Consider the following 110,817-nt stretch of genomic DNA (forward strand, 5'->3'; position numbering starts at 1 on the left):
ACGATGCTTCTCCCCCTGTGGTGTTTTTTTTTTTTTTTTTTTGTACAGAGCAACCCTGCACTGTTGGGAGTGTTTGGAGCAGTTTCCTCCAAGCGCTGATGCTGTTTAAAGTGATGGATAGTGGTGTTGGTGCATCCTATATGAAGGTGCGCAAGTTAGGCTCAGGTCTAGTGTGCAGAAATGATCACAAGTGGAAAAAAACAGCAACTAATTAGTGTTTTCAGCACAAAAAAAAAACAAAAACAAAAACAAAAAAAGAAATCCTTAAAGAGTGTGCGTAATTGTGACTGAGGCTGCATTGGTGTTCAGTTTAACCGGGATTAATGACTAAAAATCTAACAAGACTGGAAAATGTGCCAAAATTCGATCGTGTACATTTTAATTTTAACCGAATCTGGAGCCCTATAGTAAAAATAAAAACAACTTAGATAATTTTCAGTGCGACTTATCTCCCAAAACACGTGATTTTGCGTCGTTATGAAACATGGACTTTTTTTTGAAAAGAGGTTTGATGTATGGGAATAATATAGGAATCTTATAGCAGTATAATAGGCCTATAATAGCCTAAAGTGAACGGGGATGTGGCTTTTTTGTGCGTGTGTGTAAAGCTCGTTTCAAGGGTTCTAAATGGGCACTGAGCTGAGCATGTTTGTCTGCTTCGGCACTTCAGTTTAGGCTATAGACCGAAGAGTCTGTCTTTAACACCGCCCGGCGCACAAAGGAACAGGCTTTTTGGGGCAGCTAAACGTTTGAAGACGCGAAGCAAAAAGGTCAAAATGTTTATATTATTTTTGAAAAGGGAGGTGCTGAGATCTCCTTTCCGCCTGATTGGCCGAACTTGACAGTGATTGACGTGCATCCATGGCAACCGGGCAGCCAATCTGCCAAGTCCAATAGGAAATCATCGGAGGGGGCTTGACTGTCTTTTTCTCCCCCCTTAAAAAATACATCTCAGCTCCGGCTTTAATTCTTTCGTACTTTCAATCCCAGCCTACCTTGAAAAATACATCGCGGCTCCGGCTTTAATTTTCTTGCACCGTCAGCCCTTTGCCTGCCAAGTTTGACAAGCCCGAGGATGCGGTAACCGGCCCCACGCACAGCATCGTTCCTCCTCCACGGCGGCATTGGTGTTTGCGTTTTTCACGGCTGGTCAGACGATTGGTTCGGTAAGTTTGGGATTGCCTTGGTTTTTTTTTTTTTTTTTTTTCTTCTTTTTTTTTCGGGGTGTCTTGGATTTGCCTTGGCGCACGGAAAGAAGACGCGTAAGGGTCGAGGAGAGAGAGGAGAAAGGAGGGGGAGAGGGAAACACAGGAGAAGCCTCCATGTTTCAACTGCCCATCTTGAATTTCAGCCCCCAGCAGGTCGCCGGGGTCTGCGAGACTCTGGAGGAGAGCGGGGACGTCGAGCGTCTCGGCCGCTTCCTCTGGTCTCTGCCCGTTGCGCCGGCGGCCTGCGAGGTCCTCAACAAGAACGAGTCCGTGCTGAGGGCCCGGGCCGTGGTCGCCTTCCACACCGGTAATTTCCGTGAACTGTACCACATCCTGGAGAACCACAAGTTCACCAAAGAGTCGCACACGAAGCTACAAGCGCTGTGGCTCGAAGCGCACTACCAGGAGGCTGAAAAGCTGCGTGGACGCCCGCTGGGGCCCGTGGACAAATACAGGGTGCGTAAGAAGTTCCCACTACCCAGAACCATTTGGGATGGAGAGCAGAAAACCCACTGCTTCAAGGAGAGAACCCGGCACTTGTTAAGAGAATGGTATTTGCAGGATCCGTACCCCAATCCCAGTAAAAAGAGGGAGCTTGCACAAGCCACTGGACTTACACCCACACAAGTAGGAAACTGGTTCAAAAATCGCAGACAAAGAGACAGAGCAGCGGCTGCGAAGAACAGGTAGGAAACATGCATGTGTGGGATGCACTCTGACCGCAAACATGTACTACAGGAAAATAATTCCATGGACAGACTTGAAAAATGTGCTTACATCTGTGTATGATGCAACATCCAAACCAGTCTGTTAAATTTAGCAAAAAGAACACTGACTGTCTGACATCATTTATCCATAATAGCCAACTAATCCTTTTCCTTTTTAAATTATAACTCTTAATAATAATAATAATAATAATAATAATAATAATTCATACTGATAGTGCTTATAATAAAATATTTACAAGAAATAAAAATACAGCAATGATTTTACTCTAGTTGTTCTTTACCTTGAAACAAACATCTGAGAAATTTCAGTTGTTTTATTATTGTAAATGTATTTATACCTGGTAAACTACAAGTGTCTTTATTTGATATTTATTCCTCACTATTTCATCTAATAATTATGGTCCAATTTAACTTTAATAGCTAATAAGACGTAATTGCCAGCTGTGGTTTATTATAGACCTAAAATAGCCAATAATTTCCTTGTGGGCAGGCCTAAAATATTTATTAAATATTAATATTTTACTGTTTCTGGAATAACTGCTCAAAATGTCCAATCTTTTTTAAATTATATTCATTTATTTATAAATGGGTATTTTCATTTAGGATATAAAAAGGTAGTTATGTACAAACTAAATCTCAAATTAAATAAATAAAAGTGTAAGATAAAGCCAAATGGGGAATATTAGCATACGTTGGCAAAACCAGACAAAATAAAAATGACCCTCAGATCATCTGTTTCCTCAGTGTTTTGCATTGGTTGATGTATATTTTCTATAGGTGCAGTGTTTTGGTGTATTTTAGTCATGTTTTCCCGTCCCTCTGTGTGTGTGTGTGTGTGTGTGTGTGTGTGTGTGTGTGTGTGTGTGTTCCGTCCAGGCTCCAGCAGCAGGTCCTGTCCGGCGGCTCGGTTCGCTCCCTGGCGGACGATGACGGCACGGTGGACCGTCTGGGGAACTCGTCCAGTCCGGAGGCCAGTCTGTCGAGCAAAGCAGCCGCCTCGGCCATCTCCATCACCTCCAGCGACAGTGAATGTGACATCTGACGGGCAGATCAAGGGTGTTGATGAATTAAGGGGATGCGAGTGAAAGACAATCTAATAAAACAAGTCATAGTGCCTGCGTTGAGTAAAAAGAAAACACACACTCACACATACAAACTGATATTTGACGGCTGCCAAAACATGAGGAGGTCTGCGGCGGACTGCCTGTCCTTATCCTTTAGGCCTATACTTTTCTTATTGTTTGCGTTTTACCCAGGTGTGGATAACTGAACTTAATACGGACGAAGCATATTTCACGGACTAATAATCCAACAACCCGAGATGACAAGTAAAGAAAAGAAAAAAAAAAAAAAAAAAAGGAAGAAAATGAAGGGGAAAAAAAATGGAAAGGAGGATGAAGACATACATCCGAGCGCCTAACCTGCTGTTCTCTGTGGGTATTTCATGTTGAAAAAGAACTGTGATATTTTTACTTTACTTTCAAAGTTTTATAAATAATGTTTATTTGCCTATTTAAAACGATCTGCTCTGTCTCTTCGAGTTTCATATTCATTTGCTTGGTGTTTTTAATACTTAGCCTACCTTGTACACAGGTGAACCTGTTGAGCATGCGCGCTTTAGTGAAATGTGTTTCAGTAAAAGAAAAAAAAAGTAAAGATAACTTAATAAAATAATTGTTGATCAAGAGAGTAAAGGTTAAGTCTTTTTTTGCAGTGTGGGGGAAAATAATGCAGATAGGTTATGTGGAGAATGTTTTTATCCCTTTATGATGCCCATAGATTTTTTTATTTTTTTTTTTTCATAGGGTGAAAACCTACAGCACAGTGATATATAGGCTGACACGTTTTAGAGCGAAGCCTAATTGGCCAACATGCTTTGCGTCCCGTAATGCAGGGTGACAGGGAGAGGTCACCGAGAGGCCGACTCACTAACCCGGATGATCTGCGATAGAGATCATGGAGATCAAAACACAGCAGATTGTGGAAATTGGTTTTATTCTGCCCGTGGTGGACGAGAGACAATGAACTGTCGTCTCAAATCGTGCAAGTGTTCATTTTCCCAAGACACCCCGTCTTTAATTTAGTCATGTAGGCCGTGCGTGCGGATGCATCTCTTTAATTAACGCCAAGTGGATGCAGCCTCTGCGTAAAAACAGATGCATGCATCTACTTCTTCTGCTCACATAATATTCTGTTAAATTTTAGATGTTACAGGAAATATAGCCTGCAATTTATTATTACATGAATGTTTTAATTTTAATTTAGACTGCAGGAATGTGTTAAAATGTCTGTATCTAAATACGTGTTTGCCACAAAAATATAATATGAGCAGCCTCGTGCCGTTGTATTTAGCTGCTTCACTGCAAATTAGGTATTTTTTATTTTTAGTTTACAGCATGAAATCTGGAATGACACTATAGGATCCCTTTGGTTGCACCAAATTAGACTTACTTTTTTTTTTTTTTTTTTAAGAAAAAAAAAAAGGCTTATAAATGTGTTTAATAAGAAAATCAAAGAGAGCAAAGCAGGCAAAAAGTTAAAGTCCACCTTTTCTAACTGATGGGACAGAAACCTGTTTTTTTCCCCCACTTTTCATTTAATTTGGCCACAGTAACTTCTGAAACCGACAAAACCATTTAAGGCTGAGCACCACAAAAGCCAAGTCCGAATTTGAATGAAGAGAGAGGAAACAAGTCAGTGAAGGCAAACAAATAGGGTTGTGGGCCTTTTTTTTTTTTTTTTTTTTTTTTTTTTTGCTGCATGCTTCTTTTTCAAACCGCCGGGACAAAATGGCTGAATATTTCCGTTTCTATTGAGAAGAAGGTCGACAGGGGGACGAGATGAAAAAGTCTTTCTCGCAGTCAATAAGGTTGTCAAACCGGTCAGCGGTAATCAGCGCTAATGATGGGTCTGGGGTCCCCGCTCGGACAAAGGGGCCCCGCCGATGTTTTGTGAAGGGGAAGCGACCGCGGGTCCCTCTGCAAAAGAAAAGACTTCTGTAAGGGGTAGTCTGGGGCCACGGAAATCACAACTTCTCTACCGGGTTGTGTGCGTGCGTGCGTCCGCGTGTGCGCCGCGGAGTGCGCTCACGGCTCGGCCTATTAAAAGGATTTAATTACCATCTGATTCTGACTTGTGTAGTCTCAGAGCCATATCTCATGGGCCCCAATACATAAAGTAGCCTCTTGAATATACTCTATAGGCGGCTGTAAATGAGTTTGACAACGACTTCATTTTCTCTGACATATTGCTGAAGTTGTTACAGGAATAATTTAATTCGGTTGAAAGACGCGCGGAAGTTTCAATGGATTATTTTAATAAAGGACAAGTTAAGAGTGGATAGATAGCCCAAGTGCTGATAACTTGTATAAGCAGAGACTCTTTCAACTTAGTTGTGATTCCGATGTATTGAAGGTCGGGCTGTAGCCTTGACTGTACATTTATTTTTTAACTTTTGTTTTATTGTGATTGACTTTGTCAGCGTAAATGACAGCAGATCATGACAGTAATGTCTGTTTGGATGGTTTCTATTCCACCATTTCATCTGCGCCTGATTGGACATGTATTACACATATTGCTGTGAATGAATATTACTGGACTGCTTTTACCAATGCTTTCTTTATTATTAAGTTATTTTACTTGCTTGCGGGTCGATCTATTGATACAACGCGATAAAAGTAAACAAAATGACTCCAGATTGGCGCATAGTGATGATGATAATATTTTCATAAGGATGCGTAATATGTTACTTACACTTTGGTGATATCTGGCCTATATCTTTTGAGTCACATAAAAAAACCTTGTCCATCTGCTTTTTATAAAACCTTTTAGCTCAGTTGTTATGACTTTTTTTTTCTGTTGTGCTACTTTCTACTCTATTTTTGCGTTTTATGTAATAAATCTATATGTAATGTGATACATGAGAGGCCCAAGTGGTTGAGGATCCTGTCACTGCTGTTTTACATCAGAAATTCACGTGAAATCTAATAAAAGATGACGACGAATAAAGATAAACTACATAATATTCAGTCTTCGAAACAAATGAAAAGTATACCTGTTGTTAAAAACACAATATAAATAATCAGGGCTGTAATCTTATCTATAGGCTCAGGTTGGAGACATCAGTCAGATCTGCACTGCAGTGTTTGTCTTCACTTCTTTTCAGACTTTCCAGTTACGTTCACTGTCCTCAAAACTTGGGAAAAATCAGGTAGTGGTGATAAATAATTACATTTTTCACCTAAACCAACAATTCAATAAAGGTCTGAAACTGTTAAAGTCAAATATCTGACACACCTTTCACGCCTCAGAAATGCGTGTCCTTTCCACCAAGGTTTTTATTTATTTATTTATTTTTTAATCAACTGTTTATTTTCCACGTAAACTTCTCTTTATCTAGTCTTCTGTCCCAGCAACTTTTTTCAAACCCAGCATCGCTTATTGTTTACAAGGTTGAACCAGAACCCTCTGTGTGATCTTTTGAGGATTTCACCATCAAAATATTTTCCCCTGGGAACTAAAGAAACACAAAATAGAAAAAAACACGAGTTTTTCTTTCACTTCATTGTGCAAAGGCCATGAATTTATATAGGCTATAAAAAATTAATCCAGTGCTGTCTCCTACCATAGTGTTTCCCGGCCCTGGAAATAGGCCCATAGCCTTGCTATTTCGATGCTTTTGTGTGAGCTTCATTACATGTTATTGTAACCTGGCCGATGTTTTCCTCCAGAATACGGAGATAAAAATAGAAGAATAAGACACAATCACATTCATAGTGCAATTTATCCTCTGAAAGCTGCACAACATCGCCATGATGGAGTGGAGGTGGAAACGGCGTGTTAGTGACGACCCCTGCTGGTGGGGATAATAACTCCAAATATCCATGATTTATGGCGACAATCCCTGCAAACTCAGACAAGTTATTACATTCAGTCGATGGAGTTCAGTTCCTTTATCACAGAATTAACTCAGAAACTGATAATTATTGTCGCAAGAGTTAAAAACAGATCATTCATTATAGTAAAATGTCATAAAAGTCTCAGTCTGAAGCAACAACTATAAACGGACACATCATGTATGCTTCCTCCTACTGAATTTAGTTATGATATTAATAATAATAATAATAATAATAATAATAATAATAATAATAATAGACATGAAATGTAATTCTTTTATAATATAATGTAATTTCTAATGTACAGTGGGGAGACTGGCAAACATCAAACACTTTATATCCTGCGTTCTGGTGAGTTTTACGCATCAGTTTATGGTGTAAATGTCCTTATGTCTGTACACAAAAATACACGATTCCGCCACTGGGGATTCGAACTACAGACGTTTTGGTGATGACTCATCTTTCCACTCTTCTAGGCCACAGCACACTTCTGTGACACTGAAGGTCGAGTTTAGGAACTTTGCACATTTTGAACATATCTAAATAAAACATTGATCAAATCTATTTTGGACGCCTTTTGAGGTAGGTAATTACATTCTGCACAAGAGTATATCTTTGTATAATAAATAAATAAATAAAATAAAATAAATAAAATACCCAACTTTAATTGGCGACATCGTCATAGCCAACAAACCACTTTGTTTCATGGTTTTACTTATGGGGTAAATACGCATGCTCAAAATACAGAGGCGGAAGAATCCCCTGAATGCGTCCTGCAGATCCAGACCCATGATGCAGGAGGCCCTTCAACTACAACTCTGCACCTGATTCACCAAATCTCAGGTTAGTTTCTCACCATCCGCTGTGACGTGTTTATCATGAACTTCTATGAAAACCTGACCCCAAATATTGACTGATAAACTGTATTTTCTTTTCCTAAATCGCCACATACCTCCCCTACAGAAAGGTTATCACACACAGAAGCATGTTTATTCTGTTTAACTGGACTGTGTTTTTCTATGTTTGCAACAAATTACAAGTATTTATAAGAATCCGGAAGGCACGTTCATTTACACTGACGTTATTCTGACAATAAAAGACTCCTTTTTAAGTTTTACAGCCTTGACTCTCAAACTGGCTTCTGTTTTCTGTTGCTTTAACCCAAATGACATGTAAACACTAAAACCAAGCACAACTACACAAAAAGTGACAAATCTAATTAATTATATATGTTCCCCTTTGCATGGGGAGAGAAAAATACCATTTATTTGATTTGATTATATTTACTCTTGAGGTCAGGGGTTTACATTAACCATTGAAAAGTGTGTTCTAACTCAGTCTCTTCTTAAGTTTTTATCTGAATGTAGGCTATGTCTTACTCCTGTTGCCTCTCTTAGTTATCCATTAACTTTATTCTCATTATGTGAAGTAAAAAGAGACAATAGTGAGGAATTTTTCATTTCAGCTTTTACTTGATCACATCCTCAGAGGGTCAAATGTAATTTTCTATATTAAATTCACTTAAACATCTTGGAAAGTTCAATGGAATTATGACTTTAGAAACTTCAGATTGACTATTTGTCATTAGTGTGAGACAGTTGGAGGTCAGACCAGGTCTATGTTTACTTGCATTCATGGAAAAGTATAAAGAAATTGGCAAGACTTTAGAAAGAAATAGATTCACTGTCTGCTTTCTCCTAGGGGAAGATTTCCAGATGTTAGAGGGTTCATTTGTGCAAAGAATATAGAACAATAGCCTCTTTGGATTGTAAAGATGTTGGAGGTAACGGGTACAAAAATGCATCCATATGTCGTCATATCTCCAAATCAGGTATAGAAAGCAAAACCAATGATTGAAAATAAACTATGTAACACAAATCTTATCTTAAATAGAAATGTTTGGTCATAATGATCAATGTTCAGAGGAAGAAAATTGATTTTTCTAACCCCAAGTACACTCACCTGTCCTGGAGAAGAGGTAAAGAGACTGAATTAATGCTTTGCCAGTAAATAACCCTAGCACAGATGAAATAAAATAGTCTAAAGGTAATTCTAACAAATGTTTATGTCATTTATTCGGTTGAACAATAATCCAACAATATAAAACATGTAGACATAAATAATGAGTAACAAAACTGGTTTGTTTTGCTTGTTTTAAAGTCACTGATTTCAGCAATTTTGGACTTTCACCTGATTTTTTTTTTTTTTTAAATTAAGGCTTGACAAGTAAATACAGTTTTTCTTTTTTTTTTTCCCAACAAGTGTGTTTATTTATGTTCAAAGAAAATAATCCCTCTACAACAAATAATTAATAATAAATAATACAGGTGCAAAACAAAACTGTCACAATACGGCTCATCTTCAGTAAAATAAACATGACAAGGCAGTAGCATGTGATAATTAGCACAGTCCGAGACATAAGTCATCCTTAAAAGTCACTGGTGGTCCAAAAGTTAACTTATTGCAGTATTTTGCAACCTTGGGGTCAGGACCCCACGTAGGGTCACCTGCAATTCAGATGGGGTCACCTGAAATTTCTAGTAATTGATTAAAGAAATAATAATAATAATGAAAAATATTTTTTGATGATTCAATATAATTTTATTATAATTATAATTAAAACACCACACACTTTTCCTAATAAAAATCAAGTTCAAATAAAACGCAGGATATAATATCTGAGAGGGCATATCTTGATTGACCTGTCCATGTAACTTTCAAATGTTCATTGTGGTCAGTTTCAGATGCTGCAGCTCTTTCATTATTCATAGTTTCAGTTCTTGTTTGTTCAGTATTAGTTGTCCTCCTTGTAAATCCAAGCTGGACTGACTGTACATATCCTGACCAAGGAAAATCCAATTCTCCCTTTGAGCAGTAATCTACACCTGGCTTTACTGCCTCCATCCACAATAATATACACTACAAACAAAAAGTTAAGGATATTTCTTTTGGGGGTTTTTTTTGTCTTTTTTTTTGTCATTTTTGCCATTTGTAAATAAAACTATGTCTGATCATTAAAAAATGTGTTTCAATTCCATTCACACACAAAATAGTAAAAAGCGCTGTGCAAGAATCCCAACCGAAAAAATAGCCCAAAAATTAAAAATATCCTTAACTTTTTGTTTGTAGTGTATATTATATAGACTAAATGTCCTATAAAATTAATGTTTATTGGCAACATAGTATAGCAAACTATTACATGATCAAAAACAGATAAATTTTAGCAAAAAAAAAAAGTCTCCGTTTTGAATGTCTGGGGTCGCCAGAAATTTGTGATGTTAAAATGGGGTCACGAGCCAAAAAAGGTTGGAAACCACTGACTTAATGATAAAATAAAGCAAAGACAAACAGACGTATACTAAATGCATAGCAATGCTCATTTGTAGATGGACATACATGGAGAGCATGCCTCCATTGCTTTCCTTCCCTCTAAGAACACAATGAAAGATCTCCACATACTGTCAAACATGAGAGATTTACCCATTAATGTTAAATGGGCTCTATGCACAGTCCCACTACTTCCTGAACTTAAGACAGCTCCTTTATTTCCTGTCTTTCATTATTGGACACACTGATTGATCCAGGTGTGTCTGCTACTACTTGTTGGGACTACTGTGGTCAGGTACACCTGGATTAATCAGTGTGTCCAATAATGAAAGACAGGAAATAAAGGAGCTGCCTAAAGTTCAGGAAGTAGTGGAGCTGTGCATAGAGCCCTTTGAGTTTTTCCAGTGCTAGAGGAAGTGGATTTCCAACATTTGGCTCTGGTATATTTAGCTTGTAGCATGCAAACAGTAATCATAGATTCATTTGTCTTGCTATGATTATGATTTACAGGAAAAATACCAAAGATAATAAAGACAAGTAAATACACTTAAATGATGTGTTCTTGTAGGACAAAGCATTTAATATATGTTCTACGCATCATTATTTATTCATTATGAGTTGCTTTTACTGTTTATATAAGTCTTGTGAGCTGCAAGAGAAGTTATTGAGTAGACTGTTAAAAAAAAACAAAAAAAAAAAAAGTTCTCGTTGGCCTTCGCCCATAAGTAGCAGGGATAGGCTCCAGTGACCCTAGTGAGAATAAAGTGGGTTCAGATAATGAATGAATGAAAAACTTCTCTAAGCAGTCTCTGAGTTTATGGGAAGAAATGAAAAAGTATAAAGGAAACAAACCTGATTTAGTTGAGTTCTGCAGGTGGAATGTGGAGTTTTGTGTAAAACTTGTACAAGTATCTCATTGAAGTCAGACTATTTAAAGGCTTATATAAACTTGACCCTCAAATATGTTCCGAAAAATAAAAAGTTGAAATTAAAAATTCTCTGTACTGTTATATTGAATCAGCAGAGGGGATATACGTATTTCGGTAAAATGTGAAAAACAAACTTTAAATGCTTTTATCTAAGATGTACGTAAACTTTTGACCCCACTGTAACAACTAGTTTCAATAGGTTTGTCTTTATAATTTCAGTGCTGTAAGTGTGACTTAATAACAGACATTGACTGGACGTTTAAAGTCTGCTTTAAAGCATCTGCTCAGGCTTTGAGGCAGGCTTCAATCAATCATTCAGTCAACACATTGATCCGACCTCTACTTTACTCGCAAATCTGCTGTTTTAGTAGATACAAAGCAACAAATGTGAGGCAATTACTTGTCGGGTGTGAAGTCAGTCAATGTTCACATAAAGACGAGGACCAAGAATCTCAGCCAGACACTGTTTTAAGAGCAAAGATGATAAGTATAGGATGAAAATGTGCTGTTGATCAACTCTTTTTCTAGTACAGAGCCCCCTGGTGGTCACAGAAAGGCAGTGAGGTTATGATTTGGTTCATTTGTGGTCGAGATACAATTTGTTCCTTTGTTTTATTAAATCATGTCTGCATTATATTGACTTGTTCCCTCATTTTGATTCAATTGTGGATATACAGAGAGACATCAGATTGCACTGTGCCTGCATTAAAAACTGATATGTTAAATCACAAAGGATGTCCCTGTCCAAATGTACTGAGGTAGATAATGCAGTCCTACTCTGATTTTCCAACACGGCTACTTAAACTGGAGGAAAACAACAGCAAACAGCCGATACAACATAAAACTCTCCACTTCATCCAAATGAAATGGGTAATTTTAATGACAGGCTGCCACCGCAAAGAATGGAGACCAAACATTGACAAATATTTAAGTAGGTGATGAAATAACATATGCAGGGTGTAGATTAGTATAAATTATACCTACCTGTCTGTATTAGGACGGACGGAGACTGGTGTCATTTCACATTTCACTTATGATTTATTGAAGAATCTGCAAAGAACTTCATACTTAAGGAAGAAAAAGTATATAAAATTGCGGAAAAAATTATTAGACTCCCCTTGTTTTCTTCAATTTCTTGTTCATTTTAATGCCTGGTAGAACATAAAGGTACATTAGTTTGGACAAATATAATGATAACAACAAAAATAGCTCATAAGAGTTTAATTAAAGAGCTTATACTAACCATTTTCCATGGTTTGCCAGATAATAACCAAAATCACTTCAGTTCTTACATCAATATCTATGGCATTGTACTGACAAAAACAGTGCTTTTAGGCATTCCAGGTTTTCTTTTCTGTCTGTTTAGTCACATGATACACACAGGAGTTAGTATTTGATTGCATCACTATTGTTTTTGATGACTTTTGATGGTCTAATAATTATTTCCACGACTGTATATTCACTTATCACAATCAATAAACACGAATGGTGATGCATGAAGCTCAGTCTCTGAAATATTTTACACTTGTAGCCAAAAAATTTTATCAAGTGATTCAAACTGGTTGCACATTCTCAGCATTTCACTCAGTTTGTAATCCATAATACGCTTTTTTTTTTCTTTTTTTTTTTGCAAAACCCTGAACATTGGTCTGTACCTGTTACACTATTCTATCAACTGTCTTTTCACAGAAACAGCCTGGATTTAACTGAGCAAATACTGAAGGACCTTCCACTGGACAATTAATATGTTTCATCTGTGACAACTGATGCAGTGAGTATCTTCTTATTTCTTAATCAACCATCATTTTGTTGAGAGCCTAAAGATTGGACAATAGAGTCCAGACCTGAACCCCACTGAGAATCTTTTGGATGTAATGGAGGAGACTTTACACAGTGGTCAGATTCTCTGTCATCAATACAATATTTTAGACTAAAGGGAAGTCTGAACAGGAATAAATGTAATGAAATTTATCGTGATATTGCATAAATATTACTACGCATAATCAATGCAACTGTAAATGTGCCCTGTAATCAAAATTAAGGTGGTTTAAAGAGATATTAAATATTACTTCATAGGTTAAGATAAGATAAGATAAGATGAGATGAGATGAGAAAAAAGAATTAGGAATTGCTGTCTGAGAGGAGGAATGGGTAAATATCTGGAGAATTCAGCAGGGGAGTCGGAAGTTAACTTTTACAAGACATTTATTTATAGCTTCTTGGGTTGAGGAGGTACTTTATGTATTTGGAAACCTGTGTGTTTATTCTAGTATATGTATGACAAAACTTGACTGCAAACACCTATGTCCTGAACACAGAAAAGCAAAAGCCACACATCTATTCTGTCAGTGTGTAGTCATACATAGAGCACTTATTCAACAAGGGTTTGTGTGTAACATATTGACTCAAAAGAGTTTTTTTTTTCTAGAATTGCTTGCCTTTGTAGACTTGATGTTAGGTTTTGTGGTCGGTAGATTTTTGCGAAAATAGCGGAAAGTTTCAAAGACTGTGCCTAAGTAATCAGAAATTACAGCCGCAAGGGCATTGACAGGCCCTTGTCCTGAACGTGTCCGATATAAATATGTCCATCACTTTGCAGGGGGTGCTATGGCACCAAATTGCAATCTCTCCCATTGAATGGGTGTTAGCCTTGGAGATGTACACCGCATTCAAATTTGAGTCAAATCAGTGTTCGTATGTCCAAATTGATGCCTTTTTCATAGAAGTAAATTTGTAGGGGGTGCTATAGTGCGAAATATAAATTTCTTCCATTGAATGGGTGTAGGCCTGGAAGATTGATAAGTGATTCAAATTTGAGCCAAACTGATAATCGTATGTATGTCTGACCTGAAGCAATTTGCATAAAGGTAAATTTGTAAGGGGCACTATTGTGTGAAATTTAAATTTCTTCCGATGAGTGGGTGTAGGCCTGGGAGATTGACCTCAGATTCAAATTTGAGCCAAATCAGTGATCTTATGTCCCAACTGCCGCAACTTTTGTAAAGGGAGATTTTTAGGGGGCGCTATAATGCGTAATTTACATTTTTTCCACAAAATGAGTGTAGGAATGGGAGTTTCAACATTGATTCCAATTTGAGCCAAATTGGTGTTCGTATGTCCGAACTGAAGCAATTTTTGGGGTAGGAGAAAGAAAAATAAGCATAAAAAATAAATAAATAAATAAAATAATGATCTGAGCAGGAACAATATATCCATTTCCATGGCAACCACATATTTGGCCTCATATGAAAGGTCTCGAGGTCCCCCACATCACCATGGGGTCCAATGTCACGTGCCATGCACTTACACTCACATGCCTGACCCCGACTGGGCGTGGCCAATTGGCTCCGATTCATTCCAAGCAGATATAAGTATGTGGTTTGTGTACATAACATGTACATGTTCGGAAAGGTCTCACTGCTGTGAATGTGAATATGAGTGAGAGTGGAGACAGTGGTGAAAGGCGACCATGTCATTGGCATTTTCGTCCCCATGCGCCCACTGCAGACTCAATAGGCCACGCGTCGGCATTACTCGGCTCGGGCCTAATAAACGTTAAATAAATTAAAAAATAATAATAATAATAATAATCTGAGCAAGAACAATATATCAATTTCCATGGCAACCACATATATGGCCTTATTTGAAAGGTCTTGAGGTGTGGGGTCCAATGTCACGTGCTGTGCACTTACACTCACGTGCCTGACCCCGACTGGGCATGGCCCATTGACTCAGATTCATTCCAAGCAGATGTAAATATGCAGTTTGTGTACATGACATGTACATGTTCTGAAAGGTCTCACTGCCGTGAATGTGAAAATGAGTGAGAGTGGTAACAGTAGTCAAAGGTGACCACGTCATGAACATTTTCATCCCCATGCTCCCACTGCAGATTCAATAGGCCCTGTGCCGGCGTTACTCGGCTCGGGCCTAATAACTGATCAAAACATGACGTCAGTATATTTACTTTTGTCTCCAAGGCCACTAGGGGGTTCTGTAGTTCAGTCATAGTTCATTGTGGGAAAATAAATACATACAGTCACGGAAAAAATGATTAGACCACCCTTGTTTTCGTCAATTTCTTGTTCATTTTAATGCCTGGTACAACTAAAGGTACATTAGTTTGGACAAATATAATGATAACAACAAAAATAGCTCATAATAGTTTCATTTCAGAGCTGATATCTAAACATTTTCTATGGTTTTCTTGATAATAACCAAAATCACTTCAGTTCTTACATCAGTATCTATGGCATTGTACTGACAAAAACAGTGCTTTTAGGCATTCCATGTTTTCTTTTCTGTCTGTTTTAGTCACAGGACACACACAAGAGTTAGTACTTGATTGCATAACCATTGTTTTGATGACTTTTGATGGTTTAATAATTTTTTCTGTGACTGTACATGGTGGACTGTAGATGAAGCCTGATGGGTTTCAGACTCACAACAGCAAAGTGAGAGAGTGTTCATAGATGTACAGTTAACCAAGTAAATGATTACATGGACGTAAGATGTAAGCAATTTGTTAAATTCATATGTCAAAAGTAATAACTGTGCTGCTTTTAATTGTTGCTTAATTGCATTGATTGTTTTGGCTTGTGCTGGTTACAGTTAATTGTGTTGAAAAGATTACAACAATTATAATTACAGATATTTCATCTTACGCCTGCTGTTTGAATGAGTAACTGCTTTGTTTTTGTTGAAGATTCAGGGGAAGTGGTGCAGGATTCTCGAAGCCAGGAATAAAATGAGGTCTCTGTTTCAGAGGGTTAGTGTGGCATCATGTCATCGCACAAATATTTAATCACTAAAGTTTCCGTGAGCACACTGTGACATGGGATCCTTTTCCAACACAGAGCCACAAATTAATGTCATTAAAGTTAGATTTTGTGTTAGCGCTGCATAAGGCCAAAACAAAAGTGAAAATGATCAGATTATAGCTAATTAAATGGTTGCACAAGGTCGGTTCAGTTAAGTCATGCATCGTATTGTATCAGCATATATTCAAGTTGTCAGAAACACTCAGAAATGATGTGCTAAAGCTGATGCACAACGTGTTAAATTCTTACACTTTTGTAGGTGAGAGTGTGAGAGTGTGTGTTGTCTTAATTTTAACACATTTACCCTTTATGATGAGTGTGTCAGGAGAGTTGACTCAAAATGTATGAAGTTTTATGTAATATTAATAGATTATGAGCTGTCACTGGTTACAAAACATGCCCAAAGTCAAATATTACTGCACCACCTCCCTTTAATTCCTGACAGTTAAAAACATTTTAACATCAGTAATTTATCAGGATGCATCAAAAAATACAATAAATGGATATTAACCTGCAGACTACAGTCGCGGGAAAAATTACTAGACCATCAAAAGTCATCAAAAACAATGGTTATGCAATCAAGTACTAACTCCTGTGTGTGTCCTGTGACTAAAACAGACAGAAAAGAAAACATGGAATGCCTAAAAGCACTGTTTTTGACAGTCCAATGCCATAGCTATTGATGTAAGAACTGAAGTGATTTTGGTTATTATCAAGAAAACATGGAAAATGGGTAGATATCAGCTTTGAAATTAAAGTCTTATGAGCTATTTTTGTTGTTATCATTATATTTTTCCAAACAAATGTACCGTTAGTTGTACCAGGCATTAAAATGAACACGAAATTGAAGAAAACAAGGGTGGTCTAATCATTTTTTACGCGACTGTATAGCAATAAGCAGTATAACAGTATAGCAGTTTAAATAAGTAACGCAAGAATGTGTGTCCAACATATGGAAGACAAAGTAAATATACTAATACACACTGTGAAAACACTCTACAACAGGTTAAAAAACTACTAAACCCTGTGAAATAAACAGAAAAGTAGAAATAAAAGTATTAATATGCACTGTGAAAACATTTTACTAAAAAAGCGCTCGGAGAGCGCAGACCTCCACCAAGGCAGATCAGCCCCCCCCCCGAAAATCACCAAAATTTAATCATTTGTTCCTTGTGCCAGTATCAACATTTCCTGAAATTTTCATCCAAATCCGTCCATAACTTTTTGAGTTATCTTGCACATGGACAGACAAACCAACACCGGCAAAAACATAACCTCCTTGGCAGAGGGAATAAATAAAAGTACTAATACGCCCTGCAAAAACATTCCACCACAGGACATAGTACTCATACACACTGTAAAAAGATTCCAGTACAAGTAAAACTGTGGATAGACCCTTTGAAAATACTCAAGCATAAGTAAAACGAATAAGATACACTGTGAAAATATTTAACTGTTTGTAAAATTACTAGTACATATTGTAAAAACATTCTGCCACAAGTAAAAGTACTAATACACCCTGTGAAAATAGTACACAGCTATAGGTAAAGTACTAATACCGTAAAAACACTCCATTACAAATAAAAGCACTAAGGCACACTGTAAAAAGACTCCGCTAGTAGTAAAATATTACCACATACTACATTTATAGTGTGTGTTACATTGGTGGTTCATTAGATAAATAGATTTAAGGCTAAAATACATGAAAATCGTTTGTAGGTTTGGGTAATTTTGGGAATGAATGAATGAATAAATGCATAAATGGAGCCTTAGTGAATCAAGAGGTGAAACAGTAGAGTGACCAGATATCTGTGTTTTTATCTTCCACATTTAGATATTGAAAGGAGTACAAGCAGATTAAAGTTAGATTTACATATTTTTAACTGATTTAACTTTGTTTTTTGACAAACTGTAGAGAAAAAAAAAGAAAAAATCTGATTAAAATGAGCCAATCACCAAAAGGTTCAGAGCAGTTGATTATTTTGTTTGTTTTTGTTGCTTATTTTATTAGTTTTCACAGTTCATCTTATTGATTTTGTGCTTATTTTGTTAATTTTGAGAAAGACCTAAATAAATTCAATCTTCATTCTTCAACGCATCTCAATTTTGGCAGCAGGAGAAGATGACACGCCATGTGAAATAGATCCAAGAAGCCGAAAAGCACTTATGTTTTTGGCCAAAAATAATGTTTGCACTTATACATTCAAGTTAGAGGCACCTGATTTTATGTATGTATGTATGTGTATGTATGTATGTATGTATGTATGTATGTATGTATGTATGTATGTATGTATGTATGTATGTATTTATTTATTTATTTAATCTAATTGTAAGTCTATCTCCAAGCTTTGGTAACATGGTAACATAAACATACCCTTTGTCCTACATTCAACAGGCTTACATATTGAGCAGAGAGTGAAGTTCTAGTATTTGGCCACTAGATGGAGACAGAGTATAAAAGAAGAAACGATCTTGGGAAAGGATATTCAGGTGAGTTTTATTGTTGTCATAATGACTTGCTTTAAATCAGAGCTGTGTAATTTACATTAAAATTGAAATAGAAATAAATTAAAGCAAAAAATTGTGCGTGGAAGTCTCAGATCAAATGGATATAGGTTTGTGGACACAAGATGGCGCACAAGATCCATGATAGTAAACAACACTGTGACACTGCATGAGTAGATCAAAAATAATTACTGCTTTTATCAATATATGAACGAAAATGTTAAAACTTAAAATGCCAAAAGCCCAAGTTGTCAAATTCTATATATATCTACATAAATATGCTTGAATACAAATTATTAGTATTATTATTATTATTTTTTCCCAACTTCTATTTGGCTTGACTTAAGAGAAAATACTAAACGCACAGTGAGAATACAACCAGAACTATTTAAATCAAGTATTTGGCTGCACATGTGCACAGACTAGTGACAGGCATACTACAAGCAGGTTTTGATCTAAGTGTAAATGAGTCTACACCGGTGGTGGGTGTGAACGTACATGTGTAAGAAAGTGTTGAGGCAGGGCAAGGGCACCAGTTGGGATTTTAAGGGTCTATATTTAAACTCTTCAGTCTCTCCAGTTTCTGCAGCTGTCGCCAAGTTTAAGTTCAGCACCTTGAGCCTTTCTCAGTCATCCTCCGGGGTCATAGTTCCAGTATAAACCTGCCAAACGCCGAGACAGAGAGAGTGAAGTGAAGACTCTCGCCTGCCATTCAGACAGTATCTCTGCAGACTTGGGTTCAGGCTTAATATACAGTTTCAGACCTTTAAAAACATCTTACCCACGTTCACAACTCGTATCTACTTATCAGGTGCTTTCCTCCCTGTACTCACCTCCATGTGTCATTGAAGTAAAATACCTGGCTAATTATCAGCTCATATCTATATCACACCATATCACTTCTTCCAGAGTATTTTTATCATCTAAAAGTGGTCCATCATGTTTTCTCCTTTACTATAACACACTGAAATTGATGCTGTAATTTGTAAAAAAAAAAAAAAAAAAAAAAAAGTTCTTGTAATTCACTGCATGGCCGAATAATTAGTATAATAGAACATGAATAAATAAATAAATAAAAGTGTTCAGTGTACTTTTTTTTTAATAGTGGTTTGCTAAAAAAAAAAACAAACAACAAAAAAACATGCAAAACAACAATAAATCAATAGTAAGCTCAATCATTTAGAGTGTAATGTAATAGTACTTTAACTACTGTGTTAATATATAAAAAGCAGTAAAAGTAAAACAGTAATAGCCTCTTTTTTCTCACTGTTCTTTTTGTTTGTTTGTGAAGCATCTTTGAGTGTCCAAAAAAGTGCTATATAGGTGTGATGTATTATTCTTATTATTCTTATTCTTATTCTTATTCTTATTCTTATTATTATTATTAATATTATTATTATTATTATTATTATTATTATTAATAATAATAATAATAATAATAATAATAATAATAATAAAAAATACACATCAGAAAGAGTATTGCATAGAAATAGAAAAAGACACACAAAGATTTGGGAATTACACAATTTTGAGTCCTCTAATTCCAAATGTTTAAGATTTCTCCATGATTTTTCTTGGTCGATAATCACTTTTTTGCATCTTCAAGTTAAGCGCGTAATAATTAAAATGATTTCCAATTCGAGAAAAAAAAAACAAACAGAGAAAAAAACTGTTTAATATTTATTTTTGTGAAATATCTGCTGTTTTTCGACAGACGGCATAAGAGAAGAAAAACAGAAGAGAATGTCCAGCAACAAAGGTCATGTGATCTTAGAGCCATTAAGAAAGAACAACACCAAAATAAAGACATTTCAGCCATGAGTGAGATGACAAACCCTTCTGGGGGATAATCATAGCTGCATGTTTTCTTGCATGTAACAAAGATCCTTGTAATTTAGCTCTGCAGCCTATGCTTTAAGAACAACACTTTCAAGTTATGCTTAAGCCTCTCAGATAGATAGATAGATAGATAGATAGATAGATAGATAGATAGATAGATAGATAGATAGATAGATAGATAGATAGATGGTGTGTTTGCTGCAGTAGTGTCTACTGTACGGTGGCAGCTCTGTGCCTAATAACAGAGCTTAGCTGGCATTCCAGAGCTGGTGGCACGTTGGTGTAGCGGTAACTCAGAGAGAGCCTGGTAATTACCACCGGCCGCTGACACCATGCCACAAATGCACCAGTCAGAAGTGATAGGACCAGCAGAGCATTTCCCCCTCCCTCTGTCAGGATGCCCTGGTAAGCAACAATAGCACAAGGGCAGATACACATGGGAAAATACTTTTACCTTCAGCAGAAACAGTAAAACCCTCCTCGGTTCAAATGAAATTCACTTTGTTGTTTTATTCACTGCATCATTGATAAATACAGGCAGGTTTGGGTATTTTATTTTGGCGTCTTGGTTGTTAAACATCAAAAGTCTTTGTTTCTCCCTCGGCCCTCATCTTGGATACACTCCACTGAAGCTCATGCACCAAATGAGGAGTCTTGAAAGCTTTCTCTCAGGAGAGGCCTGTTGGAAAACATACTGCAGGGCCGGAATGGGAAGTTTATTTTGCTTGGTGCATGAATATCTGTGGGATGTGGGGCTCTGTGCACAGAGGGTAGCTGGACTCTCTGCACAGAGGAGTTCATCACAGCAGCACCCTTATTACCTCCTCTTCCCCATATCTTTCACTGTCTGGGGAAGCTTTCTTTGGCCCTCTTAACTCCTAATTCCTCACAAACGTATGTCTTCTCTTTCCCCTTCCCTCTCTCCTCACCTCTACCTCCTTGTTGCTCTATCATCTGGAGGCTAAAATAGGCCCAGCAGCTTTTCTCTGGGTCTTTTGTCCCTGCTCAGAGAGACGTTTGGCACACAGAGGATCGTGTTACAACTTTCATTTCCTGAATGTTTTTCTTTTTTTTTTTTCACTGTGGAACCAAGAAGGGTATTTTATCCTGCTTGGCTGTATGAAGATGAAGGGCGAGGGGAGCTGGATGGCAGCTCAGATTCAGGGTGCTGTCACTCCAACGTCGGCAAACAAATAAAGTACAAACTGCGCATAGCTGCAGGGTTCTGGTGGAGGCTGGCTGTGCTGTGGTTTGGGCACAGCGGGTGGGTGTATCATGTGTGTGAAGTAGGGGGGCTCGGTTATTTGAGCTATTTGTGAACCCCAGGATAGGTGAGGTGATGCCCCTCGGGAGTGTGAGGTAGATTTCATTATCCCATATCCCATACCACTTCCTCTTGTTGTGTCTGCCACTCCTGCACCTCCCCAAAAGCCCCTTGAGCTTGATGTGTCCGTGTTTAGACTCACAGACCTTTCTTGGGTGGATATCAAAGCAGTAGAGCGGTATCAGGCAGCAGAATGATCAATTATTAATCGGATTGCAAAAGAATTTCTATCATATGATCCTAAACCCATCATTATGGCTCTGGTTATGGCTCCTTTGAAGGTGCCATCAAGACTGATTTGTGATTGTGTGGTACAATACAGTAGAAATTATACCTGTGCTTTGTGTTGCTCCAGGGTGATAGAGTTATTATTTTAGTCATTTTATAGTGACTTGCTAATTCACAGTGGAAAATGTAGAGTTACAGAAAACGTCCTTTAGTAATTTCCAGTCGCATATTAATTCTAAGCATTTATGAAGTTGTAAACAGTATGAATAATATAAACTCTAAAGCAGGGGTGTCAAACTCATTTTAGTTCAGGGACCACATTCAGCTAAATTTGATCTGAAGTGGGCTGGACCAGCAAAATAATAACATAAAAATATATAAATAATGTCAACTCCAAACTTTTCTCTATGTTTTACAGTGAAAAAAGTAAAATTGCATTATGAAAATGTTTACATCTACAAACTATCCTTTCAAACAATGTGCTATTATGCTTTAGTTTATCATTTCCACATGTACATTATAACTTACAGATCACAGCAGATCTACAGATACACAAAAGATTTAGTAATAGGTGGAATATTATTAAAACTGCACTTCTCTGAAGACAGTTCAGGTTGTTCATATTTGTTCAGGTTTCTCAGAGTTTTTGCGAAATTATACTTTGTTTTAGTCTAAATACATGAAAACATTCACATTTACAAAGAGAAAAATTGGAGTTGTGAATATTTATAGGTTATTATGAGATTGAATTGGTCTGAATCTGGAGCCTGAACTAAAATGATTGTTAATATCTTAGTGTAATTTTTGCATTTCACAGATTTCTCCCAGGGGCTGGACTGGACCCTCTGGCGGGCCAGATTTGGCCCCCGGGCCACATGTTTGACACCTGTGCTCTAAAGTATCAGTAGGTTTGCAGGGTTTCAAGTTGGGGTTTTATTTGTTTTGGGTTTTTTTTTTGCTTCCACCTCAGTAAAATAATAATACGCTTTTTCTATTTTACAGTAGAATTGCCACTGCTCCAGTTTTCCACTCAATATCAAGTGGTTTTCCTCTGCGGGTCAATAAAGTTCATCTGTATCTCTGTATCAGTTACTTTTCCCAATAACACATCCATATATTCTACAGTTTCTTGTATTTGTTTTCATTTTAATGCTTTAACCACTAGAAAACTAGAAACTGTGTCCCAAAAACATCCCAAACTGTAGTCACTTTCCTTATCACTTTTCATCATCTCCATTTGATTCTTTTCTCATAAAACATCCTCATATTTGATGATTTATATGAAAAAACATTGGGTTTGTTTTGCATTTCTTCAGGCAAAGAGTGTTAATTATGATTAAAAATACTGTTCAAACTAATTAAAAACAACCCCGCTATACAATCTCCTCAGTTTTCCAAAAACATCCCAAAGTGAAGTCACTTTCCTTATCACATTTCACCCCTTTCATTAGATTCTTTTCCAATATAATATAATATATTCCATGATTTATATGAAGAAATGTTTGCTTTGTTTTACATTTCTTCATACAGAGGATTAATTTGATGGATCAAACTCATTAAACGTAACCCTGTTAGATCGTCTCCTAAATTTTCCCACAACATCCCTAACTAAGTCATTTTTCTGACCACATTTCATCACTTTCATCGGTCACTTTTCCCATGAAACAACCATATATTCTATGACTTATATGAAAAAATATTGGCTTTGATGTGTATTTATTCAGGCAAAGAAAGTGTTAATTTTGATTAAGAATACTGCTCAATGTAATTAAAAACAACCCCGTTGGATGATCTCCTAAGTTTTCCAAAAACATCCCAGTCTGAAGTCACTTTCCTGATCAAATACATGAGACTAATGCCACTATCATTTTTCTCCCTGAGCTCCAAAAATATACATATCTGATTCTCAGCAACCAGATCTTGGCTTTGTCTCTGGAAAGCGTTTGTTACATGAGCCTGTGCCTTCGGGGCATATTTCTTTTATACAACTTGTCTTTCGTATACACGTTACACACACGCCTTATCTTGTCTTTTTCTCTTGTTGCGTGTTAGAAATTTTGCCTTTTTTTTTTAACAGAGTAATGTATATGATATTGTCCTTTATTTGACACACAACATGCTATTTAACACCCGATCTTGTATTGTCTCCTCCCTCTCGTGTCTGAACCCTGGGTCATGCATCACTCATCTGACTGGAAGAGAGAGATAAATATTTCTTTCAGCTCTGCCATGTAGGAGCTTCCTGTTAGACGAAAGGCTTCCTACTCGTCGGAGTGGAAGCTGTCTTTGGCTCACAGCTCCTTCATCTGACATTCTTCAGACAGAGCAGAGTCATTTCTCTGGGGCTGTTTTAGAAAGGTGTTTGAAACTGGTCTGCAGTGGTAAACCAGCCTTAGTTTTGATCTTCAATGCAAGTTAGAAGTACAGCTGCAATGATTATTTGACTATTTGATGAATGGATTAGTTGTGAACTTTTAAATTATTGGCAGACAAACAAGTCAACATGTCAAACTCAAGATTTTCCACTTTATAACTGCACCATTTCAAGTTATTTCAGAGTAAAATGTATAAATGTGAGACAAGTGATGCACAGAATCCAGGTTTTGTTAATTTTGTTTTGTTTGTTCAACAATGCAGCAATTAACAGATTAAATTAATCAAGAACTATGTGGATGATTGATGAAAGAAGAATGATTGAGAAAAAAAAAAGGTCAAAATGAAGATTTTTCACTTAAAAATAGCACCATTTTTAAGTTATTTGAAGTTATGGTAGAATGAGACACTGCTTTGTTAGAATTTAGTTTTAATTTTGATGGTTATTATCTAAATTATAGCAATATTTTGTTTGTTTTTTTTTAGTTTTAAGTTTGTTTTATTTGTTCATCTGAACTTAGTAACTGCAATGTGAGTCCTTTCTTATTCTGTTTATTTTCAGCAGCAGGAGGAGAAAATACCAAGTAGTGGGAAGTAGATCTTAGGAGATATAATGTGACCTACTTGTGTTTTAAATCAATAATATACTGGGGGTGATAACATTCCTTAAAGGCGCCTTAATGAAAATATAGAAATAGGAAATATTTTGTGGTTTCTGCCTTCCTCTGTGACAGTAAATGGAATATCATCATACAAGGCATTTGAGGACAACATTTTGATCATCATTTTTCTGAAATTTTATAGCCCACTGTGACATTTAATCGATTAATCAAGGATAGAGTTGACAGATTAGACAACAATAAAATCAATCATAGGTTTCAGTCCTATTAGATCGTTTAACAAAAATAAATAAATTAAAAAAAAAACAAAAAAAACCCCAGTTATTTTAAGTTTAGAAAGTCAGCATCTCTAAGGTCACTTGGAACATAAGGACTGTTGTTACCATGGTAACACTCAGGTACACAAACCAGTGGCATCAACTGACGAGAAGGAGGGAAAATCTGACTCCCAGTGGTTTGTCTGTGGTTTAGTAATATTATACAAGAAGAAATGAATAATAAAAAAAGACCTGTTCACAAAGTACACTGTTTCACAAAGTTTGAATAAAATATTTTTTCCTCGTATCATTAACTGATTGTGACAATGAGATTTATTCATGATAGATAAAGTGTAACTGGGACTCAATATGTAGTCACTGAACCTGGTCAGAGGTGATTACTGATGTGTGTAAATAGAAATAAAAAGAGGAATGTGTCTGTAAATAAAATTATTCCAACTTAATGGGTACTAATATGCACTGTTATTCATATGTGCAGTAGTCAAAAGTAAAAGTATTACTGTTTTTCCAGGTGTAGCCTACTTTTGTAGTACTTCATTTTAATATATTTTGTACTTTGCCAGTAAAATATCTTCAAACTATAGACGGATTGATCGCTTTATCAGCCAATCAAATGTGAGTTCAAACTGAGAATCATTTCCAATAGTTGTCATTAGTGAATATCAGGCTTTTTAAGAAGAATTTTTACAAACAACAGCTGAAAAAATAATAATAATCTCTCATGTCAGTCAGGTATTTCAGTTCAACAGATATCTAGTTTCTAATAAAGTTAGTTTTCACAGAAATTTCAGGAAGGGGGGTGATATTGGACAATTAATCAGCTCTTTTTCTGCTCCAAATATAGTTTTTACAAACCTGTATCTACTTGTAAAAATCTTGAAACTAAGGGTGTTATGGTGGTGATAACTAAGCTGAGAGGTGTTGTTTCTTGTTGGAAAAAAAACTCCAATTATTCAAAACAAATTAGTTCATTTTAGAACCCATTTGTGCGGCAGATACATTTATGTTTCTATCTGAAGTCTGACTAGTTTGATCTAAAACTCCGTCCAGGTCTGTCTTTGTAAAACCAGCCTCTGATCTCTACTCGCTTATGTCACTGAAACACAACAGACGCCTGCTATAACCATCTACTTTACCTCATAAAGCTATAAAAATTTGTTAGTTTTACTTTAATCAGCTTTTTACTCCGACACACACACACTTACACACAGTCTCATACACGTGAGTATTAACAGCCCACACACACACACACACACACACACACACACACATACACAGGCTGCATTTGCCCCTGGGTACGGCCAGGCAGGAACATTGTCAGATCCATGCATCATTGGTAAGAAAATCTCTCTGCCCCCCCCACCAATCCCTCACCACCACCCCCGCCCCTCTCAGGCAGACCTGAAAAGATCCTTTTGTCCCTCATCACCCGCCTGCTCTCCTACCCCACCCTGCCTCCCCTCCTTTACCGTCTCCTCTCTCCGACACACACCCCTACCCCTCATACAGTCTGTGGTTATGGATACCTGGGACTATCTCACACCCGCCTCCCGTGTGCGGTAAAGCTACCTGCAGGCACCAGACCATGGAAAGGCAATTCAGCCCAGCTCCTCAGCTTTGGATTTAGTCCTTATATTACGAGCCGTGCACTGATTCCGATGCCAGAGAAAACATTAATGCAGCTGAGGCAGACGGGGCAGGCTCATGCGGGCTACTCTCCATGTTTATTTGCACACGTCAGGACCCTTCCTGCTGTTGATTTAGAGCCACTGCCACTTCAGCCTATGACAAATGAAATGCCCTTTTGATGACTCGGACTCTGTTTGCCATCAGCAGCTGTTGTTACTGGCACCAGCTTGCTCAGCCTGACATTACCTCTAGCTTTTGTCATATAGTCTATAGGGTGAAACCAGGGCACACCTACCACTTGCACTTGTTGCAAGACTGATGAGAGGCGCTGCATGTGGCTGATACAGCAGATAGATTTATGAATCCAGACTCTGTCCTCTCGGAAGCAAGGGATTGGAGCATGATTAAAAGCACTGTCCGAATTTCCGTGTTGGATTGATTTTAGTCTCTTGCACATCCTGAAGGTGACTCTGATAGCCTCTCTCTGTCATGTGGCACAGAGCCTGTTTAATCCTTGCTGTGTCTGTGCTCTGCCGGACATGTTGTCATTAGATTAACAGGTATGAGGAGTCACTTTGGTGGCTTTGTGATCACCTGTTTGCTAATTTGTGAATATTTAGCTACACTGGTTGCCAAGAGTTTAAGACACATGCTGTGGTCAGAATTATGTATGATCCACAGAACCTCCCCGGTGACCTCTGAAATATGGGCAATACCGTGAGATCATGCGGTATACTAAACATTTACATTGAAACATAATATGGTAATACTAAGTTTCGAGCAGAAATAGGGTAAAATAAAGCGTGACAGTTGAAAAATGCTCTTTTCAATCACTATAGGTCAAAAACTGGTCCAGATTTTGAGTTTTAAGTACAGCGTTCCTCACTTTTAGACTACAAATCATCTTGGAGTTGAATGTACACTTTACTTTTTCTGCAGGTATTATGTTACAGAAAATTATTTGCACTATACCTGTCTATTTTTCTCATACTGTACTACAAATAATTATAGATGGTTTAGCAGCTGAGATTTTGCAGGTTAAACGATTGATTGATTAGTTGATAAAATTCGATGTATTACGACAGCTCTATCAACCTAACTATGTATGGGTTATTTAACATTAGATTCACCCTAATTAAAAAACATTTAAGTGTTGTTTACATGTGGATCTGCATTAATGATCCACTAACAGACACAGAGATCAGTGACAGATGCCATTATGCATAATGAGCACATCCTTACTTCTGTAAGTTTTTGCATGCAGCTCTTTTACATGTAACAGGATTTTGTTTTAAAGAGCGGAACTGCCTTTAAATCAGTGCTATAGGGTCAGAAATACAGGAAAAAGTAACGCTGACCAAAAGCCTGATGGAAGGTCTGCTGAGGACAGGCAGACAGACAGACATATCACTCAAACTGAGCCATATGGAAAGCTGTAGGTGATAGATGAGGAGCACAGGCCTGGTGTTTTTACTAGACCTGAGAGGCTGAAAAGGAGAGTCAAAAAGAGAGAGAGAGAGGCCTCTGGGATGCAGAATACCTCAAGGTCCCTCCACTGAGGCTGCTGGCCGCTCGCTACAGCCCCTGCAATCTTCGCAATCAGGCAGTAATGCTTGCAGCGACTGTTTCAGATTATGCTCAGGAAATCCTCGGTGCTCTCTGCTCAAAACAATTTACCCTGACATGAGCCCAAGGAGTGTGGGGGGTGGGGGACAAGAGAGCTGTCCTCACCAAAAATCTGCTCTCAGGCCACCATAATGTACCCCCAGCACAAATACAGCATCATCTAAGTAGTTATTATTATTATTATTATTATTATTATTATTATTATTATTATTATTTATTGTTGTTGTTATTGTTGATTGGTGGGCTTGTCTGTTACTCATGACCTTAAAGATAATAAAAGCTTAGTTTATTTATGTATTTAGTTTGCATTTGTTTGTTTTCTTTTCTTCATAAGACACTGATCTCAATCCTTTTTTGCATGTGGGATGTTTGCCTTTTTTTTTTTTTTTCTCTGGTCAGAAAATCCAGTGCTGGTAAAGGTTGAGTGGTGGCTCTTTCCCATGGCCCGGAACCGACAGAACAAACTCTCAGAGAGAGCAAAGAAAACACGGCAACAAAAAGCCAATGATCCGCAGCATTCGATCTAAAAAAAAATGACGAAAAGGGAAAAAAATGCCTTTCAACCTAACATGTATTATGAAGCAGACACATTATTCTATGGAACCAACGCTGGTCGGTGTGTACACAAACCCTCCTGACAGACAGCTGCTGATGTTGACTCACATTTGTATAATTAAATTTCCTTCTATGACTGACTGCTTGAATTACATGTTTTGCATTACCACTATTATTGCGTAAAAGAAAACAGGAAAAAAAAAAACAAAAAAAAAAAACGAAGAGCAGGCTTTAATCTATATCTTACTGCATAATGAGTCATGATAGTTTTGATAGAGAGGCATATCCCACCAATGCTGGTTGCTTGGAAGCCATTTTTCATGCGTTCTACATTTTTTCCCCCAATCTGAAAATATCTACAAATGATTAAAAAAAAAAAAAAAAAATGGAACAAAACATTACGCGTAAATTAAAAGATTCACAATTTAATTGTTTTGCTCCGGTTTGAGGGCCAGGACCTATAGCTGTGAATTAATCTCAATATTCTTTTTTTTCTTTTTTTTCTTTTTTTTTTTCTTTTAAAATGCACAAATAACACAGAGACAAATGTATTACTTTTGTTTTATTGGAAACTAATTACCATGACTCTAATGAAAACGTTACCTCTTAGTTTCCATTGCAGGAAGTTGCTATAATTCTTTAGTCATCTTAACAAAATATCATAAATAAGCAAATGGGGAGTCCAGTTAAGTGTTTCGTTGAGTTAAGAGTGTCAAAAAAGGTCCTGGTTGTTTTTTTTGTTTGTTTTTTTTTCATTGTGCAGGAGATCAGGGCACCTCCTGTCAGGGGATATAGGACATTTTAAGCGCATAAAGGATTTTTGTTCTAACCAAATTTAACGACAGACAAGTCAGTCTATATTATAAGGTAGGCTACTATAGTGTTATTTCATACATACTCAATCTGATACACTTATCAGTCTTCTTTTTCTGGTTTTTGTTTTTGCAAAATATTATAATCTCAGCTTCTTTAAGAGCCTAGATCCACAAGACTGGAGGTTAGAGGTCCCAACAAGGAGTCCTGCAGTTGGTGCGGGTGTCCGTGCATGCTGTGGACCGGCTGTGGGGCCCCCAGGCCGGACATGGGGTACGCGGAGGCCCCGGGGTGGTTCATGTTGCCCTGGAGCAAAAGCGCTGAGTTCTGGTCGGGGCTCTGAGGTGGAGAAAACTCGTCCTCCGAGCTGGACATGAGAGACTTTCCTCCGTCCAGCGGGGACAGCTGGTTCTGTTTGTTGCCGCCTGCGTTGTTATTTTCACTGTTTTCTCTAGAAATTAGAACGAGGACACATAATGAAATTAACACCCGGTAGAAGATGGAAATGAATAGATAAACAAGAGTATTATGAGAAGCAGAAATGCACTGTTATTTTATTGGAGCAGCAGAAATGTAATGAACCACGAAGAAAAACAAACCTCACGAAACGATCAGTGTTATTTATGGTTTTATTTATATTTTTGACTTTTTATTGAATTATATCAGTCTGTAAAATCCAATGTGCGTTTATGCGTCATTTTATTCCATTGTTACACAGCTAAACCTTTTAACAATAAGCTACACCAAAACATGCCTTCTCCACACGTGAGACCATAATGCTTTTTGAGGATTTTTCAGAGATTATTAATAGATATTTTATTATCTGTATTACTGACATCGAGATACGATGACATTAAATACACTTTAGGTAATAATTCATGATGATAGAAATTAGAAAAGAAAATCCATCATCACCAACGCAGTGCTGCTGTTTACCACCGCACTGAGATCAGGATATTTGTGAATGTATTCTAAATTATTATATGAATTAAATCAACTATATAAAGTATTTTTTCTTTTTGCATTTGAGCTTTTTCTGTCTGGGGGAATCATGTCAGATCACTGGGACTCTAACGGCTGCTGTTTTTACGCATAATGTGGTGACTGGTCGTCGTTTGTGCTTTATGTTGAAGCCAAGTTTACATCGGAAAATATGTAAACAGAATGTAAATGTCCTTCAGTGACACAGATTACAAGCAGCTCCGAGGCTGCGTCCGTTGAACGTACCTCTCTTTGGCCTCTGCGGCTCTGTCCCTCTGCCGTCTGTTTTTGAACCAGTTGCTGACCTGCGTGGTGGTCAGTCCTGTGGCCTCGGCCAGCTCTCTCTTTTCCCGCGGGGACGGATAGGGGTTGTGCGTGTACCACTCTCTCAGGACTCCCCTGGACTTCTCTTTAAAGCAGTAGCTTGTCTCCTCTCCGTCCCATATCGTACGGGGCAGCGGGAATTTCCTCCTCACCCTGTACTTTCCTACAGCTCCGAGCGGCCGGCCGCGCAGCTTCTCCGCCTCCACGTAGTGCGCCTTGAGCCACAGCTGCTGCAGCTTGGGGTGGTTGTGCGGGGAAAATTGGTGGCTCTCCAGGATCTTATAGAGCTCTCTGAAGTTCCCCCGATGAAAGGCCACCACCGCCTTGGCTTTGAGGACGCTTTCGTTCTTGTGAAGGTGATCACAAGCGGGAAGAGACCACAGGAAGCGGCCGAGCCTCTCCAGGTTTCCTCCCTGTTGCAGCACCTCGCAAACGCATGCCACTTGCTCCTGCGTAAACCCGAATGACGGTAATATAGACATGATGTCCGGTCTCACTCCTCCACCTAAAACCTTGTTATCCAACACAAAAACTGCGGTTTATTTTCTCTGTTCAGATTCTTGTCGCGATGCAATCCAGCGCAGTCCGTCCGCGCAGCACAGGCCTATAGGCTATCCACTCCACTCCACTCCAGCCCCTGATGCGCGCAGCAGATTGGGATGTTGATTGTTGGGACAATTTGTTCCTGTTGGAGATATGTCAGGCTTAAAGGGAGCCTGTGCGTTTCGGTGATTGGCTCTCCCTCTGCCCTGCACCCTGTACAGCAGAGCAGGACTGAGTTTGCAGCTCCGTTTCCTCCCCAGAGGCAGTGCGTCAGGGGCTGAAATAGGAGCGCTCCCACCTCCCGCCCCCACAATCCCTCTCCTGCTTCAGCTGAGGGAGCAGAGCAGCACCTAAACACTAATCAATTATTACAGACCTCTTAAAAAGGCGTATTAACATGTTCTGAATATACATCTTCTATAATGGTGGCTCTATAGGATTGGCACTGCAGATTTCCCACGTGGGACAAACCGCACACTGCCTCTTCCATGCGTTATCAGTAATCATAGCCAGGAGGGGAAAGCCGCAGAAACACAAAGCTTTTTATTTGGGGAAGAAAGTTTAGACTACATTTATTGGCTGCAACATATTAAAATCGACCATGAGCAATACTGGGTGATCTTAATATAAAAAATAATGTAATGTGAAATTCTTCTCCCAGCCTTTTATCACATCTGATTGTTGTTCACGCCCACCACCTTAATTAATGACAGACTGAACATTGTGTGTATCCCTACACCTTTCATAGTCTATTAATTACTGAAGCCGTTTATTTTACGAGGTGGTATAATTCTGAAAGTTACTATGATAGTGTGTGTGTGTGTGTGTGTGTGTGTGTGTGTGTGTGTGTGTGTGTGTGTGTGTGTGTGTGTGTGTGTGTGTGTGCCATTACGCACGTCTTTATATGAAAACCTGCTACCTGCCAAACATGTTATGGACCATAGACCACCAGGAGGAAATCAGCCACTTAAATGTGTGTGTGTGTGTGTGTGTGTGTGTGTGTGTGTGTAAGGGAGAGGTGGGAGGGTAATATGAATATGTCACGTGGTCTGTACTTATTTGACAAACATCTTCAGGAAATAACAGCCCTATATCACCCATTCAGAAGCATATACACTTTCATTAATTTAGCAAAAATAAAATAGCATCAAAAGATTGCACTTTTGTTTCTTACGCACGCATTTTCCGCACACTTAAGACTCCTCTTTTGACTGAAATATTGATATTTTACGCACAAAGGTTTGATAGCATCACCCTCTCTCCTTTTGTTTGCAGCTTCTCCACATCATCACGTGTTTTTTAGGAGCTGCTCTTAAATTCTTCGCCTGCAGCCCCACATTTATATTTCAAGGATTAGATGGGCACCGCACTGGCTCCACTGTTTTCTGTGGGGTGAAACACTAAACCAATCCATTAGTAAATGAGTTCTCTGCGACACTGGTTCTTGGTGGTGCAGTTGTTGGTTTGAGCCATAGATCACATTTCTTTTCTGCACCAGTCTGAAACTGGAGTCGCTCACTCACTATGTTAAGGAACAAGATTTGACCTAGAAAATAATATTTAACCTGAAGAAATTCTTGCAAACCTTTTGAGGAAACATAGCGAGGGTTTAAGGAGATAATACTGTAAATCTTTGTTTATGTGGCGACACCTGAAAAAACAGATCAGCTCTGCAGACATTCATTGACACTTTTAAGCAAACCCTCACTATTTAGCATTTTATATTTGTAATATTTCCCAAATGAAACCGTTAATTCAGTCAGTATGCTTGCCATAATCCAAGAATTAACTAAAAACTCTATAATGTATTTTCACAGTTGTCAACATTTTTCCATTATTAAACACTCAACAGTAGAATAAATGATGAATGGAAGCTGTTAAATTTCTTCTGAAAGCGTTGCATGCTTCACAAACTGCTAAATTTTGGAAGTGTTTACTGATTGGCAGAGGCACAATCGTTACAGTTTTATCTGAAGCTCATTTTAATTATTTATCATTTCTTGGCAATAAATAAAAGAACATGGCCAGACAGGAGAGCCACAATAGGTCTGCAATTTTGTTTAATAAAAAAAGCAGTAAGTGTAACTCTGCAATAAAAATATTAGAAGTATTTTATAAACTGAGAGTGTTTCTCTAAATGGGTTATTTGCGTATTTTACGCAGCCAGGCGAGGCCGTTTCCATATTGCGCCTTATGTAAATGTTGACTGGTGTCTTCTTCAGTGGACATCCAGTCTTGCAGGCCACTTGTGCTCGAGGTCTTGCTGCACTTGGGCTGTGTAAAACCTCAGTGCTTCAGTAAATGAGCTGTCTGATGAGCGGCTCTCGGGTTTCTCTAATATCTCTACCACATTGCGCCGCGCCTCCTCCTTTAACCCGAGCAGCCCGGGGGGCGAGATTATTTCAAGATGTGGACTCTCCGCCTCTGCCACGGCCGGTGCTGAGCTCCTTACCCCCCGACAAGTAATGCAATACTTAGGTAGGCTATCCCACGTTACTCCCCTCAAATATTCGACAGAGCCTACAGTGAGAAGGATTTCCTTAATTCACCGTCCATGCTTTGCGTAAATTCCTCCAAAAGCATCATTTGTTACCTCTTAAAAACCGCAGCACGAGTCTCTGGAAACCCAAAGCTGTTAAATATTCAGGATGTCCCAACTTTTAGTCATTATTTTCTCGAACAGCCCTAATCAGTCAGAGTGTTTTCATCCCGAGAAAATAAACTTTTCGCCATTTCCCATTAAGATGGTTTAATGGGATGTAGGCCCAATCCAGCTCCGTTTTGGGCCCGATTGATTCCACCTCGTTTTTTAACTAAATTCAAGATGAAACGACCGGGTATAAATTGATAAATGCAAGAGCCACTTTTCCAGATAGTAATTCCCAACACCTCAAGGTATGGAAATAAATATGACATGAAACAGTGACACTGGAGTCCAGAAAATGAGAGGAGAAAAAAAAGGGGGGGCTCAATCCCAAACACCAGAAAACACTTCATAAAAATGTCATCATCAAAAAGCCCGTATTTCCTATTGGATAGTTTATTTTTTTTAATATGGAAGAAAATTTAAACGACCACTGACTCACTGATCTTATGCGGGAGCAGATGGTTTTCAGTCTATCTAAATCCAGAGTGCTATTTCAGCTGTACGGACTGGAACAAAGCAGATACTGTTTAAATCAAGTGAGAAATGTCAGATTTGGGGTTTTAGTTTAAGGGGGATTTTGGTGACATTTAATAGGAAACCTCTCAGTGCATTAAAAAACATAAAATGAAGAACAGAAATTAATTAAACACAAATAAATCAATGAATTATCACTTTTTTATATTGTCTTAAAAATCACATTAAAAAAAAACGCCCTTATTAATTTAATTGTTGACATTAATTTGGATAATCAGCTGTTTTGTCGTCGTTTCTGAATTCACAAGTCCTAAACGTGTTTTTAATTAAAAGTTGAAGGGGTTTGTTCGAAGATGTGAAAAAAAGCAGCCCCTTCTCCCAAAACAAAACACAACTGTTGACATGAGTGAGTTAAATGAAATTGGAGCTGCAATTATCAGCTTAACAGAGTTTCCTGTCATGTTGGAAAATTAGACCTGGTACAAGTGCACTGGGGTTACCCCCCATCAAAATCATTACGCATTTCCTCAGAGGGCCACCTCCACAAATATGCAATTACGGCTTTGGTTTTTACAGTGCTCAGCTCGGTAAACACGCCCCAGGCATATAGATGAACACATTTGTTTTAGGGAAATTATTCTTTTTGCTGCAGGGCTGGTATAAGTAAACAAACTAGGCGGTCAGACAAACACATAAATAACAAAAACGGCGTCCTTATGGTGGTGCGCCTTCAAATGTGCCTGCTGGCAGGGAGGGGGCGCCACGACAATGCAATCATCCTGCTTATAATGTAAGTTCAGGTTTAAGGAAAAGGTTTGAAACAGATAAGAAGCAGGTGTGTGTGCATGTGTCTGTGTGTGTCCGTGATCTTCACTGGTCATGTCAGGCCTCATGTGCTCTGCTCATGTTACAAAGTGCTGTTTTTCTCTTTGGGAAATACCGTTTGACCACTGTGGTGTGGACAGGATGCTGCCTCCCAGCTGCTGCACCTCTATCCATTTGCGTGTGTGCATCCCTCTCAGTCACTAAAACTGTCAAGGTCCTCTATAGCAGTGTCATTTCAGCCTGGGTATGACTTATGTTTTCTGTCCTTGTAGCCCAGAATGAACCAGCGCTGATCTTTTGCTTTCCCACACTTGCTGGTGGAGTGAACATACCTTCAGCAACAATTATTTTAAGTGGAAGCAAAAGAAAGCTGTGGACATTTGTTATCCCACTACAGTGCATATAAACACCACCAACTACTTCCCGCAGACTTTTTTGTGCCAGTAAGAAGAGCTTTTCTCCCAGAGCAGAGGTTTGGCCAGTAGTGGTGGGTCTGAATAAGCAGACTGGTACCCGCTGACCCTTGCCCTCTCATTAGTGGGACGTGGAGCTGTGGAGTACCGTGCTCCCCAGGTCATGTTACATATGGCTTGCAGTCTGCTGCGCTGCATTAAATGTCAGCTTTGAAACCATCTGAAAGATCAGAGGTCAGTGTTTTTAATAAGGCCAGAGTTCTGGGGGAGTTCCCTGCTTTTACTGCGCACTCAAGAAAGTTTTATGTTGCATGTTTAAAATTGTGGATAAAATGATCTACTACTATTACAGCGTCATTAAAAAGTCTTAATTTTCACACATAATTCAAGCAGCAAATGTAAATAACTTTGATAAAACTCTCTAGAAGTAATCCGTATCCTTCTATCCTCATATAAAAATGCACTGCCTGCTTCTTTCCTGTCTAATTTATAGGCACAATACAAAGGTAGAATTTGGAGTTTTCTCCAGCCCCCCTCCCCGTGAGACCCACAGACCATGGGCTCCTGCTGCGAATGGGATATTGTTCTGGGCTCCAACAAAGCTGTTTTCACCCTCTTCAATATTACAGGAGGAGTTACCTGATACCTGACAATCAGCTAATCCACTGCCCATGGCGACGAGGTCACCTGTGCACAGGTAACTTTATCCCGGTTGCCTGCCTCTCCCTCCCTTTCCCGCTAGTCTCTCCCATTTTTCTCTCTCTTTCTGTGCCTTCACAGTGAGCAAAGACAAACAGCCTCTGTTTATTTAGGTCATCGGTTAGATCACATATAACTCTTCCAGCCAGTATCCACCGAAAGAACAACGTCTTTAATCCACCACAGACATGCTGCGAATAAAATAAAATCCCCTGCTGTTCGTCCATTTGTTAAACTTTGTCTGAATCTTATCTCTCTTCTTGCTGGTTTGGTTGGGTGCCCACTGAGGGAACAAGTATTGGGTGGAAACTCATGAATTCACAGAGGATCTATGCAAGCCAGCAGAGGGGTTTATTTTTTTTCTGTGTGCAGATTGAGTGTTTGTGACTGACAGCTCCTCAGATTCATTCCTCCACATGTTGGAAATAGAGGTAGCCGAGGGAAGCGGAGGGGGGTTTGTTCGGCCTTCGTTCAGGGGAAAAGCCCATTGGATTGGGTTGGGCTGTTGGGAGCTGCAGACCCCCCACCCAAAAGGAGCTTTACCTCTGGAAATCTCATTGCTGTTTATTTGAATTACAGGGGCTGAGATGAGAAAAGGAGGGCTAATGAACTCCAGGTTGCCAGGCATGTGCAAACGATCACTGCAGGTTTGCAGAGAGCAGCACCAGGCTTGGTGGATTACTGCATGCCAGCTTTCCCATCCTCCAAGTTCGGCTGCATAGGCCTCTGAAATATTGGGGGAAAGTATGCTTTTTTATCTGATATAAACTTCAAATCATTATGGGCATGTTTTATCAGTAAAATGTCAAAGATCAGCTCGTAACTTTAGTCATCACGTGAGTTCAGAGGTTGTTGGAAAGAATGAAAAATATCTGTGTATGTTTTTATAAATATAAACTTTTATTGCAGTATGGAGATTTAGAAAAATACATTCACATAATTTCAGATAACAAACATATAATTCAAACTAAGTTAAAAAAAAAAAAACAAAAAACAAATGACCATCAGATTTTCTTTTCACCCATGACTTCTTTTTGGTGTATGACAATAAAGCTCTGAGCATAGTTCTGCTGAAATGTCCTTTCAGATTGATGGGATCATGAATCTAGACAAAGTAAAATCTTACCACTTTATTCCGACTATAAGAAGATGTGTGATGCACTGATATTTGTGCTTGATGTGTGTTGGCTGTGAGGCTGAAATGTGCTATTATGGTCACGTATGACAGCCAGGAATTAGACTCCTGTTGTGAAAAGCACTGGACACACTTGACAAATGGGCTCCACATTCTCTTGTCTTTGCCTCATCTGACACCCAACAAATGTGCCGGCAGCAGCAGCAGCAGTGGTGGCGTCGACCGTGGTGGTGGTGTTGGTGGTAAATCTCTCAGGCTGCGGCGTCACTGTCAGAAGCTACGGCGGAGCTGCTTTCAGTGTTATTCACAAAGCAAAAGTAAAAGGCACTAGTGTCCAAAACCTTATGACTCCATGCAATCCTTCTCCACTTTAAAGACAAGACTACACTCTGTCCCTTTTGTTCCTTATACATTTTAAAGCATTCACACTGCTGTTTGCATCTGGCTTTATATAAAAATATCATTCACGATTACTGACATTTGGAGAGACACGTCAAAATGAAACACAATATAGAATAGCTTCATCACATCTAGTTAACGTACTATGAGCTGCAGCATAATAAACAACACATGATGGGCAACGTGTGGATCGAAAGCGTGATCTTTGTTTCATTCATATCTGGGTCTCACGTGTTGCCAGTTGATGATGAGGCTTGAAATAGGAGTTGTCGTTGAAAGAGTGTGTATTTGTTAAGGTGTGTGACGCTGACAGATCCTCCAACATGAAGGCTGTTTGAAACATGTACATTGTAATGTCATCATGGTAGTGCAAATGCCAAAACAGACCAATGCCATGTATATTTTAAGTAGCAGAAAGGCACATATGTCTTTAAGTCTAGTTATGAACACCCACCACGCTAAAACATTTCTAGTTCATTTTGGTATGATGCAGTATAAAGCAGAAACGTAGGGTTTTGCAGTGACTCTAAAGGCATTTAAAGAATTTAAGGTGCTTACTGAAGGACACTTTTTCAGCAGCTTTATGTGAATAATGACGTATTATTCCCCGTACATGTATACAGTCCTTCAGTAAAGCTGTCGCTGTTTAACTGAGCATTTTCACTGAGACGCTCTCCCTCTTCCCTCCATCGAATGACCTTTTTGGTTTGACCCAGATGACGCATTTAGTTTGGAGGAACATCCTGGTCACATGACTTGAGGCATTCCAGCACCTGCTTCTGCAGATCAAATCCACTCAACAGGAAGTAGCAGGTGTTGTCTATAAAAATGTACATTTAAACATGGCTCAAACACATACAGTGACTTCTTCTATTAGCACGTAACAGTCGTAATGTTTAGTCTTATTGTTGAGGCTTTTAAAACATGTCAGGGAATTTTTTTACGGCAAATTGATAATGCCCACCCACAGGACTTCTCTGACTAGAGTGCATTGTAAAATTCAACTGAACACAACATCTGCAAATAATTTAACATTTAAAAGATATGATGGTAAAAAAAAAAAAACAATCCACACACACTCTCACACTAAAGTAAAAAGATTCACCATATCACTGCTTTGGTGGACATGAGTGCTTCTACAGGGTGATGGTTTTGAGGTTAAAGGTCAGCCATGTCTTCGTCCATCTGCACTGTCTGTAGTTTGGCTAGCTCCTTCCCCTCCACAGCCTCCATCTCCCCACAGATCGCTCTCACCATCTCATTCACGCCTCCCGAGCCCGACCCGTCCACCTTGCTCTCTGAAAGGTTCATGTAATTACTGTTTAAGCCGGAGCCCATCAGGTGTGAGGACGGGGCCCCTCTGACCTCATGGCCCCCTAGGTAGTCTGTGGGCTGGAGGTGGTGGCTGTTCGGGTCCGTTTGGGTCATGAGGGGCGTGCTGACAGTGAGGGTGGTGTACACCTCTGGTTCAGGGCTGGATGAGCTGACGGCTGAGACCTCCGTAGTTGAGGCAGGACCTTGGCTGGAAGGAACCTCCTCTGAGTTGGGGGTGGTGTAGCTGATCTGACCGCTGGGGTCTAGGTGGAGTCCGTGATGGTACGAAGAGAAGACCCCCCCCTCCAGAGGCTCCTTCTTGATGGACGGCTGATTGGTGTTGCCCAGGCTGTAGAGGACTGTGCTGTGGTGCAGCGATGACATGGTCATCTTGTCCTGCTGCTGGAACGAGTTGTCACTGGCGGAAGATACTGCTACATTGTTCAAAGGCATGGTACCTGTGGAAATACATCAATAGATCAATACATACAGTATATCTGTCTCAAGTTTCATTAGATCACATCCCCCTGCTGGATGTCACTTCACACAGTATTATATGTTCCAGTTAGAGCTTGCTGTTGTGTGTCTCATTCACTTTGTGCTTTATGTTTGACCCTGCAGTGCCCCACAAAAACAATTCAAAAGCCTGCCAGGAGCCAACCGAAAGCTGCAAATTTTCTGTTTTCCTTATTATTCATCCTGGTGTACATTCTCTGTTTTATGTCAGTGTAAGTGCTGTAATGGCTCATTCCCTGTTAGTGCGTTTCATGGCCTCTGATTGTCTGAAACATATTTCCCTCCTCTGCTGCTCTGGAGATCAAGAGTGCAATGATGATGAGTGATGGTGACTTCAGAACTGGCTTTATTCTTCTCGGGGGTTTTCTCAGGACCACCTCTTATGTGTGTGTGTAGCATGTGCAGCCCTCCCTGTTTCTTGTGCTCTGTGTTATGTGTAGTATCAGCCCTTTGGGCTATGGCCCAGACGCAGACAAGCCAAGAATAAAGCAGCTCAGATATATTAGATAGATGTAGTAGAGACCTGTTGACAAACCACCAAGGACATGCAGCACTAGAACATTTAAGGAGGGTAAAGGGCATCATTGACTGTCAACCACTATCAAATTGTGAAGTATAGGGAGTAAACAAGGTCATATTTTTTACATAAGGTGACAGTAGAATACTTTGTTTACCCTAATACAATAATATGTTTTATTTGAGCCTTTCCAAGGTCTTAAATGCTGCAATAAGGGACAGCATTTCATTACAGCAAAGTCAGTTAGTTGATTTGTCTTACTGCTAAACAAGTTAAATGAACAAGAACTGACTCACAATTTTTAAATATTATCTTTATTACTAGACAATATCATCTGAATGAGCTCAACTGCTTTATTAAAATACAGGTTGAGGTCATGACTTTATTATTAATGTTATTATGGCAACAATGAATAACAAAGTATGTAAGTCTTAAGTTTTAATAACTGTAGTATCCTCTTCTGTTTTCAGACCCACCTTGTTGTGCGATTGTTGAGGAAGAGGAGGCAGAAGAGAGCTGAAGAGGAGGAAGACCTACGTCGCTGTTGAGTAATGAGCTGCCATCACTGTCTGAGACTCCACTCGGTACCTGGACCAGGCTGTATCCTCCCAGCTGGAGCGCACCTGATGCAGAACTAAACGTCAGCACTGAAGAGCCCCCATTTTGCGGAGCCATGGTGTGAACCCCCTCTAGTTTCACCTCTGATCCATTCACACAGCCTGAGTAGGAGGCGTACTGCAGGCTTGAGTCCTCAGCAGAACTACCCAGTCCTTTTTCCTGTCCTGCCTGCATCTGCATATCAACTCCAGAGCCACCCAGCAGGACCCCTCCTGGCGGCCTCAGAGGGTTGAAGGACAAGGGCTGGATGCCCAGATTCAGTCCGTTGAAGAGGATGTTTCCAGGTGTGTGGAGATAAGAGGAGCCACCGTTGTGAAACACAGTGGAAGAGGTGTTACTGGTCACTAGACTTCCGTTGTAGAGGCCACCGCTGTTGGATCCAGGGGGCATCTTGATATCCCCAATCTGTTGGATGACCACCCCAGTGTCCAGAGACCCTGTCTGAATAGGGAGGGTCCCATGGGTGATCACACCATCTGAGGAGTTAGAGAGCGGTCGAGGAGATAGCTCCTCTTGGCCTTTGCTCGACTCATCCTCTGTGCTGTGGTTTCCATCAGATTCACTGTGAAAAGAGTGGATTAATGTGAAGTTGTGCATCATAAAGTGAAATGAACAGTAAATTACTTCTTGGAAATTGGAAAATATAGTTGGAAAACATGAATTGTCCTAATTATAAAAATATATATAGATATATTTTTGTATTAATCAGGTTGGGGATATAAACAGTTAGGTTTCTAATTCAATGAGGTAAAAGGAAATATATTTATTTATCTTTCTCTGCCTCTCCTAAAGAAAGACAGTCACATTTTAGCTGTTATACCACAGCTTTGAAGAGCAGCCTGCGTTGTGAACTTATAGCATTCTTACCTCATGGAGAGCTGCACTGACAATAACCAACCAGCATCAACAACCGTGCAACCATTTGGCGCAATAAATTCTGGCGTGACAAAATGCCAGCGCTCATGGCGTGAAAAAAACAACTGGCTGAGGGGTTTTATCTGAGATGCTTTCTTCGATTTAAAATAGCGCTTGGTAATAAAAGTTAATATTTTCAGCTTTCAAGAGGCAACTTTGAAAAAAAAAAAAACAAAAAAAAAAAAAAACAACTACATGAAAAACAAATACCGTTAGGAAATAAACCTTTTTCTTTTTTTTATTTTTTAAAGAGTGATCCAAACAGCTGCACCCTTCCACCACTAACAGACTGTCTCACCCCCCCCCCCCCCACACTTTCATAGAAGAAATAAAGACAGCGGTTATTATAACTCTGAAGAATCAAGAGTCACGTTTTCCAAGTACATTGTTTAAGAATAACCACAGCGATTTGGAGAGTCTCTATAATGGCGCGTCTGTGTGAGAGACACACACAGACAGACAGACAGACAGACAGACAGAGGGGTCACCTCCACCAGGTGCGCTAGCTTTGTTCACTGTGAGGGCAACATGAAAGTCTGTTTGTGTGGAGGATTATGAAATGAAACGCAGGAGCCGGTGGAAGCTCTGAGGGGCTTTTGGTGTGAGAGGGGAAAAAAAAGTGATGATGAAAAATGATTTATGTGTCGGGACAGGCATGCGCTGCTGTGTTTGTATGTTAAATTCAGTTTAAGTTCGTGTTTACGCACAGAAGAAATCACCCTTTTAAGTCATTCATCAAACTCACTCTCCTCATTTGTTTCACAGGCAAATGCTTTGGACGTGTAGAAGTTACTGTGTTATTTTGTTGCCTATGGTTTCCATGCCCCTTAGCACCAACACACTTGAAACCGGATCTGAATGGCAACCGCTTCATATTTCAAAACATTAAAAGCGTGCTCCAAATCCTTTTACGCATACTTTTTGGTTTCTTATTTATAAACAGTTAATGGTTCACACTGTAAAGTTAGACGTGAATCGGACGGTGCGATAATAAAATAGACAGAGTGGCCTTTAGTCATTCACAAACTGAGTGTGAATGGTTGTAAACTACAAGGGCAGCCTCGTCCTTCCACAGAGAAAAAAGGGATTCTAATTACTTTGCGAAAGTCATTCAAACTTCATTTTACGCACAGAGCAAGAAGAGAAGTGTTTTCATGGTTTGGGGTTATATGTTTGTCTGTGTGCTGTCCCTTCAGAGTCTCACCTTTTTGACTGTGCCTCGGACGGGTTTCTGTCTCTCTGTCTTCTGTTTTTAAACCAGTTGCTGACCTGGGTCAAGGAGAGTCCTGTGATCTTGGCGAGATTTCTTTTCTCGGCAGGAGACGGGTACCTATTCTGATTGTACAAATCCTTTAGCGCGTTTCGGGACCTCTCCTTGAAACAATACACCGTCTCCTCGCCGTCCCAGATAGTCCTGGGGAGAGGGTACTTTCTCCGGATTCGGTACTTATCTACGGCACCCAAGGGTCTTCCCCGCGCCTTCTCCGCCTCGGTGTACCGGGCCTTGTACCACAGATCTTGCAGAAAGGTGTGGTTGGACGGACTGAAACTGTGGTTCTCCAAAATACTGTACAGCTCCTGATACCGAGCCTGGTGAAAAGCAACCAGCGCTTGGGCTTTTAGGATGCTTTCGTTGCCGCGTAATAGGTCACTCTGTGGCAAGGACCATAAGAACCTGGCCAGCCGGTCCACATTGCCTCCCTGCTGCAAAGCCTCGCAGACACACGCCACTTGCTCTGGGGAGAAAGCCAGAGAGGAAGCGGCGCTCACCAACAACTCCGTGCGCACCGCGTCCGTGTTTGGAGTTGTGCGCTCCATGGACAACTCCGCCGCGTCCAGCGCCACAAGCTTGATGCACTCCCGCTTATCCACCTCCTTCACATTTTCCCTCTTGATGTCATTTGCTGTTGTGACTTCTCCGGCCGAAGAAGAAGACATTTTTTTGTTCAAGCCTTCCCTGGTAAAGTCACTCCTCCCAGCTCGATCAGGTTACCTCCTCGCCATGCGAATGCGATCGGATATCTGACAGCAGCTGTAAGTAGATATCTCTCTCCCCTTTTCCTTCCAACGTGACTTTTACTCTGCGGGGACTGGAGCTGGAAGGAGACACACTGGGGTCTATCTGCTGGAGAGCCACGCTATTGGCCGCCGTGGGTCCCATAAGGGAGGAGCAAGCGGGATTCAGACACGAATGTTTGGTTTCCAGCTGTCAGTCATATAACTTCAAGTATATTCCCGTAGCTCACCTGTGCAAGGTGAGTGCTTTTGAAATCGTGGGAACGGGATATCCTTGTTGTCTGTATTGTCGGGAGCTGAGTTGGCTTTATGAAGCCTGCATAAAGCATTAGTACCTTTCCATGTCAAGCCACTGAAATCCAAGGGGGAAATAAGTCCATGGGAATGTGATTCTTAATTCAATCTAAAAATCGATTCTGCAAATTTAAATCATCTCACATAACATAATATTAAATAAGACTTGAGTTTAAGATTAAATTTGTTAGATATTGGTTATACTCCACTGAAGTTTTTCCTCTGTGGTCCCCCAGTAGCGCACACAACTCTCATTTAAGTTTTCTTCATTAATGCCACAATGCAAAATTTCACCTTAGACAATCATAATATTTCCACATTTTTAGTAATAACTATCATGAGAAAGCTGTAATATTTCTAGGTCCTACTGGTGAATGGATTTCACTGTTGCCAGTGTCTCTCAGAGGTCCCTATGAAATCACACCAAGCGTCATGAACCTATAAACAATGTAAGATCAACTAGTATTATACCATTTTTAGGAGCCCATTGACATGATTATCCGTATCTTATTATAGCTTTATATCCCCTCAGTGAGACACCACATAAATACGTTGATATTTCTGTCCCTTAAAACAAAGACTATCTATAGACTAGTTCAAGATATTTTCTTCTTCTATATATAGGCTATGGAATTTAATTTAATCTTTAAATAACTTTTTAGTTGTAATTTCAAAGTGAGATTAGATTATTAAACTATTACGACCCATTAACCTGACATTATCTCAACATAACAGTTGTAGCAAAGTTTCAAAGCCGATAAGAAAATAATTTATAGTCAAAGGTCATGTTGCTAATGAGTAGCCTATTTACATATGTTAATAAAGGACACCCTATACTAGACCCTCCTTTGAAAACTTATTAATTAAAAAATAACCCTAAACTGATTATTTATCTCACACAACTACACATTTAAAAACATTGTTTGAATCCCTCGAGAATAAGGTCTAAGGAGATGATAATAATAAGAAGAAAAAGACTGCTCACAGTTTGACTCCAGTCATAGGGTTAATATATAGGAACCATTGTCATGAGCCGAGTTTCCAGTCGGACCATATTCAGCGTAACGTAGCGGTGCTAGTCTTGCTACCTGAGAGGGGAGCGGCTAGTTGTTGACATTCTCTGTTGCTTTTTATTTTATTTTCACACAACAGAAATGGACGACCAAGGCTGTCCGAGATGTAAAACAACCAAATACAGAAACCCGTCGCTGAAGCTGATGGTGAACGTCTGCGGACACACACTGTGAGTATTTACATCTGACTGCACGAAGAGAGCAATACCAAGCAAATCCACCCCTAAAGGACCGTTTGACTCGAAACTTTGCGGAACAGTACTCAAATAAACAGGCATTAAAGTCCAATATAAAACTATGTACACGGTGGTTAAGCAGTTATTGTTATTTATTAACGGCTATGTATTTATATTTCATATAGTTCTAGCTAGCTGATAACAGTTTGTTTTGCTAATGTTGCTCCTGCCAGTGTAACCCTTAGTATTATTATAACTCATATAACATACAGGACCTGTTTGTCTCCCAAAACGAATGTAAACGATACTCTTCCCCTATCTGACAAACCTGCTGCTCTGTTGTCACATTAGTTATTTTGCCTGCCCTGTTTTACCCATTTATCCCCTTAATAAATACTCTTAAGTATAAAAGAAGGCTATTACAAGGTCAGTGCATGTTTTTATTTATTATCTAAGTCTGATGGGACTGCTTTGCTGAATGCAAAGTGGCCAATGTTTCGACTGGGTTCAGTTTATCTGTCATGTTCTCTCTTAATTTTATGGTTTTGACCTCTACTCAGAATTCTTCTAATTAATAATTTTCCAATAAGTGAAAACTTGGCAAGTTACCAAAGACTGCGATAATACAAAGGGCAAATCCAACCGAAAATCCCACTAATTCGAATGGTTAACCTCTGGAGGTTCCAGAGATTATTACATAGATATTAATTTAAAAAAAAAAATCATTTTATTCTGAAACATTATTTTCCTTTCACATAAAACTTTCATATCAATAACAGAATGAAACAATCAAAAAGCAATGATGTTTTTGCAGTTCTGTTACTAGTATTATTTTTCTTTTTCTACATGTAAATATTTTAATTTAAATCAGTTATCACCAGCCATGCAATTGCCTTGATGTATTTTATCTTTTGACTACACATCCTGTGCATTAATACACTACATTTTTAATCAGTCGTGCATCATCCTCATGTCACCAATCAATAACACTATTTTGCTGTGCATTTCACAAATTTAACCTTGTCAGGTGTTCAAACACCTATGATTTAAATTGATGTGCACGTTCCCTATGAGTACCACAGAGTTTTAGCCTGATGAGAGCATCTTTTCGACCCTGTCTGTTTATTGACCGTACCATCAGGAAGTGGCTGTGCTTTGTCATCAGGTCAGCAAACTCATAACTCACAGCCACTGTCTGGATGCAGAGGCTACACATAGAAAATTAAAATGATTCTGCAATGAAGCAATTTGGAGGGATGTCCTAGCTTAGGTCACCTTGGATTTGTTCCTCTGAGTCGGTACAATGGTGAATTTATGCATCACTTGGAATCACTCTGCAACTGGATGAATATTTTCATCAGTGATGTGTTTGGCATATTATTTGCCTCTAGACACCCTCAAAAGTTGTTAGATACATGTATAGTGCCTGTACAGTGATATATGTAGCATGTTATAATTTCCCAGTTACTGCTTTTCATTTTCTATGGAGAAAAAAGTTCATAAAAAGTAAGACATAGAATAACAAGTGCATAAGAATAAGACAATGAACAGTATAAATTTATACAAAGTACATTCACTCTGTTTTTTTAGTTTTAACATCTTTTAATAGCATTTCTAGACTTTTTAAAATGATTATTAGCTACAGGTAAGATTCGACTGCACTCAAAAAAAAGATTCTTGGCTCTAATAAACATGAAGTAATATTTTAAAGTAAAATGTAACTGAAATATATGAAATTTAAAGTTTATTTATCCAAAAAAGTCAAACATAATGTGAATATGCGTAGTATAAAGTGAATCTAAACAAGTAAAGTAAACTTTATTTACTAGATGACATAAAAAGGCTGAGCGTCACAGTCAAACACAGTTTATGTAAAAGTTTGCATTAACTAAAGCAAATCTGACTGAAGGTATTTAATTTATTCATACTGACTCAATATGATAGAAAAAACATTGTATTAAATGCAACTTTTTACATTAAACTTATGTAATAAAATTACATGGAAAATTTACATGTAATTAAAATACATAAAGTCAACATTTTTGGCTTAATTATTTTTTTGAGTGTGTGTTCAATCATTTATTTTCTATGAGTGGCCACTGTGCTGACCAAGCCTCCTGTCCTGATGATGCATTGCATGACCAAACTTCTTCACTGTTAGCTCACCTCTCAGTTGGAACCTTAAATGTCAATTTAGTCATTTTATATTGCTGTGCCAAATGTGTTTGATGTTTTTATTTCTTATGATAAAATTATTTGAATGGGTGTTAAAACGTTTTGTGGGGAAATAGGCTACATCTGAAATCTATACGTGTTCTACAGTTATAAAGTACATCAAATTAATTTTTTATTTTTTTTGTTTTAAAGGATCATTCACGGCTACTGTCCTGTGTAAGCAACCATACTCTGTGGCTTCAGCATTTTTTGACTATGCTGCTGGCTGGCAGGTATTGTAGGTCACAGGCCAGGACAGAGCACCGTAGCGGCCAGAGATATGACACAGTGCCAGTTCTGTTCTGTCTTGACTTGTATTTTCATGTAGTTTGTGGACGTACAGAAAGATAATGAGCTTTATGGTGAAAACAAGTGAATCCAGCTCCCATTTGTCAGTAGTGCAGTTTTGCTGTTTCTTACACATGGAGGAGATGCAGGCAATGTCACCAAAAGGTGGTGGTGGTGGTGGTGGGGAGGATGCTCTGCTGAGACAGAGGCCTGTTTACCCTCCCATTACCACCCCCTTCTCTGACCTGCTGACAGCTGCAGATGGAGGAGATAGGAGCCTGGAGCTCCGAGCGGGACAGGTGAGAGAGGGAGGAGTAAGAAGCACTCACTCAGCGACAACAGCCCAGGGACACAGAGATGGCAGCTACTACAGATCTGCCGGCTCACTTTAATGTGTGTATGGTTAGCACTACAGTGTGGCCCCAGTGGTCCCTTTTGGACTACTGACTACAGAGACACACACTTTGAACGGTGTCATGTAGAGAGGGCACACTTCAGAAGAAAGATGGCAAATTGACTCTAAAAGTCTCCTCCCTCGCTTTTAGACATTCACTTCTTTGCTCTGTAGTTACACAGGATTTCCCCTATGGAGACTTCTGTTGTGTGGTCCATTTATGGGGCAGGGGGCAAGCTACGCCCCACTCCTCGTCCTGTGTTGATGAATGGGCTCTTTGTGGGCCTGTGGAAACAAGCTGGATCCCTCCATCTACCTCCATATGGCTAGGCCTATACATCTCCTGTAGCCTGGGGCCACAGTGAACATCTGCCTCTTCTAGTGTTCACAAGAGCAGGGGCTCCTCGTGTTCTGAAGCGCCAACTGGCCGATGCAGATGTTTCTGTCCATCTCAGAACTTTCGTTTTCATTTTGTGGCTTAGTTTAAGCCACGCTAAACCGATACGCTTGTAAGGTAGTCCTCCGTGATGCTTCATGTGTGTTGTATCTCAGGGTTGAGTGGCTGTTATACTTGGCAGGTTGTGCTTGTTTGATTCATATCTGAGATACTGTGAGTAAACATCTAAACTCCATGGCGCTGCAGTTTCACCTTTAACTGCCTTATTTTCATTTTAAATCCTGCTGATGAGGTTAAATGCCTTGTCACTCATTGATGACACTGGAAACATAAGATGCGTTTATTTGAAGTTCAGTCCCAGGTATGATCTGGTTTTTGAAGTATCAAGACTTCAGAATCTGGGATTTGCCAGTCCAACAAAGATTCCAGTATCCCAGTTAATTCAAAAGAAACCAGTATACTGTTGCACATATCCATCCTGTCCTGTTTTTTACTGGGATTTTGTTAATTTTCATGCATAGGGGTGTATGAATGATAATCTTCCATTGTGTTTCATGTCAACACCAGATCATGAACAGATAAAAAATCAGTCTAAATCATCAAACTGGGACATATGTAAACACAGTCCTTGCTCCTTTTCTGAGAGGTTTTTTCTGTGCAGCAGTGTCTTGGAAAGAAATGACTCAACCATACCATTAGTGACGTAGATTGAAAAATCTGCCTTTTTCCTCCCAACTTTGCTATATTTTATTATGAAAACTGTCATCGCTCAAAAGCAGATAGAGACATTTGGAAACCAGATGTCCTCCATTTTTGTGAAGGTGGTCAAGAGCGAGAAGGTGAATTCCTGTGGAAATAAAGCTCCACAGAGACTTAATTAAAAGAGTGTACTGTGCAAACGTTTATCCAGGCCCCCCACCCCATCAGAGGAGATTTAGAAACATTCCCATTGTCTTTAGTATATACTCCTCAGTTGAGTGTGACTGATGGGTAAACGCCTACCTGCATAAAGGTGTGATTGATGGCTACGCTCAGGGTTGTGCCCTCAGGTAGGTCTGCTATTTGCCACAGTGCATGAAGCAAACCTTCCTGTTTGAACCCTGCTTTGTCTGACATTCCCCAAGATTATGTAAAAAAATATTTCTGGCTTTTTGCTCAGTTTTGGTCACTGTTTTAGACATGTTGCTCTTTACTGAAATGAGAGTTGTGATTCATGGTTGCTAATACCAGGAACCAAAGGCTGCCTGAAAAACTCATCATGACTGTGTTGTACTGCTACATTTTTGTCCTGGGGAGTAATCTTCTCCATTAAGACAATTTATAGGGGTTATTTAGATCGGAAGCTGTGATTTGGCTTAAACATCTACATCATACAGCTTCCTTACACTTGGCAGGACTGATAAATGTATTTTCTGGCAGAAAAAAGGATTTGTATGTGTGTCTTTTCAACTTACTGTATAACTGGAGGTTGATTTTACTAGCAGTTGAGTTTACAATACTAAAATTTAACAATTTACAATACACTGTACTATTGTCCATCTGTCATTTTTCAGCTTTCCCAAATTACATAAGACTCATTCTTATAATGATAGCCTGCACTGTAATTTACCGAGCTGGAGTTTATCATATTATGCAACGTGGCAGAATAACTGAGGTCTGTTGAAATAACAATAAAGCACATGTTTTTCCAGTGCAGACAGACACTCCACTGATGGGGTGTCAGACTAATTTCCTCTTGTCTGAGAGTGGGAGGCAGCCTAATCGACATTCCAATCATAATCTCAGCCATCTTTGAGCACTCAGAGGAAACATTCATATGCCCCATTATCACCCGCTGGGCCTTATGATTACTCACAGACATTAAAAATACAAATTTGTCTGTAAAAAAAAAAGATAAAAAAAAAAGAAGTGTATTTCAGCAGCCACGTATGCGCCACATATCCTGACTTTGAGCCTTGCCTGAGGAGAGTCACCCCTGAAAACATTCAACTCAGCTCAGACCATTTTCTATCTTGTCGCCTTCTCTTTTTCGCAGATGTGAAAACTGCGTGGAGATGCTGTTTGTGCGTGGCTCTGGCAACTGTGTGCAGTGCGACACGCCACTGAGGAAGAGCAACTTCCGCGTGCAGCTCTTTGAGGACCCTACGGTAGATAAGGAGGTGGAGATACGCAAGAAGGTGCTGAAGATGTGAGTGAATGGAGTCGGGCAGTGCGAGGGGTGCGGCTCTGTGTGTTTATGTGTGATCCCATGCCTCCTCCCACTTCTTAAGTCACCTTTGTCTTTCTCATTACCGTGTTTGTTTTGTAGACAATGAGTCTCCCCGGGGGTGGGGGGCTCAAATGGGAAGGCTCTTTCCCTGCCAGGTTTTTACTTCTCAGCCCCTCCCTGCCCTCTCTCCCCCTCTCATCTGCTCTTTAATAGCTCCTTAATTGACATCTAATGTGTGTCTATTAGGCAGTGCACAGACATGCTATTATAAAAAGGTTGATTTAATGGACGCTATTAATGTCTGTGCATATTTTCTTTCATCAGGTTTTAATATTTGTATCATCGGTTCTGTTCTCCTTCTGCAGATACAACAAGAGAGACTTTGACTTTGCCAGCCTGAGAGAATATAACGACTACCTGGAGCAAGTGGAGGATATAGGTATGAACGGTTGAAAACCAGAGAGGTACTTAGAACTGGTGCAAAGATTTCCCCCTCTTCTATACAGATAGATGTGTAACAGACATTAGTGTCAGCCAGGATTAATGACTAGAAAAGAGCTCCGCTAATACATCTTGATTGATGCACGCCATGGGTATTGAGCTCTTAACAAAGGGAAAACTGGAGCCTTGTTTAGATTATAGTTAGGATAGGATTTGCAAGGATTTGTTGACATAGGTTCAAACCTCACCACCACCTTAACCTTAAAGTTAGATGTATTAGTGCAGCGTTAACACTTTATTCCAGGGACCCACTTTTTATGACAATAAAATGTGACCTGATTCACTGTAGGCCTGATCTATAAATAATACGAACAGCAAATTTATGCATAGATGAACAAATCTGACCATTTTTATTTACATCTGCACTATACCATGTAAGATTAGCTTAAATAACAAGTTATTTTGAACAGATATGTTTGGTAAATCACAACTTTGTTTTGTTATTTAGTTACTTCAGTAACTTTGCTCTTTGCATTTTTGCCTCCCAGCAAGAGGATTCTGGGTTTGATTTAGTAATTTAGCCCCTGTCGCATGGGTTCCACCAGTTTCCCTGATTTTCTGAAATATATTGTCAGGTTAATTCTTTTGTCAGTCATCTTAACTAAGGTAGTGGTATCTGAGTTGGTCCCAGTGCACCGCGTAGTGGCAGCCAACTGCTCCTTGTGGACTAGGATGGGTCAAATGCAAATAATTGATTTTCCTATGCCTACAATTAAAAACAAAACAAAGCTAAACAAAAATAGGAGCTTAAAAACAACAACCTTTGTTGTTGAAAATACACACAGCTGAAAAACTCTGAGATTGTATTAATGCATTTATCAGGTGTTTGTTTTTTTATTTCCTGTCTTCATTTAAATACCTTATGAATGACTCAGGCATAAATGCATTTAGCAGAGTTCACAGGTTCTCATTTTGTTCCTGCAACTTCATTTGGTGATGCAGACAAAACCTCTTGCGTCCCACCTGTGGGTCACAATCCGGCCTTTGAGAATAAATGTATTTGAGGATACAGTATGTTCCCTTGGTCTAGTCCAACACCTCACAGATGATCTATCTCACTTAAGTCAAGAAAAATCTTGACTAACCAGAATTTTTCAGGCTGTTCCTTTCCATCAAATGGAATGTTCTGCATGTCATCAGCATCACTTTATGCCCCTTTCCCTGCACTTCTTCTAGATGTATTTGTTATTTTTGGAAACAGTTGGAATAGATTTTAAAATAATGGATCTGTGGTTTTGCTCAGTGCTTGACTCCACAACATTGGTGTGTTGTAGTGGACCTACACAAGAATGAATTGATGTTAACAGTGGTTTTTTTATTCTTCATTCAGTGTACAACCTGACAAACAACACTGACGTGGAGAACACCAAGCAGAGGATGGAGCAGTACCAAAGAGAGAACAGAGATGTCATCCAGAGGAACAAGGCTAAGCTTGTATGCACTGATTGCATTAAGAAAATTGTATTTTCATTAAAAATATAATTTGTGATACTAGCGGTCATTTAGCTTTTTTCCTGTTACTCTTGTGACCTGATATCATTTCAAGGCTGATGAGACACTTGTACTCAGTAGCATTAGTTTTGTAATTTACTTTTTTTTTTACCCATGTGTTGCTCACTCAGACACGAGAACAGGAAGAGCTGGAGGAGCTGCTGTTGTTAGAACAGCAGGGTAATGAGCAGCGAAGACTTGAGGTGCTGCAAGAGGAGCAGAGGCAGCTACAAGCCAAAAGGAAGAACAAGCAGGCTCTGCTGGATGAACTGGTGAGACTCGCGTATTGCATGTTCATGTGTCCACAGAATTAAAACTTTCATGATGCTTAAGGAAGACCAATGTGCAAGCATACTATGGCAGATGTTCCTGTTTGGTGTACACATATACACATTAATGCACACATTAACACACACCCTCAGCCTGAGGGTTCATGGTTGTGACATCATTAAGAGCTTATTACCAGTCATTGTACTGCGGGTTGCATTGTTCTCATTCTGTGATTCCAAAGCCTCTTGGCTCCATTGTGTTGAGCTGCAGGCTTTGGAAGTGATTGTTCCTGCAGAGCAGGCTGCTGAAGGACCATCACAGATAGCAGGCTAAGCTGTGTGTTTGTTTGTTTAAGGCACAGGGCCTGTTGACTGTAGGCAGATGAGATCAGCTCTCACCCCCCCAGGGTGAACTCCTCTGAGCTCTGACATCTGCACATCCCTGTGGCCACAAAACTCACCAAAAACTTACTGAAAAGTCACATTTTTGAAATGGGCCAATTATTCATGAAAATACAACATTTGGCAGTTAAAGTACACTTTTGATGGTTGTGGCTTTCTTCTAAAAATGTCTTTTTCTCAACAAAATGGATATCATTTCATGTAAAAGGTAATGTGCACATCAGTGGCAGTAGTCAAAAGTATTTATCCTCTGTTAAATCCATTGTAGCTTTCTTTTAAATTTTACAACACCTCTAGACTGTTGTACCACCGCTGTCCACCCCATCAAAGATGTCCTACGTCTTTACTGAACAACATGTCCAAGCTTGTGTTCTTAGACCTCTGCGCTTTGGCAGCACTCCACTGAAGAAATTGAAACGTCCGACCTTGTATTTAATGGAGGTGAAGGCGGCGTAGTGCACTTGAAGCAGCGTCCCCTGCAGTGCCACAGTTTTGTTAATATGGCTTGCATCAATAATGTGGCAGCTAGCCTGAAAGCACCCAATGCTGATGGTTATCCAGTTAGACAGAGATGTCTGGAGGGGATGACTGTGTGCATTCTCTACTCTTTCCAAACATACAACAGTTACATAAGGAAGATGCCTTAACATGTACAAGTGTCAGCTGTTTTGACAAAGTAGAAGAGTTCTTGATGAAGCAAATCGAGGTTAACTTGCTCACAAAAGCCCAAATCCCTCTTATTTTTACAGGAGCAGTCTCATGTTCCTGCTGCCATCTTGCTTGCGAAACATAAGGTCCGTGCTGCCCAGCTGGAGACGCAGATAGAGCAGCAGAAACAGACTGTCAAACCTGCCAGTCTATTTTCTACTGGAATCCATATGGTGAGTGCAACACTTTATGAGCTCTCTAACCCCATGCTCACATATTAAATCAGAGTATCAGCTTCCATGTTTAGTGTGGAACCAGTACTTTACATAGTTCTGACTGCACAGTAATTTTTAGTCTTTGCTGCAGTATAAGCACATGACGAAGTATCATCACATTTATGTGTTGTGTTTTGAATTCAATCCCTGCAACTGTAAAAAAAAAAAAAAAAAAAAAAAAGGGGGGGGGGGGGGGGGGGGGTGTCACAGAGAACTGGGGCCTCTAACATGAGGCAAGTTCACCATATCCAGGATATCTTTTCAGTAGCCTCAGCCACAATCACACTTGAGTAGTTTCAAGACAATGGCAAACTTATTATAACAACAGAAGCTTTCCATATCTAGCTATGACATCCTTTGCATTAAAAGGAGTCACGTTGGACTTGTATTGGACCTTGTTCTCACCAGAAGAACAAGCTATAATTCTTAACAGTTGCAAGGAGTTAAAATTATTTGTGTGCTTGATTCCTGAACTCAAAATGAGCAAGATTAATTTGGAGCCAGGTTGTTGATCACATGAATCAGAGGCTATTTACATTACGGCACTCTTTATTTCTCATAACAAATAACACAGATTTTTAAATGTTATTTTTTATTTATTTATTTAACATTATTTCAATGATTAGTTAATCTTTTTTTTTTTTAGGAAAACATGTATGTGATGCTGAAATTCTTGGTCTTGAATATCAGTAAATTATTCATTTTTGGAAACATTTTGTGGAATAAAACAACCCTGGAAGATGTTGAAAGTATTTTACAGAGTTTAGATCAATTGTGTGATACCAGTTATTCACCCAGTATCACATGTAAGACCCTCCTCAACAGACTTTACAATCTGTACAATATATATAATATCATCTGGACAGCATCTTCTGTCTTTTGACCCTCGGAGTGAAGGAAAATCCCCCCCAAAATACCTTTAACAGGGAACAGGTGAGAACTAAGTGACCACAGAAGAGCTCCAAGACGTTATATGTTGTATTAATAACAACAGCCTAGTACAGTTACATGAGCAAGTTGAGGACACATGTTGTATAACTTTATCCACTGGTGGTTAGTGCTGTCAGAGCAGTTAAACACATGGTGTGATTTTAGCTCAGTTCTAATTTAAACTTAATGTGGAGTGGTTGTTGACAATTGATTGGTCACAAGCTCAATGGGAGGACGTTCCTCACTGTTTGATGCGTCTTCCGTGTGAGAACAGACTCTCACCCTGTCACTCATGTTGTCACGTTCCTCTGGACCTAGCAGTGGGACCCTCAGGCAGAGTATGTGGGCTCAGGGCTTTTGCCGCTCAGTCTTTTTTAGCTTTGTGTTCAGCATGCCTGCAGAGACATTCCATTGGGGCTTCGTTCAGTTTTTCACTCGTTTATTTTCATTTTACTGTGATGAGATAGGCTGTGTCATCACCCCCACTCCCTTTCCACAGCCCTCATGAGGCACGGTTGTCTTCCCGCAGTTCATTGGTGCGTGGGAGAGATATCTGCGTAGTATGTACCTGGCCTTAAGTTGGAGTTCAGTTTTGACATACTCGGGTATTACCAAACATTCTCTTTGTTTCACTGTCCTGCTTGTGTTAATGTATTTTACCCCTGGTATAGCTCTCACAAGACACATGCCACCAGTGGAAAAGTAGTAGGTCCAGGTTGAGCTGATCCAAATGGAGGATGTGGTACTCAAAATCATGATATACAGCATGAAGTTAAAGTTGCTGATGGAGAGAGAAACAGTATGATTATGTTGCCTTTGGCTTCATCTGCGGCTGTTTTTCTTCACTTCTTTCTTCCCATTTCTCTTCATCTTACCGTCCCTAAGCTCCTGTTGGTGGAGCAGAGCCCTCACCATGCATCTGCTGCGCTGGACCGAGAGGCTCGAGTCAGGGGAACGTGTGGGTTTGGATTTTCCTTCACTTCAGAGTCCATAAGAATGACTTGTGTTTGACTTGGTGAGGTTTCAGCACCACGTGGTGGATTCCTGTAGATTGCTGGAATTCATTTATCTCCTAGGTTGTGGTCCCTTGTTCCAAGCAAAGTTTCAATTTTTCTTCAGCTGAATTTAGTGGAGGCAAAAGGAAGAATGTGTTTAAGATTGGGACCTTTCAGGGAAGTGCCATAGCTGACTGTTACTGATTAGTGTTCTTCTCCTCAGGTATTAACAAGTGCTGAGATAAGGGCTTTGGTTATTTTCTTGTTTGGTATCTAAAATGTCACAAAATGGTAAAAAATGTTAATGAGTGTTTCCCAAAGGTCAAGATGATGTCCTGGAATATCTGCTTTTGCCCACAACCCAAGGATATCAATTTTACTGTCTCAGAATAGGAAACGAACTGGAAATGTTGAAATTTAAGAAATCTGTTTTTCTGATAAATATCTGATAAATCACTTGACAAAATAATAATAACAAAAATTGCAACTTGACAACTGATTAACTCCAATAATTGCAACTTGACCTGAAAGTTAAAGTCAAAGAACGGATTTGTTAATAGTTGGAAATACCTATTTAATATATAACATCTTTAGTAATAATTCACTCATTTAACAGGTAACCACAACCAGAATACAAACTTCCTTAAATGAGTCGCTTAATCTTTTTAATTTGTTTTTGACTCTTGGTTGGACAAAAAGCTTATAAAAAAGTTAACAGTTGTTAGTCAGTGCATTAGCACATACACAAATGGAGACAGACTTTAATTGTGACAGTGATAAATGGACAAGGGACCAATGCACGACCTCTTGTTCCTTCATCTGGATGTTTTTGGTGATGTGCAAGTTCACCAGTCACAGGAGCAGAAATAACCACTCACTACCCCTCACCCATCTTCCCTGCGTCTTTAGACAGCTGCTTCACCCTGGGGCCAAGGTGAGCCGTCACTAGTGGCATGACATATCTGCCTGTTTTTGAGCTGTCCAATCCATGGAACGTGTGGATGCCCATTCTGTCTCAGCTTCTCAGTGCCTCCAGTCTTTATTTAAAGGGTGATCTAACTTTGCATCTAGCTGTGTCATGTTGTTTACTGGGAACAAGTGAGGGGACATCTCAGCTATGTTGGCACTACACTTTGCCTGATTTTTTTTCTGGCAGTGGGGAAGGGGAATCCAACCCTGATCCTGATTAGTCTGGTTGAGTGTAAATGCCCAGTAAATGGATGCTTTAGGAAGTTTACCGGTCTTGAAGGAAAGTTGCCTTTTTCCAGGTGTGATGTGAAGTGGGATGGGCCTGGTCTTGCCCTAGGAATGGTCTGAAATCACCTACTAATCCCTCACTTTGTAGGTACTCTGTTTAATGAAGACACATATGGGGGCTTACATACACACTGTGTTGAACGCACTCTCCTGAGTAAATATCCTTTGAAGAATAAAGTGTCTTTTAAAAATAGATGTCTGCTGATATCAAAAGAAACTCTCTGTTCAGGAGGGAGGACTCTATTCACTGTTGAAACAGGTTGCTTGTTGTCTGACACATAAGAACAGCCCCAGTGCCAAACATGATGACAAGAGTCTTTATGTTTGGCACCTGCTCAGAGCAAAACATGGGCATGAGTTGTGGGTTATTTGCATATAAATTAAATCTAGCCTCCACATTGTGTGTGTAACTCTTAAGTTTTTGATTGTATTGGAGTATGCTAGTTTATTATTTTCTCTAGTCTGATGGTGTTTGTTATCGTCCCGCTAGTACAGTATTCCATTGCAGAAAGAGTTTGACCGATGGGGAATCTCTCCACCTTGGGGCAGCTTTCAGCGCCATCTTAAATGAAAGGTCCCAGGTTCCAGCTCTGCTGGGGCCCAATCCACGCCTCGCAGGCAGCAGAGCAGCTGACATACCTGACGAGGCCGGTGCGGGCACCTAATGAAAGAAGAAGGCACACACACATAAACAAACTGCAACTCACACACCCAATCATCCCAATGTGGGTGGAAAGTTTATCCCTAAACATAGATGTGTAGCTGGCTGAAATGACGCTGGGTTCTCTCTGGCGTTATTCCCTTCTACACTTAGGCAGTGGAATTTGACTGCCATACAGAACACAAACTCAAGTACACATATATACACACACACTGTGAGCTTGTTTGCTCAGGCCTGTTTTACTTGGTTAAGTTGTCCTCTACACTGACCTCTGCTCAGTAGATGTACTCGTCAGCGCAGGCAAAGCTCTGCTTTGCTTTACTCTGGCAGACTGGCCTAACCTGTTTTGCCGAGGTGTTTGTCACCCCCCCCCCCCTTCCCCAACACTTAGGTACTATTTTGACAGTGTGAAAAAAATGATGAAGCCTTTTTTCACACTCAGAGATCAATCATGACAAAGATATTTGTGTTGCTGTATAATGCATTCACAGACTAAAAACCGAGTTTTGCTGGGAGAGTGCATAACCCTTGCTCTTTGGCCTTTTCTGTTTTATTGGGCTTCTGGCACACAGTTTGATAGCTGCAGGGAAGAGGAAAGGGGGTCATTTCAGGGGGTAAAGAGAACGGTCAGCCCTGATTGGCACCAGCACATGTGGGCATTCACACCTCTGCCCCTGGACCTGGCTTGGCCCTGTTTAGGTTGGCCTCAACAACCCTTGCCCACGGGCAGGCCGGCATAGCCCTGCCCAGCGGAAAAAGGAGTTGTCAGCTTTAGGGGCTTTGCGCCGGGGCAGCTGCCACTGGTCAGGCGGTTATATTTAAACTTATAAAGCGAGGGGAGTCACTGTGTGGGCTGCAGCTTTTACACTTGCTACTTGCTGCTCAGTGGGCGAGTGTGCTGCCCAAAGCTCTTTATCCATATAGAAGCACTGGCACTACCAGGGCAAAAGCTGAAGCACGAGCTGAGGATGGGATGGCGAACGGCTGGCCCCTAACTAGGCTTGTTAATTTTATCCTCTGTCTAATGCTGTCCACTGTTCTCCACTATTCATCTGTTGTCATTATCACTTTGTCTATTAGTGATGGCAATCTCACTGTCTCTGAAGCACTGCTTTAGCGTACTGTATTTGTAAGAGGTTTTGTTTGTGTGTCTGTGAATCTGGCGGGAAGGTGCTGATGGAGGGGTTAGTCTAAGTGACCTTGATGTGTCCTGCTGAGTTGCAATGTCAGGGGAGAGATGGGGGCCTACACAGTGCTGATGTGTGTGGTGTGTGTGTTTGTGTATTTGTGTGCAGTGTGTGTTGGTGACCCATGATCAAAGTCGGTGACCAGTGAGCTGTTGTTGTTCTGAATACTCAACAAATAACTTCATTATGGAACTAATGTTCAGAGTCTTTTTTTTTTTTTTTTTTTTTTTAGATGTACTTCATGTTTTTGTACTTTGTGAATATAGAGTTATCAGTAAATTTGAACAAAGTTTGGTTTGTTTGCTTGTCACACAAAGGTGGATAAATAGCAAAATTAACAAAATATAACAGCAATTTCTACAGCAATTGCTAGCCAATTACTTGAGAATGACTAAGTCAGGCTTTCCTGTCAGCCTGCATTCATTGTATCTATAGCAGCATCTTTACTGCAGACATGAACAGAAAGCATATCTGTCAAACAGTCGAAAATTACAGCAGTAAATTTTAGTGGTATGATTTTTTTTAAGGCAACCAGTTAAGAAAATGTGCTTTGTGAATGAGTGAATTTGTCACATCAGCTGTCCAAAAACCTATTGATAATCATTATATCAACAGGTGACCTATGATCTTTACCTTTTTACAGCTATAGTTAAGCTGCAAAAAAGCCTACATTTTCAAGAAGTGAGAAAGTTGTTATTCAGATCATAAATAATAATAATGACTCTATCCTTAAACTTTGTCTTGTCAAGTGTAGATGCACTATTGGCAAACACTCTCCTTTTTTTGTCCTTCTTTTAAAGTAGACTTTGGCACCCTTGGTGCATTGCTTTGGGGTCTGACCTGTCATACCTGTAAAGTAATTTAACTTTTATGAGACCCCTGTCCTATAAAAGTCACATGAATGTCTGCCATTTCACTCTGACAGATGGGCTAGCCATGTTTTTCCCCAGATGGTACTGCAAAGATGGACAGGAGAGTGAAGAAAAAGTATTGCAACGGTGTGTCATGAGCACAATTCAGCCCAAATGTGTATGTAGAGTAGTCAATAGTTTACTGCCAAATACACTGGTCTTTCCTCTCTTCCACTAGGACTGACACCTGAGTGGTTCTGCTTCTGCTGGAAAACTGAAGCCAGATCACTAACTTTTTAACCTGAGGTAGATTTGGAGAATCAAAAATCACAAGTCCTCTATATGCCCTGGTGGTAATTTCCTAAGATCATCCTCCCCTGCAGTTTTATTAAGATTGATGGTCCCTAGAGTTTCATTTTAGTGTCATGGGGGGGTATTATAAGGGTCTTAAATACCAGTAATACACAAACTTGAAAGCATAGTGAGTACACATAATGTTGTATAGGTAGTACGTTGAGCTTCTGTAATGAAGAAAGCAGATGTTTGCGTTGGCTCTTCAGAAGTGTTGTTTCAGTGACCCCAAGTCCCTCAGCCATTTCTGCTCTGCTGGGCTTAGCTGGGGGTCCGCCTCCTTCCCCGTCTGCCGCTTTGTTTCATAGGAGTATTTAAAAACAACATTCATATGTTGTAATTCACACAGCCTTTTAATAGGACGTGATGAGTTCATGATTGAAAGTTTCAGCTGTGTTATTAGTTAGAGTGGAGGACAGGTCACGTCTGAGAGGACACAGCTCCTCTCATAGGATGTCTGTTAAATAGACAGCTAGTATTTGTTCATTCACCATTTTTAGATCCAGAAGAACAAAACCCATTGTATGCAGTCTCAGGTTTACACTGTGTTTGTTCGTGCTGATGCGTCTCTGCCAGTTTTCAAGGTGCCCTTGCAGTGGAATGCAAGAGAATTTTCACTACACTGAAGGTTGCCTCTGTTCAGTGTGCTGCTTAAAAATCAGATTTACTACCATTTAGCTATCTGCAATTCCCAATTTGCTAGTCTCTTTCTCTACTGCTCCAGCATCATAGAGTTTTCTTCTACCTCCCCCTCCACCCCTTCGTCCCAGTGTGTCTCTTTGATTGGCGCAGTAGGGGAGTTAAACAGTGCTGAAAGTCTGAAAGAAGATGGATGGAGAGACTAAAGGAGTGCGAAAGAGAGGGAGACTGACTGGGTTTGGGGTTGTTGGTCTGGGTTTCATTAGTCTGTGGTGGGGCTCCACTGTGTTGGATGAATGGATGGGACAGGACAGAAGATCACTGGCACCTTGAGGTTAAAGGTGAAGCAAAAACTATAAAAGAGCGTGTGTGTCTACTGTTTTATGTTTGGAAAGAAATATTATTTCAGAATGATTGTTCAAATATTGGTAAAGGGCAATGTGTTTTCTGGCTTCATTGTTTTTACTGGATGTCGTTATTTCAAAAAGCATGAAAACCCTATTGAAGATAGATTTAATATTCTTCCATTGAGAGGTTGTGCAAGTGATGTCTCTTAAAATAAGGAAAATTATATTGCTCCTCTCCTGGGATACTATACAAACTGTTGTTTTAATTTATTTCTGATTAAGTCCTGCTCAATATTGGTTAAAAGTCTTAGATATTAGATAGATGTGTTTTCTTAAAAAGAGATCTTTCATGATCCTTTTTCCATTAAAAAAGACTCATTGCCCAGAATTTCGGCTTCAATACTTTATTGAAATTCCTTTTTTGCTACGTGGTCACATGTAATTGACATTCAGACTTCTTCACTATCTTAAACCAGTGTTATATCATGATTGTTTTTTTTCTGAGACACAAAAATGTAAAGTATTTTAAAAGGACATTGTTATTACCTCATCCATCAACACATTTGTTCCACTTTTGCTCTTGTTTCTAATGTTGTGTGAAATGTGAAAATTGATAACCCATAGTTTTTTTTTTAAAAAGTTGGGTTCACAGATCTCTATAAGAAGGCTTATCTGCCACTCAGTCCCCATAAAATCTAAAATCAAATTTCAGTAATTTCATTTGATTTAAACTTGGTAGGAGGTTTGTTGTAATGCTGTTGCAAAAAAAAAAAAAAGAGGACACGTCATTGAACTCACAGTTCTGTTTATAAATATTAGAATGATAATAGTGAAATATCATGGGAAAAATGCACAGTTTTTGTCAAACATCAAACCCACAAACCCCAAGACCACACAGGCCCCCAAACAAGGCCCCCAGAAACCAAGAGAAAACCTTACACTAAAAATATGATAATGAAATCAGAAGACATATGGCATTTTAAATGAATGTGCAGTCCTCACAATGTCTTGACTGAAAAACCTCATTGTGTTTGTCAGTGCACTGCCACTGTAGTTACCCCCCTTCCCCCTTTGCGCACATCAACCAGTGCTAAATGCAACAAGTTTACTCTTGTTCTGTTGGGTTATTATTCTGTAGAAATGGAGGCGGGTGTTACAGATAAAATCCTTGATTGTGGCACCTTTAATATAGATAAGAATATTTGTAGACGTGTCATCCTGTTGTATATTTTCTTAAGAGTTTTATAAAAAAGAAATAGAAATCAAAGGAACTTCATATAATGTAAAATTCTACTCAAGTAAAAATCTAATGTTTACCTAAAGCTGTGATATTTCTAAGATATTATCAACTTTTACTACAGAGTTTTAAAACACAGAAATTTGACATTATCACCAGAGCCAGAGCTAAAAAGAATAAGATGCATGTTGAAAAATGGTTGTCAAAAGAAGTAGGATTACAACATTGACAAAACAGATGATTACACTGATGATTACATTTACGGATGTGTATTGGGGTGAAATCATCCTTCTTTCTTATGTGTCTGTTTTGTGTCTTGCCTGTTGTACATTCCTGCACATTGGCCCAGTAAGGACAATTACCACCCTGTTGTGTTTGGCACAGAAAGTCAGCATCCACTGCTGCCTCGGCGTGCGTCCCTTGGTGATTTTTGTGTCTTTCAGCTCAGCCACGGTTGCTTTATTTTCCCGTGTGTGCGCTCGGGCCAGGGCCTGTGTGTGAGGGCGGGCATTCTGAAGCCACGGGGCACATGTTATTCGTTTAGTTTGGTTTTCATCAGCTCCCCTCTGTGTTCTGTTGTTTATACTCCCCCACTACTATTTTCTGCGCTTTCTGTCTTATCTTTTATCTCCCCTTTGTTTCTGAGTTCCTTTGCTACCATTTAAAATAGTCAGTGTTTGTTTAGACTTCATCTTTTTAATTCCAGGTTTGTTTCATGACTCTGACTTGCCTTCTGAGTCTGATTAACTATAATGCTGGAGAAAACACAGTGGTCTGACACTGGAAATTCCCCTTTCATGGCAGAGCCCCAAATCGAACAGTTCTACAATGTCCTTAAGAAGCATCATGTTTCCCGCTTGATCACCATGGTCAAAGGAATTAAGAACAAGAATTCAAGCCCTTTGTTTCCCTATTAAAACTTCCTATGATTGCAGGTTATGTGGATTGTCATAAACCTAGTTGGCCTTATATTTTATAGCTTTAACTACTTGAGATTTGACATTTAGAGCTTAATGCTGCAGGAAACTCAACAGATCAACTTGTACAATTCAACAAACTACTACACTGGTATGAGCACCACTGTTTTCAGAAGTATACTTGCTTTGTGTTAGCTGGAATGATATTTCTGCATCAACCCCATACTTTTGTTTCATATAAAGTCACGTTTATTTCTTCTTGATAAAATTTCCGGTAAGAATATTTGTTTAGTTGCCAGGACTTTGGACCACTGAAAACATGCTAAGTCATTGTACCATTTATGTTTCTCCACAAAAATCAGCAGGGCAAAGTGTACATGGTGTCGAGACAAAACTACTATTTCGAAACCAGTCTGTCAAGACATGGTGGTTGTTAATGTCAGAGTCTGATTGACATTAAGCCTCTGCCAAATTGTTTTTTTCCATTTGTGTCATAGCCGTAGTTTCCCCAAGTGAACTGGATGCTACTCTGAAACAATGAAGATTATTGTTCTGTGTTAAATGTGTTGTCCCTTTGTGTTTTTTTTTTTGTTTTTTTTTACAGAATCAGACGGTGTCTCTTCAGCCTTTGCCCAGGATAGAAGAAGTCCTTTACCAATACAAGCCACTTCAGGTTGAAACGTACGGACCGCCAGTACCAGAACTGGAGCAGCTGAGCCGACTCGGGTACATACAATACATGATTTACACAATCATAGTCACACACCTGTTAGAGACTATGTATTTAAACTTTTTGAGACCTTTCAGATTTAGGTTATTTTGCTCCTTTCAGTGTATAATTTCCAGACTGAAAAAGAAACAAAAAGGGAAGAAGTCGTATATTACCTGCACCCATCTAATAATAACATAGCGTAATGTAATTACAGATATCTTTGTTCTCCTGTTTTTTCCTAATAAATCCCATAAAATGTAACCATACATAGTCATATAATCATAATATTCTTACTTGCATATTAACATACATATTACATAGTAATATGTCTTTTTGTTTATAAATTGTTCTTAGCTAATATTCAGACATTACACTGTTTGATTTCAGTAATTGATTGATTGATTGATTGATTCATTCATTTATCATTTAATTTATCTGATGTTCTGCACAAAGTATAGTACTTAGCTAATTTCCCATTCCTGGTCCCTGGTTGGACTTTTCAACTACTAACTGTAGAAAAATAGAGACATTCTGAACCTAAGTCCATTATATTATGTTTAGATGCATTTGTTGGTTTGTAAAGTTGATGGGACTGACATGCCTTAACGGCTAACAATTTGTTTGTGGAAACTTTAGTCTCCATAGTAGTGTAGCATGCTATACTTGTTTGCTGACAAATTAACATTTCTTCTGTAGTTTGAGGCAATGACTGGATTTCACAGTCCATTTCTCCTTATATGTGGTACCAAAATATGCAATTCCTGTGACTTTACTGTTCCTTTCTAGGAAAATATTAGAAGCCATGAGGCCATAAACTTGGACTAATACCGGATAGACTTAAGTTGTGGGTTTTCTTTGAGTGTTTTAACTCACCACATACTACAGTGTATTGTAAAGTTCTTGGTAAGGGCTTAGAAAACTACTAGAAAGTCAGTCTGCTTGGGAAACCCGGGCCTGGCTCATCTCACTTGACTCTCTCCTGATTAACTGGGAGAGTGAAACCAAATGAGGGGGAGGAGAGCTGAGAGAGAGAAAGAGAGAAACAACCATCACCCTGCCACAAGCCGCCATAGTGCCTCTGCAGGAGCATCCATTAACACACACAGGAAGTGCTTTCCCCCGACAGCCCCTTTGGGCCAATCAATCCACGACGCCATTGGTCCAGTCCTCACCGAATGCAAGCCATCCATCAGACAGCACAGCGCCCAGCCGTCTACGCTGCAACAACTTCAACTGGCTGGCACTAAAGCCTGCCCACACACTGAGAACAGCCTGTTTTTATTGGGTGACAGAAGCAAAAACGAGGTCATATTCTTTTTGGGTGAGCTCATTGACTTTCACTGCTTCACCCTGACGATAACCTTCATTTGGCTGAGATGTGCGGATTTGAACATAACGTCAGCATGTTTAGCATGAGGGTTTTCCTGTTTGGTTGTACTTTATTTTTCAGATAAAAGGTGGTATTGACCACAATTACATTTACCTAATTACCTGGAAAAGCATCTACTTAAGGTGAAACATTCCTCTTAAAGGGCTGCAGGAGAGTTTAAGCAGAATAACTGGCACTTATTTACATTATGTATTCAGTGAAGTGCTGAGGTCCTACTTCTTTTGGCCAGGCTGATCAATATGCAGATGAAACACATCTCACAATTTTTTGCCGCATGCTGGAGCTCAGGGGAGGGGAGGGGGGGGGGGGGGGGTGGTTGGGGGGGGTGGGGGGGGGGGAGTGTCAGCAGTTCAGTGGTCCAGAAGGACCAATGCTGGAGAGGAAGGACTCTGCCACAGAGATAAATGAGGCTCGGTTCAGTGTGGAACACCAGTCCCACTGGTGCAGGCCACAGGCAGTGACACAGGCAGCCCAGCACAGACAAACCACAACTCCCAAGATGCAATGTGCTGTTAAGTAAAGCAAGGAATAGTGCTGACACTTCTGCGCAGTTGGCAGTTTGTGTGATTCAGCTAAGTTTGAGGTTTTGTGCATGCAAGCTCAGATAGACGATGAAGCTTGCACATGCACACTGACGGTGTCCCCTAAACCTGGTATATATTTTGTGTCACGCATACTCAGACTCACCCCTGTTATTGCAATCCCAGCATTTTGGCAACAATGGAAGCTGTGTGATGTGGTAAATATTCACAAGTGTGTGAGCAGAGGAATGAGAATGCAGACAGGGTTGAGAGGGTGAAAAGTGACTCCTCTGTGTAGAGCTGGACCAGATCTACAATCCTGTGACCTGTGAAGGCAATATGCTTAAATGTGTGAGGAGATATGGATGTGTAAGGGGAAGTGGATGAGGTGAAAGGGTTGTGAGGGGGCAGGTACTTATTTTAAAACATGGCTGTTTGTCTTGGTCAAGGCCCACGGTGACAGCAGCACCACTGGTGATTTATCTTGGACACAGGCATCAAGTGAGACTGAAGAGTTGAGCTCACACACCCCCTCCCTGGTGGCCTCAGGACCTCTGAGGCTGCTCTCTTGCACAGGATGTCCAGTCAACGCAGGACTCACTGGAGCCGTGATTTATAAAAAAAAAAAATCAACTTTCTTTTTTCCTTCTGTGCTGCTCTCTTTCTCCTTCTTCTGTCTCAGTGTGTTGTTTTCGCCTTGTCCCTTTGCCCCCCAAAAAACCGCAGGAGCGCTGCATGGCTGCCAGGAAAAAGAAGGGCCACGCCTCTTTCACTGTCTCTCCCCCTCTGTCAGCTGTACCTGAATAAATATGGGCTGAGCTGCACTCTTATATTAAAGACAGCTGCCTCAATACTGGAGTAGAGTAAAGGCTGCATGTTCAGGCAGCAGGGGCCTCCATAAGAGCCCATTCAGCTTCCATCTCAGTATCTACCCCCCACACTATGCGCACACACATACTTGCATACATATCCAGATGCTCCTCCCCCAGTGTGTAGAGGTGTGCATGATTTGCCACAGTGGATTGAACCCCTACTGTGTGAGGTTTCTCTAATGGCACTGCTGTGCTGTCCATCTCACTGACTGGCACACACCCAGAACCATGCGTGAGCAGTAAGAATTATGAGCAGACTATGAATGTAACACTACATCCCATGCTCCACATGTCCTGCCATGGCTTTTTACTTTTATGTTGAACAGTAAAAAGCCTTTAATAAACATAATCAAAGCACAAGTAAATACTCTTTTGGAGACACAAACAGAAACACATGATGTTTATGTTGACATGGCTGTCATATAATTCCTAGCACACAACAACCAAAGGCTGCAGCAGTAGAGCTTATAGCCATGTTATGGCCTGTTGATGGACATAACCTGACTGAAAGCACTTGTACACATCTTAATATACAACACTAATGATCCGTGCTTGCATTATATATGTATATACATTATATATACATGACCTCAGGTGCACGTGGTCGAAGTCCTAAGAATAATTTGACTGCTTGTCTGTTTTTGTTTTTGCTTGTGTGTAGATTAGCATCTGAGTTTGTTTCTACCAGAATACTTTTTAAGCTCTGACTATGTAGGCGATGAAAGACTGACTGGGATCTTGGACAAGAACAAATCTTATGGGGGGAAAAATAGGGGAAAGAGAAATTGGCTGCGGAGCGTTGAAAAATTCAACTCAAACCTCAAGTGCTGACAATGAAAGCTAGCCAGAACAGTTGTTTGTGTTGGCATAGGTTGCCCTGAAATTAGCCCATCTCTCTCTGACAGAGGTTGCTCAATGTGCTTTGCCAAATGCCAGTGTGTATAATATTTTGAAGTTTTGCCTCCTCCCCCACTCCACACTGCTTTCTATAATTGGTGGAAAAAGTGAGGTTTTCTGTTGGGAGCGCTTGTCAAGCATCCGTCTCTTTTCGGTGGGGTGAAGGGGAGCAGCTGAATGAGCAGAGTGTTTAGTCTGGAGCTCCTCTCTTGGGGATGCACTTCTCCGCACGAGGAAGTAGTTCTGAGTGCAGTTTCTTCCCCCAAAACAGACTTTAGTCACTAGCTCTGAGGGGTCACATGATGATTGGTAGTTTGCACTGAGATTAATTCATAAGCCATTCAATAACCAATATATGTCCTTATAGACATATACATACAAAAGTACATGAATTACACGCAAAAATGAAGACTAGCTGGTAGGGGTTGACGTATTATGAGCCTAGTCAGTTATTAGGTCTGTTAGCCAGCAAATTTACGATTATCTGTACTCCTTCTCTAATGCAAGAAAATTGATTTAAAATTGTATACTTTGGCTCTGATGCAGCCACCACTTTGCAACATAGTGAGCAGCTCTGGTTTCTGCATCTCATTCTGGTGGTGCCGAAATCATACTTCTAATTGAAAAAATACAAGGTATGTTTATGTTTATTTAATAAAATTCCACAAACATTTTTTAGTTATTAGAATTTCCATTTGTAAGAAAAGCTGCTGATAACGCCATTTGTTTTTAATAAAATATTGAAATGTTCTCTTAAATGAACTACATTTTTAAAGCAGGGGTGATTGAATAATACTGATAATTGTCATGATCTAATTTTCAAATATAACATGTTCCATAAATGTTTTATGTATTATCAGTGTTTATGCAGTACTCATCTGGACCATTTATGCACATCTTGTCAGCCAGTAGAGGGCTAAAATATGCTAGTGTGTGCAATTCAGCTTCACCACAAAGAAAAATAAGGCTAGTATATTCTGTTGCTTACAGTGGCTGAGAAGTTTGCTCTACCTCACATTTGTGAAAAGATCAGCTGTTTGGCAAATCCAGTTTGTAATATTGAGAAATAACTAGTGGTGAAATTTCATATTGCAATCATAAATGCCCTTTGCCTCACCCACCCTGTGGTGGATGCTAAAAACACAAGTGTCCCTCGATAGTATTGGTATGTTTTTTCTGTTATGGGTTTTTTAGGTAAGGAGAATTAACTCGGGTTCACTCTCAAACATAGGTGACAAATGATGTATCTAATGACTGGATGTAAGGTGCTGTAAAATAGACTCCAGGAAGTCTGTGATGAAGTACTGTAGAAATATGGCAGTGCAATATGGACTCTGTTATTATATCTCCAGATGGAGTGTCTACTGCCACAAACACACAATAATTCCTATTTTCACTGTTAATGATCACTATGGCATCACTGCAAGTTAAACTGTAAAAGAGTGTAGCAGGACATGAAGTTGAAGGGTCTTAATCACCTTGAAGAGGGTTGTTTTTATATAATGACTGCCACTTTACACAGTTGCCCACTTATCACACATCTACCTATTAAAGAAATGAGTTATTTCATAACAAATAATAATTAATAAAATAATTTATTTTAAAACTATTTCTCATGTCAGTCCTTTGGCCATAAAAACAGAAATTATATACCATAGATTTGCATATTCAATAAAGCTGTTTAATAGACACTAAAGAAAATGTAATAATGAATATTAGAGACTAATTCTGCAGGAAGATCCCCCTTAATCATAGACTGAACCTTTTAACTATGTGGTTTCTTCAAATTTCACTCAGGCCAAATAGTCTAGCATTTATTATGATACTTAATAATATCGACGGTTGACAATTTTTTTTATACTGATAATTTTTTTGGTCAAATCACCCAGCCTTCATCTTAATGCCATTTCAAATTCTGTGTTGAAATTTGTGTTACCAAATTTTCACACCAAGATTAGAATTTTTGCTGCAACTGTACATTTGTTCCAAATATCCCCGAAAAACCCTGTATCGGTCAGCCCCTACTAGCAATGTTTAACATGTACTTAAGGAGGCTTGCGCACTGTTCTGGTTGAGAGCCAGGGGTTAATGGGTCTCTGAGTGATGCTCTCCTCTTCCCTGTGTTCCTTAGTTTTCCAAGCATCCCTCGGTGTCTGCGTGTTTATATCATTAGTGTGTATTTGTTTGTTTTGTGTTGTGTTGGCTTATACTGCATGTTAAGTGCTTTGGTAGGAGGGAATTGAAATATCCACAATTGTCAGTGGTGCCATCACAGCAGCCCTCAGTTCCTGGCAGCCAGCTTTGCTCGCCTCTCCCTGCCGGCTTGGCCTGACTCCAGAGCGAGACTCTCCATCTTTCTAGCTATGGTCTCTCTGGCCAAGAGCACTACCACTGACCCTGGATTTGGCTCTTACACTAGGCAAGCCTACTAAACATGGTCCATAGAGAACTCATGAATCCATTTCTGCCATCACTAAATTGGAGTATATGAGGTTTAAATTGCATACAAATCATTCTTTCCTTCCCCTACATTCCCTTCTCATTCTGTGATGAAAGTGCAAGTCAACCATTACTTTTTTTCTTTAATATGCAGAGGGCGTTGCTCCAGAGGAATCTCTTGACTTGAAATGGCCCTGAATAGCTTCTCCGTGGATCCCAGGTTCTCTGATCCCTGCAGGGTGCAGATCCATCTGATGGGCCTGACGGGCCTGGAAGGGGAAGGGGGAAAGAGAGCATAGGTCACTGACCACAGGGAACCTGAGGTGCAGCACCAGGCAGTCAGAGTGCTGAGACTGACAGGAGCAGAGTGATGGCACCTTGGAGAGACGAGTCTCGTATTCTGGGCCTCAAATAGTCATGCACTCACGCACAATCACAGCTTTGATGCTTAAGTTATGAGCTGAAGACTGAGGCGCCGGTTAGCATGACCTCACATGAACTCCCTCAAGAGCAGCGGTCTTTGATGTGCTTGTACTACTATTAGATAATGTCTCAAGGCACATATTTTGTTCTCATTCAGCCAATTAAAATATTCTGTGATGCTGCCAAATAGCACCATGTATGGGAAAATGGTTTATTTGGCTCTTGAATAACAATAGGGCTTTCCCTCAAATACTTGGGGTTGCCACCATAACCAAGACCTGAAGCTGAACTTGGTTTCTCAGATATTTGATATCTTCCATTCTTCCACAGTACACACTCTATGCACATGTCAGTGTTTTGTGTTACTAGATCCAACGTAGTCAGTAACTATAGTCTGCAATACAGTGCTTCTCTCACCCTTTAAGTGCTTCCATGGCTTAGCTCAAAAAACTAGACTGCCACCACAGATTTAGAATTTGCATATCCAAAAGAGACTTCTGGCGCTAGAAAAGTGTGGAGGCTCGACTCTGGCTATTTGACTTGCAAACCTGTCTGTGTCAACAACATGTACCATCCTCACTCTCAGCGCACAGCAACAGCCTAGTTTTGATTCTCTGCCTCTCATACTGTAGGTACTCCTCGTTACTAACTAGATCAGAAACAGAGTGAAGCGCAGCCATTGTCTGGTTCTCCTCCAGCCCCCACCCAGGCCATTATCCTGTCTGTCTCAGTAAACAGACCATTAACAGACAGAGCTGGTGGAGGCAAGATCACTATTGTTTTCCCTCCCATAGATCTGTGCAAATATTGATCTTCTCTTGAAGTATGAGTCAAAATAAGCATGCGCTGTCATTGACTGGAGGCTTTTTCCTTGTGGGTGAGTCATTTTTGACCCATAGCGCAGGCGAAAACAGAAGGGGACATTACAGAATGACAAAGCAAAGGATAGATTTGTCTTATGTGTGTATTCTGGTCATCTGAAAGAGGTCTGCTTTTAGTGTTATTGTTTTTCCTGTGTGGGCTCTGTGCCAGACAGACCAGCAGTCTCCTCCTGAGATGAACCCAGGCCAGGCTAAACCAGGCCATCGCAGCTGAAGGAGACACCTGATGTGCAGGGGACTCCAGCCCATTTTGCCACCCGGTTTATTTGTGTCTCAGCCTAGAGGCGGCAGGGTCAACGCCCACCCGGCACAGGGTGAGGGGATGTCTCCTGACTATTTTAACCTACACTGATTTGTGTGAAGGTTTGCAAAGCAGCCGTTTACTGTCTAGGGTTGCATGTTTTGATTCTGACAGTGCTCATAACCACGCATACATGAGCACACACCATCAAACTAAAACTCTTCGACCCTGGGGCAAAGGCCTCGCCATGTACAGGGGGATTAGCAGGCTCATTTTCTCCTCTTAAGAGCTGGAGAAAGAAAACAAACTCCTGTCATGTTGAGCTTGGCTGTGTGGACTTGCCACCTCACAGGAGGAGGTACTTCCCCACTATGATGTATGAATTATCACCCTCCCTCTCCTCTACCTTTCCCTGCCTTTTTGTGTCCTTCCACCCCCTTTCTTTCCCATCTTTCTCCCTAATTGAAATCCTCTTTACCTCTCCCCTGTGCTTGAGGTGTTTCGGTAACTGATACCTGTGGAGGTGAATCCCCCTGGGGAAAACTCTATTCTTCCACTTTGTATCGCTGCTCTATTCCCAGAATGTTACATCTGACTGTTAAGGCGCCTTTGCTGTATGCGTGCATGGGTGTGCCTTCAGCTAGCAGCCATTTACTGAACAGCATATGTCCTTCTATTGTTTATGGCCCCATTTGGTTAACGATGACACTTATGTCATGTCATTATCCTCCCCATCCAGTCCGGTTTGCTCCCCCTCCTCTTTCCTCTCCACTCTCCAGGGGACAAAGTTATCAAATGGCAGCTCAGGAGACGAAAGAAAGATGCTCTGTGTATCAAGTGGCTAGCAGGGTGTGTGATGTGCCTCCCTTAGCCCCTTCTGCTGCAGTTAGGTGTAAAGCATTTACACAGCCAGGCTGTCAGTCAGCCTCTACTGCCCCCATCAGGTTAGACTGAAGAGGTGCAACACGAAGACACTACAGAGGCCTGGATGAGTAGTGACAGGTGACGTGTGGAGCAGGAAGTAAAGGCACGTTTGGGTGCTTCTTGCACAATAGGCCTTTATCTGGGGAACCTCCACAGTGCTATCTTTGAGAAACCCAAAACAAATGGGACTCTTTGTCATTATCACAGCTTGAAGATTGTCTGCCACCTCATATGGGAATATATTTTTATAAGTGTGAACATCAAGTGTCACCTAAAACTTCTGTTAACACTTTAAACATGTAGCCAAGTGTCAGTGATACCCTCCACCATCTCCTTTTGGGATGCACAGAGGCAGACTGTGCGTGGTGATGATAAGACGCACGATAATGGATAAGGGGTCTTTAGGCTTGTTCGGATATGATGTAACCACATTTACCCACCCCTCCACAATCAACAACTTGAGATAATCTAGTGGACAGTGGGTAGGAAGATCTGTCTCACACACTTGCACGTCCCAAAGGAAGCTGCATTCAGTGGAAGAGAGAATGACCTCTGACCTGCTGTGATGAAAGACCGCTGTTGACAGATATAGTATACCTGTGAGAGTCTTCTGTGTTTGGCTTGTCTGCAGGGGTTTTTGTTTCTGGACCACAGCCTGGACCAATTCACACATATATGCTGGTCAAATTCTCATCCCATCTCTTCGCCCCTGGTATCGATACAAACAGCTTTGCCCTTGAATAAACATATATTCACACTCATATGAATTGTGTAGACATATGGGGGCAAAAGCACACATCCACATAATGCACTCAGTGTGCTGTGTGTCTCGCAGGGGTATATTTTCTCTCAGGGCAGAGTGTGGGAAGGCGGGGCAGATGGGGTAGTAATGCTGTGAGTGAAACTGGAGCTGCTTAAGGAATGCAGGGGGTGTTTTTGGAGGACTGGAGTAGAGTTTGGGGTTGAAGGGGAGGGTGACTTAAGGGGTAGGATGGGTGATTAGGGGGTGACAGCTGAGTGCTGACCCCTCTATAATGACAAATCATCTGGCAGGTGTGTGGCTCTGCCCCCCTCTTCTCCAGCCCCCATCATTCCCAGGCTAGGAATCCTCAACCACTGCTGGAGCAGAGCGCTAAAGGAAGACTTCCGGACATTCTCTCTGCAATCCAGCAGGCTCACGACTGGCCTTTCAGAATTATGAGGCAACCTCCCTCAGATATAGTCTGTCCCAGACTTGTCAGCTGCCTTCTTTGACCACTACACACTCCAATCTAAGCTCCTACACTTTATTAAACGTAGCTAGTGAGGCTTCAGTCCTTGAATCCATCTTGGGTAAAGTATGGCTTATTGATTTACATTTGGAGACATAATTTCCCCTTCTACTGTTGATTCAACAAAAATTTAGAGTTTATCACCCCTGCCTGTCTGAAAGTCAGCATTCCCTGTTTGGGTAATGAATCATGCCGATGACAAGCTGAATCCAAAAACCCTCTGATCCTTTTTTGCTGTAAAAACAGTGCTGACCTTGGATCAGTGAGGGTGCTGTGAAAGTGAACAGGTGCCAAACCGAGGTCTGGTCTCAGGTCAGTACCGTGACTTTAGAGGAGTGTAACAACAAAACCAACAAAACCTCAACTTATAGATTCACCCAGTTATTCAAACAGACAAAGCTCCACAGAAAAGACATTTTTAGATCATGGGGGGAAGTAGTGAACTCTTTCATCCAAAGTACCAGTCCAACAGAGTAAAGAAATACTCTATAACAAGTAAAAGTCATAGTTGCATAAATAACAATATTATCTGAAAAATTAATGAATGTGTGAAAATAAAGTAAAAGTGCAGGTTTTGCCTGTCTATTATTATTATTATTATTATTATTATTATTATTATTATTATTATTATTATACGTGACATAGTAGATTATAAATAGTGAAACATCAGTGGTGCCGCAGCATGTTCATGTTGGAGCTGCTGGAGATGGATGTTGAACTGGAGGTTGAACTACTTTATATCCACTTTTATAAGTAGAGACACCAGATAAGTCTAAGGGCTCACCACATGATCAACACCGGTCAGATACACACAAATCTGTTTTCTGTTTGTGGACTTTTCCCTCTTTCATTTTGGCCTATATGAACTTTCGTTGAAATGAAACCATGTGAGAAATTTTGAGGAAAAATCGCTCTTTGGAGGAGCTGTTAACAACTCATAGATATCTGAAATGTGATCTGACAACACTTTGCTTTTTGTGTCAGAACCCCAAAAGCCTGGAAACCACTGGTTTCATCAGTATGTTACATTTTAAAAGTTTGTTATATTATCCATTGTATAAAATCCCCTGAGGAGACACTGAAGCTTTCAGATGAATGTAGTTTGAATAAAAAATACAGTATGAGTTCCCTTTGAGCGCCAGTGGAGTAGAAGAATAAAAGAGCATAAAATGGAAATACTCGTGCACAAATACCTCAAATTTGTTGTTTAGTGAAGTACTCGTGTGTAGTTATTTACAGCTACTCTACTATCACAGGCCTCTATTCTTTCCGATTACACCTGAACTTCCACAGCTCCTCTTAATCCAATTCCAGCCAACACATGATTGTAGACAAATGGCCTGATGCAGTCTGCATGTCCGTCATATCCTCATATCCATGTGTCCTCACTGCTGTTTCCCTGAAGAACCCAAACACGTTTCTTTCCACAGCAGCGTGGCCGATCCCAAACACAAAGAGGAGACACACACATTCTCAGCTGGAAATCACGCGGAACCTGCCGGAACATTTCACCACTTATCTTTTCACTTTGAATTAGAGATGGGGCTCTGTGGTGTTTTCCAGGCAGCGGGAGTGGGGAATACTTTCAGGGGTCCCACCAGGAAAATTTCTGACCGTTATTAGCATTAGCAGCAGACATTGGCCAGGTATTCAGAGTTCCAGACCCAAGTGGAAAAATGTTGTTAGCACTGAATAATTTTGATCCAACAGCACTTTATGAAGGAAAGAGTCAGTGTCTCCATGAGACAGCAAGCATACGTAGAAACTGAAAATAATATTAGCAGTAATATTGCAGTCATCTTCTTTTTCAATCGCTTGTTATGCTTTTCAGTTTACAGATTATCAGTGGTGGAATATTGGAAGTATTTTACTCAGTTTTTGAGTATTTTAATTTTGTCCAGCTTTATACTTCTAGTCCACTGCATCTCAGAGCCAAATATTATTCTTTTTACTCAACTATATTTGTCTGAAAGCTTGTCATCTCCTTTCTGTCTAGTGAAAATCACCAATCTCCAAATGTGGTTAAGGATGAAGTGTTATTTTTTGGGTTTTTAAAAAATTCTCTTTTTATTTATTTACTCATGAAAAGTTGACTTTTTTGTTTTAAGAGATGTATATTACTTACAACAACACTACAAATGCATAATGATCTTTTACATTATAATGCATCGGTGTAGATTAATCTACCAGCAAAATGTAATGCCTCAAATGTGGTCTGACTTAAATATCAACCTCAGTAAAATGCAACACACACAGTAATGCAGCAGTAATATGAATCCAGAAACATTAGACCCACATGGTCCATTTTACTGCACAATGAAAGTACATGCTTCAACTTGGGGAGGGTTTTGATGCAAAACTTTTACTTATAGTGGACTTTTTTCCTGTCACCAAAGCAAAAGATTAGTACATTTTACACTCACACTGCAGTTGATTCCAAAATGGTATTACAATATTTCATGTATCTTGTTTAAGCCGAGGGAGAAAATTCTCACAAAACATACATTATTTATTCTTCTGCGTCTGTACTAATGGAAAACCCCCTGTCATATTCCCTTGTGGCGATCGCCGTCTAACACGCACACTGTCATACCGTGTCATTCAGCTGTCTTCATCACCTGCACTCGTCTATTCCCGCTCCCCCTAAGCGACATAATGGGCCAGTCCAAAGTGACCCATATTTACCCAATAATACGAGGCTTTGAAAAGACCCATATCGAGTTGCAGCTAATGCTCCAGTGGGGCCCGGAGAGTGAAAGATGTTACCGGCCGAAACAGCTTGGGTTTCAGGGCCTTGCGAACAAAAGGCAGTCCAGTCCTCAGAGAGAGAAAGAAAAAGAAAGAAAGAAAAGAGGGGACGGGGAGATGATGGGGTGGGAGGGCGAGGGGAATGTTAGTGCACACGGTGAAACAGTAGCGTCAGAGGGGATAGAGGCATGGGTTTCTTGGGGTTAAAGTGTATATATGTTGTACTACATGTCTAAATTTGCATCTCTGTCTATGGTTGAAGGCAGGGGGAGACATACTTTAGAAGTATGGAATTATCTTTTTACTGGCTTCATAAAAATACACGTGATACAACATATCATTTACAGAGTGATACATGAACACGAAGACCATTTGATCCTTAAAGGGGTTATATGGGGTATTGATATTCCTAAGTATCAGCAGCAGGGGGAAGTCTTACAGTTACCAAAACCACCAAGAATTTAATGCTGCGTCTCCACTGACTGTATCACTCACTGAATTAAGTGTGAAACTCATTGTTTACACATATTTGTATTAAGGTATCATCAGGTTTTCTCCTTCAAGCAGAAATTGAGTCAGGCAAAATAACACTGCATCGTCCAGTCTTCACGTGTTGCGTTAGCTGATAGTTTACTTTATAACTCTGTTAGCTATATAGGTGCTTCTATGAAACTGGTACCTAAAAACAGGACATGGGGGCTAAAAATTCAAACAAGATGTAAACTAATGTAATGAGGCAAGTTTGGAAGCACTGTGGGTCTATTTTAAAAATAAATACTGACATAAAAGAGAAACTATTTTTCAGATAAAACACATTTTTATATTATTTTTTACATTATTTTTTTATACAAAAATCCGCATGTAACACGGTCAGAAGGACACGAAAGTTACGTGTTACTATTTTTTTAAAATATCTTTTTATTCTGTCACAGGCACATTTAGGGAATTTAACTAATTATGCAAGGCAGAGTGTTTCACAAAAATGACCGCTGTTCCAAAGTCATTCACAATTTATTTGTATTTAAATGGACAAATGGGCAGGTTCTGCATGTAATGCAAATGGATACGATAGGTTACACACAAAACCTGGAATGAGAGTGAGATTCATGAAAAAAATGCATGTCTGGATTAGATAAACCACTAGTACCGTCACATTTAACACAGTGTCTTTTTTTATAGCGGTATATAAGACGATTTCAAGCCAAGTTTTCCAGATGAAATGCACTGACACCCAAGTAGCTTTTCCTGTCCCAAATTTGGTCCTTTTTCCCCCCCCAATATTATTAAAAATGTATTAATTTTGGGATGGCTCACAGCAAGAGTATAATTTTTTTTTGCATTTATCTGAGGTCATCATTAGATACATCCTGGGGGGAAATATGTCTAAATGTCTCTTTTATTATTGGGTCTAAAAAGCTGGCAAAGTTTCAGGTACCAAAATGAACTCAGTTTCATGGAAGCACCCATATGTAAATTATTAACTTACATAAAGAACTGTTTGGAATCACCAAACATGGTCAGAACTGTCACAGTTTAGTCTACACTGAGGATCAACAAAATGGCATCAAACATCACAACATAACATAGGGACATCATACTTTAATATCTCACCCTCACCTTTGATATTTTTATTGCCATGGTAGGTAGTGACTCACTACTCCTCCCTGTGGTCACATACATTCACAGTAACACATTTGTGAAGTTCAATTCATCCCTGTAATACCATACATTTTCATCTTTATGGAAAACACTCTAATGATACTTTTATGGCATTTTTACATATACTATATACAGCAACTTTAATGAGATGGAAGAAAAATATAAGATGTTTATAGAAAGTCTGGCTTGAACATGGAGACATGAAATCCATTGTGATCAGTTCCCAATAAATGGATCTTAAATTTAAAGCAGTTAATTCCATTACCAAGACATTATACACTTGGTCAATCCATTTTTCTGTACTAGGTGTTTCTTTTCAGCCATTTGTTAATTGGGAGCGTTTTAATGCCAACAGTAATCTCTTATCCATCCTCCTCTGCATGAGTTCTTCTGGAAGCTCAAAGTCATTTTTTGCCAATGACAAAAAACTCTTCAGGATGTTATAAATTTGTGACCAGAATGGGATCTCAGCGGGGCAGCTCCAGAATATCAGTTCCCACAACATCTCCAGTAATCTTGCTGATGAGAATATGGTTTCTTTTGGGAATGGAGTACAAAAATAATCTCTCCAACAGACAGAACTCTTCAGCCATTTTTTGAAGGCCTCTTTCCATTTTGCAAGTGTAATAATTCTGTTTTAATTTACCTGCGGATTGTGTTTTCTTTTTTAAGTCAAGTGTGCAGTTTTTAATAGATTTCCGGTCTCGGCACGTCTCGGTTGTTGTCGGTCCACTCCTGATGTTACACCGTGGTCGAGTACAGTCATGTGAAAAGAGTTGAATTCAGCATCTAGAGCTGGTTGTGTGTATGGAGTGGGTCTTTACAGGAAGATGCGGATACAGCCGCTGAGTTAATGGAGCAGAACTGAACTAACCTCAGTGTTAGGGGTGAGCAGAGGGCAGACAGGGTTGGTTTAAGAGGAGAGGGTTCGTGATGATGATACCCAAAGGTGATTTCACCTCATATCCTCCCTCCTCTCTCTACTTCCCACTCTCCCCTCACCTCCCCCACCTCCATGTTCTCTTTTTGCTCTCCTGCGCTGCATCTCCTCTGGGGCAGGCAGGTATAAAGTTACACAGAGCTCTCAGCTTTCTTGGAAGGAATGACCACATGAGTAGCTTGGGGATTAGATTAGCAGGAAGAGCAGACTTAGCCAGGCTGTAAATAGCCCACTTTTTTCACCATTAAAAAGGCCCAGTACAATATAATCAATAGATAGCACTCATCTGATGCAGGAAGCCATATGAGAAGATCTCCCTCAAGTGCTCTGAAGGACAGGCTACAGAAGCTCGGGCCTAATGAAGTTATTATTAATCACTGGGCCTCCTGTTTTGAACTTGTGTGTTGTTTCTCTAGTGGGTGATGAGTGGTCTTTGTGTGTGAGATCTGATTGACATCTTGTGTTGTTCTTCTCACTTTCACTTTCTTTTGCAAGATTTTGTCAAGGTCATCTGGTGCATTGGCTGATCAACATCACAATTAATTCACACAATGATAATCATCTCGATGCAATCCCCTAAACAAGTCATTCATCACATTTTATGCAGCGTGAATTTCTCTGGCTCTCTTTTAATGACGTCATTTTGGCCTTTGTTAAGGCTCTCTTTATTAACGTTTACAGTGATTTACTTTCATTTTTTTAGTAAGAGATTTTATGTTTATTTCTGCCAAATCTGCCCAGTGCAGTTTTTTTTATTTACAAAGTTAAAAGTTCCAGTGTTCAGTGCCTGTAGTTATTATTAGGTGTATGCTGTGGATAGAGTGGCATACAATGATTTAATAATTTAATTAACTAATCAGTTATCAACTACTAAGAACCTATCAAGTAATTGTCAGCTTTTTGATAATTAATTTATCTGAGTATTTTTTTTAAAGACAAAAGTCAAAATTCTAGCTTCTTAAATTTGTGTGAATTTGTGTGTGTAGTGATATTTTTAATTGACACTGAGCAGATAAAAGCACTGTGTAAAACATGCAAAATGAGAATCGTGTCACATATTTTTTTAGATTTTTTTTTATTCCAGTTTAAGTTTACGTTTGACAAAATGATTTTAAAATTATCAGTAATCTGCTTTTTTTTCTTGTGTCTTCTGTCCAGAATAATCACAATATGACTGTTTCATAAAACCATGCAGTCCTGCTTATGACAATAAAGTGAATATCTTTACTTGGTTACTCCTACTCCCTATCAGACATGTAATGTTATGGAGACAGGTATTTATTTATTTTATATAATTTTATATTATTTTATATCTTGAGAATTTGTTCCATAGCGTATTATGTCTGATCTAGACTGTATTATTGCATGTAAAAAAAAAAAAAAAAATCTAATGCTAGTCCACTGGAACAAACAAGACATTTGAGGACATGTGAGGAAGATTTGGAAAATATAGATTTTATGCACCAAACCAATGACAAATAAATTGGAAAATGATTAAATTATTGTCAGTTGTTAAATGATTGTCAGCTGCAATGTTAAATCGTTAATCATCAGCTAAGTTTTCACTATTGTGACCAAAACTACACCAACTTAAATGTCTTGTTTATTTATTTCTCTCCAATGACAGAAAAGTGAATATTATCATCATTTTGAGCTTTGGGAAAAACTTTTTTCCTGACATAATTTGTCAACAAACAAATACATTTGACATGTTACTGAGACGATTAGTTGCCATCCTAATCATGACCACCCAACTTTTATAATATTCACAAATGTCTTTTTTTATATATATATATATATCTCAGACGCATGTCAAAGTCTGTTTCAACTTTATTTTCCATGAACTTTTTACTGTGTTACAAGAAAGCCACCAAAGCAGCACATGATCTATTCAGCGTGTAGTCTCTCGGACACCTTTTTCTTGCTGTCCATCTCTCATTCACACACACACACACACACACGCCTCGACTCTCCGAGCCTCCCCACAGGTGTTGGGTTACTCTGTAAAGCAGCTTGAATGGGCACAGAAATCACAGAGGGCTGTCTATGCTCTCCATTCCCTTTTCACTTTGAAGTTTCGCTGGCTCACAGGAACAGAGGCCACAAAGCCAGGCTCGTGTGAGGGCTTTAGATGCACTCGGCCCGGACTATGATTTCTGCTCAGGAGGGGGGGAGGGTCGGGGGGTGGGAGGTGGTATCGACAGGCAGAGCTACGTGTTGTCTCAGTTGCTGAAGGTCTTTGCTTGTGCAGCTTTGTAGTCGGATGCAAAAAGGAAAGCTGCATATGTTATATGTACAGACGGCGTGTTTTGGTAGAGGAAGGATTAAAGTGGGTGGGGCCACAGGTCAGCTCCCCCCACACCGACGTATGATCTTAAGTAGAGGGGTATCTATCACAGTGGAGACTAAATTAACAGCTTGACTGTTTTTCTGCCTGTGAATGAATGTAAAAATAAACAGTGACTTTTGGCTTTACTTAAGAACCTGAAAAGGGGCTTTGGCAGGATACATCTGTAAGCACTTAAAAACTAAAAGACACCTATAATACTTTAATAGAGCCATGTTGGAGAGGCTTTTAGGCACAAGGTGTCCCAGTGTTAGTCTATGGGCATGTCTGTCTTAGCCGATCTCATCAAAGGGGTTCGGGTGAGCCAGAAAAAATAACTCTAGTGTGGATTTAATGAAGAATAAACTTACACTCAAGTTACACTCATAGGAACTACTTTTGAAACCAGGTCTCAGGCTGCCAGTCAGTCTCTTTATTTACAAAATACCTCACCGCTGTGACTGACGAGGGCTTTCTGTGTGTTCTCAGGTATCTGAACCACGTGCGGGCCGCCATGCCTCAGGACACAGCTGGAGGATACACCTCAGCTTTGGCGTGTCATCGAGCCATCCAGGATGCTTTCAGTGGGCTTTTCCCACAGAGAGGCTGAGCCCATCCACAGCTTAAACAGTGCGACAGCCAGTGGGTAGAAGTGTGACTGAACGATCCAGAAATACCACACAACTGCCACGATAGAGAGCCACAGCTGGTACAGTGAGCAGTGTTTTGATTCTTTTAGGAGTCAAGAGTGTACATTTTTTAGGTTTTGTTTATTTTTATATATTTAAATAAATTCCTAATGAAGAAAATGTGTCTGTCCAATATTTACAGATTTATTTAAAACTGAAATGTCATGACTTCAGACCAATGCACATCACAACATTGTTAAATTTTGGTATGAACAAAAGGGATATTACTAAAGCAGGATCGCAATTTTAAGATGCAACACCAAAAAAAGCATTCAACAGTTCAACAAAATGTCCTGGCCCAAGCATTGGCTGTGAGCTGTAAGGTCCCCAGTTCAACTCTAAATCCAGGTGAGTCTTGTTGCATAGAAAATCCCATCTCTTCTTTGTCTCCTTTTCCTGTCCCTTTTCAACTGTTCAATAAAGGCATACAAATGCCTGAAAACAAATAAAAAAAAGTAACTTAAAATAAAATCAACTTGTATTATCTGCATTCCTCAGAGTCAGATCAATCTGATTGTTATGTTGACTCCTCACATTTCTGTCTTTTTGGGGCTGGTTCTTCTCCAGATTCTGTGGATGATGAAACAAGAGTAAAAACACATGAGGAAACAGTCTTGGGGATAAAACATGCAGAATATCTTAATGTCAACTGTATAAATGAGTAATAGAAGTTTCTGCACATCCTTAAGATGTATTAAGTCTAATAATGTTAATTTTAGGCCGGTCTTAAAAGCTGGCTGAATTTGAATTTGTTGACAATGGAACCAAAAAATAAATAACTTTAAAAATGTTAAAGTTAGGAAAAAGGCAGAAGAGGCACATTAGAAGAAGAAATAAAAACACATCAAGAAACATGTACTATTACCTAATATGTTTTCTGTTTTCCAAGGGTAAAATTGCATTCATAATTAGACCTTAAATGTAACCTGCAGAAACTACAAATAAAACACAAACCACAAACTAAACAAAGACTGACGTGTGTTTGACAACAGGTACAGTGGACCTCTTCCTCTACTATAAACAACATCCTTTCTTGTCTTATCTTCTAAGTTTAGTTATAATATAGCAGTATTAATTTACATCAAAATCCCTCACCATTTTACACTTTCATACTCACCTGTCTGCTGAGGATCACTGCTGAAGAGGACCTCTTTAGGAACTGTGAAGCTCACACACAACATATCTTTGTTGGGTGCTACATTGCGCACAAAATGCACAGAGCACCCTTTCTCCAGGGGGAAGCCCAGGCTGCAGGATGCCCTCTGCACCATATCCATCTTAGGGTTTTCCTCTTTGGAGAAGCCGTAGCAGTGCACGGTGGGTAGGTTTTCATCAGAGGGAGCCTCCAGGTGCAGCAGGCCTCTGAACGCGTCCAGGAACTCTAGAGCTAAAGCGGGCAGGTTCATGACCACATGAATGCCAGCCTTTTCTTTGATCAATGCGGGCAGCTCCTGCTTTAGAGGGCCCTGGATGAAGGCTCTGCCATCCAGGTTAAAGGTTCTGACTTTGCTCTCCACCTTGTTGAGTTTGCAGTTGTGCTGTAGCCATCGATACGACTCTGGGTTGAGGTCATTAGCTAGAACGTTGGCACCAAAACGCGCAGCTGGAATGGCAAAGGGTCCAACACCAGCAAACACATCAAACACAGTATCACCACGTTTGACGAGCTGCACAATGCGCTGGTGCTCTGTGCTCAGACGGGGGTTCCAATATACACAAGAAAAATCAAACTCATAAGTCACACCGTTTTCTTTCACCTGCAACACAGACAGGAATAATAAACAAAAGAATACCAGTAAATGTGGATATAGTTGAGGGTAATATAATACAAACAGAACTATGCACATACTATAGATATTTATTTAATAACAGAAAATACATGAAGACTGTCAGCATAAATCAATAATTAACCTACTTTGGCTACCATGTTTTCCTCTCCAGCCAGCACCTCCATCTTGAAATAACGGTACGTGGAGTCGATCATGTTTGTCTTATTGACCACACAGGTAACACCAGGATTTTTATCCATGATGACTTGACCTGCAAGAGAAGAATCACCCTTTTATTGACATTACTGAGGTATGTAACATTTAGAGAATATTTTGCACCTCTGCAGTTTTTTCCTATGCAGTAGTAAGAGTACAGATGTGCAACTATGACAGAGGCACAGGAGATAATGTTGATCCAACAAACTACATATCAGAAGTGTGGGATCAAGTCACAAACTTGTCAATTTAACACTTAATTTCATATAATTGAGTACTTTACCGCTACTCAGTTTTGACTTAGAAATTTGCCACCTGACTAAATAAAACAGATAAAAATTATAATCATGTTTGTCTTGTTGCATCTTTTACATTGATTTTTCATCTTGGTGTGTCTTTTTTCCCATTTAACACCTCAAATAACTGTCTAGTTTCTTCCATTTTCATACAGGACCAATTGCAAACAAATGATTTGACATTTATCATAATTATTGATACACTGATCAGATTATTTTTTCATCAAATCACCCATCCCTTCTAACCATGCACTCAAAAGAAGTAGGTAAATATAACTGACTTTTATGATAAAACACATCTTTTATATATATATATATATATATATATATATATATATATATATATATATATATATATATATACCCATACACATTATCCCAGGGCCCTAATTGCACTGAATACTGCTGGACATTAATTAATTGTGTGGAATGCTGAATGTTGTCCAGAGTATATGATGATGTTTTATGTGTCTTTTATACTTCTAGGAACACTTTTTTATGCTGCTTTTTTTGTAGATATTTATGCCATCAGGGTTTTTCTTTTATATTTTAGTTTTACACTCTTTTATATACATTATTTATACTTTTTTATGGCACCTAGGCTGATTGAACTTTAATTTTGTTGTACCTGTACAATGACAATAAAGGCATTCTATTCTATTCTTCAATGAATGTTTTGATGTTTTTTTTGCAGTACCAGTAAATGTACCAGTAAATGTTAAGGCAGTTCATGATATGAGAAAATGGCAAACTTTTGGACACTTTTGGACTCCTGCTTTATAAATAATGACTTTTCCACAATAAACAAACAAAAAAGGAACAGATTGATGCATAAAAATTCACCAGACTACAGGAACTTAAGTGTTAGATGATCCAAATTTCTGGTTGTATACCCAGATGAGGACTGCCCCGGTCCTCCTTGCTCTCACCTATGAGGTTCTTGTATGGAAGCTGGTGGTCTCTCAGGTTCATGTGTGCGATGTGCCCCACACGGCTGAATGAAGTGGTCACATCCTGACCCAGAGGGAGCACAGCCTCCAGCACTTCTTCACTCTTCAGGTTGTCATAGGTGAGATGCAGCTCATAGTCCTGCAGCTCCTTTGTGACCTCGAAGGACCTGAGAGCCTCAGCTTCAACCTCACTAAAGGAGCTCGGAGAGGTAACTTTGTGTGGGTCCAGCAGTAATAAACGAAAATCACTGCTCTCCTCTGCATCCTGGACCACCCTAGGCACCCCTGGACGCTGAACAGTCGACTTTTTAAGGCTTTTCACTACTTTGTTTAAGACCCCAGTGGGGACCCGTAGAGCTGGGACAGTAATGGTTTGTGTGAAGGCCTCTTTGTCCAGTGAGGTCATACCCCGGACCTGAGGAGGAGGCTTATACAGTTTAGGCTCCATTCTGGATTGCACAATGGAGCCAGGGGAGGAAGAAGCCGGTCGCACAGCTGCAGAACACAGACTGCGGTGTCGAGTGGGAGATTTCACTTTAATGCGAGTTTGTATAGATACAGACACTCTGCTGAAGAACCTAAAATGACAAAAACACCGCTGTTGTGAGGACGGAAAGTAAACTAGGACACCATAACCATAAATTGAGTTTTACGTTTAACAACAACCACCAACCTGCACCTAATTTAAACATTATTTACAACCGTGTCGATAGAATTCACATTGAAAACTCACCTCAACATCCTCCGGTCTCAGGCATGCTTCCATTGCGTCATCAGTAGTCGACCAATGCAGCGATTCTAATTGGCCATACGTTGAGATATGCCGTTTCTGATTGGTCACCCTTCATTCCGTCATAACAACCGCGACGGAAATGAGAGGCTTGTGACGCTTTGATCAACAACAACAGTGAACAGCTGACAAACTGATAAGATAAGATTACACGAAGTTATTTAAGCGACAATGGTGTCATAATTTTGCGGTCAGAATCAAATGTCTGCGCGGTTTGACACCACGTTCTGAGGCTTTGTTTCCTGAAGGCTGAGCCGTGCACTGAACTTTCCGGAGCTGAAAATGAGCATCAATGGAAATGCCAACACAGACTCACTCAGAGACTTCACCGACGGATACACCGAGACAAATGAAACTTCACCTTTATTAAGACATGTAAGTACTGACAAGTAATAGTTTCCAGTCTAAAACTGAAGCATAAAGGAGAGGTATTTTGTAATAATTCACACAGGATACAAGCTGTGAAGTTGAACATCATGTGATTCTTATGATTACTGCTTTCGTTTCCCCTGCTTTTTCTGCCTGTGTCAGCACTAAAAGAGAGAGTAGATGCACTTTAAAACAGAAATTACTCCGTCGTTTTGCTGTGATTTTTAAAGATCCAAACTACTTATAACCGTTAGCCATGTTTTAAAAAGTATATATACATCTGAAGGTGTCATTTTTTTGGAGTTGTTTTTTGTGCATATTTTATTAAACGGTATTTAGCAAAATTTATTTAAGTTGTAACTCCATTGTTAACCAATTTATTGTGCAGTGCAGGTCTACTTTATTCATTATTACACTCCCTTGTTTAACTGTAAAATCATCCAGTTGTGCCCAAAAGTAAATGGTTTTAATTTGCTAAAATATATTGCTTAATGAAAAAATAAATCAATATAACTTTTCATTTATTTACTTCCTTACTTACTTCAGACACATCAGTTACATAATATAATAGTGTCCACATACAATTCATTTTTATTTTTTCCATTTAATTTTTTTATTACTATTTATTAGGTGTTGTGAGTAGTTTAATACAGTGTATATTAGGTAGAAGCAAATAAGTCCAACTTGTAATGTAGAAAGGATTTAGCTATATAAGGTTTTTTGAATAGCTCAGTGAAATAAGGCAATAATTAATGATAATATACAATAAGATTAAAAGCACAATATAGATATGGGAATATATCACACTGGAAGAAAAATACTTTTTGAATCCCTTTTTCCAAAGAGCACCTTGAATAAACTCTTTTTTGGTCCGAGAAGCATTCCTTCCCAAACGTTTATAGATATGGGAATATATCGAATGTGGGAATTTTTTGTTAAAATGTGCATTGGACTCCACTGTCACTAATAGTTGGATATACAGATACAGGGCAAAAGTCAAAATCCCTTTAGTGTAAGACAAGAAACAAAGGAAAATAAAAAGTAAACTGTAGTAAGATTGTAAAGACTTTTCATCCCATTGGTCAAAATTCTCTGTAAAATTGAGACCAGAACACATTAAATAAAAACACATTTTCTGCTTTTTGTCTTTTTGGGAGTATTTTTCCCCCTCAAATTACATAAATTTTGTGTGAGATTGTAGATGATTGTCTCGCAGTGTATCAGATTTGGCAGAAATAGTATCATTGCTGTTATTACATCATGATAGCGTTGTATCATTAGTTGAGATGTGACTTCTGCTACAGCATTGTGTCATCCTTGTTTTGTCAGATCGTGGCAGTTTAATTTGTTACATAGTTCTTCATTTATATTTCTATTTTTTTCGGTGTCAGAGTTTGCTCCCCGTCTTTCATTACTGTAACCCAGAGTGAATCGCATTCAGCAGCCTGCAGGTCAATCCAAGCTTGCTGAGACACGGACACCGGAGTTGCTACTCGTTCGCTCCAGGATATCCCCTATTAGAGAGGTCAAGCAGTGTGGGCAGCTCCCCTTATCCTGAGCTTGGGCAGCTGTCCCAGTGTTACCAGCTCAAATCCCTCCCCATCCATTCCCATTTCAGTTCCCTGATCCTACATGCCACTGCAGTGTTGTATCATGACATCCATCATCAGGGCCACCCAGTTGTTCCTCTTACTGTCTGCTGGAATTCTCTTAAATCTTTTACAAAAATAATTAGAGTTTTTCTCCATTACCTTTATAATGATAATGATTGATTTAGCTCTTTTTCATGGCATGTTCTTGTTTTCTCTCCTCTGTGTACAGGGAGCGGCGACTATCAGGACGAGAGGAGCCTCCTTCGCCTCCTCTGTTTTTAACCTGATGAATGCCATCATGGGCAGCGGTATATTGGGTCTAGCTTATGCAATGGCTCACACTGGCATTATTGGATTTTGGTAAGAGTAAACTATTGTGCTGTTGAAATGCCTGACAGCCTTTGGAGATATCACATACGCATGACTTTGATGTAATGCCATACTGATTCTCCTCTGTGTACTACTTTTCTAGTATCCTGCTGGTAGGGGTATCTTGCTTGGCAGCGTACTCTATACACCTCCTTCTGAAGATATGTGACCAAACAGGTGAGAGACTAACAATAGATACACTGTTAAACTGTAGATAAACATGTCCCTGTTGGTTTATACAAGCGCTTTCATCCCTGATTTTTTTCTCCCCACCCCATCCAGGATACTGAATCTTACTTTGATCATGATTAGATCTGTGTTTACGAAGCTGATTAGCTGTCTATCTTAGCTATTTATTTCACAGTCTTTATTTCATAGCTGTGACTTTATCAGCTGACATTAAAACTTAACACCAAAAGAAATAAAAGCAGGGAGATAAGAAAAAAAAAACAAATGAAAAGTGTTATATGACCTATAATCACCAGCCCTTCCACTCCATCTTATGTTGTTTTTGAGTATATTTGAAAGAATATTCAATTGTTTTCTCATAGGTATTAATTCATATGAAGACCTTGGAATGCAGGCGTTACAGAAACCAGGAAAGGTGAGTGTTGCTTTTATGGGGTCACTTTTATTTTAAGGAACACGTATTCAGTAATAGCTAGTTGTTTCTTAGCATAGCATGTGTAACACCACATTGGTTCTTTCTTATTAGTCATTATTAGAAGTATTCTTCACGACCGTATTCTCCAGCTGCTAGACCATTAACCTAATATAACTAGAAAACCAGTCGGATCATCATCATCGTAATCATTTGTTCCTTGTGCCACTATCAACATTTCATGAAAATTTCATCAACTTCCTTCCTCATTATCATTAAATAGTCAAGCTGTGCAATATGACGAAATCACATCATGATAGAAAAGATGTTAATGCTCTTGTTTCTGTCATTGTGTTACATATCACACTCTTTAAGGCAATTCCTCTACATTGTATGGAGGCAACAAAAAAGATGAAGGGGAGAACGAGAAAAAATAGGGCAACTCTAAACAGGAGTTTCTTGCACAGAAGTTACAAATAAAAGAAGAAAATAATAGTTTTTTTTTTTTACTTGCAGGCAAATTACTCTATTGTGTAAATGGTTATTGTAATATGAAATTACTATGGTATTTCAATATAATATTTGCACATATGAAGTCTTTCTAGATTATATTTCAACATTCGATGATCTTAAATTGTATTTTACATGCTATTCATATTTTTTTTTTCTTTATTTTTTGTGAGGTAGACATTTTGTGTGAGTGACGCAACTTTTATTTCCTTGCTTTTGCTCACAAGAATATCAGTGCAATTGCTGTGCAGGTCTTTTTTTCTTTTTTCAGGACTTTTTTTCAGTTATTTCCAAAGCTTTATACTGTGATGGAATATTTTAGTACCATCACCTACCTCCAATCAGCAGTTATTAGAAGGTAATTGAGGGAAAACTCATTGCTGTAGAATGTGGTCATGTAGAAGGTATTTATAAGTGCTCTATATTTACTAATGAATCACTTATTATGTATGTTAATGGGTAACTAGTTAGTAGTGAGTATTTGTGCCTCAATACAAAGTGTTTCCATGTTTTTTTGATTTGCTGTCTTTAAGAATCCACATACTTTGTACATGATCAGGAAACATTCCCTCTAATGACTTCCTCAAAAATCTTTTTAGGTTCTGGTCGGACTTGCTATTCTCATCCAAAATATTGGTGGTAAGTCAGCCTTTATTTCTGTATTTTTTTTTTCTACTTTGACATCCATTATTTCTGACATATTGGACTTGAAACCTCTTCTGCGGTTTTTGGAGCCGAGTGGTAAAAAGGTTGCATAGTTCTCCAGTCTCAGTCCATGGTCAGTTTATTTTGGAGGAACGTAGTGCCGCCTGCTGGAGGAGAGCGGAGCCCGTGTCGACTCCCTCTTACCTCTTAGACTATTATCCGGATTCTCTGATAACCTTTGACCCTGTAGCTGCTATCCTCAGGGCCCTCTCCCATGGGCCTGAAACCTGACTTCACGTCTAATTGATCACTGATGGTAAACCCACTCCCACCCTGTGAGTGTTGAGTAACCTAATGGGACCCCTCCCTCATTTCCCCACACCCCCCTCGCTGCTCTCTCTTGCTGCCATCTCCATCCGTCCCTCGGCCACAAACGGGGCTTCTCAGACAGTCGCGAGCTGAGGTGATAGCTCCTCTGCAGTCATTAGTGGCACGGCTGAGTGGATTATTGCAGTGCCCTCTGGTATGTTTGTGGTTTTCCCAGCATGGGGCAGTATGTGTGAGAGTGTGAGAGCCAGCACTCCAGCATGCATCTGTCTGCACCCCAGGCCCCTTTTATAAGAGTGCAATTAGCCTCACTCTGGGTAAACATTCATTTGCACTGCCAAAGGCTGATGGGCCAATTGACCTTAATTACTGACCAGCCCAGGGCTCTCACACGCTGCCTCTCCTCTTGCTCCTAATGAAATGAAAGTGGCTCTGTCTTATGTTCAACACACTTTCTAACTGTGCATATGACGGCGACCACACACAGACGCTTTATTTCACCTTTCTACATTCATGATTATTAGTAGAACATGTTTTACTACCACTTGGCCAATAATGATCTTTTTTTCTTCATTTAAGGGCCTTTTTGTTTAGAGCTGTAAGTATTATCTACACGGAAGTGTTGTTGTGTTTACAATAACCAGCTGCATGAAACTAAACCATTGCATCAAGTCTGTGGTGTGATCTGTGTCTGTGTGTGTGTTTGTATCCCTTTGGATTGAACTTGACAGTACAGCTCAGTAATAACATTGTAATAAAGTGGTAATAGTTTGGCAATAACATGTAATTACCAAGGTTATAATAGTTTTGGATTTTTCATTATAGTTTAGATTTATTTAGTTTTGACTTTTTTTTCTCTAATTCAGTTAGTTTTAATTAGTTTTTAGAGCAGGTTTGCTAGTTCTTATTAGTTTTCGTTATTTTCTAAATGCTTAGTTTTAGTTAAGTTTTAGGGTTTTTTATATCTTTTATCTTCTTCGCCGTCAAATTCAAATAAATCTCATACAGGACACTGCTGCTTTCTCCCAACTTTAGTCTGTGTTTCCAGGTAGAGTGGAGACGAGAAGACGACTCTAAACGACAAGTGACGAGAAGTGACGGACCGTGAAATGCCATATGGTGCCACTAGCTAAAATTGCTTGAGGGAAATAAATTGATTTCATATCATTCCGGCACTGACAAAGACGAAAACGAAGGGAATTTTAGCCATAAATTTTATACATTTTAGTTAGTTTTGTAAGCACACAATACAGTTTCAATTAGTTATCGTTTTTTTTCTTTTAATTCTAGTTTTTATTTATTTCAGTTAAAATGTTTTTACAATTCTAGTTTTCGTCATTTCGTTAACGATAATAACCTTGGTAATTACCAAATTAATTGCAAGGTACTGGCTTCATATTAACAGGTATATCATATATTTGGGTAATATTTGAGTAAATTTTGGGTGTCAGGGTAATAACACTTAAAGATAACACAGACAATAGAACAGGACTCAAATAAACATTTTTTTCAATGTTATGGAAGATTTATGATTTTAATCTGCATGAATTTAAGACAAAGCGTGACCCAAAAATACAGTTTATTTACTAAAACTATGTGCTTAATCTGACTGGAGAAAATTAATATAATTTAGCAACAAAGGTCTCCAGCGGAAGAATCTGGATTTTTCAATTCAGGTATTTTACACTACTTTATGAAACCAAAACCTTGATTAATCAAATTATGTCAATATATTGCCCAACCCCACCTAGTAAGCATATCACAATAAAATTACATTAGTTATTATTGTTAACAAGTTAGTAACCCATTAATGTGACTGCATTACAGTATTTGCAGGTTCAGTTTGTCAGATTTGTATGACAGTGTGTTATGGTTACAGCGGGAGAAAAACTTCACAATTTTGGGTGTCAAAGTTGTAAATTTCCAAGTTAAAAACGCTGATATTCTCTGAGAGTAAAGTGGCAAATTTGCAAGAAAAAAACCTCTAAAACATATAATGATAAAGTAATGTTTGTTACCAGACATGCCGATATCAAACCTAGCTTCCTGTTTGATTCTTTTTTTTTTTTTTTGGTAATTTCCAAAATTTGTCTTGCATGTTTATTAATTCATTATCTTGGATAGTATCTGAAATGTTGTCTTATGAATGTACAACTATAATCCTGAACATTTTGTTTAATTTCTCAAAATATTACACCCCCTTCCTGCCTGGAATGTAAAGGAAATTTTACCTGAAGTGACCTTATTACACCCTTGTTATCTGCATATGATTATGTGACATCTGTGGAGTTTATTTGAGTCTGTTTTGTGCGGAAAAACAGCTTTTGGTTGCTGCGTGCTAATCCGATTTCTTAACTAACAGAAGCTAATGTTGCTGCTGTGAGCAGAAGGGTGGCACTGCAGAATGAAAACTGTATCCACAGATTTTATTATTGTATATTGAGCCTTTAAACAGATAATTGGTAAATGTGTCTATGGTGAGTGGAAGACCAGTATATAGTCTTGCCTGATTGCTATTTTGCTGATGTGTTTCTTCATTATTTGTGGTGCTTTTATTACTGTGTTAATACATTTTATTCACATATTACCCACATATACTCATTAGTACCAAACTCTTGTATCATTACCTGGTATCTCATCATTACCCCATTATTTTCCATGTAATTGCAGAGCTATAATGTAAAGCCCTACCTCCATTTATGAGATTAATTAAAACACCAAAATATCCTCTATGAAACAACGCAGAGGAGGAGCTGCTGCCTCAGAATAGCTTCTTACAGACAGCTTTGAGTACTTTTCATGAGCATAAGATATATCGCAGAGTGGGGGTCCTTGTGTGTGTGTGGGCTGGTGGGTTTAGGAGGAATTTTCTTTCATAAACAAATACAGGATCTAAGGGATTATGGTGCAGGCTTATTTAACGGCGAGTGCAAGGCCTGCCTTGGGGCAATAAGGTCCCAGCTAACTCTGGCTCTGCCTGGTTTCACAAATCTAAATCCTTTAACATTATCTCCCTTTATCACTGACCACACACTGCATCTGAGTCACTGATTTGTCCATGTCTTGGGCCAAATACATCCCCTTTTAATGGTGCCTTTTCCATCACTCTTTTCCCTATTTTTTGGCGTTTTTGGGGCTGATATGACCCTCAGGAAGTGACCCAGATCCCCCCTCTGATTGGCTGTCCGGGGAAGGATGTTGGATCCCATCTGAGGCAGATAATATCCTGTTTCCTAGTGAGGTAGGGAAGGGGGAGAAATACCTGGATTAGCGTCAGGGATCATTATTGTTAGCATTCCTCCCTCTCACACTTCTGGCTCTGCCTCTCCTGGTCTTGAGCAGTTGGAAGATCTGCATAATGTCTGCTCCTCTGCATCGAGGGCTTTGCTGATGATCCCGTTGAGCCGCCTGCCCCACCCATCTGCTTTAACTCAGAGCCGCGGTACCCCTCCGCCCTGCCTTCCAGTTCCTTGTGCTGGAAAACACGCACCAATTTCACACTGCAATTTAGAATGGCTTGTGGCAGAATACAGTCATCTGTTGTGTTTATGACTTAGTAGTTTGGTATGATCATGTAATTTTTTTTGTTTATTTTGCTTTTTAAAAAAAGGCTCTTATTTTCTTATTTTCTCTCTCCTCAGCCATGTCATCCTACTTGTTCATCTTGAAGTCAGAGCTTCCAGCAGCTATCAACAGCTTCTCGAACTCAGAAAATACAGGGTTGGTATTGACAGAAATGTCATTAGATTTTATTTTTTATTTAGTATTTCAATTTGGCTCTAATTTCTTCAGTGGAAAAGAAAAGTGACTGCAGATTGCACAAGTTAATTAATTTTTTAAATCCTTTTAGTCAGCGAGTGAGAATCTATGTTGTAAATCCAAAATATGTTTTGAAATTTTTCCTGAAATCCTCTGATTCTTTAAAATGGTTTCTTTCTCTGCAGAGTTTTTATTTTAATTCAGAATTTTAAGAGTTTTTAGTACATAGTTTTATTATTTTTTTGTGTGAATTGATTAGTTTTCACTAGTTTTTTGGGTTATATGAGGAAAATCTAGACTTGTAGAAGCAATTAATGCAAGAATGCAGGTCAGTAAGAATCCAAAATGCAAGTTTTAAGTAGACATTTTTATTATTTTTCGGGGAATGAAGTAGTTTTAGTTTTGTTTTTTGGATATTATCCGCGGAAACTTGACTAGAAATGTTGTGATGGTAGCCATTTTATAAAAGTAAGTGTCTCCAATTATTTAAAAAAAATTTAACTTAAAGTGGTTTAACAACTGCAATGCAAATCTAGGGGAGGAAAAAGCTGATTTTACCTGTAGTTCTTTTTAGTTTTAGATGGTGTTGCATTGTAGTTTTTATTTAGGTGTGTTATGTTTTTGAAAACTTGGTAACAAAATCATTTTTCCTTGCTGGACTTCATTTTAGTTGTATTTTCATTAGAAGCTCTTCCTGCCACAGTAAGGAAACTTTATTCAGAGTCGACCACCACCGCAGCTATTGAACCCAGTCATTCATTTAAATTAACTGGATGGATTTAAAAGTCAGCACTAAGATAACAAATGAGTCATTCCTGTTCCCATGATGTTGTAGATTATACCTTTGGCCTCTGAATAAGTCACATTTGACACTTCTGCACCACACAGCTACACAAACTGGAATTAGTCAGGCAGTGAGGAACGTCTGAAAAATGTGGTGGAGGAAGATCTCTCACTAAACCACAAAACACCAATACTTTGTCTGTGAGCAACTGAGGCGAAACTTGCTCTTGGTGTAGTGTGATGTGAAGATGCCCAGAGGAAATGTATTTAATGACAGCGATCCATTCATCACCCATCTTCAGCAGCCTGCATCTTTCATTGGCCTGTGTGGACAAGTCTGCAGCTCCTCGCCCTCTGAGAGCAGAATAGTCCCAGCCAGGCCAAGAATGTAACTTCTATTACTTTATTATTGGCCACACTGGTTTAAAGCAAGACTTGTAGCTGCTTTCAGCCCAATCCGTCAACATCTGAATCTTCCACACACAGCTGCTTTGTATTAGTGCTCTCCTTTCACCCCCAAATCTCTCGCACATGTTCCCCGGAATCAGACTGATACAAGGGGATATCAGTTTTGCCATTCTAATTACAGTTCAGTGCTGAGGGAAACAAAACATTTCTGTTAATGAGTGGCTTTTGGATGTTAACAGACACATTCCCAATTCCACCAAAGCCTAAATAAACGAGTTGTTTTATATTAGAATGTGTTTCTTTTTTCTGGCTCATTTGTCATAACAACAGCAGAGCAAAAACACAGTTGTGCTCAATCATTTCGTCTGTGCTAATGGAGTGTATGTCCTGTTTATGTTCTTCACATCACGCTTAACAAGGTCAAGGACATGGACAGCTGACAATTTCAGTTTGAGCTGCTCTGGCCAGATTTACGCTGATGTTCAACACTTTGCATAGATTGACTCATTGGCAGTCGTACTCATATCTTAAGTGAGAGCTGTCCTGCATCTTGTTAGAGCGTGAAATGTTCCACATTTCATGGGTCTTCTAGGTATCCTGAGCTCTTACAGTTAAACTCAGGACTTTTGAGAATGGTGCTGGAGTTTTTTTTTTTTTTTTTGGCAAGGAGGTTAGCTTAGCGTTGGTAGAACACTTCAGCTAAACATAGGCTTGAGTAAAAGTGATTGGACAGGAGAGATTTAGGGTCAGAGCAGAGGTCTTCCTGACATCCAGTTACAGGGCAGAATGTGTGTAGACGCAGAGACAAATCCATCAGCGCCTATAGTAACACCACAGCTGTGAAACTGCCAAACAGGGGTCAGTGGGTGTTGATGTGGTCAGAGCAGGTGCTGCTGACTGTGGGAGCCCCATAAAGAGAAGTGGAGGCAGTCCTTCATGACCCCCACGCTGCAGTCCAACATACAGCAGCACCCTTCCCACCCGACCCCGACCCCTTTGGAGCCGACATGCCTTCCACATGTGTCACAGCGAATGTGCCCCGCCTCCTCCTCTTCCTCCTCTTCTAGCTCCCCAATCCCGAATAAACCGCCAAGGCTATCCCTCAGCAAAGGAAAATATTATTCCCCCTCTCCAAAAACCCGGCAAGTGAAATGTGGTCTCATCTGATGGAGCGACACGACGTTTGCATGTGAATTACATAATTGTTATGGTTTGCAAGAGCTAAAGCCCTTAATTCATACCACATGATGAATCTGTCGCTCTGTATTTGAGCACGAAATGGAGACAAATTTCCAGAGCCAGAGTTTTATGACACTGAACATTCATCTGTTCTGCTCTCTGTGACATTTCCAAACCTAGGCCCAGTTGGTCAGTAGGAATCTGATTATATTTCAGATAGTGGATTTGATCACATATTGAAAATGGGTTGTTCAAAGGAAAAAAGAAAGTATTCAGAAATGGGATTACATTCAGTGTCATGTAGTCCAGCCTTGGTTTTGATCTGAAGTGAAACTTAAGTATGTGTTGTTCAAAAAATTTAAGTAGAATTGGTCTTACCTGTCATCCAAAAAATCTGGGTTTTCCTGATCCCAGCAGCAGCAGCCACAACTCCATACAATAATCCTCCACACAGCTGTCAGTATCAAACTGTAATAACATATTTGATGTAAGATGTCATTACGTATAAAAACACAACATCAAAAGTAGTTTATGTGAATTACATCCCTAATTGCACATCCATTTAGCTCCATTCACTCTGGGTCAGATGAAGAGAAATTAAAAACAGAAGAGGATGTTTCAACTGTTTTATGATGTTTCTTTCAAATAAAAACACTTTATACGATCCAATTCTACCAGCTATATTGTATTATATAGCCCCATTTAGAGCGCTGGTAATCTGGAATTGTATTAATCATGAAATGTTTTAATGTGCATTAGATGATTCAGTCTGATGTTGCTTTGAAAAACAGCACTAAAAACAGAAAGCAAAACATCTGGATCATTCCCATTCAGATTTAACTGGGCCCAGGGATATGATGATTAAGAGTATGGTTTGATTATATCAGTCCAACCTTTATTAATTTATATCTCCTTGATTTTTTTTTCAGAGGAGCCTGGTATGAAGATGGACGGTTGCTTCTCATCATCATCACTCTATGCATTGTTCTGCCTTTATCAATATTACCTAAAATTGGTACGTGAGTAGTTGTCTTAATGTTTTGATTTTCATTTGCTGAATAGTTTAGATCGGTGTATGTCAACAGATGTCTTTCTTACTCCTCTAGGCTTCCTGGGCTACACTAGTAGTCTCGCTTTCTTCTTCATGGTGTATTTCACAGTGGTGGTGAGTGAACTATAAGATGGCTTTTGGGAGGCATACCGTTTTCACATTTTCTTGTTCAGAATTGATGGATACATTTATGTAAATTGAGGTTCTATTTATCTTTTTTATTCATCCCTACTCATAATTATATGACCAATGAAAATAAAAATAAACTACAAAAGCACTCCGAGAGCGCAGACCTCCGCCAAGGCATATCAACATTTCCTGAAAATTTCATCAAAATCCTTCCATAACTGTTTGAGTTATCTAGCTAACAGAAAAACAAACAAACAAACAAACCAACAAACCAACAGACAAACCCCAACAAAAACATAACCTCCTTAAACCTCCCTAGGTAAAAAACAGATGAAAAGTATTACTGTTACTATTATACTATACCATTACCATACACACTATTACTATTATTAGTATGGGCATCTTTCACAGTAGTCCTTTATTATTTTAGTAACAACAGTACATATTACTCTATAAAACTATTCTATGTTCTGGGATGAGACAAAGAAAATCCAGTCCCTCATAAATGTAGAATCTGAAGCTGCCTCCTCACTCTTCATTCCATTCCTTTAATTTCTTTTTCATAGATCCATTCATAAAGCAGTTGATTACCTCCGCCAAGGAACGGTGGAGGTTATGTTTTTATTGGGGTTTGTCTGTTTGTTTGTTATCAAAATAGCTCAAAAAGTTATGGACGGATTTGGATGAAATTTTCAGGAAATGTCGATACTCGCACAAGGAACAAATGATAAAATTTTTATGGTGGGGTGGGGGGGGGGGTGCTGATCTGCCTTGGCGGAGGTCTGCGCTCTCCCAGTGCTTTTTTAGTTTTAGCTGTAATTTATCATTATTCTTATGACTTCATGAATCATATATCAACAATAGAGTAATTTTAGCCATGATTGATAATGGTGTGGAAATAAAGGTAGCATTTTGTCAGTATTTTAGACCCTGCAGGATTCATGGGTACACATATCATACTCACCTTGGCTTTCCTGTAATCTCCACCCTATTCAACATACACTTTCCCTCCTAATGTTTTTTGTGCCCTTCCATTGTTGACATGTTTTTGTTTTGTTTTGTTTTTTATCTCCAGATTGTTGTGAAGAAATGGTCCATCCCCTGCCCACTGCCTCACAATGCCACTTCATTTTCAACTGCCTATCAGGTAAGAACTACCTCATTATTCTGCTGTTCTTATGCACATGCTGACAAATACTCAAACACTAGATGCTATAGGTCTGAGCTGTTTAGTTTAGACCAGACGGTCACGGCCAGGAAAACCCAGGAGACCCAGTTCCCTGATTGGTTTGGCTGTGGCTGATGAGGACCAGAGGAGGCTGCAGGGAGCTGTAAATGGTAAATAGTGGCAGACCTGAAGGGAAGGAAGTTCAGGTGACCTTGCCTAAGCCTGGAAATGGCCTTTGACATTTTGGAATTATACAGACCGTAGAATAACTTCAGACCTTCAGACCTGGCATGGCTAAACTTAGACGGTTGTTTTCCTTTCTCTGAGCTGCAGCAGCACTCTCAAAAATAACACGCTTCGTCCTTCTCTTATTGTTCCTCCAGATATCAAATTCCTCTGACTCAGATTGTACGCCCAAACTCTTTGTCATCTCCAGTAAGGTACGTATATAAAACCAGCTTGTTTCTCTCGTATATCGCACATGCAGAACCTATGAGGCGGCTGTGAGAAGCTGTTGAAAGTATGTCTGCTGTGTTGCGGTTTTTTGACTCTGGTTGACAAGTCCCACTCTTTACTCGTGAAGGATTGGGCTGTATATTTGGAACGCGAGTGCACCACGCAGCTGCCACTCACATGTTTATTACACGTTACGGCCATATGTGCATGCATGTGGCTTGCAGATTACTTGAAGCACATGTTGGTTCCAATTATTGAAGAACAACATGACAGTGTTTCAGGCGAGATCCTTAAAAAATAACATCTGAATTGTGTGTAAAGATGTTTATATCATCCATCTGAATGAATTTAGTGAATGAGTGGCATTCACACCTGAATTCTGCATCTGGTAATTACTACTCCGCACACAGTACCTTGACCCAGAAGCCCCTTCACTCCTGTGTAACGACGTAAGCTGATAATTTGTAAATGACAGCTGTGCTTTGCCTCATGTGTGTTGCAGAGTGCCTACGCCATCCCCACTATGGCGTTCTCCTTCCTATGCCACACAGCTGTCCTGCCGATCTACTGTGAACTTGACCGGTCAGAACTGCTGCTTCTGTATTTTTCCGAATTTACTCAATTTACAGCACAGTAGATTTGTGAAAATTATATCTTTATCCCTTTCAGACCCACTAAAGCGAGGATGCAGAATGTTACCAATGTCGGTATTAGCCTCAGCTTCCTGCTTTACCTCATTTCTGCACTTTTTGGATACCTCACCTTCTACGGTAAGTCAACACCAGATACCATATAATACAATACGGCACGTCACAATATGATATGAGGCGATACGTGACAATATGATGTGCTATGACGCGATACAATATGCCATAAGATGGTACGATACAATGTCACAATAAGATACGACACAATATGATATTTCACAAAATAATATGACATATCATAACACGATATAATACATCATGATACAATAGTACATGATACTTGACAATATGATGCGCTATGACACGATACAATATGACATAAGATGGTACGATACGATGTCACAATAAGATACGACACAATATGATATATCACAAATAATACGACATATCATGACATGATATAATATGTCATGATACAATAGTACATGATACTTGACAATATGATGCGCTACGACACAACACGATATGGCATAAGATGGTACAATATGTCACAATCTGATGTCACAAAATGGTACAGCATGACATGACACAATATGACACTGCATGATATGTCATGATATGATATGATGTGATATGACACGATGCAATACAATAAATTACATCACAGAATGACACAACACAATACAATTATTACTCAAATTTTATTTTCTTGGGCTGATGAAGCTGTATTTCACATTCATACAGATACAGTCATCACATTAATCAACATATTGCACAAGATTATAGACATATTATGAAGATTACTTTTGAAATGTAATCTGTTACGGAGTACAAGTTGCTTTGTTTTGAAATTTACCAATTTAACTGTTTTAATTATTTCATCACGGTAATGTAACTTTATTGTTTTCTGAAGATTATTTAAACTTAAAAATCCTAAAGATATACATTTACAGTTGGCGGTATAAACTTCACAACACTACTTAACAATGTTTATTGTCTGTCTTCTGTTAAAGCAGCAGTTACTGGGCAAAATTACCTTTCACCATGTTATAAGCTCTGAGAAGACAAGGCTTCCTTTTTTCTAATCACAGGCATTTTCAGACACGTAGGAGGGTAAACCCTTTCATGCATGAATTGTGAGAACCTTAGTCAAGATTTTTTTCTTCAGTGTTTTTATTCCTCCTTAGGCAAGAAAAAACAATGCAATCGAATTTTTTTTTTTTTCTGTGGAGTTACAAAAATATTCATGCATTTAATTTTTGAAGTAAAGAAACGTGTTTAAAACCCAATATCAGAAAGGGATATGAAAACAATTAAATAAAAACATGTTTAATTCCGCTAATCTGATGTCTTCTCACATTTTAACATATTCTAATGCTAGTAATTCCTCACTTCATCGAGATAATATGCAAAAAAAAACCTTCTTGTCTAATAAATAACAATTGATTTACACTAAAACATGTCACTGCAGATCAGGTTTGTCAAGAACAGCACAGTTACAGTAATGGTCTGAATGTCAGTGTATGAGATGGTGCGCAAGTGTCCACTGTGTTGGCTGATATGAAACTAAAACAACGAAACCCATGAATATACAAGAGAACAGCTGGAGAATAACTGTCCACTGGAGTGACTTATACATGAAAGGGTTAAATAGGGAATTCATTCATTCTTTCATCTTCTGAACCACTTAACCCTTGAGAGGGTGGCCGTGGAGCCTATACTAGCTATGTTTCAGGTGAAGGTGGGGTTAACCCTGGGCATGTTACCAATTCATCACAGGGCTCACATATACTGTATGTCCCAAAAAAATTGCAATTAGATTTTCCGTATTGATAACTTTCAAAATGATTAAACAATCTAAATGCTATTTCGGGGTATGAAACTGTCACTTGTTACCTACATCTTGCAGAAAACCCCGTTTAATTTGGTTCAGTGGTCATGGAGAAATGTGGATCTTTGTAAAGCATCTCATGGGTTTGTTTCTTCCAAGTTTAGCACTTGGATGCTCTTGGCATTCATATGATGTCCTTTTTGATGTAATTCATTATTCATTTCATTAGTTGAAAATGAAAAGAAACAAGCAGTCACTTTTTGAAAAGAGATATTTTTGTGTGCAAATCAAATGGGGTTTTCTGCAAGATCTAGATAGTAAGTTATAGTTTCATGCCCTGACATTGCATTTTGATTGATTCACTATTTTTCAAGTTATCATTGCTGAAATTCCAATTGTAGTATTTTTTGGGACATATGGTAGAAACGACCACCAACCAATCACTATCACATTCACACCTATGGGCAGTTTAGATTAACCAATTCCCCTATAAGTGCGTGTCTTTGGATGTTGTAAGGAAGCAGGAGTTAAATATGGAACTGACAACTGCAATTCCTGACCGCTGATCAGAATTCATCATGATTCTACCATTCTTGATTAAAAAAAGAAGCCACACTTTTCCATAATGGTGTGAAACAACATCAGGTTATCTCTATTTATAAAATTAAATGCTCTAAAACTACACGATCTTGTCGACCTTAATACTCTTATCATAATGTATAAAGCCCATGAGCATATGCTTCCCTACAGTCTACAGATGTTTGAGCCCAGACAAAGTCACTATAATTTAAGGGGAACTGAAATCTTCACAAAAATTAAGTGTAGAACAAACTTAAAAGCCAGTGTATCTCTGTTAGAGGGGTACATCTGTGGAATAATCTGGACTAGAACTTTAAAATGTCTTCTTCAATTTGTACATTTAAAAGGATGTATAAATCCACTATAATAACAAAATATAGAACATTATCTGAATAAGTGAATATCTAGTTATAATATAGAAGAATGCATAAAATAAGATATTATTGTAATTAATTAATTAATACAGACTATCATGATTAGGAGATATTATCACATTTATTAAGGATTGTATTTGTGGTAAATATTTAAAGTGCATATAAATATTATAGTTTATATTAAAAACTTGTAATTACACAAATCTGATTGTTTGTGAGGTGACTAAAAATAGTGTATGTGAATGGTTTGTATGGATGCTTTGTGTTATTGTAAAAATATACAGAAAAAAAAGTGTGTTAACAAAACACAGGAAGCAGAATTAATTTAATTATTAGTTTGTAAAAAGGGGTGGGAGTCCATAAGTTAAACTTGTTCCCACTCTTTTTCGAGCGCAGAAATATTTAGTTTGACTGTGTTGTATTATTCTTTGTTATCTGATGATTCTATGTGCTCGAAATAAAACTAAACTAACCAACTAACTAGTTACATGTTGCCTTTGGATTGAATAATCCAGCTTCACTCCATGCATTACAGCCTTTTTTCAGATTTAGAAGGATTGTGAATTTCCAGACTGAAAGGCATTCTTCTCTGACAACATCATGGCTTCCTGCCTTGTTGTGGTCGTCTGGTCGTCATGCACAGTGACTTGAAAAGCTATCACTAATATTGTGATTAGCAGCTCGAAATAAATGACATCATTTTCTCAGTAACCGTGGCTGATTACAATTACTTTTACTTATACACTTTTACATGTAACTCGTTAACATTGCACACAACTTAGTGCCTATTGCATTGCTGCATTTCTTAAACCTTTATAGGGCACTCAAAGAAATACTCTGAAATACTAAATTTCAAACATAGTGTATTATTGGAGGACATAACAAGACTTTATTACTTTTGTAAAATTTTTCACATTTTTACCTCCGCCAAGGAGGTTATGTTTTTGCCAGGGTTTGTTTGTTTGTTTGTCTGTTTGTTTGTTTGTCTGTCCGTTAGTGTGCAACATAACTCAAAAAGTTATGGACAGATTTGGATGAAATTTTCAGGGTTTGTTGGAAATGGGATAAGGAAGAAATGATTAAATTTTGGTGGTGATCGGGCGTGGGGGGGCCCACGGGGGGGGGGGCACTGATCAGCCTTGGCGGACGTCTGCGCTCTCCGAGTGCTTCTAGTTTTTATTGTTATGCAGAAAATCAAGGTCAGTGACGTTACCATATTTGGTTCCTTACCTGTCAGTGGCAAAACAAAATAATATTTAAAAAAAAAAAATACAAGATGTAAATCTAAAACTAGAAAAGCACCGGAGAGCGCAGACCTCCACCAAGGCAGATGAGTACCCCCCCCAAATCACCACCAAAATTTAATCATTTGTTCCTTGTGTCAGTATCAACATTTCCTGAAAATTTCACTAAAATCCTTCCATAACTTTCTGAGTTATCTTGCTAACAAATGGCCAAATAAAACTTGCCCCACCCCCACCCCCCTGATCACCACCAAAATTTAATCATTTGTTCCTTGTGCTAGTATCAACATTTCCTGAAAATTTTGTCCAAATTTGTGCATAACTTTGTGAGTTGTCTTGCTAAAAAACAGACAAACCTAAAAGAGGTACAAATGCAAGAAAAACACATGTAAGGTGAAAGGAACATGCATTTTAGAACATTAGAAGATCACTTTTAGAGCATTACATCAACATAAGTGCTGATCCAGACACCGTCCTGTCCACATCCACATTATCCCTTTGAACATCATTCCTTGCATTAGTACCATTACTTCATGGTACCTAACACAGCAGGTACACTTACTGTTCATGCAGACCACAACTGACCTAAGATTGTTGCTTCACTGTAACTGTCACTGTCTTGTAATGTGTGCAGAAATGACCAAAAATGGTCACTTGCCCGATAAAGGGTTAAACCTGTGTGTTTTTATCCCACAGCTCATGTCGAATCTGAACTGCTGCTCAGCTATGACAGGTACCTGCCTCGGGACGTCCTGGTGATGACAGTTCGACTGGCCATCCTCCTCTCTGTACTGTTAACTGTACCACTCATCCACTTTCCTGTAAGTAGACTGACCACAGAAGGTTCTTTTAACACCAGAACAAAGTATTTATGATGATTCAAAGCACACACAGCCAAATGTGATCCATTTAACCCATAAAGACACGGAGATCCTTTGTGTTACCTTCCAAATCATTTTTTTTCTACATTTAACTTCTCCATTTATTATAATATTATCCTGTTCATTTAGCATTTTTCAATGTCAGTCAGGTATTTTCTTATATTTATTTCACTGATCATGTAGATATTCATAAAAGCTCAGAGTAAATTCAAAGGTTATTATACCAAAACTGGGGAAAAAGAGACTTTTTCAGCAAAATATATCATTAACTGAACATGAAACAAGCATCTACAACTACTGTCATTGGTCAAACTACATGGATTTTATTGGTGAATCAAAGTTGTAGAAGATGATGGTGTTTCCACGTTCACTACGGAGCCTTTGAACGTACAAATGGGTCAGATAAAAACTCAGGCTTCATTTTACCTGAAAAATTTACATGTATCGATAGGATTAATAGTTCAACAGTTATAAAACATTTGAAATCAGTAGATGCTTTTGGTTGCTGGTGGCTGTTTAGATGTAATTTTCTACCAGCTTCTAGTCTGTAAAACTCATCTCTTCCTTTATTTTGTTGTTTATATTTCTGTTTTCAATATATAGGCATTATTGGCATGTACTTTTTTCAGAGCTGTTGTGTTGAATGTGTTTTGTCTGTGTATTTTTCAGGCCCGTAAGGCTGCAATCTTGATATTGTTTGGAGGGCGGCCTTTCTCCTGGTGGATCCACACAATAGCTACCCTCGTTATCCTGGGTGTGGTGTTGCTCATGGCCATCTTTGTCCCTGACATCAGAAATGTGTTCGGCGTAGTGGGTATGTGCTTCCTATCCATGTGTTTTTTTTGTTGTTTTGTTTTTTTTTTGTCGTATTTCTAAATCATGCTAGTTGTCTTTACATGTTGTATTTGTTTTCAACTACACCAGACATTAAAAGCAGCCAAGATCTGAGCCAATTATTGATCACAATTATTGATCACAGTATTTTCTTATACATAATTTATGGCGCAGTCCTGCTCAAACAGTTTATGAAGCGTCTATTATCAGACATACAGTATGATGTCTGTGTTATTGAAGTGCCCTTCCTGTTTGTTCAACAGGATCAACAACATCCAGCTGCCTGTTGTTTGTTTTCCCTGGTATCTTCTACCTCAAGATCAGCAATCAGAACTTCAGATCCTTCGACTCCATCGGGGTAAATACATATCGTCCTCCTCATTTTGGCTGTGTTTACTGTTGTGCTTTTTTTTTTTTTTTTTTTTTTTTTCATTTCAGGCTGATTCCAACTCTGTTTTTGTTTGCTCTTTGTGTTTCCAGGCTATATTTCTGGTGGTGTTTGGTTTGATTGTGGGAGTTTTCAGCTTCTCTGTCATTGTCATCACATGGGTTCAGGGACCCTGACCCCCCCCGCCTCAAATCAAGCACAAGAGAAGAAGGGAAAACAATGCCAAAGAAACACAATATGAGAAGCAGCGCTAGTACTGCATATTTTTTTATTGTCAACTGTTTTTTCAATGGACCAAACCTTTCCTACTTTTTGATTTTACAATTTTTTTTTTTTATATAAGACTGTTCTGTTTTTTTGTTGTTGTTTTTTTTAATTATCAGATATATTATCCAGGTCAGAACTGCAAAACAAGCCAATTTTTCAAATGCATCTTGTGTAACAATCTACACATATTTTTATTATATTCTATATACTACAGATATTTAACAATCAAAGCTAATATTTTTTTTTAATTCTGTGATTAATGGCCAAGTATATATTGATCCATCACCGTGTTTACAAATGTTTCGCTGCTATTCTTGTCACTGAAACACTCAGCTGTTGTTTGGACCAATACTGTCTTAAGGGAATCATGTTAAAAAAAATATTAATGCTGGATTTTAATAAAAGGGAAACAATTTTTATGTACTGATATATAAGTTGAATCATTTAAGCGCTAAATATCGTTATCAGTCTAACATCAGTCCACATCTATGGCCTGGTGTTTGATTGGCAGGCTCGGTCTTGATGCTGAGACCTGCTCCTCCACATTGTGCCTGTAGTTAATCAAAGCCACATGCCTGGTACGTTTCTAATCATGGCGCTGTTTATATTGTCTTCATACTGCCTCTGGATCCTACGGCCACCCGACTCCTGCTTTTAATCTTAAGGAATTAGCCAAGACCAGCCCCACCGTCCCTCCAGAGCGCAGTGGCTGCCCGCCCTTCACGCTCCTTTAAAGAAGGAGCCACAGTCCAGGAAATATCCTTTACCTATGACGAAGTGCACCACATTTATTACGGACACATCTTAAGCTACAGGTCATTTGTGTTGACTTGATTGAGTGTGACTTGATATGTAGTTGTTCAGCACTTATGAAGACCGTCATCAGCTGTCTGTCACTGGTGTTATCTGTTAGTTGTAACACAAGCTCTTTTAGCAATAAAACACCCTCAACCCCCCCCTCCCTCTCCCCCTCTTACCCTGATGTTCCTACATGGGGTTACTGTGGGAGCTGCTGAGCTACACCCAAACACAACACAAGATTACCACCTAGTGTCCAACGCCGTTCACTTCAGTTCAGCCTCATTTGCTGTGGTTTGTGAAACTGAAAAGAGATAAGAAATTTTCTTCCAGTTTTATCATGTGTTGTAAAAATGCACGTTAACGCAGACCAGAGCTGTTTTTACGGAGGTCTGACTGGGGCATGTGTCCTCAGCCTCGGGTGGGAGTGTTTTTGTTTAGTTAAACTCACTCACACCCTGGGCCCATGTCCAGCAGTATGACAACACCATCTCCCAGGGTTAAGGCAAGGAATGAGGCGGAGGAATGATGGTGGGCTGAAATTATACTCCTGTTGGCAGCCTCAGCTCTTATATTGTTTTAAGAGGTGTCGGCTGTGTTCTTTGAAAATTATTTGTTGGAAATCAGGATTGGGATCTTTGAGTAACCACTGGCCCTGCGTTGACCTTTGACACTTTACTGTTTGATGACACTGCTTTCAATGGAATCCAAGCATCCAACAGTCCGAAATATTCAGGTCGACTTTGGCAGGAGATGACAGGCAGCCTCTTTAGATTAGTGGTGCTAGAGCAAATTTCACCTCCTTTTCCTGTTTGTGTTCCAACAATAACATCAGCTCAGCGTGCCATTCACACAGGTAGTGGACGTCAGAAAATGCAGCAAAGCAAAGAGCATGTACAACATCTGCTTTCTGTTTACCCGCATAATCTTGTTCAACAGGAATTCCAAGCTGAAAGGTGCTTCAAGGGTCTTTTCACATAAGCCTTTAAATGCAGTTTGGCATGATGAGTGGTTTTCCTTGTTAGTCATGGTGGCGGACTGCAACTCAGCAAATGCCATCAATACGCAAGTGTCATCACTGATGAAGAGCTTATTAGCTAAATTTTTCCTTCCTTCCATTCCCTCTGTTCCTTTTCAGTCTCCATCACCTTGCGCTGCTTTTCTGCTTTTAATCGATTTCCACGCTCTATCAGTAAACATACCCTGTGTGTCACAGTAAGAGCATTCCTTGAGCTGAGAACTTTTTTTTTTTTTGAGACCATAAATGCTTTGGTCATAGCAGAATCTACACTTTTCATGCTCAGATTTCTATATTTTTATATTTAAGGGTTTTTTTTGTTTGTTTTTACTGGTTATTTAGGACAGAGCACCAGGCAAATGTATTTAAGGAGCATCATGTTGTATAATGCTTGTATTTACTGCATCTTGTATTTCTGTTTTCAGTCTTTCAGATGCTCCATGTTGTACATACACAGATTAATTTTTATTTTTGTTAGAACACCACCAGCTGCAGAAAGCCATCTGTTATAAAAACACTGAAAACTGCTGCTTATGTTTTAAGTATTGTTTGTATTGTGTGCAGCAAACAAGCTGCTGTGTTGAATGGCTGTCTTTAAACTGAATTGCCTGACATGCTCATCACCTGTCACGGCTCAACAATAGCAGCAACACAATGATGTGAAATATACTGGCCTCCAGAGCTGCTGTCGCCATAGTCACCGACACATTACAAACCTTGGAAGGAGACCGACTGGGATGTTATATTGTCCACAGAGAAATGAAGGTTGAAAGTGAAATAATCCTTTGGTAAACAAACACAGGGGATTTCCAGTGTTCAAAGATTGCAGTGCTTAGTTATTTTGGCAGATGATGAGCAGGGGTTGAGGCTGATGGAGGCCCACTGGTCACTAGCTCAGTATGGGGTTCAGACCAGTCTGTGTTTTTGGGGGGGTGAGCTCTTCTTGCTGTGCTCCCATCAGCCCTGGGCTGAGCTCTTAATGCGTCCCTGACGCCTTGCTGGCGCAGGGGGCCACGCTTCCTCACATCTGGAGCCAATTACCCAGAAGGGGCTGTGACACAGTCCCCCCACCCTCTATGTTTTGCTCTGTTGTCCACTCTCGCAGTTACATTCCTCAACTTTTCACTACACTACTACATTCCCATTGAGAAACGTCATAAATAATATATATAACCCTATATAAAGATTGATGTTGCCATATATGTAACCTATAAGGTGATATATTATCATCATATATACAGCTTTAGAAATAATTAACAGACCACTGTGACAAAGTAGAGGAAAGTCAACAAGAAGTAATAACATGTAGTAAGTATATTAAGAACAGCTGATGTTGAAAAACAATCTTGAGACAATGAATATTCTTAAAAAGAAAAACAAATAGCAAAATGTCATTTGAAAAATCACAAGGGATTTAATAATTCTCTCCAAAGCTGTACATCCTCTGGATATATGAAGATAGAACTTCATAACATGAACATTACATGAACAAAAGTATTGAGACATGTTGAATTCAGACATTTCATTGGTAACAGAGTTCTGGGCTACAAAACACTTAAAATGTTGTAATTTAATTTTATATTGCAATAAATAATATTTCAGTACTCGTTTCATAGGGGT

The 110,817-nt window shown here is 39.3% G+C and overlaps 6 protein-coding genes across 6 annotated transcripts; 3 read left to right on the plus strand and 3 right to left on the minus strand.

Annotated features, from left to right (window-relative positions):
- The first annotated feature begins 1,065 nt into the window (after positions 1-1,065).
- LOC115413757 (homeobox protein SIX6) lies at positions 1,066-5,724 on the plus strand. The gene is made up of 2 exons (XM_030126819.1): positions 1,066-1,894; positions 2,813-5,724. The coding sequence occupies exons 1-2, from the start codon at positions 1,323-1,325 to the stop codon at positions 2,976-2,978; spliced, it is 738 nt and encodes a 245-aa protein (XP_029982679.1). The 5' UTR covers positions 1,066-1,322; the 3' UTR covers positions 2,979-5,724.
- A 23,844-nt stretch (positions 5,725-29,568) lies between these two features.
- LOC115413753 (homeobox protein six1b) lies at positions 29,569-31,773 on the minus strand. The gene is made up of 2 exons (XM_030126812.1): positions 30,925-31,773; positions 29,569-30,148 (listed from the first exon to the last, which is right to left on the minus strand). The coding sequence occupies exons 1-2, from the start codon at positions 31,482-31,484 to the stop codon at positions 29,854-29,856; spliced, it is 855 nt and encodes a 284-aa protein (XP_029982672.1). The 5' UTR covers positions 31,485-31,773; the 3' UTR covers positions 29,569-29,853.
- A 5,843-nt stretch (positions 31,774-37,616) lies between these two features.
- On the minus strand, positions 37,617-44,091 carry six4a (SIX homeobox 4a). The gene is made up of 3 exons (XM_030126792.1): positions 43,222-44,091; positions 40,961-41,664; positions 37,617-39,909 (listed from the first exon to the last, which is right to left on the minus strand). The coding sequence occupies exons 1-3, from the start codon at positions 43,953-43,955 to the stop codon at positions 39,296-39,298; spliced, it is 2,052 nt and encodes a 683-aa protein (XP_029982652.1). The 5' UTR covers positions 43,956-44,091; the 3' UTR covers positions 37,617-39,295.
- Positions 44,092-45,392: 1,301 nt separating this feature from the next.
- On the plus strand, positions 45,393-83,089 carry mnat1 (MNAT1 component of CDK activating kinase). Its single transcript, XM_030126811.1, has 8 exons — positions 45,393-45,570; positions 50,905-51,057; positions 51,444-51,517; positions 52,910-53,013; positions 53,202-53,342; positions 54,491-54,622; positions 64,641-64,762; positions 82,770-83,089. Exons 1-8 carry the CDS (start codon positions 45,482-45,484, stop codon positions 82,888-82,890), a joined length of 936 nt encoding a protein of 311 aa, XP_029982671.1. The 5' UTR covers positions 45,393-45,481; the 3' UTR covers positions 82,891-83,089.
- On the minus strand, positions 81,629-86,989 carry trmt5 (tRNA methyltransferase 5). The gene is made up of 5 exons (XM_030126799.1): positions 86,934-86,989; positions 86,180-86,778; positions 84,885-85,009; positions 84,087-84,726; positions 81,629-83,539 (listed from the first exon to the last, which is right to left on the minus strand). The coding sequence occupies exons 1-5, from the start codon at positions 86,939-86,941 to the stop codon at positions 83,487-83,489; spliced, it is 1,425 nt and encodes a 474-aa protein (XP_029982659.1). The 5' UTR covers positions 86,942-86,989; the 3' UTR covers positions 81,629-83,486.
- Positions 86,990-87,019: 30 nt separating this feature from the next.
- slc38a6 (solute carrier family 38 member 6) lies at positions 87,020-110,531 on the plus strand. The gene is made up of 16 exons (XM_030126800.1): positions 87,020-87,365; positions 89,181-89,311; positions 89,424-89,497; positions 89,872-89,924; positions 91,031-91,070; positions 95,045-95,123; positions 98,462-98,547; positions 98,639-98,697; positions 99,788-99,859; positions 100,264-100,320; positions 100,839-100,918; positions 101,006-101,106; positions 105,708-105,832; positions 106,562-106,706; positions 106,990-107,084; positions 107,207-110,531. Exons 1-16 carry the CDS (start codon positions 87,273-87,275, stop codon positions 107,288-107,290), a joined length of 1,374 nt encoding a protein of 457 aa, XP_029982660.1. The 5' UTR covers positions 87,020-87,272; the 3' UTR covers positions 107,291-110,531.
- Positions 110,532-110,817: the final 286 nt, after the last annotated feature.

Source organism: Sphaeramia orbicularis, chromosome 22 (genome assembly GCF_902148855.1).
Source record: "Sphaeramia orbicularis chromosome 22, fSphaOr1.1, whole genome shotgun sequence".
Classification (NCBI taxonomy): Eukaryota; Metazoa; Chordata; class Actinopteri; order Kurtiformes; family Apogonidae; genus Sphaeramia; species Sphaeramia orbicularis.

Bases quoted from the DNA above. Each gene is read 5' to 3' on its own strand.
- LOC115413757 (XM_030126819.1), top strand. From the start codon at position 1,323: ATGTTTCAACTGCCCATCTTGAATTTCAGCCCCCAGCAGGTCGCCGGG. The intron at 1,895-2,812 runs GTAGGAAACATG...TGTTCCGTCCAG, and splicing joins GCAGCGGCTGCGAAGAACAG to GCTCCAGCAGCAGGTCCTGT.
- LOC115413753 (XM_030126812.1), bottom strand. From the start codon at position 31,484: ATGTCTATATTACCGTCATTCGGGTTTACGCAGGAGCAAGTGGCATGC. The intron at 30,149-30,924 runs GTACGTTCAACG...TCTAATTTCTAG, and splicing joins GCCGCAGAGGCCAAAGAGAG to AGAAAACAGTGAAAATAACA.
- six4a (XM_030126792.1), bottom strand. From the start codon at position 43,955: ATGTCTTCTTCTTCGGCCGGAGAAGTCACAACAGCAAATGACATCAAG. The intron at 41,665-43,221 runs GTGAGACTCTGA...CTCTTTTCACAG, and splicing joins TCCGAGGCACAGTCAAAAAG to TGAATCTGATGGAAACCACA. The intron at 39,910-40,960 runs GTGGGTCTGAAA...GTATTTCCACAG, and splicing joins CTCAACAATCGCACAACAAG to GTACCATGCCTTTGAACAAT.
- mnat1 (XM_030126811.1), top strand. From the start codon at position 45,482: ATGGACGACCAAGGCTGTCCGAGATGTAAAACAACCAAATACAGAAAC. The intron at 54,623-64,640 runs GTGAGTGCAACA...TTTTTTTTACAG, and splicing joins TTTCTACTGGAATCCATATG to AATCAGACGGTGTCTCTTCA. The intron at 64,763-82,769 runs GTACATACAATA...GTGTGTTCTCAG, and splicing joins GAGCAGCTGAGCCGACTCGG to GTATCTGAACCACGTGCGGG.
- trmt5 (XM_030126799.1), bottom strand. The intron at 84,727-84,884 runs GTAGGTTAATTA...TCTGTGTTGCAG, and splicing joins AGGAAAACATGGTAGCCAAA to GTGAAAGAAAACGGTGTGAC. The intron at 83,540-84,086 runs GTGAGTATGAAA...CATCATCCACAG, and splicing joins CAGTGATCCTCAGCAGACAG to AATCTGGAGAAGAACCAGCC.
- slc38a6 (XM_030126800.1), top strand. From the start codon at position 87,273: ATGAGCATCAATGGAAATGCCAACACAGACTCACTCAGAGACTTCACC. The intron at 95,124-98,461 runs GTTGGTATTGAC...TTTTTTTTTCAG, and splicing joins TCGAACTCAGAAAATACAGG to AGGAGCCTGGTATGAAGATG. The intron at 100,919-101,005 runs GTCAGAACTGCT...TATCCCTTTCAG, and splicing joins ATCTACTGTGAACTTGACCG to ACCCACTAAAGCGAGGATGC.